Source organism: Ochotona curzoniae, unplaced genomic scaffold, assembly GCF_017591425.1.
Source record: "Ochotona curzoniae isolate NIBS_2020 unplaced genomic scaffold, NIBS_Ocur_1.0 contig_883, whole genome shotgun sequence".
NCBI classification, from domain to species: Eukaryota; Metazoa; Chordata; class Mammalia; order Lagomorpha; family Ochotonidae; genus Ochotona; species Ochotona curzoniae.
Window position 1 is genome coordinate 27980477 of NW_024466599.1, and position 131506 is coordinate 28111982.

At 42.6% G+C, this 131506-nt stretch overlaps 1 protein-coding gene across 1 annotated transcript; it reads left to right on the plus strand.

Moving 5' to 3' along the window:
* The first annotated feature begins 57476 nt into the window (after positions 1-57476).
* TMEM178A (transmembrane protein 178A) lies at positions 57477-115021 on the plus strand. The gene is made up of 4 exons (XM_040993988.1): positions 57477-57876; positions 99610-99723; positions 102758-102895; positions 114780-115021. The coding sequence occupies exons 1-4, from the start codon at positions 57477-57479 to the stop codon at positions 115019-115021; spliced, it is 894 nt and encodes a 297-aa protein (XP_040849922.1).
* The last annotated feature ends 16485 nt before the right edge of the window (positions 115022-131506 follow it).

Here is a 131506-nt window from a genome sequence, read left to right on the forward strand (position 1 = left end):
AATGCTACTAACATTAAAAAGTGAATAGCTTACTGCCTGCAAAGGGGTTAATCAATAATGAGTTTTAGCAGAAGGCTCCATTTGCAGAAGTGTTGGCTGTCCTTTGGAGGGCACAGCGGGCAAGGAGCCCTGCTACCCGCACCTCTCCTCTGGCCTTGGCATTCATAAGGTCTCAGCTGTGACAAACTTGCAGGAACCAGTGTCTACTTTTCACCCACTGATTTAAGCTTTCTGGGGGCATTTCTCATCTGAGCCTCTGCCTCTTGCCTTGGGGAAGAAATGTGCCAACAGTTTCACAATCTTAAATCAGAGACATAGTCTGGCTTTTGGGAACAATCTGATAATACTTTCTGGAAATCGTGGGTGGTAGGCATACCTTTGAGTGCCCTAAACACCATGCAGGCACAAGCTCTGACTTTAGCTTGATGTTTGATTCCGTCCTTGTGTTTCCTGTGCTTATCAGAGCACACAGATTCTTGCCTTGGTATTGACCAGATTGTATAGAACCAGGGTGCCTGGGATCTCTGTCTCTGGCCACATGCTTCCTGTTCACTGAGGAACCCATTTAATCACATCCTGGCTCTGAATGTTAGTGGCAGCTTGTGTAGCCTCATCCAGGTTCAAGAGGAAAGAGTGCTGTAATGGTTAGAGATTGACACCGTGAGCATGCATTAAATGTGTATCATATTTGCCATCCCTGTCCTAAGATTCAACTGCATATTCTAGTAGAAGATAAGTAAGAAGTTTTGCCTGAGGTACATAGTAATTATTTTCATGTCTTATTGGTTGTATTTAACATCTGTTATCCTTATTGATATATTAATGTTTTTGTACAGTGTGCTGCTTGAACTAGTGATAGAAAGGAAAGGGAGAAACATGAATGTTCATGGAGTATCATCTAATTGTCAGTTATTCTTCAGGGAATTAAAAAAAATCATCTCATCCAATATTCAAAATAAACCTATCAAATCAAAATATTATTTATTTTTTAAAAATAATGAAGAAACCAAGTCCAGAGTGATAAAATACTCAAGTCATATTAGAAAATATTATCCCCAATCAAGGATGACACTTATTTTGGTATTTTTGAGTAGTTGTTCCTGTTCTTGGGAAGACTAAAAAAAAGTAAATCTCACCACAGGCAATCACATCAGATTTTCAGGGAAGAAAATTTCAGGCATAAGAATGCTTTGCAAAATTCCCTAGATGATTCTAATCTGTAGTCAGGGGTGAGACCCGCTGCTCCAGGAAAAACTCACATTTCCAGAATGCCAGCCCTGAGCCTCACTTTTTCTTTTTCCTCTGTGTCTTACCTGATTTAATATCATGAACAGTGTTTAAAGGAAGAATGACATTTAGCTTACAAGAGAAAACCAAAGCCCAGAAAATATTAGTCCATTGTTGAAGATCCTACAGCAGCTCGGATTTGAAAGTGCGTGCTCCTTCTATGGTGTCCTCCTCCTTACATTTGATTTCTGAACCCAAGCCCTATTCTTAAACTTAGTGTTGAGCAAATCTAGTTTCCATTTGGTTTTCAAATCTGACCCCAATCAGTCTGTTTCTTGCTTGACCTGATTGTCTAGTGTGAGTTGGAAGCAACAATCATTTTCTCAGCATTTGCTTTAATAAGAGAGAAGCTTGAGAGGTGCTTCCTAAGGTCACTGTGTTTGACACCATGCCTTTCGGGAAGTTTCAGGTGTGTCAGTTTCTGGAGTGAGCTCCTAAACAGTGTCTTAAAGCATATCTGTTGTCTAGGTCAGGTAAGTTTGGATTCACCACTTCTTTGGCCCCCAGGCAGTTTGAAAAGGTACAGAGGAGCTGTGGTCTAGCTTCCTGATTCTGTGAGAACTGGGCATTGTCTTCCTGCTTTGGCCATTGTGATAACAAACTGACTTTTGTTCCTTTAACAGAATCAAGAGTGTTCATAAGATAATTGAGTAAAATACTAGAACTTTAGAATTAGAATGGCCCTTCACATTAATCTAGTTCCAATGCATGCCTAAGGCAAAAATGTCATCTCCAGCACCATGGTCAGAAATGAGTTAGACTGCTTAAGTGCTTCCCAGGGATGGCGATGCGTGATTGCCTGCATTCATTGACATGTTGCAGAGCAGCCCTTGCTGCTCAGAGGCCCTTTTAAAATCAACGTTATATATTGCTTCCTTTAATTTTTAAGTTCCTCAGCTGATTGATTTTCCTCCATCTTATCAAAGGCTGGTTTCTACAAAGCTGATCTATCAGCTAAGTACTTTATGCACATTAGAGTGGAATAAGCAAGGTTAATTCTAGGCAAAATTAATAAGGTCTCTGAGAGAGTTGATTTTCAGTGTACTTCACAATACTGCTTTCCTATAAAGAGAACTGCTTCTCTTCCCCTTCCTGCAACTGGTCTTCCTCTGCCAGAATTGCTGCTATCACAAGAAGTTTGGAGGTGGGCATCTAGTTCCATAGTCAATTCAACCTATTGAGTATCAGTTCCTCTGCTTGGGATCGAGCTTCTTGCTAATGTGCACCCGGAGGACAGCAGGTGATGACTCAAAGACTTGGGATCCTGCTCCTGGTTCCTGGCTTTTTTCTTTCCCCAGCCCTGTCTTCCACAGGCATTTAGGGAGTGAAATGGCAGGCATTTATGAAGATCTCTTTTTGTCTCACTGTTTCTCTGCCTTTCAGGTGAAAGGAAAATAAATAAGTAAAAGTTGGGAGACAATAAAAAAGTTTGGGAACTCAGCCACCATCAGGTATAGAAGCAATTGTTCCTTCCCAAGAGCTTTAACCATTTATTAGGACAATGCTCTTAAAGATTTGGCCTAAAGTAACATTTGATAATGACTGGTTGTCATCACATAGTTTGATAGAGGGTGGGATTAAGGTAACATCTTGCTGTGCTTCTGACATCATCTTAGGGAGGGACACACAATGTATGATTGAGAGCATGGTCCCAAGAGCCTACCTTGACCTGGTCAGAGCTGTTCCTGCTATAAGAGTATAGCAGTGGTTTCATGTGAAGGTGCTGGAGTATAGCATAAGTATGGTAGGGATTTGAGTTCTTTCAGGTCTAAATGCATTTAAGAGATTGATTATTTGCAGTTATTTCCAGCAAGATAAGCCATCATTTGCGATGCCACTGGCTTGAGCTTCCTGTTAGTGAACTTGGGAAGGCACTTGAGCACAGCCCTGTCACCCATGTGGGTGAACAACATGGACTTCCTTGCTTCTGGCTTTGGCCTGAAAATGAATATTTTTTAAGAGTTGCTTGTTATGGGCCCGGCGCGGTGGCGCAGTGGTTAAGGTCCTCGCCTTGCACTCCCGGGATCCCATATGGGCGCCGGTTCTATCCCGGCAGCCCCGCTTCCCTTCCAGCTCCCTGCCTGTCGCCCGGGAAAGCAGTCGAGGACGGCCCAAAGCTTTGGGACCCTGCACCCGCGTGGGAGACCCGGAAGAGGCTCCTGGCTTCGGACCGGCATAGCATCGGCTGTTGCGGCTCACTTGGGGAGTGAATCATCAGACGGAAGATCTTCCTCTCTGTCTCTCCTCTCTGTATATCCGCCTTTCCAATAAAAAAAATAATAAAAATAAATCTTTAAAAAAAAAAAAAAAGAGTTGCTTGTTATATCACATTCAACAAGATAAAGCAGGCCCAGAACAACAAAGACTGAATAGTCTCACTTGTAAGTGGAAGCTAAGAAAGTTGATTTCATGGAAGTAGAGAGTCCAGTTGTGGTCACTACTAAGAATGGTGCTAGAAGAGAGAGAGGTAGGGAAAGTGGATAACGTATATAAGAATTCACTGAGATGGCAGGAATGATTTCCAACACAGCAGGGAGACCATGTTTCATAGTAATTGATTAGCTGTTTTTATACAGATTTTGGTTTATTGAAAAGTGATATTTACAGATAGAAGGAAAGAGAAAAAAATCTTCTGTCTGATGGTTCACCCCCCAAGTGGCCACAATGCCCAGAGCTGAGCTAATTCAAGACAGGAGCCAGGAGTCTCTTCTGGATCTCCCAAATGGGTACAGGGTCCCAAGGCTTTGGGCCATCCTCCACTACTTTCCCAAGCCACAAGCAGGGAGTTGGATGAGAAGTGGAGCCATTGGGACTTCCACAGGTGCTCATATGGGATCCTGGCTCTTGCAAGATAAGGATTTAGCCATGAGGCTGTGATAGCTGGAATTTTAAGGAATTCTAAGCTTCTGAGCACAAAGAGATAATACATTTTAAGGAGAGGGAAATTCTGGTTACCATAATCTGATCATTACACATTATATACATATATTGAGTTATCACAGTGTACCCATAAACACAAGAATGTGTGATTATCATGCAATTAAAAGTAAGTAAAAGATTAAAAAAATAGCTTGGTAATAGAAGGAAGGAATGGAGGGAGGAAGGAAGAAAAAAGGAAAGAAGCAAAAAGCTTGTTTGGTATGATTAAGTCCCTCCAGCATTTGAAGGGCCTCCCTGAGTATAACTGAGGATCTGTTTCGATTCTCTTCTCAAAGATAGCACCTCCCACAGCACAGCTTTCTCTGGATCATGCCTGCTGCCCAAACAGGCAGGGAAGCTTTCTTCAGAACAGACAGCTATGTTTCTTGATGCCAGGCATAGACGTTCCTTGAAAGGCTTTCTGTTTAAAACAGACAAGGTCCCAACTCTCCTTCTTTCAAGAGAGATGAAAATATCAGAGCCTGTGGTGGTTGGGGCACCATGGAAACTTAATTCCTTAGCCCCGAGGTACAGGGATGAATGTGGGTGTTTTATTTTTTATTTACCTAGAAGCATATCTAAACACTACCTTTTAGGAATAGGTAAGAAACACTGATGAAAATATGAGCAGAGCAGGCATAAAAAAGCCTTTGAAACTAGGGCAGACTTTCATTAGCAAACTACCTGGGCTCTGGGGTCAGGCAGTTTGCTTATACCGCCCTTTCCTCATCAGAAATCAATTTTTTTCAACTTGATTTAGACTCCAGGAAGCAGTGAGATTGGGGATTTCAAATGAGCCTCTGAGTCCAGATGTGTCCATTATAGAAACCACTGGGCAGTGAGGCATAATTAAAAATCTCTCCTTCCCTGAGACAGCAGAATGGCATTAATTTTGCCAACTTGGCTTGACGAGAATTGGCTAGAATGTCTGAGTAGATTTCCAGCTGCTGCTCATGTAGCTCTGGCTTCCAGCAGGATTTGCATTCCAAATAAAAAGAGGCCTAAAATAGATGCGCAATACATGTTTGGAGCTATTTTTAATCAATAATCACTTGGTTAGCTGTGAAAGATTATCAGCAGGTAACAGTCCATTTCAGATTTTTGCTGCGTCCTGTAGAACCTCTCTAAACAGGTGACCTCTGCTTCCCCTGGGGTCCTTGTGCATTGTCAGCTCTTTGGATGAAGGATAGAAGGGTGGACAGTAGCCGCACAGGTGCACCATGGTTAGAAGCCCGAGAGCTGGAAGGTCACTTGTTTGGACAAAGACTGTATTTAAATTGGCTCTGTCCTGTACTTCCTTCCCTTCCCTGAGAAATTTTGTGAAGCAGTCACAAGCCAGAGGACTTTATTTTCTAAACATCCATTCCGAAACTCACCAGATTACTGTCCAGCCACCCAATTTCTTTCATTTCACAGAAGAGCTCAGAGAGAGAGAGAGAGAGAGAGAGAGAGAGAGAGAGAGAGAGAGAGAGATTAATTTCTCATCTGCTGAGCCCCATCTAGCTCTGGCCACCGTGCATTTCTTTGTAGATTAGTGTCTTCCTAGAAACTTGTGATTTCATTGGGGACTACGGCTAATAATATTCGCTAGGTTTTTTTTGTTGTTGTCGTCGTTGTTTGTTTTTTTAGTAGCAGTACATTACATTTGTTTATCATGGTCACTATTTGCCATGAAACCTATAATCTCATTGGCGAAACACATTTAAATCATGTGAATACCTGAATGATTACAGCTGCTTATTAATTTTGATACGTACAATATGAAAACATTATTTCTCTTCCCCTATTTCTCCATTTTCCTTTCCCAAGATGAGTTTTCCTTTTGATGCAGTTCATCTGACAGTTTTTTGCACATATCCTGACAATTGTGTTTCAATTGCAACACAGAGTCTTAATTTAAAGGACCATTAGTCTTACTGTTTTATTACTTTTCAACAACAATGACAAAACCCCCTTGTGTTGTACTCCTAGTATTCATTTTACCCTCACTTCCCAACCTTCCCATTCTTACACTTCCACCAAACTGGTTTTTTGGTTTTTTTTGTTTTTTGTTTTTTTTTGCCATGTCTATTTCAAGTTTGGCTGTAGTTTTGTGTCATCTGGAGAAAGTCTCACAAGGTACATTTCTTTGCTCTTCTTGAGGTTTTGAAGATTGATCTGCCCTCTATCAAGAGTATATGATTGTCATGGACCTGGAGGAGGGAGGGAGGGACTAGTTGCCCAGAACTGTCCTGGTTTTAGTACTGGAAATTCTGCAACCTAGGAAACTGCTCAGTCTGGACACACTGGGATGGTTGATCATGCTAGCTCCTGGCATGACCTCTGGAAGACAGGAAGAAAATTAAACTTATCAAGAAAGTGAGATTGGGTGTCTCCATTGTCTTGGTTATGTCCTCAAGGGATTAAAGAGGATATGCCTCTTCCCTTGTGGACGCAGGGACTGCTGCCATCAGCTCTTCCGTTCTTCCTAAGGTCGGTTTTCATAGTCTCCATTCCTTAACCCTAGAGTTTAGAAATTCTGTCCGTGAATTTTGATCATAGCAACAGGTGTAGACTCCAGGATGAATGCTCTTTTGCAGTATAGAGAGGATCCAATTTGGGAGTCACCTAAAGGCCTCTTGATATAGGTACCTATGGAGTTACCTTCACTGAGAAAACCTTAGTGCTGTCAGGGACACCTTTATTTCCCCAATTTCCTCATTGCCAGAGTTGTAGATCAATCAGCTACGTTCTACCCTCTTCCACCTCATTACAGTAGAAATATCCCCTTGCTTACTCCCTAGAAAAGCGAATCTTGCCTTTGGACTTAACATGCCAACTATTTCTCATATGTGTAATATGATGTTTTTGGAATATCTCATTGCTTACTTGGAATATGGGGCTATTTATATACAACAATTAACTGATTTCCTAGAATAAATGAGTACCACTACTATATGTACTTGAAAACTATCAAATTCCTATCTTTGGCTCTGTAGTTGTTATTGAGCACCATATTGTTGACCCAACTGTTTTCTTGGCATTTACACTTGGATGTCCAGTAGATAAAAATGAGCACAGATGAAACATGTTGATTTTTTTTTAATATCCTTACATGTCCTTTCCCATTTGTTATTTTTCCAGCCTTTTTTTCTCAGGCAATTCTCACCCAATCTGTCACCAATCCCCATCAATTCTTCCTGATTAAATACTAAGAATTTGCCCACCTCTTTCAAGCTGCCAACCTGGTTCAAGTTGTCATCATCTCTTTTCTAAGTAACTACAGTAATTTCTTAACTGGTCTTCCTGAGTCTCTCTCCCATCCCATTTTTAAGCTATTATCCATAGTTATCTTTTAAACACATGAATCTCATTATTTCATTTCCCTGCTTAATACTCTCCAGTTGTTTTCATTCCCTGGCTGTTGTCCATCTTTCCAGCTTAATTTCCTCACACGTTGCCTTGTACTTATGAGCCTGTAGCCACAGAGTCTGATTTTGGTGCCCTAGAGTACACCAGGCTGGCGTCAGAGCCTTTGTGGTCTGTTTTCCTAGTGCCCAGGGTAGCTCATTGTATGACTCGCGCTCTCTTTCCACATTAAGGTTTCAGCCTAAGTGTCATATCCTTAAAAAGATCCTTTTTTTTAACTATTATCATTTTATGATACAGTTCCATAGACCATGGGATTTCTCTAAACCCCTCCTAGGATTCTCTCCCCACATTGAGTTCTCCTATATTATTACAATAGTATAGTTCTTCATAATCAATCATAAGTCCATCATTGTGGGCATGGACAATGACAAAATCCAGTATCCTATTGTCAAGATGTATTTAATAGTTTAATTGGGAGTCACCTTTGATCTGGAAGTGGAGATACATACGGCATTATATCCTCACATCTGGATATGATAGTCTCCACTACAGTTACTATGCATCCCCTTAAATGAAAGCCACAATACAAAATCAACAACAGGAAGAAAAATAGAAATTTACAATGCCATGAAGTTGAACAATATGCTACTGGATATGATAGTTTCCATTACGCAGCTACTGTACATCCCCTTAAGTGAAAAGACACAAAATAAAGTCAACAACAGGAAGAAAAATAGAAATTTTGGATGACTAATGTGTTGCTGAAGAAAATCAAGAACCTTTTTGAAGAAAATGATGCTACTGTATGATCTATCACTCAGTGAAGAATTTAATGAGAAAAAAACTGTTGTGAAGAAATGAAACTAAAAACAAGAACATCAAAATCTATGAGATGGGCTTGGCATGATGGCCTAGCAGTTAAAATCCTTGCCTTGTATGTGCTGGAATCCCATATAGGCACCAATTCTAACTCCAGTGACTCTGCTTCCCATCCAGCTCCCTACTTGTGGCCTGGGAAAGCAGTCGAGGGTCTTGGGACCCTGCACCCGCAAGGGAGACACAGAAGAGGCTCAGGGCTCCTGGGTTTGGAATGGTACGGCTCCAGCATTGCAGTCATTTGGGGAATGAATCAGTGGATGGAAGATCTTCCTCTGTCTCTCTTTCTCTCTGTATATATCTGACTTTCCAGTTTAAAAAAATCCATGAGATACGGTTTCCTCTGGTCTATGTTGATGAGATGTGTCTCCTGTAGGCACAAATAGATGGGTTTTGTTTTTTAATCCAGTCTGCTGATCTATGATGTTTGATTGATGAGGTTAAACCATTTACATTCAGGGTTAGTATAAATAGGTGGTAATTTTGTCCCGTCATCTTAGCAATGGTTGTTCATTGAGTTAGTCTCCTGTTACTTTTTACTGAGATGTTCCTCACATTTGCCTTTGGTTTTGGTGGGTGCTATTCCTTTTCTCTGTCAAGAGAACATCTTTAAGTATCATGTAGGGTAGGTTTGGAAGAGGCAAATTCTTAGAGCTTTTCTTTACTGTGGAAGTATTTTTTTATCCTTTTCAAAGATAAAGGAAAGCTTTGCTGGGTACGTTATTCTGGGCTGACAAGTTGTTGCTTCTAGAATCTGCAATATGTTTCTCCATTCTCTTCTCATCTTTCAAATGTAGTACTCTCCTTCTGCTTAAACTGCTCACCGCCCGCATGCAAACTTGTCTTCCTAATTTGGGTTTGTTTTCTTTTATGCTTACTCATGCTGTTCTTGAAAAGTAACCACATTGGAAGGTAGTGTAGGAATCTACACTAGGAACCCAAACTTCACAGGTCTGAGACCAGCTCTTCATTTAATTCTCCAACCGTGTTCAAATTTCTGATCACTCTCTGTGCCTTAGCATTCTCATCTGTACTTGCTTCTTGTCTAGCAACACTGGGATGTTGCTGCACTCTGAATACTCCTTGCTGCTGGATTCGGGGCCTGTTAATGTAGTGTGAGACAGAAGGGTGAATTTGGAGTGTTTGTTCCTCTGGTTCTTTGGTTCTTCCCTTGTGGATCTAGGAGGAAGGCTGTGTTCCTGACTGGAAGTCTCAGGTTCTGTCTAATGGCCTTTTGAAAAGCTTCTCGAGCACCCACTAACCATTCTCCTCAAACCCAGTGGTGACCATGGTGTCCACTGTGGGCATCCCTGAGGTTCCTTTACACCCTGCATATATCTTCAGTTATCCTTCCTTAAGCTTTCCTCAAATGAATGTGCCATCTGTTTTCTACCAAGAGTTTAAGGATACAAGGATCTGGTCTGTCTCATTCCTCCATGATCTTCAAATCTTGGCATGAAATAGAATCACAGTAAAATTCTGTAGTGTGCATGGAATCAATGAATGTATAAATGAGTAAACTTAAGAATAAGCAGGTGTCACCCTGGGAAGTGAGATGGAGAAAGGTGTTTTAGGAAAGAAACAGGACAGAAAGACTTGAAAGAGAAGATGAGGTTGTAAGAGTATCTGGTAATGAAACCAGGCCATTTTGGTGATTGTGTCTTTGTCAGCTGTGCTGAGGAAACAGTATTCTCCAAAAGACGATGAGGAGATAATGTCTTGGTCTTTTCAGGCTGCTATAGCAAAAACGCCATATTCCGGGTACCTTATAAAAAACAGTATTTTTTTTCTTACAATTCTAGGGATTGGGAAATCAAAGATAAAGGTGCCAACAAATTCCATGAGCAGAGAGGGCCTCTTTCAATGGTTCATAGCTTGCACCTTCTCACCGTGTCCTCACAAGATATAAAAAGCAACCAAACAAGATCTCTGGGCCTCTGGAGAGAGACAGAAAGTGAGTGCTTGTGTCCACTGGTTCAATGCTTAAATGCCTACAGCAGATGGAGATGGAGCAAGAAGCCAGGAACACAGTCTAGACCTCCCAGAAATGGTGGCAAGAACTCAATTACCTGAGCTATCACTACTGCTTCCCAGGGTCTACATTGTCAGGAAACTGAGGTCAGGGGGTGAGAGCGGAGAATTGAACCCAGGAACTCCATTGTGGAGCTCCTTAATCCCTATGTCAAAAGCTCCCTCCCTAGATCCTGCTTTATAAGGGCACTAATCCCATGGATTGCAGTTCTACTCCATGGCCTAAAGATCCCTAAGGTCTTTGTCCTATAGTACTATCACACTGGAGATTAGGCTTCAACACATTAAAGCATTCTGGGTCTTCCAGGTGAGGGCAATGACCCAGTTTACTTGAGCCATCGCCTACTGCCTCCCAGGAGGTGCACTAGCAGGAGGCTGGAGTTTGGAATGGAGCCAGAACTTGAACCCAGGCAGTCTGATACGGAAAGAGGGCAACTCAAGTGATGTCTTAACTACTCCCTCCTAGATTTATGAATTGGAGGTATCCTGTAAGGAAGATTTGTCCCTTCACCCATATACTTAGTTATTCAAGCATTTATTTATTTATTTATTTAGGATGTATTTATTTTTATTGAAAAGGCAGATATACAGAGAGAAGGACAGACGGAGAAAGATCTTCCATCTGCTGGTTTACTCCCCAAGTGCTGCAACAATCCAAAGTCAATCCACAGCTAGAAGTCAGAGTTTATTCTAGGTCTCCCATACAGGTGCAGGGTCTCAAGGCTTTGGGCTGTCCTCCACTGCTTTCGCAGGCTATAAGCACAGAGCTGGATGGGAAGTAAAGCAGCTGGGACACAAGCTGGTGCCCATATAGGATCCCAACGCATGCAAGGCAAGGAGTTTAGCCACTAGGCTATTGTGCTGGGTCCTCAAGTATTTATTTATATCAGTTATGGAATCATGTGGATATTTATTATTTGGGTTATAATTCAACATTGTATTTAATTTTTCATAGAAACTGATCTGGTTTTGGCTACTAGAAGGCTCTTTTAGATTGGTATGTGTTTTCATTTGATAAATCTACATACTATTTTTGAGTTCTTCCTTATTTCTGGCATCAAAAGATGCTTCAGCCAACTATAAATTTTTTTAAATGATTAAACATTACTTTTTAGATCAGTTTAAAGTTTCTATAAAAAGTGAGCAAAATGTACAGATTGCCCATAAATACCCTCAATTTTCCCAATTATTAATATCTTGCATTGGAATGATACAGTTATTATAATGAATTAACAAAAAAATCTATGGTTTACTTTGGAGCTTGCTGTTTTGTCTGGTTCTGCTGGTTTTGACAAATGCCTAGTGTCATGTGTTCACTATTGTCATATAGCGTGGTTGCACTGCCCTAAAGATCCCCTGAGATCCACCTGCTCCTTACATCTTTTCTGACCCCAAATGTCTGGCAGCCAATGGTTCCTTTACTGCCTCAACAGAATCTTACATAGTTGCAATGATATATTACCTAGCTTTTAAGATTGGTTTCTTTCATTTAACAATATGCACTTAAGGACTTCCCATCTTTGTGTGGCTTATTAATTCGTTTCTTTTCATTGAAAACAATCTTCTATTGTATCAATGTATCACAGCTTGCTTACCAATTAACATTTTAAAGAACATCTTCATCGCTTCTGAGTCTTCACAATTATGAAAACTGCTATAGAGGTTTTTGTGTGAATATAAGATTTTAACTCATTTGAGTAAATACCTAGCGCTGGATGGTATGCTTTACTTGGCAAGAAACTACGAAACTGTCTCTCCAAGTGGCTGTACCATTTCATAGCCCCATAAACCACTAACAAATTGCTATAGCTTCACATTCCCACCAGCAGTTGAGGTTGTCAGTATTTTTAATGTTAGCCATCTGAGTGGCTGTAGACTAACTACGTGGTTTGGCTGGTCCAAACCAAGAAGTGTTATCTGACATGTGTTAGGAAGAATGTGACCTAAGTGTCAGATCTTGGAACTGGAAAGGGAGTAAAAGAAGAAGGCAAAGTCTATCTGAGAGCACAGATAAAACACCATTTCCAAATTCAGGATCAAACCCAAGGAAAGAAAGTAAAATATTATTTTCCAGCATCTAGAATACAGAATACCTTTTCATACTATCACAATTTTGGTATGTTTTTTATTTGCTGGGATTCTTCCTCCTTTTTTTAAAGACAAATGAATGGTGTATTTTCTGTTCCTATTAATATCTAGGGATGTCTAAGCACAGAAAACAAGGAAGCAGTGTAACAGAACATCTGCTTTACTTTTCTGCACATTTTTTGGTTGAGCGATTTTTCTCCCATCTCATGCCATTTGGGTACAATTATCAGATCAGGTAAATATCTGGGCGTATATCTAGACCAGGTTAATTGTAATGGTTCAGTCACAATGACTTATTCAAAGTGTAGACTTGGGTGTATGTTTTGGCCTAATGCTTAAGATGCCCAAGACCTATTTTGGAGTGTTTGGTCTGATACTAGCCTCTGGTTTCTGAGACCACTTTGCTACTTATGCGAAGCCTAGGAGGCAGAATTCATGACTTGAGTAGTTGGGTTCCTATCATTCATGTTGGAAAGCTGGGTAGAATTCCTAACCTCCTGACTTCAGCCTTGCCTAATTGGCTGCCGAGGGCATTTAGGAAGTTGACTAGCTGTTAGAACCTGTTTCTCTCTGTCTCTATCTCATTGTCTGCCTAAAAAAAAAAAAAAGAAAGAAAGAAAGAAAGAAAGAAAGATATGGGCATACAATCCAAATAGGGAACTGTAGTGGTCCCTGTAGGGAAGAAGAGTGTTAGAGGGCAAGGAGTTAGACAGCTGATTGGAACGCTCACATCCCATGTCAGAGTGCCCAATTCAAGACCTGCCTACTACATGATTCCAATCCAACTACCAGCTGATGTGCCTGGGAGGCAGCAGATGATGACCACAAAATTTGAATTCCTGATTTCCACATGGCAGACCTGAATGGTAAAGACTGACTCAGAATAGCCTGTACCATCTCTGGCTACTGTGGACCCTTGGGGAATCAACCAGGGCTGGAAAAATCTCTCTGTGTTTCTCTCCCTCCCTCTTGACCACTCTGCTTTTCAGATAAACAACTAAATATTTATAATGCACACAGATTCTAAGCCCAGTGGGCCAGTACTAGACCCATATTCTACTTGTTGAATATAATAAATGCAGCATGTGATGGTGAAGGCTCCCATACTAGGCGTGGGGAAGTTGGCAATCCTTGTCATGCTATTCTAAAATATATGGTTAAATAATCACTTGTCACTTCTTTGGACCACATGACTGACGAGACTAAAGCTTTAGAAGTATCATAAAAATTTTGGGTTGTCTGCTTCCTGCACATCATCCAAGAAAAGAAAGGCTTCAGTATAAATTGGTCCCTCTGAAAGCAGAAGGAAATAGATACATAACTTTATTAAGAGATACCTTTCCTTTGTTTGGAAAAGAGCAGTAATCTCAGACTGTTGTGAGTCAGATAATCATACCCCTCATGAAACTGCGAAGACCAAACTCCCTGCCCCAAGAGGAAGTCAGTGTCGGTGGGAGATGCAGTGGGGGGAGATGAGTGGAACTCAGGGGGAACTCAGGCATCAGGCCTGGTCTTTTAAATCTTTCCCAGACTCTCCGGCTGAGAACTTTCTGGTGGTGAAGGTGGGAGTTCATTCCTTAGTAAACAACCCAACAACAGGATTCAGCTTGTGCGTGGCTTGCATTAGTTTGACCTTACCACCTCAGCCAGCATCATTAAGAGTAATTCAGCTAAAGGCTAAGCCTTAGGACTAAGAGACAGATATGCAAAATATGACCCACAATCAAGCATATGAGAAGATTTCTGCTGTTGTTCATCCACAAAAGGGGCTCAGGCAGTGGCTGACTAATGGTATGAAGTGCCAGAGGATTATCAGTCCAAAGATGCTTGGGTTTGCTAAGTTTCTAAGGCAGGAAGACCAAAAGTAAGAGGGATAGTAAGGGATGGGATTTCCAGAAGGGACTCCCTTCTAGCATTTATGTGTTTCAGGCACAGCTTCCGAGCGTAATGAATTTGCACCATCTGTTCACGGGGCAAAGCCTGGGGCAGTCAGATTGGTGGCACTGTCAAGTTGCAAACCCTTGCTGTGCTGTTCTGCAGGGAATGGTACATGCTGTTTCACATTTCATGTCAGCTTTTCCAAATAGAGTTTTCAGTGAAGATGTCCTGTTCCTCTTCCCCTTCCTAATGAAAGTAAAGGAGATTATGACACTAATCATTTCAACTACAGGCTGTTGGATGAAGAAAAGCCGTGTCTGCATGTGAGCTGTTATCTGCCAGACATGCTGACTGCAGAGGCGGGCGGACATGATGCTGGGTTGTCTGTCTTTGGAGTGAGGGTGATGTGGGTTACAGATTATTTGGGACAAACACTAAATGGAGGTACTTAAAAATTATATGTGAAAATATATATATTAACTCATATGGCTGGAAGTATAGTTAACATGTGCTCTTATTATCTGTCTACTTTTTTGTGTGTGAAGGAAATGGCTTCCTCCCAACTCATTTTGTGGAGCTGATCATCATAGTGTATTTCCTGGTGGGAGCAATGGTGAATTATTCAAGCCTGATCAATAATGCTCTAGCCCCTGGCCCTCAGTGACCAGACATGACCAGTGTAGAGGCAGCCCATGAACTTCCTGAGATTTTTAAATCTTGTGTGTTCAGAGACTCCTTTCCAATGCAAGTGTGAGTGAAAACAATGTGAACTTTGAATGGACTGTGTGTTTCCTGAGATCTGGAAAAAATATGTTACATTGGGAACAAATGAAGCCACCCTGGAAAGAAAAGCAGAGAGAGGATGGAGTAGGGCACAGTAGGGTTGGTAGTGGGAAGAAAACAGGGGGACTGAAGTTATTTGAGCCTCTGTATCCAGCTGTAGCTAAACTTGCCTTAGAAATTGCATGGGTCAATATATTCGTTTATTTCCCCTTAAGTTAGCTTGAAATGGGTATCATCTCAAAGCTAACAGTTGTGAAAGCTGGGTATAAAATCTTGAACTCTAACCTTTGTTCTTTAAAATTCTATGTCATCTTGCCTGATTTCCTTCTAACATATACAAAATAATACAAAAGGAAAGTCTGGGGCAAGCCTGATTGACCAAACTTCATGTCTAACTATTATTCTTATCTCTATGTTTGGAGAGTTTTTTTCCTTTCAAGTAAAAATCTCATCCAAGAACCTATTTAGTTTTAATAATTTTTTTCATGTATGAAGACTCCTCAAAGAGTTCATGGAAATGTAAATTATGCAAAAATTATGCATGTATTTCAAAGATATTTTCTAGCAAAATAAACTTATTTCAGTCCTATTTTCTATGACTTTTTGAATTATTCTCATATGTATATACATAAGTATATATGTATATTCACATGTATGTAGTATGTATATATATAATCAGTGTGAGCTTAAATTTACATATTTGAGGCTTTTTCCAATTCATGATTTTTTTCTATCTTTATTAGACTTTCAATTCCATTTGCTTCAGTTTCTTTTTGAAAACTTTTTAAACGTTGATTTCTTCCTTTGGTATTTTTAACCTATGCATCATAAGTTTGATCTTCATAAATTGAGGGAGGTAAGTCACGACGATATTCTAAACAGCTTCAGGAAGTAATAGCAGTCCAATAAAGGCCAACTATCCAATGTCTAAATTGGAACGGAGCAGGCTTTAAAGTTTTGCTTTAATTTTATTTGAAGGGCAGAGTTACAGAAGGACAAGGAGAGACAGAGACAGATCTTCCATCCACCCATGAGGGTGGAGGGGGCCATCATTTGCTGCCTTCTGCAGAATTAACAGCTAGCATAAAATAATTCTTATTTTAGGGAGTCACAGTTTTAGAGAGAATAGTAATCTTTGTATTTTTTTTTTTTACAGATACGCTGGCAGAATAACTCTAAGATTTTTCAATAGCTCTCTTTAGATCTATCAGCGTGGTGGTTAATGAAAATATCTTACTCTTTAGAGTCGTGTTTACATTTTTTCCCCTTCTAAACTTACAGATATTTTAAGAAAAATGTAGAGACTATATCACACACCATTTAAAGCGGAAGCTCTTCTGTTAATTTAAGAGCTAGCCAGATAATGTATCATGTACTTTTTTATCAACAGTCTCTTAATTAGTTAATTCACAGACTAGCATTGTTGAGTGCCTTTTAAATGCCAGACACTGCGCTTACTAGGCTATAAAACTGAATACGAGCCTATTCCAAGTCTTAAGGATTTAACTGTCTAGATGGGTGGGTAGATGTGTGAAATAACCAATAATGAATGACATGTATGTGACATCTACAGTGCTCTGAGAACAATTTGGGGCAGGCTTCACTAGAGACCACAGATATTCGAATTGAGCTCAGTAGAATCAGCAGTAGGGGGCATTATGTTGCCATTGGCCTGCATTCTTCTTAATGTGGTGGGCAGAAGGCTAGGCTATATATTGTTGTTTCTTTTAGAAAATATAGTGCTTTCAATTTTTGTCCTGTTTTACATGGGCAGCTTTGCCTTGCACTTTTAAAACTTTCTCTTTATTTCTACTCATTGAGGATGAAAATGCTACGTTCTTACATACTTAATTGCTTACGAATTGGAACATGCCTGAACATAACTTTGAAGAGAAACTAGTGAATTACATTCGCAGAGAATGTAAAAGTTTCCAGGATAGCCTAGTCTGACCTCTCAGTCTCTACTGCGATTTTGTAGCTGCTGAGAGGCACAGCCAGCTAGGAGCTGAACAGAACAATGAAGACTCAAACTGAAGGGCACTGACAATTCCTAAGATGTTTTCACAAGCATCATATTTAATGTTCATAAAAATCCTCTAAACCTGATATTATTGTCGTATCTCATTTACAACTGAGGAAAGTAAATTTTAGCTTTGACATGGTATTTGTTTGTAAAATCTGTATTAAATCTCTGGACTTAAAGTTCAGTATTTTCCCAATCACTCAGTGCAATGCCACATTTTTGTTTGTTTGTTTGAATTCTAGTTCATAGAACTTTGCAAGCCTGGGATCTTTTGATTTATGAAAGATTGTATGAATAATATCTAACACCAATTTTTTATTTCTATTTCTTATACTCTGTATCACAAGTGTTGTTTCCAATAGCAGTATACTTTGTGTTATGTCATGTTTATGTGATTTGTGTTTTCTGATTGACACTTTTTCTTTGCTTAAAATCTAGTCAGTTTCCTTTGTACCCACTCTCTATGACTTCTCCTAAGTTTACATCCTATGAGCTCCTTCCTGACTTTCCGCGGAAGTCTGCCAGATTCCATTTGTCATGCCTTTGGCTGTTCTTGTCAACCATTGCAATAGAATTTTTACAAAAAGTCTGGTAAACGTGGGCCTGATGCTATGGCCTAGTGGCTAAAGCCCTTGCCTTGCATGTGCCAGGATCCCATGTGGGTGCTGGTTCATGTCCCAGCTGCTCTATTTCCCATCCTACTCCCTGCTTGTGGCCTAGGAAAGAAGTGGAGGACCATTCAAAGTCTTGGGACCCTGCACCCATGTGGGAGCTCTGAAAGAAGCTCCTGGCTCCTGACTTCAGATTGACTTCACTGTGGTCTTTGCAGCCACTGGGGAGTGAACCAGCGGGTGGAAGATCTTTCTGTCTCTCCTCTGTATATCTGCCTTTCCAATAAAAATAAGTACATCTTTAAAAAGTCCTATAAACAATGAGTTCTAATGTCAGTGGCCACTACTCCTAATGCCTTCTTTTTTCCCCTCTCATTTAAATTAACACTTCGAACTTGTCCTAGCGTATTTTCTGTTGCTCTAACAGCATACCTGAGACTGAGTAATTTATAAAGATGCTCAAGAGGCTAGAAGCTGGAAGCCCAAGGTGAGACAGCCACATCTGATGACAGTCCTGAGCTGCATCCACACGTGTCAGAGAAGCAGAAGGGCAGGTGGGCACGTGCAGAAGAGAGAAGACACAAGAGATGGCTCTACTTTGTAACCAGTGCTGTTGGGGTAACCAGTCTAGTCTTATGAGAGAAAGAGAAAAAACTTGTGAAAGCTGTTATTCCACTCGCGAGGACCCTGCCCCTGTGGCCTGCCTCCTGCCGGGACCCTGCTCTCAGCTCTGCCACAATGAGAAATCAAGCCTCAACGCGAGTTGTGATGGGGACAAGCCATAGCAGGTCCCAGTCTTAAAAGGCAGGCCATGCGACCTTTGTTCCACGTGTGACCAGGCTCTCTTCACGAAGACAGTGAAGGCGGGTCTTGACCGTTTCAGTCACGGACATTTCCTCCCGTCAGAAATTTCCCTCTGATATTCCCCAGATGGGTCTCTCGTGGGTGTGGTGTAGGGTTAACTCTGGTCATCGACTTCAGAGTCAGTCCTGTCTTCAGTTCCTGATCCCGCCACTCACTGATGGAATCGACTCCTGTGACTCACATGAGATACATTACACACAGCAACCTGGCCGCGCTGAGAAGGTAGAAATGGATGTGAAAGTATCATATCTACAATAGTGTTACCAACTGAATGGCTAACAGAAAAAATAGTAATTTACATGCTCAATATTTCTGTGAATAACTCTTTGGCTGATGGCCCTCTTCGTTGCTCTACTAGCAGTTCAGTCAGGAGTCACAAACTCAGCAATCTCTCGCTCGTTTGAAATAATGTTTTGTTTATTTTTGCCTAAACTAATTCTTCAGCATTTTTGATTCAACTAGCTGTTCTTATACATCTTTGCTTATCCTTTTCCATAAGGGTTTTTAGGGGCCATTGTTATCTGGCATTCTTATTTTAAAGTTTTGGATTAGCATTTAGTTCTGGTAGATCCCATGAGTATAGTGCAGTATTCAGCAATATGCATAATATGAATGAGCCATACTAAACAATGAACCTTTGATTTTCTTGTGTGTGTGTGTATGTGTGTGTTTGGGATCTACTGTATTCTCTGTTCATGTTCTTTAAAACAGAATATAATACATTATTTTAAAGTGTAACGCTTCCCCACCGCACACACACACAGTTTTGAAGAGAGTTCACTAACTGTTGGTTGTCATTACCTAACCTCCCTCCAGCCCCCTCCCATCAATCTTTTCAGCCTCTCGTAATCACTATTTCAAATTGTATGCATTACATGTAGGCGGAAGTTAAATATAGATATATATATGTGTATATATAATATACAAATATATAAATAAATATATATTCCTATATATGAGAGAATAATTTTCTTTTCACATTATGACTTCTGATTCTATCCTTTTTGCAGCAAATTCCAGATTTTAGTTATTCTCTGTGCCTGAATAATACTGAATAACACTCTACTCCATATACATACCACATTTTCTTAGTCCATGAACGTACTGAGGAACGCCTGAGTTGGTTCCATACCTTGGCAATTCAGTGCTAAGTGAACATGGGAGTCTAGGTTTCTCTGATATGCTGATTTCATTTCCTTCAGATACATACCTGGAAGTGGGATGGCTTGGTCATACGGGCTGATCTGTTTCTACGTTTCCAAGCAATGTCCATACTGTTCTCCATATAGCTGTGCTAATTTGCATCCCTCTTCCCAGTAGTATACTAAGGAATTTCTTTCTTCACATCCTTACCAGCATTTGTTGATATTTTGTCTTAACAATGGCCATTCTGAATGAAGTGAGATGGTTCCTTAGTGTGGCTTTGATGTTCATTTCTCTGATGCCTGGAGATTTTGAGCATTTTTTTTAAATGTACTTGTTGTCTGGAATCTTTGGTTGGAACAAATGGTTCCTCTGGGTCATCTCTGACATCTTTCACTTTCTATACTCTGTTAAATCCACATGCAATCTAAAAATCAGCTCCAGCTCCTAAAAAGTAATTTTTCATTAACATTGTAAAAAAAAAACAACCCTGCTATCTGTCATTTAACATTTCATGCATTCAGGTGAAAAAAAATCAGATGATTCCCCAAAGAAGTAATTTGTGTTTTGGGTATAATTTGCCAAATATTTACAAGTGACTATTTTGAAGATATGTTTTGTTGCAAGGTAAAACAGTATAATTGCCAGTGCGATTGGACTACATGCTGCCATTACTGTTATACGTTGCCTATTCCACAAACAATTAGCCAGGAATGAGTTGATATTTAAATTAAACAGAGATGGGGAAGGTAGGAGGAGGGAAAACCTTCCTAGGCAGTAATAGGTCCCATCTGGAATTTTCTTCTTGCAAGAGTTCTGCAGTTAATTAGAGAGCAGCAGAGCCAAAGGGAGCTTTGGTGTGTACCCTTCGAGTGCATAGTTACTCCAAGTTGGCGCCACATGTGGATTTTTCCCTCACTGACCTTTCAGTTTGGGACTAGAAAGGCTTCTGTGAAAACAGACGAGTTTAGTTACAGAATACTATTACTCCAGGAGATCTTACAGATCCTTAGCCCCCAGAGATTTTCAGTTTTTCAAATATAAGAATCCCTTTTCAACATTATGTTTTTTGGATTGTTATATAGAAGTACTAAAACTTACAGAATCCATGGATTGAAAAATTGTGTAATAACAATGTATGATTATGAATTCAATAATGTTTTCATGTGAATAAAGATTTCATTAATCGAAACAGTAAATACACTTGAGAGTACTTCAAAAACTTCTGGAAAATGTTTATTATGGCAAAATGAGGCATGATTTCAAAAATGCTTTTGCACCAAAACATTTATCTTTTAATTCTGTTTTTTATAAGCCTTTGGAATGCTTCATATATTTAAAAACAAACAGCTATGCTTACATGGGTGAGACCTATCAGTGATTTCATCTACTGCTTGCTAAGTATACATACAGATTTGCAAATCTTGTGGATTAGAAGGCCCCTAGAAACCTACACCTTGGTAATCACTGAGCCAAAATAATCTGACATTTTAGCAAAAGAATGAAGGATGGTCTTGCTAAGACCACAACTTGCTGGTGAACGAGTCTAAGTCATTAATATCTTTTCTGTCTTAAGCTTCTCTATGGAATTATTCAGATCTTCTATGAAGTTATTTATTCTTCTATGTTCTATATATTCTTCTATGTTCTAAGTTGTATGAGCTATTTATTCAGAAAAGAAAACATTTTATTAAGTAAAATAGCTCAAAGGAAACTTGAATGGGCATATTATATATGGAAGTACATACTCCTGTATTTAACAGAAAGACCTGTAAGTCAATTCGATTTTGAAAATAAATAACTTATCTAACTTTATAATGAAATATTTGTTGAAGTTCACAAGAAAGAGGAAACTTGTTTTGGGTACTTCAAAGTTTGACAATGCTGAATTTCTAGCTACAGGTTCTCCTAAAAGTAGAGAAAAATTTAAAAATCTTATTGGAAAGTCAGATCCCCTGAGAGAAGGAGAGAGAGATCCTCCATCTACTGTTTCATTCTCTAAGTGGCTGTAATGGTTGGAGCTGAGCCTATCTGAAACCAGGAGCCAGGAGCCTCTTCTGGGTCTCTCACACTGGTGCAGAGTCCCAAGGCCTCAGGTTGTCCTTTACTGCTTTTCCCAGGCCACAAGCAAGGAGCTGAAAGGAAAGTGGAGCAGCCGGGATATGAATTGGTGCCCGTGTGGGATTCTGGCGCATGCAAAATGAGTACTTTAGCCATCAGGCTATTGTGTTGGGCCCAAAATTTGAAAAAAATCTTAAAGATTATGGATTTTAGGCAATGAATGGGCACAAAATCCAGCAAAAATGGACATCCTCAAATTCTGCCAAGTTGGAAGAAGCAGTTCTGGCTGCTGAAATGAGAAAAGAAATGAGGAAAAATCACCAGCCAAATAATACATGATAATATTGGCAGACATGGGAGGAGGAGTGCGTCAAAGACATTAAAAAGCCATTCAGTGTTAGAGTGACTTGATGTAGCTGGGGGAAGAGGAAAAGAACAATTGCTATTTCTTAGATATTTTTCATGTTTAGATAGAAGTGGGTGTCTCCAGAGGAGTCGGGTCTTCAGCCAGGGTTTCTGTGAATGATTAATATGAGGTTGAAGAGGCAGAACTGAATGCTAATAAATTTATGCTCCCCTTGGAAGGCCTATTTCTGCCATTACTGCACTGGTTTAGAAAGCTTCAGGAGTTCAGTAGATTAACCTTAGACCTCTCAGGATCTGAATGATCCTGGAGAGTCTGGGTTGATTGTAATTCCTGTGAAAATGTGGGTCATTAGTGGGCAGATCTTGGGTACCAATCTTATCTTTATGTGGCTATAGTAATCACGAGGCTTCATCTTTTGGGTGGATATAGTAATCATAAATTTAGATTTTAAAATGGTCAATATTGGGTCTATGTTGTGGTGCAGCAGGTTAATCCCGTCACTGGAATCCCATACCAAAGCACTGATTCTGAGTCCTGACTTATGGCTTAAATTCTTACACCTGGGAAAATAAAGGGTGATGATCCGGGTACTGGGACCCTGTTACCTAGGTTGAGTTATCCTGGTGAAGTCTTGGCTCCTGGCTTTCCCTTGGCCTGGTCATGGTCCTACTATTTTGACCATTTGTGAAGGAAACCAGTAGATAGAAGATCTGTTCCTCTGTGTGTCTGTCTCACTGCGTTGGTCACTCTGCTTTTCAGACAAGTAAAATGATTTTTTAAGAAAGATCAATGCTGCTTATGTAGGCATTATTTTGCATGTGTCTGCCATAGATAAAGGATCCATCTTACAATCAAAGTTTGCAATCTTCATCCTAGCCAAATGACTTGAAACAATGAGATTCATGAGGAAGTTTGGTAAGATGTAACTGCACCTGCCTTGTCTTTGGCATCTTAACATCTAGATCTTCAAGAGCAAAGAATGGTGATAATTGGTGTGACCGCAAAAGTTGTGCAAACAGAACACAATTAATTATGTCTCCTCAACTGCTAAATATAATAAAACTGGGGACCAGACAGCACTGCGCTGTAGTGGGTTTTCCTACCCTCCCGTGTCTAAACAGTGTTTACCATGAAGTAGAAATCCCTTCTTTTCCTATTAACTCTCCCATTAATGCTGTAGTGCTGAGAGCTGTCCTGAGAAGGATTCTCAAAGTGGGCTGCTTATCAGAAACACTTGCACTGCAGGCAAAATCGGTTGCCTTGGTGAAGTCCCTGTGCATCTGAAGAGTGGCTCATCTGTTCCTAGCTGGAGATTGCTGGTGCTCACCCAGGCGTGGTCCCCACGAGAATCCTGGGAGACTCAAGCTGGTGCCAGATAAACAGTGAGCCTTTAGGGAGAATCAAATAAGACAATTTTATTCCCTGCAATTCCAGCAGGTCTAATTCTAGGAGGAAAAGCACTGGGAGAAGGGTTTAGGAAAAAAGGACCAGTGCAGGAATGGCAAATTGAGGAAGATGCAGGAAGGAAAATGGGAAAAATAAATTGAAGACACAAGGCAGCTAAGGTAAATAGGAGAGGTTCTGTGGTTAGCTTGTATGGGAAGACAGTTGGGTTTGAAAAGAGTAATCTAAAAAGGATCTTAAGGATGTGGCCTTTATGACATGCTGGGTTGAAGCTCCTTGTCAAGAAGATCACAGTGAAGTTCTGCATCCTGCTCCATCCAGCAGCGGGAGCTGGTGACTGTAACCAACGTGTCACCAGCTGGTGAGCTGGTAGTCACACGTGACTGTAACCAGCGTGTCACCAGCTGGTGAGCTGGTGAGCTGGTAACACGTGACTGTTAAACTCATACATTGTTTCTGATCCCAACTGAGATGTGCAGCCAGAGTAATGCACAAAAATATAAAAACAAGTGCAAAAAGATTATACATATGATCCATTGTCATGTACACAGGACACCCGTAAAAACTGAAAATGAACAATAAGTATACCATTTATAGTAGCTTTTTGTCCTGTGGCAATCTTGCTGAAATACTTGGATTTGAAAACTTGGGACTTAATGGGTTAAGTTGTCTTTCTCATTAGTAACATTTTTGCATTGATTATACATGGAAATGATAGTTTTAATATGCTTGTTCAAGTATATTTCACAAACTAATGTCATCATTTTTAAAATGTGAACATCAGAATTACAGAGAGAGGGAGAGAGATTTTTCATCCACTGTTTTACTCTCCAAATACCCACAAGGCCAGAGCTCAGTCAGTCAGAAGCCAGGAGCTGGGAGCTTCATCTGGGTCTCCCATGTGGGATGCCAGCCTCATAGGTGATGGCTTTATATGCTGTCCCTCAACGCTGACCCCAGTCTGCTGCTTTTTCGTTTTTCCAAAGAATAGCTGTTAGAAACTTTGAAGTCACATGTTGTTAAATCATTCCTCAAAGCCTCTGCAGTGTGAATTAGGGATTGGTGTGTGAATGACTTTAGGGTTCTGCAGGCAGTCATCCGTATCCTTGTGCATCCATGGCCAAGGCAGAAGGGGGTCAGGTCTACAGGTCCAGCCCGAGGAGGAGCCTCTGCAGCCTTTGGTAGATGTCGGGTGTGTGTGTGTGTGTGTGTGTGTGTGTGTGTGTGTGTGTGTGTGTGTGTGTGCGCATGTACAAGTACCTGCATAGATTCAGGAGGTTGCAGAACCTGGGAAAATTAGCACCTTCCCTCAAATAAATCAAATGGAACTAAATTCCCCTCAGAAGAATGGAACTTATATCAACAGAGAAACTTCAGGGGACAAGGATTGGAAACTAAGGGGATGCCCAAGTAAGGAAAGGAGTGGGGATGTGGTCTTTCCTTTGAGTGGCTTGCCAAGGCTTTCCTGAGAGACAGAGGGAAAGACAGAAAGAAAACATAGGAGAGGGGAATGGAGAGGAAGGAGGAACTAGAACTGAGAAGAAAAAAGTAGAACTGGGAAAGGCTAGACATAGTTTCTGTCGCTTTTAATAGGTCTTATGAGCTTAAACAGCTTGAGAGAGACCACTCTATAGAGCAGAAATCCTTTGTAAAACCATTTGCAAGCCAATGCAAAACTTGAATTTCCTAAATGCTCAGTGGTTGCCACCTTGAATCTCTTCACCTACAAAATGATTGTGAAGTAGCCCAAGTCTTCATCCAGATAGGACTGGGGAGAAAGGGGCACTTGCCTGAGTGATGAGACAAAATCATTCCAGGGGTCCTGTGGTCTGTCATGCTCCTAAAGATGTGTTCTCCAGAGCTTTCCACTAAAGGCCAGAGGGCATCCGTGGCTTCAGCCCTGCTATGATATGACTGGCTAACATTTTATATAACTCAACCACCAGAATACAACTGAGTCCTTTAATTAACCAGAAAAAAATGGTTTTTTTTCTTCTTCTTTTTAAATTTCATGTTAAGACAAGAAAAGACACTTACTCCAAAGAGTTACCAGAAACACATGGAAGCTTCCAACAGAGTTCAGCCTCTACTCTGGATCTGAACAAATTCAGTTCAATTTCTTATCCTATAACTCCTGTGTCTATGGGATAGAGCAGTGAAAATGAATGTTCTAAATAACGGCCCTAGGCACTGCAAGGGGCTGAAGTGCCTCACAAATCATCAGAGAAAGATTAAATTATGTCCCATACTTACCAAAGCCAAAAAAGTGAACTAATAATATATTTTACAAAACGCTGCTCCAGGAGGTGGAACTGAAAACACGGCAGGGCTTAACCCTAACATAACTAGAACATCTAAGGAATGGAAAAGGTCTGTTGCTAAAGCCTTCCAGTTAATGGCTGTACACTGTTGGGCGATATGAAAAGCTCCTGTGTGTTAGGCACTCTGAGAGAACTGCTACCACCAGCAGCCTGGGGGACCAGCTGCACTGGCATCCATCAGGACAAGTGAGAAAGGCAACTTGTCAACATCTCCACCCAGATCAAATGCTTGGACATGCATTCAGGCTATGTTGCCAGGGGATTCAGATACACACAAAAGGTTGAGAAATGGTGTAAGATTATAATCATCAGTTTCTTGGAAAGGAAGGGGCTCCTTTTCCTTAAACAGAGTTGTGGGGGTCGTGACTATTTCTTCAGTGCTTATTTTATATTCTTGGTTAAAGAAACTCCTGGCTTCGGATTGGCTTAGCACTGGCTATTGTAGCTACTTGGGAAGTGAACCAATGGACAAAAGATCTTTCTTTCTGTAAGTGTAATTTTCCAATTTAAAAAAAACTTTAAAAATTATTTCAAAAGCAGAGAGAGAGAGAGAGAGAAATCTGCTGGGTCACTCCTCCCTAGATACCCACAGTAGCCAGCACTGTACTAGGTTGAAGCCAAGAGGCCACAATTCAGTTGGTCTTCCACATGAATGGCAAGGATCCAAGCATTAGAGCCATTATGTGCTAGCTCTGAAGGTCTGCATGAACAGCCAGTTTTAAGAATTTTACAGGATTCATTTAACTCTTATTTCCATTAATTCCATTTTATGGGTAAGGAAATTGAGGTACAAGCCCACTAAAGCAATATGTGAAACAAAACCCCATACACTGAGTAGTAGAACCAGGTTTCACAGGTAGGTTGCTACCAGTTGGCAAGACATTATTTGGTCTTTTTTCCTCAGGTTTTGAGCTATCTCCAGGGTGTGAAGATATGGAGAACTGTGGGCCTGTCTCCAGGAGTTTTCTTTGACCTCTCAAGAAAGCCTAAAACTTTCTGCTTGAAATTTTTGGCTAATCATGGGAAGTCATGGTAGAGGGTGGGTTTCTGACATTGCACCACTGTGTTGTATTCAGAAATACCAAAGAGCAGAATGGAGACCACAAAATTTGTCTGAAATTTCATCTGTCATAAATAATGTCTTTTAAGCCTAGGTGTTTTCCTCCTTCGTGGACAAATAAAGATTCTGTAAGTTGAAGGTGCCTTGCATGTTTTTATATACTAATGTAAGTGTGAAATGAGGACAACCAGCAAGCTCATTAACACACCCATAACCTCACATAACTATCTTTTGTGTGTGTGTGTGGTGAGAATAATTTTGATCTATTCTTTCAAGAAACCCCAAGTATACAGTGTCATTAACCACACTTATGGTGCTGTACATTATATCTCTAGAACTTACTTGTTGATACTTGCTCTTGTATTACTCAAGATAGTGTAACAAGAAAGGGTTTACTTACAGGTGGGGAAAGAAGAGAGACAGAGACACCATTCCTAATGCCCATCACGGTCTTTGTTTCTTTGTTCTATCTGCAGACAAGGCTTCTTCTGCTTTACTCCACATGTAGGTTGCCATCCCGGCAGTAGTTCAACAACATCCTTCAGTTCACATTTAAATAACTGTGTCCACTGCAGTGTTTATCCCCTACTTAATAACCTGCCAGTGTTCATCCTTATCATTAAGCATTATTTATATATCTCTTCATATAAAAATGTTTATTTGATTTAAAAGACAGAAGAAGAGAGAGAGATCTCTTCCATCTGCTGATTCACTTCCCACATGTCTACAATGGCCAGGCCTCAGCCAGCCTAAAGCCAGAAAAATCTATTCTGGTCTCCCACATTTGACTCATCACTTGCTACCTCAGGATGCATTGGTAGAAAGCTGGGATGGAAATGGAGTCACTGGGATATGAACCAGGCACTCTGATACGATAGGCACCTCAAGCAGTGGCTGATCCCACTCTGCCATCATGTCCACTCCTGTACATCATTTTAAATAATAACATACCATCCATTAAATGCACCCACCTCAGTTTGCTAAACAAAGTGCTATTGCTGGATTTTTTCCTCCAGATATTTGAATATATTCAATGTTATTATAAACTTCATAAATTCTTATGCTCAGTTATTTTTAAGATAATTTCTTAAAAGTAAAATTGCGTAGTTAAAATGCCTGATAATTTTTAAGGCTTTAGAAATATAAACTCAAAATCCCTACTGGAATGTTTTCCCAGCTCCTATTTCTCCCAGCCAGGTAGTAAAGTGCCTGCTTCCCACACCCTCACCAAAACTGGAGATTCTTCTTCTTTTTTTTTTTTTTTAATCTCTGCTAATTCAGTAGACAAAGACTGAGTTTATTGTTCCTTTAATTTGTGTTCTTACTGAGGTGGAACAATTTTCTGTATGTTCATTGACCTCTTGTATTTCTTATTTGGCAATATACTTACTTTTAAAACTCAACTGTACACAAGGGAGAAAGATGATTTCTGTAGCTGCCATTATCTGTCAGCATAATCCTGCCTTAATTGCATCTTGTGGCTACCTAAAAATAAAACTGGCATCTTGTTGTCTTTGTTAAGGTAATTTTAGTTGAATCATAAAACATTAAAACTAAGCCTTCAGTTTCATTACACATCACTGTTTCATCAACCATTAATCAGGGGTGGGAGGTGCGTTCTAGGAGAGGTGACTTGATTGTATAAGCTGTGTGTTAAAATGTGAGGAACCAGAATATCCAGGAGGGTTCTAATGGTAGGATTGGGTGAAAAGAGAATGTGAGAGATACTCAGTTCATCTGCTCACAGGACAATTGGGACCCTTATGGGACTTTTATTACCATCCTGATCTCTAGGAAGAGGGAAATATTTGTATAGGAAGTTTTCTTTTTCAATCTAAGATTGAAAGTAGAGGACCTTGTCTCCCATTAAAATAGAAGCACAATTTTGAGTCTCCCTATGATTGCTTCCCAAGTTCTTGAAGTGATTTAGGACAGAAGACTTCTGGGGCTGAAGAGCAAAGTGGCTCCCTGGAGTCATATGCCACTAGGGTTTGATGCACAGAGATAGTCTGGTAGGCCTTGGCTACATTACTCAGGCAGGAGCACCTATGGTTTGATTAAACAGCATTCCTGCTGCCACCCTCCTAATAAACATCCCTTGGTGCTTTTACTAAAAGTAGACACTTTCCAGGCTCCATCCCAGAATCACCAAGGCAGATTCTTCAGACTCTGCTGAATCTATCCTCTAGAAATGTGAAGACATCCAAATTTAAAGAGTCTGAAGAAGGCTCCTTATTGGAAACAGCTTTGGGATCTCCACCCATTCTCCAAGATATCCACCAGCGGATCTTCCTACTTTATTCTGCCATGGATATGAAGAACCAGTTAAATGGCCTACAGGTACACAAAAAAATGAAGCACAGATTTGAAGTAGCTAGATTTGTTTTGGAAAACTCACATCCTGACAAAAATACTCTAATATTTTAAAAAGTCACCTATGCATTACTAAAATCTTTAAATTAAAGATCAATTGAAGTTCTTCTATTTTATTTGATTTTTAATTTATTTTCATTTATTATTGAAGTTCTTCTATTTAATTCTATTTTAAAGTGCTGCTTCTTCTGAAAAGATTAAGTCTACAAAACATTAATCATTTAGTATAAATTACTTTTACTGGATTACTGCAAACTAAGGAACAGAAAGGATGGGGAATGGACATTGAATACAGTATGAAAAGGAAAGATGAACTTGAGTCACAGGAGAGGTGTTATAGATTGAGTGGGCAGCATAGAAATTGAGTGTGGTCATTATGGCTTCTCATTGTGACAGTGTATGTGCAGGTATTTCTAATGTAGCTCGGTGTGTCCAGCATCTGTGACAGAGAGCGTGGGTTTCAGATGCCATGTGGGATATATTGGACTCAGGGTTTTGTTGGTTGGTTGGTTGGTTGGTTGGTTGGTGGCTATAAACAATACTTGGCTTAAAAATGTAATGGAGCACTTGAAGATAGCTCAGTGGGCTTAGTAGAGTTGAGCCCATGTTCCTCAATATTCAATTAATTGCATCACTAATTGTGCTTAGACCTGGCTCATTGCACAAGGGTGAGAAATATTCTCTCTCAACAGAATTTGGGAATGATTCCCCAACTCTTAGGGCCAAGTGCATGTCTATTGTGAGTATCTTGATTTATGGTTTCCTTTTGTTCATGTTTGAAGGGCTGGAGGAGGTCTCTAGAAGTTATCTCAGTGCTGCATTTAATTACATACCTTGGTGATACATTTAAAGTTATCTGAGGGAGAGTCCTGAAAGTCGGTTGAGGAGATGAAGTAGGAAGGTGAAGTTCACAAATTCCCATGCTCTTTGTCCTGACCCTCCTATCTGAGTGCTCCTGCATCTCTGTCTCTCTATGGTAACTGATGTCATGGTAACTGACAGGTTCACCTGCTTGGCTAGCTGCCCACAAATCTGTTGTGTAACAGTTTGGCTCTGGGTCACTTTTGTCTGAAAACCCAACTCAGGGGCCATGGCTTGGTGTGGCTGCTTGTGTATGGGTGTAGATATATGTATTGTCTATATGTGGATATGTAGCTGTGTGTGACTATGTGTGGATATATGTAGAAATCCGTATGTGTTTGTGTTTGACTGCTGCCATAGATACAAAAAGAGGCTCTCTCCTGTGGTGCCACTGTTCAGGGCAAGTGGCTGTTCCTTATGTAGTTCTTGTGCAGTTCTTACCGACACTGGGAGTAAAGGAGATAGAAACTCACAAAAGACTCCAAGCTGTTCTGTGATCTGTTGGAATCTGGATCTGCTTGTCTCAGGAATACAAAGTCCAGTCCTGGAATGTTGGCTGAATTCACAGGGGGAAAAATGTCTGATTTCCTGAGCCCAGTGTCACCTGGGGCTGATTTGAATGACTGGTGATGAAGTATGTTCCTTAGCCATGGGCTGGAAAGACATGTGAGAAGAAGGCTCAGGAAATCTTTGCTCTCCATAGGGGTATAATATAAGGTAGCAATTTACATAATATAATAAACTCCTTTTGTTATCCGGTGATTATATCTTTAGTAACTTTGAAAGGGTGAATTCCTGCCTCTTACGAGATCTGTGAATCACTCCCCTCATTTACATCTGGGCCAACAGAAGCATATAGAGATACAATGACTGATTTGAGGTCATGAGTAAGAAAAGAACAGTTGTCCTTTCCTACGCCCCTTGCTCTGCCAGCCTGTCTTCATACTGTCTTTTAAGATAGCTGCCATCTACAGCTTTTTGGTGGAAAGGAGGAAATTCAAGTTCAAATGAAGGAAAAGGACATTGTTTCAGTCCAGCATACTGTTAACATTTCATCCAAACATGTGCCGTTAGACTAGCAGCACCCACATGGCTTAATATAATTATGGTTAAAGTAAGGCTTAAAACATTGTATTACAGTATACTGACAATGTAAATTTGGGCTGAAAACTGTAGACTCAAGGGCAACCTACATTTATTGCAACCACATGAACCACAATGCCTGCCTTTTTTTTTTTTCTGTCTGCTCAGGGATTAAATTGAGTTCAGATAGCCGGGAGCAGCTACGGAAGATACCAGGTGTCCTGTGTCTAGCATCTGGCACTCTGTCACAAGGAAGAAAACAGTAAGAGGCTGGTATCCCTGCGAGAGTGATTGGTTCCTTTTTGTTCTCCTGCAGACTGATTTACATTCGAATTGATGATGATGTCACCAAGCAGGATGATATAGGTTTTTTTTTTTTCAGATTTCTTAAATTTATTTTTATTGGAAGGTCAGCTCTACAAAGAGGAGGAGAGACAGAGAGGAAGATCTTCCATCCACTGCTTCATTCCTGGATTGGCCACAATGGCCAGAACTGAGCTGATCTGAAGCCAGGACTCAGGAACCTTCCCCCGGTCTGCCACATGGATACAGGGTCCCAAAGCTTTGGGCTGTCCTCAACTGCTTTCCCAGGCCACAAGCAGGGAGCTGGATTGGAAGCGGGGCTGCCGGGATTAGAATTGGTACCCATATGGGATCCTGGCATGTGCAAGGCAAGGACTTCAGTCACTAGGCTACCACACCAGGCCCAGAGTGGTATACTTCTAAGAGTGCATACATTGTACACAAATGATCTTAGACCTAAATTGTGCCACATAGTAAAGAGTATTTGGACCCTCCTTGTGTATATTTCAGATGATGATTAAACAGGTTATGATAGATGAGTAATTCAAATGGTAGTATAGATTGGATTTCCGCTATCCAAAATGCTTAGAGCCTAAAGTTTTCAGAGTGCTTCAGATTTTGAAATACCTGCATGGATTTTACTAGTTGGTCATCCCTCAACTGAAAAACTCCAGAATCCAGATGTTGTTGCTCAGAGCTTCAGAGTTTGGAGTACTAGGGATACTCAACCTGTGGTAATAATGATAGTTATCAGAGCCCCTAATGTTAAATGATTTCTTACATTGCTAAATGATTTCATTTAATTTTTTTTTAAATCCTGGCGGATGGAACTGTTAATAAATGTTTACTCAGCACCAACTGTTTTGTTCCTCGGTGGAGCAAGTCCTTCCTGAGTGCCAGTTCCATATATTCAGTGTGCAACAGAGAGATCATGATTCCTTAAAGTGTTCTCATCAGAGAGAAAAATACAGCATAACAAGGAATGGCCAGGAAGCTGGGAGCTAATGGGGAGGGGAATGTGAAATACACGGGGAATTAGAAAAGGCTGGGTCCTCAAGGCTGTGTGGCCAGTTGTTGAGGAACACAGAGGTCACGGGCTCCTCTCCTTTCCCCCTCATTTTGCCTTTCCACCCTTTGTTGTAACAGGGGAGTGAGCTGTGGGTTTGTGTTCTAGCCTCTGCTAGAGAATCAGTGCCTTGTCAGCTAAAGAAAGCATCATTATTACTATAATCAGATACTTTCTGCATATATGAATTTGTTTAAAACATCAGAATGCTGGCTTGGTGAACAATGACTCATCATGTGGCTGGTGTATTGTGGGCATCTTTAACAGACTGCACACACAATGCAATCTTAAGCTGGACCTTGTCAGATAACCGTTGTCACCCACGTCTGTTACTTGGCAGTCATGAGAATTGCAGACCTGATTGTGAAAAGACATTTAAACTTTGTCTTCTCCTTTTTGTCCATCAGACATGGTCCTTGGAAAGATGTCTGTGCCAATTTCCAAGGCAGGGGAGGAAACAGAATGCTTAGACTACTAACCCATGGGGTTTACTTGTCCGTGCAATTTTAGAGGGATTACCAAAGAATTAATTGAGTTTACAAAAACAAGAGTCAAGTCGTTTCTGGAAGAGAAATCCTTTTTAACATTCAGTAAAGAGACTGAGCTTTACTGAAGTTAGAATGGTGCTGCTTTTGTTTAAAAAGAAGTGGCTAGGCACAGGAGACAGCACTCTGGCTTGTTTGACAAGAATGCTGTGTATCTCAGGCTCTGTGATTGTTGATCCAGGTGGCAGTTCAGACCTCTGAGCCCCAATTTCCTTACCTATAAAATATGAAGGACCATCTTAGTCTCTGCTGTTTGGGGCAGGGGTTAAAAGTAAGGACTTTTGGAATCAGAGAAAACCAGGTTCTTTCCCGGATCAGCTGTTCATTAGCTATGTGTTCTTTGAAAAAGTCACTCAACCTTCGTGCTTTCTTTTCATCATCTGCAAAACTAGCACAATAGTAAGAACTACAGCCCAGGCTTGCCATTCAGATGAAATGTGCTGTGCTTAGTATTGTGCCCAGCACATTTAAACTCTTAGTAACTGAAATCTATTTTTATCATGTTTCCCTGTGCCCTATGTTATACCCTTGTAATCAGTGATTCAAGAAGTGTAAAAAAAAATCCCCTAATAGAATTTTACAGAAAGCTTAAGCAAAATGGTAGTCTGTAGCTGGCAGTGTTTTCCCAAGGACCATGCACTGTTTGAATGAGTGCTAGCATCTAAAAAGAATGCATGGGCCAGAGTTGCAGGGCTGTGGGTTCAACCATCACCCGTGACCCTGGCATCCCATGTTGGAATGACGGTTTGAGTTCGAGCTACCACATTTCTGATTCAGCTCCCTGCTAGTGCTTTTGGAAAAGGAGCAGAAGATAGTCCAAGTACTCGGCCTCTGCCACCATATGGGAGACTGGGTTGGGGTTCTGGGCTCCTGATCTTTCCAGGCATTTGGGGGCATGGACCAGCAGATGGAAAATCTTTCTCTTTCCTTTCTCTCCCTTTTCTGTCCCCCTTCCTATGTAAGTCTTTGAAATAAATAAAAAATAAATCATTTTAAAGAGATTTACTGAAAAGGCATATTTACCGAGAGAAGGCGAAACAGAAAGAACTTTCATTTGCTGGTTAACTCCCCAAGTGACCACAACAACCAGAGTTGAACCGATCTGAAACCAGGAACCAGGAACCTTCCTCTGGGTCTTCCTCTGGACCTCCCGCACGGGCTCAGGGTCCCACGTCTTTGGGACATCCTTCACTGCTATTCTTATACCTGAAACAGGGAACTGAATGGGAAATGGAGCATCTGGGACATGAAATGCACCCATATGGGATCCTGGAGCCTACAAGGTAAGGATTTAGTCACTGAGCTATTGCACTGGGCCCAATAAATAAATCTTTTAAAAATAAAAAGAAAGGGTGGATTGTTAGTTGTATGCCAAGTCTGTGGATCATTTCCAATTTCATCCACTTCAACAACTTACCAACATCACTGAATGCCTTGAAGTTTCTGGAAATTGTGATAGTTTCTAAGGATAAAAAGGCAAATGTGCCATCTCTCTGGTTATTGTGAGTCTTACAGTAGAGAGGGCAGAAATGGACCTAGCCCTGTTGTGTAACATTGTTGACCAGTCCTTGTGCTTTGTGAAAGCCCTATCAGATTTGAAACTCAAGTTTTCCAAGTTTTATATTGTTTCCTAAATTCAGCTTTCTTTGTGATAATGTTGGGTTCAGACATGTTGCTTCTTGTATTCTAGTTCCACATGACCTCAGATTCCAGTTGTTGAAATGTGCACTTGGTGGAATTTTTTCTTCTTAAAACAAGTTTAGGGGCCACCATTGTGGCACAGTGGATGAAATAATAAGCATCCAGTGTCTGAGTACCAATTCTAATCCTGGTCACTCCACTTCTAATCCAGGCCCCCACTAATGTGCTTGGGAAAGCAGCAGAAGATGACCCACATGCTTGGACCCCTGTCATCCAGGTAGAAGCTCTGGATGGAGCTCCAGGCTCCTGGGTTCTGCAGCCTTTGGAGGAGTGAACCAGCAAATGAAAGATTTCTTTCTCTGTGTGTGTGTGTGTGTGTGTGTGTGTGTGTGTGTGTGTGTGTGTGTTTGTGTGTGTGACTTCGTCATTCAAATAAATAAGCAAATCTATTTTCAAAGTGTTAATTTGAGACAAATTAAGAAAGTGGAAAAAAATCTCCCAGGCCTTTGTACAGTTGAAATAAGCAAGCAAGCAAAATAATACAAGAGAGGGTAACCTATTCCTCTTCAAAAAGTAATAAATATAGATAAATTATGCTATAAATAGCTACTATGAGCCAGGCATTGGACTAAGCTCTTTGTGTACAGAAATTCATCAGTCCTGATAATCTATCCCTGATAGGTATGTTCTGTAATAATATTTGTTTAACTGATGAGAAAATGGAAAAACAAAGAGATTACCTTGTGAGATAGATGTAAATAGCTGGTTCAGGATTTAGTCTCTTGTGCCATGACACAAGACCCAGGCAGAGGACTCGTGTTCTGAGTGGCCTAACATATTGCAGTAGTTCTGCATTGTTTTAGTAAATACTGAACTCAGTGAAATTAAATCACAGTAGGCTGAAAATATATTTCACAGTTTTATTAAATGGATACATTTTACTTCTGGGCAATTATCCAGGTTTGAAGCATATATTTAGGTATTTGCAGCTGTGATTATTGAATTGATTTATAGTGGCAAATCAGATTACACAGTGAAGAGAATTAAATTACTGACACACTTTTGGGATACACCTTTTGATCTTGGTGTGTGAGTGCAAATGTTACCTCATACCCAGCAGGCCTTCCCCCCAGCTTGAGTGTTTCCTTTGAACTACCTGCTCTATTGAAACAGTTTTCATCTAACTTGGAACTTGTGAGTTCTAAGGGGAAATTTATTCTTCATTTTTCAGCAACATACAGGCCTGCAGTAAACAAATGCTCTTTGTGGGTAACTTTATAGCTTCTTTTATTTATTTGTTTGAAAGGCAGAGTGACAGAAGCAGAGGGAGGGAAAGATCTATTTCCTAGTTCACTCCCCTTTCTCTCCCAACTGGCAACACTAACTAAGGGTGGGCCAGGCCTGTGCTAAGAGCCAGGAAATCTGTCCAGTCCCCCATGTGCATGGCAGCAACCCAACTAATCGAATCATCATTGGCTGCCTTCCTATGTGCGTTAGCAGGAAGCTGGATCAGAAGCAAATTAACTGGGATTTGGTTTTAATCATATGGGACACAGTTGTCCCAAGCAGTAGTTTAACCTGTTGCCACACCGTGTCTGCCTCTATTATCACTTTCATAATCATTTTTCTATTTAGTTTGGAAAAGCTAAAATTACTAAGTGTTCTAACTTATTTTTCTTCCTAAAAATTTTCTCTCATAGGGTAAAAATAAAAGATATTTTTCCATCCTACTCTGATGGTCAGATGATAAATTTGTCTTTTCTCCAGGAAACACCCACATCTCTTACATCTTCTGAGATTTCTTTTTTTTATGTTTTCCAAATTCCTAAAGTTAGACAGTCCCAAACACATGCCCATCTTAGTTACAAAATTAATTGCAGCAGGAAGTATGTTAGACTCACCTTTAGAAGTAGGTCACACTATTGACAAGCCCACAAATGATGAGCTGTGATGTTGGATCTGAGTGCTTGCTTGTGGTCAGATGTTTACTGCCTAGAGCCAACCAGCCACCTCCTGCCCGACACTACAATATGACTCTCCATCTGTCCCTTTGTTTGCATAGAAGCTGCACATATTCACAAACCCTGAACTATGCCCGACTTCACTGTGCACATAGATGAAGTCTGAGTCTTAGCAAACTCTGAGTGAGTCAAGGGCAAATGCTAAACTAGGAATGTTGAGTTTTGAATGCCTAGCCTGCCTATAGAGGAAGTTACCAACGTGAGTCCCAAAAACGGGCTAGAGAGGTACAATAGTGTGAGTAGAATTTGGTCCCTCTGCTCCTGCAGATGGTTAAACCCTAAGGTTACCAGTTACTGGTACTAAGAGAGTGAGAACTTAAACCAATCACAGTGTTTCTGAAGTGGGATGAATGGGAGGCCCTTGGGTCACGGCGGGCAGCATGACCTTCGAAAATAATTGGTTACAAATCTTGATTCAGCCCTGCTGCTCTCTGTGCCTTCTGGCCTGCATTTGATTCTTCCTCCCGCTGCACTCCACACCACATTGCCAGTCTCACCAGAGGCCAAACCAATGCAGCTGCCAATCTTGGATCTGAACCTCTAAAACTGAGCTAAAGAAACCCGTTCTGTTTATAAAGGTTGCTTTTCTTGGGTATTTTATTGTAGTGATCAAAAGCAGACCAATACAAGAGGCCATGATGTTCACTGTTCTAGACGCAGCTTAAGCACTACTAGGAATAAGACATGCATGAAGAACAGGTGGATGGAGGTGCTCCATGGAACCTGGGCTGAAACGAGTTGCTGGTGAGTACAGAGTGCATGCAGGGATGGAGAAGGGAGATGGTGTGTGTGTGTGTGTGTGTGTGTGTGTGTGTAGGGAGGGGTAGATTTATAAGCTGCTGAGTGGCAGCTGTCAGACTGGATGCAGAATCTTAAAGTATGCAGCTTGCCAGACATGTTCTCTGGTTCAGTGCACCTGTTCCTTCCTGCCTGTCCTTTGCTGCCAGGGCCCCAGCAAGCCTCCTGCCTGCTGGAGTCTGTGCTCTGTTCCTTTTCCATTTTCAATTTAATAGAATTGATGTTACTCAGATCTCCCAGGACACATGGTATTGCTCTGTTTGGCTCTCTCTCTGCTTTCAACAGAAGAGAAAAACAAAAGAGGACTGCCAACAAGGCCATTTCCTTCTACCGTAGTCCCACCGTGCCTCCTGCTTCTTGTGAGTGACAAGACAAAGATTTTAAGCAGGATTTTAGATTAAATTATTTAATGTTTTCTATCATAGAATAGAAATCACAAGGAGGAGATAATCTCTAATTAGGGTCAGCAACTGTTTGTCAAATATCTTGCATTTATTTGTGTTACTTACTAACCTGGTTATAAAAGTCACAGAGGCAAGAATAATTTAGGTTCTAGATTTCAAAGTCATACCCAGAAGTCTTTATAACTTAGAATCATCTACTTCATTTAGACATATAACTAATACAGCGATAGGATTCCTGGGTTTGGATTACCATGACTGAAATCATCTCAATGAAAATAAACCACAGCAGGAACATTAGCCTCAGACTCCCACTGAGGAAAAACAAACAAATCAGAACTTTAAAGTATACAACTTCATGTTTTGATCTATTCATATGCATGCATTGGGAAATTAATACTACAATCAAAATATTATCATATCTTCACTTCACATGAAGATATTTTTCTCTTTTCTCCCTTCCTCCCTTCATTTAATCCCACTCTCTCCCTTTCCTTCCTTTTTTCCTTCCTTCAGTCTTTATTTCTTTCCTTCAATACTTTTCTTTCTCTCTGGTTCTATTTTTCTTTCTCCCTTTCTTTCTTTCTGGTGAAAATGTTTAAGATCTGAGTAGTTTTTAGCAAATTTCTTTTTTAAAAAATATTTTTTTTCTTGGAAAGACAAATTTACAGAGAGAAGGGAGATACAGAGAGAAAGATCTTCCATCCATCGGTTTACTCCCCAGATGGTCACAATGGTTGGAGCTGAGCTGATTTGAAGCTGGAAGCCAGGAGCCTCTTCTAGGACTCCCTCATAGGTGCAGGGGCCCAAGACTTTGAGTCATCCTCTACTGCTCCCATGCCTTAAGTGGAGAATCCGGTCAGGAAATTCAGTCATACAATGCAGTATTATTAACTGGTGTCACCATGCTGTACATTAAATCTCTGAACTTGCTCATCCTGCCTAAGTGAAACTTTGTACTGTAGACAAAATCTCTGAGTGTCCTCCTCCTGTTTCTTACCCCAGAACCTTTGGCAAGAACCATTCTGTTCTCTTTCTCTCTATGAGGTTTATTTTACTTTTAATTTCCACATACAATGAAAACATGTGGTAGTATTTGCTTTTCTGTATATGACTTATTTCATGAACATAATGTTGTTGCAAAGGACAAGAATGTTTTTTAGTGGTAAGTTATATTCTATTTTAAAAGCAATTTAACTTTCTGTGGATCCCTAGAGGTATAAGGAGTAAAAAAAAATCTTACACATAAACTTCTTTTTAAAATTTTATTTACTTATTGATTTGAAGGGCAGCAGCAACAGATAGAGGAGAGAGAGAGAATCTTTCATGTGCTCATGTACTGGTTCACTCCCCAAATGGCACAATAGCTGAGACTAAGGCTAGAGCCAGAAACCTGAAGCTCCACCCAGGTCTAGCACATGAGCAGGGCTCCAAGAATGCAGACCACCTTGGGCTGTGTTCCCAGGGGCATGATCAGGGAGCTGAACTGGAAGCAGAGTAGCTGGGGCTTGCAGCACTCTATATGGGATGTTGGCATGACAAGTGGCAATGTAACCACTGTACTACAATGCAAATTCTGCTTGTACCTCAGACCAGTCAGATTAGCCATAAAAGCAGCCAGTATATAGTTACTGACTAGGATGGGTGGTCAATCCACATATTGTTTGCAGATTGAATCAAACCACAGAAAAAGAGCCTGAGAGAAAGTGAACATTTAACATAATTCTCTTTCACATAGGGAGAATGTCTATTTCATTTTCACACTCCTGTGTCTGATGTCCTTTCATGAAATTCAGATAGTTTGCTTCTTAAAACTTCCCTGCTGGTGAAAGACATGCATTTATTTTTAATACATTCTTAATTACTGGTCTGTAAGAATAAACTATGCCTCTGGGACAGAAATGCATTGCATGGATACACTTTGTGAAGGTAAACACACAGAGGCATTCTGCTTTCTGTTAATTAATGATAGTGATGCCAAGTTTTTATAGGAAGCCAATTTTGCTTTCGAACACCAGGGAGATCTTCAGGCATAAGAAATGTTTCAATTTAGGAAAACTATAGCACAGCCAAAAACTCAAATGCAGTAGGTGAATTACAGTTGGTCTAGCAAATTGGCTGCATTAGGAATTGGGCCATGAATGTTCAGTAAATATAACCAGACCCCTGAAAATATTTTCTTGAAGCTAGACAATTCTGAAGTCTGGGGATTGTTCCAGCTTTTTCCCAGGAAGTGGAGTTCAGATGCATAGGCTGGGACTGTGAGAGAACTTGGGGAGGCTGGAGTTGTGAGCAATCTGTTGGGTAGAACCTTGCTTGGAGTATGTCAGGGCCTTACCTGACTGGTGAGGGATCCGTGTTCCCCAAAATCACATGGAGCCCAAATATGACCCTTTGGCAGAGCAGAGTTTGGGCTTCCTCTTGTTTCTAGTCATTAAGAAGTTATTAATGAATGCTCACTAGCTATGACATGGCCTCCTTTGTATATTTAAAGCAATCCCAAGCTGGTGTTGTCAAAAGTTTCATTGTACACACAGATGCTTCTTTTCAGCAGGAAAGTGGGGTTTGACAGGGTAAGAGAAGTAATGAGGGCTGAGTCATCCTATGGAATGGGCCAGATAAGCCCTCTGCAGCTTAGTCAACAGGTTCTACTCCAGGCCCCAGACTGAATCCATCTTGAGCTTGTGCATGGTTGTCTGTAAGGAGGCATGGTTAGTGAGGAAAGCTTGCTGAGAAGTCAGGGAAGTTACAGAAAGTGAGAATATTCAAGTCTAGGTTTTTGGAATCCTCCCTAAGGTGCCTACTCTTTGACTACTCTTCTCAGGATCAGTTCTGTAGAAATGCTCAACTATGTGTCCACTAATACGCACACAGTCAAGTTCGTTAAAGCACTGTCCCCAAGCACAATTGATTGGCAATGACCTCAGTGGGAGGGGCCATTATTTATGATAAAATTTGAGGAGAGTATTCTGTAGTTGGGAAAGAGCCAGGTGTTTTACAAGGATATATGGTTAAGGGAAAATATCAAGTAATCATACGTAATTTATAATTATGTAAATATGAATATGTAAATTGTAGAATTCTATTCCCATCTTCTAAAAAAATAAGTGTGTAGTCCAGGGCTGAGTCCAGGAGTGGATCTCGGGCAGGTAAGGTGGCCTTTCTCTACTTCCTTGCTGCTGGGACGTTTGCAATTAGCATGTATTACTTCTGTAACTAATTGTATATTTGAGAAAGGAAATTAAATCATTTAAGTGTTTCAGTTAAGATTTCCAAAGTAATGCTGGGATTATACTGTAGCCCAAAAGAACAAATCCATATGAGAGTCTGTGGTGGTCTAGGCCATCGGAGAATACATTTCATCAACGAGGATATGTTTAAGATTTGTATTCTAACTTCTGAGAGGGGTAGGATTGTACATTCAAACTGTTCTGTTCTGCCCCTTTTGTCAGTTTAACAATACCAGTGACAATAGGTTATTTATTTCCTATTTTATGGTTTACAAAGCTCTTTTACATCTTGCACAGTATTCCTCCCAAACTTGGAAAAGGCACTGTTACTCCCATTTCAGAACATGTAACTGAGGTTTGGACAGTCGGTTGCTGTGTTCTAAATGATACAAGCAGTTGGAGAAGAATTGCCAAAGTAGTCCAATACTGATTCTGTCCCCAGCTAGGCCATGAATTCCAAACAATCACCCGTTTTCTAAGTGTTAGACTTTTCTATTATGAAACAAGGTTCGGGAAGTTTTCTCTACACAAGTTTACAATAGTTTAAACAAAACCGATTAGCCCCACCCGCTACTACTTACCGAAGAACTCTCAACCAGTCCCTGGCTGTTACAGAGCAGCACATGTTGTACAGATGTTACATTCTGTCTCTCAGAGGGTTTAAGTGTCAGGTGGAAGGCTAAGCACTGTGATGCAACTGAGAGAACAAGCTCTGTTCTTGCAGACTGGGGAACAACAAGGTGACACGATTGATCATATCATCCGGGCACAGGTGAGATACCAGGAGGCTGCCAGTCCTTGTGCACCTGTGCTAACTCAGGAGGTCATGGACCATCAGAAGTCGGCTGTTCCTTCCCAGTGTTGGTGATTTCAGCTGCTGTGTTTGGATTCCACTTGAGTTGAGAGGAGACAGAGTTTTTTTCAGATCACATTAGCATGGGGTGACTCTAAGTAAATAGTTGGTAAAATAATTGAATTTGCTATGTGACTGTTAATGGCCAGAGTAAAATAAACTGACCTTTCTTATAACTGAATTATCAGCTTGGTCTTACTAACGCCTTCTCTTAAATAACTGAGTCTTGGTTAACAAAATTGTCATGAATATGCCCTCACAGGGTTGTGCCTAAAGGAAAGGTATAGGCTTTATTACTTAAATATGGCCAAAGCAACAAAGTGGGATATGACTGTCACTGAAAAGACATTTTATTACTCAACAGCTTCCAAGAGGAGGGGACACACCCCACAGGGCTCTATAGGACAGTTCCTGGGGTGTTCAGCAGGGGAAGGGAACCATGGGAAAGCCCTTATTGTAATTTTCAGGAGAAGGAACAAGTGAGACATGGGGAATAGGCTTAAGATTGGCTACTTTGAATACTTCTAACAGGCTCTGGGGTGTAGGCGCTTTCCCTGGTTGTTTTATTTGACTCAATTTGTGAGCACACAATACAGGTTATCAGGGGCCAAAGATTTGCATTAATTAAGTTCCATGTGAAAGGTAGACTACGAAATGAGTCCCTTATTGTCTTTACCAAAAAGCTGGAAGTATAATCTCTCCAGAATTCACAAAGCTCTAGCTGGTAAAGCATCAGAATAAAAAGACATACTCGCTGTAGGCTGGTATAAGCTAGGTTAGTCTTAACAAGAAGCAAAGAATTGGCAAGCAGGTGTGCTAATAAAAATGGGATATATATAACCGATCACTCTGTATAGCAGCCTGTGTGCCAACACACTCCCACTGCACCTCCCTTGGGGTTCAGCATTAGCAGGTGTGGGAAAGACTTATGTGCTTTTTTTCTTCCAAGATCACTAGGTCACTTTTTCATTTACAATAGTTGTGGTTCGGTTGTGCTATACGATTTTCAGGTAGCAGTGTGTTCATAATTGTAGGTTTTTGTAGCCTTTCTAATTCCTTCCACATACACAGACATTAAGTCATTTGTTAAGGGTCATCATATATTTACAAATGTGTGTGAGTATATGCAAGTTGATGGAGCTATATACTTATTAAGTTATGAAATTATGGGAAGATAAACATAAATCGTAATGTTGGTACCATGAAATTTCAAGAGGCATATATTGTAAAGTTGAAAACATCGTTTCACAGGATTCTTCCTCCACCTCCAACCCTAACACATCTCTTTCCTGTCTACTTAGAGAGAACGTGTTCTTGCAAATATAAGCACACATTTTTTTAAGAAATGATTTACACATCAATCTCATCAGAATCAATAGATGAGCTTACTGGATGGCACCTTAAGTGATTTTATTATGACTTGACATTGGCCTCGTTTGTATAATATGTAAGATGGACGCCATGAACTGTTCTCTGTGCACATTCATCTGAGCAGGCACAGCCCTCTAAGGACCCATGCGACGGGCAAGGGACAGGCTGGTCCATTGCTTTGTTTTCTGGCCAGCTTTGGGAGAGCTGAAGATTTCCTTCACATAGTACTGGCAAACTGATGCTTGTATACAAGGGTTTCTTAAAATGTGTTTTTAAGAAAATTTTACTTATTTACTTGAAAGACAGCATTCCAGAGTAAGAGGGAAGGAGTGACAGAAGGAGAAAAAGATCTACTCTCCAAAGTTCACCTCCCAAATGGCTGTAATGACAGGGGTTGGCAAACACATTTTTAATGCCTATACCCATTTGTTGGCTCAGCCAGGGTACTCACAGCTCTCAGAGCCAGTAGTTCTCTCTGTTCAAGGTCCATGTTTCTCCTTTTGATGTAACTAGTTCTTTCCCTGTATGACCTTGCCCATTTCTCCACACTGCTACTCAGGTATTCGTTCCAAATGATGCTAATTAATAATCTGTAGACCAACTTCCCAAAATGTACATTTTTCTTATCATGATATTAACAGGAGAAAGAGGCCTGAAGTTGCCAGAGCAACAAAGATGGGAGCAGGCATAATTCAACCTTCTTTGAACCCTTCTCTTGATATGTCTGAACTCTACTGCATTATTGACACCTGTATTTTTTTTTTTAAAAAAAAAAAGATTTATTTCTAGGCCCAGCACAATAGCCTAGCAGCTAAAATCCTTGCCTTGCCTTGCAAGCACCAGGGTCCCTTATGGCACTGGGTCTAATCCTGGCAGCCCTACTTTCCATCCAGCTCCCTGCTTGTGGCCTGGGAAAACAGTTGAAGACAGCCCAAGGTCTTGGGACCCTGCACTGTGTGGGAGACCTGGAGGAAGTTCCTGGCCCCTGGCTTTGGATCTGTACAGCACTGGCCATTGTGGTCATTTGGGGAGTGAATCATTGGATGAAAGATCTTCCTCTCTCTTCCTCTGCATATCTGCCTTTCCAATACAAAATAAATAAAATCTTTTTTAAAAATTATTTATTTTTATTGGAAAGGCAGATTTACAGAAAGAAGGAAATGCTGAAGGATTTCCATCCACTGGTTCACTCCCCAAGTGACTGTAATGGCTGGAGCTGAACTTATATGAAGCCAGGATCCAGGAGTTTTTTCTGGTGTCCACATGGGTTCAGGGTCCCAAGGCTTTTGGGCCATCCTCTACTGCCTGCCCAGGCCACAGGCATGGAGCAGGATGGAAAGCAGAGTAGCCTGGATGCAAACCAGTGCCAATATGGAATCCCAGCTAGGTGAGTATTTAGCCACTGAGCCATTGTGTCAGCCCCACATCTTTATTATTTACGGTGCTAAGAATACAAACATTTTAAAATTTCACCCTCCTTCCTTCCTCCACCCTTCCCACCTGGGCTGTTTTCCATAAAGTTCTTATGTGCAATGCACATTTTTCTATCCATTCATGAACTTGGCTCCTTACATTTCTACTTGTTAACCTTGATGTCTTCCTTCTTCCTGTACAATACAGTCCTCCTTTGGATCACCATTCTTCACTCAGTATACCCCTGCCTTGTGAGTTGCTCTTCTTTTTCACAGCCCTTATTTAGAGGCCAAAGGTAAACATTCAAATCTTGATAGATTGGTTTTAGATAATTAGATCAATAGCTATGTATGTGTTAAGTGCCCCGTGAGCATGCATTCTGATTGAATTCAAAGAGAAGTTGAAAGAAAAAAAAAATATTGGAATAGGAAGTACTCATGGTTCACATGAACCAGAAGAACTCACTGGATTTTATCTTTCCTGGGGCTGTAGCAGACATAATAATTTGCACTTGGGCTTCTCTGTTGCTCTCTGGAACATCTACAGTAATTCTCAAACATTTCCTGCTCCCAGATGGCAGCACCTTGAGTGAGGGGATTAATGTTCAGGGAAAGCAAATGCTTAAAGTGAAAGGATGCCTGGAGCTCAGGAGGATGAGCTCAGAGTCTCACTCTTCAGTGGTGGAGAATTTTAGTGTTCACATCTTCTCGAGTGTAGTAGCCCCCAAGAGCATAATCAAAGAGGCAAAAAGGAAAACACTGTGCATTTGGGGTTTGTGCCTAAAAAAGGGAAGCCGTTTAACTTGCATTAGTTTCCAGTTGTTTTAATGTCAACTTACTATCTCCTTAATAAATAAAACAAGATAACTTGTGATCTTACAGTTCTGTAGGTCTTCATTTCTCATTTGTGTTGAGACTACTGCTAGATTAATGCTTAATTTCTCTTCTTCCATCATGTCATTATTTTTCTTTCCATTAACTAAGATCTTGTGTTCATTAAATCATCCCCAGCCTGAATCTAGCTGATATTTCCAAGCTTATCCTGAACTCTTCATCAGAAGCCCTCCTCTGTGGCAGAACCAGGGACATCCCTTGTTCACTGCAATCTCTGAGTTTCCTTGTTTTTCTATTCCTGGAATGCTCTTCTTCCTCTCCACTTATTCTTTGAAAGTATAACACCCACATTAGCTTCTTTGATCATCTCTGTAAGATTTCTTCTTTTTCTGAAACATGCTAGCATTGACTAAAGATATTATGAATGAGGAGATAACTTCATTAGAGCCCAATCATTACACTCATCAGCCTTCCTGCAAATATTGCTATGTTCTCATGGATGACCTACACACATGCCTTCCATACCAACCTATCCACTTATCTACCAGCTCTTTTTTCCCTCTGTACAAAGTTCCCTTTCCTTCTCATACCTTGTACTCTTATCCTCCCATCTTCAATAAGACTAGAAAATCTTTTCCTAATCTCTAGTCTCACTTTTATACCTAGCTAGTATACCTTCTTTTTCCTCCTTCCCTTTATAGAAAATGTTTTGGAAGAGTTGTGGTCTAACTCCTCTCTTCCCACTTTATTTTAATTCTAATCAAGTTACTCTCCAGGCACTCTGCTGAAACTGCTCCAGTTAAGGTCATCAAAGAGTTCTGCATTGCTAAAGTCAATGCTCAATTCTCAGTACTCAGGCTGCCTAACCAATCAGCAACTTTGGTACATTGATGATTCTCTCCTGTTTGAAACACTTTCTTCATTCAGCTTCCGTGTACTCTCTTCTATCTGGAACTGAGTCCCTACCCCTAATGCCTTTGATGTAGACTTTATCAGGCCCTGACTTCTCCCCCTCACCTTGTAATTCCCTGTATGCACTTTAGTGCAAATCATCCCTGTTGAAGATTAACCCACTAAGTTAAAGGAATTGCACAAGGCTCAGGCTCTGCAAGATCCTGATGGCGAGTTCAGTGATCACCTGTGTAGTTAACATCTCAGTGCTAAGGTCTGTTCTGGAACTTTGCAGAATCTCTTGGCCTGGTCAAACATAATAACAAACAATTTACCAGTAGACTCTAGAAGTTAGAGACCACTTTTCCATCACAAAAGAGTGTGCTAGTATCTCATCAACTAATCAAGCACTGCTGACCAATAGAGGACCAGCACATAAACTAATCCAACATTGTTCAACCACAACTTTAATCCAGAAGTTTCACCACCTATTGTCCCTCACAGAATTTGAGAATTGAGCATTGACTCGTTACTGTATAAATTGCAAAATAAACTCCTTTGTCCCACCACCTGCATGACAGGTGCTGTGTGCCTGGTGAGAAGATCTTAGGCTCTTTGAGGTTTAACAACATCATTACTCCCTTTAACTCCCTTTCGCAGGCTCCTATTGATTTCCTAGATTCAGTGTATTGCAGTTTTCTGTGTCCTTCCGTTTTCTATCAATATCCCTTTAGTGGATTATATTAACCAGTCTAATGCTTTAAGTCCCATCTACATGTGAATCTTTTTGGCTTCCAAATATATCTTTAGTCTGAGCCGCTCCTATGAACCATAAACTTTCATATGCAGTTGCTCTCTCAGCATCTCCACTTGAAGTTAGTTATCCCAAAATGATCTGAGATTGTCTCTTTCCCAGCTCGTACGTTCCATGGTGTTTCCCTTGTCTGTTGACAACTCCACCCAGTTCTTTTCTTTCGCTCTTATCACACACTGTATACACCATCAAATCCTATTGATTCTGCTTTCAGTGTTTACCCACAAATCAACTACTTCTCAGCACTCTGCCCTGACCACCAAGTTTGAAACATTGCCATCTATGAAGTACAGGGAAGTTAAGAGTGCAGGCTCTGGAGTCACACACCATGTAGGGTTGATCCTGGTTCTGTCACTTAGCAAGAGTATGACCATATATACTCTTTACCTTGTCTGTGCTTCAGTTTGTGTAGAATGGGGACAATAATAAGAACAATATTACTATCCCTGTTACAAGGATTAAATGAGAAAGACATGTAAAGTACTTAGCAGTGCCTATTAAATCATATGGGATCAATACATGCTAACTATACACTATTCTGTAAATCTACAAAAGCTTCAAGAGCATAGGTGGGAAATGGTAGACAAGAAAATCACAGAATTTGGGCCTGATGTGATGGCCTACTGGCTAAAGTCCTCACCTTGTATACCTGGGATCCCATATAGGTGCCACTGCTCTGTATCCTGGTTGTTCTGCTTCCCTTCCAGCTCCATTCCAGCTCCCTGATTGTGGCCTCAGACAGAGGTCAATAACAACCCAAAGCCTTGGGACCCTGCACTCCTGTGGGAGACCTGAAAGAGACTCCTGGCTTCTGGCTTCTGATCAGCTCAGCTCCAGCCATTGTGGCCACTTGGGGAGTGAATCAGCAGATGGTAGATCTTTCTCTCTCTCTCCCCCTCTCTATATATCAGCCTTTCAAATAAAAAGAAATCTCTCTGTTTGTTTTTTTAAAAGAAAATCAGAGAATTTGTGGAAGCAGCCATTCTCATAAGCATAGGCCATTCAGATCTGTAAGCACCTACTTCCACACAAAACCAGGCTGGGGAATTGCATCAAACCAGTTGACCCTGCTTCCTGCTTGGGATATTGCTTTTTGTGCAGTGTTTACTTATAAATTTATAGAATCATAGTTTGTGGTTAACATTTCTTGATCATGTACTAGTTGATGTCACTTTCTTTTTATTTCTTGATGCTGAGAATATTTTTTTATAGCTCTTCTTGTAATCTCTTTTCTGATACTGGGAGCCTCAGGCACCTTTTGTCCTGATCCTTGCTGGGTTCCAGGTGGACCTCTCCATTTTCGGATTCTGTGTCTCATTTTCCATCACTATTACCAATTATAACATCCAAAAATAGGCCCTAGGGACCCAGTCTAAATTCTCATTTTCTTGATACAAAGAACCTGAGTTTCTTGGCAAAAATGATAGATATGAAAAAAAGCACATTGCCAAGTGAAAATGGAAAAAGCAAGTAATAAAACTGTACCCACAAAATTCAAAGCCAAGATAGTCATCCACCTTGCAGAAAAAGAAATTAAGAAATTACAGAATGAAGTGCTCAGAAAGTACACTTTTGTATTTGGGCTTAAACATCTGTATTTGAAACTTCAGGAATTTCCTTCTGGCTAAATATGAGATTTCTTAGAGACTCCTTTTCTGTTGTGCTTCCTTTTCAGTGGGGTTTGGAACAGCACATGGTGACTTGGCTAGAAAACATTAAGAGACATCTCCCCTGCTGCCTCCCACCTCCCTCACTTACCACTCACATAGTCACAGACTCCTGATTGCATGCAGATTTCAGACACCAAATAAATTACTCAGGTGGAAGTCATATATCAAAGCCACTCACTTGAAGTCCTACTTGGCCATTCATGCATTTTCTCTCTCCCTCTTTTAATCAGCCTCATAAATCTGACCCTGACAAGGTCCTGCCTCTTCATACCATGGTTAGAGGTGAGATGGTAATTTGTCCCCAAGCTTTTGTTTGCTTCTCCACTTGAGTGGGTATCAATGCCACGTGGCCCACATTCATTGCAGAGGCTCATCTGTGCCCCTGAGAGGGTGTGCCACACAGTCCTGCCAAGCTGGTTACTCTTTCCAAAAGAACAGGATGGTCTTTCAGGTACTGTGCACATCAGATGACCATGCCACACAGCACCTGATGAAATCCTGGCATGTCAACAGCTGCAAAGGACACAACACATTGTCTTCTCTGAGTCTGAGTCATAATGGCTCCACACAGACTTCTCAGTGATGACCTGGACTCAGATTTTTCAAGTGATTTATCCAAATTAAGAATTGAAGACAGAAACAGGGCTGTCCACAGTGGTAACCTTACCCTCTGAATTCACCATTTTCAGGGACATCTGCTCCTGTCTTTGTGTTCTGGTCTGGACAGTGAACATCTACAAAGTTGACCTAGGTCATGTGAGCCAAGTTGGAGTTTCACCGCTTGTGGAGATTTGCCTCTGACTTTAGGAGATGCATCTTTGCAGAGGCTTGAGTCCTTCCTGGATTCTTCTCCTTTTCTCTCCACCCTTCTCATGAGAAGGCTGTCTCTTCCTCTCCTCCAGATGCTGTTCACAGCTGGATTAATGGCCCCTTGTCCTCTCATGGTTTTCCTTGTCCGTTATTTGGGTAGGAGAAAGGTACGAATACTCTCTTCCCTTAACATGGTTTATACCCATAAAATGCAGTTGCTGTGGACAATCATTTTTCTATGGAGGCTTTTTGATGTAGACCATTTCAAAGACCCTGAGAAATGGAGATAACTTATCACGTATTGGGAGATTATTTCTACTATTCATAAACAGCATTAAAGTGCTTTTATGTGCCCATAACAAAATAGCCTATTGAAAGAACACAGTGGCTCCTTATACTTTGAAATACTCATTATTTCACCGACACCACAGGATGATGGATATTTTCAGGGCCTTATAATAGGCCTCCATGCTTTTTGTTAGAACACAATCCTTTGGAGAGCCATATTCCATGCCACATACAGTATTATGGTCTGCAGTTGTGAGCAATCTTCAAATATTATTGTTGGACAAATGAGAACAGTCATCAGATATTATTGGTGGAGGTAATAAATGACAACAATGATCATGACTGTTGTATGTGTATGTATTGAGCACTTATTATATGTCAGCCCTTGCATTCATTATGTTGATGAGCATGTTGTATCTGTCATGTTTTTGGATTCTCCCCAGTATCCGCTTTTGGGAACACACACATTTTCTTGATTTCTCTCCTTTTCTGTTCTTCCTGAAAAGTATCCCCTGTCTCTAATAGTGTTGGAAATATTCCAGAGTCTCTGAGGCTGCAACCAGACCTCTTAGTTTTTCTAGGAACACTCTCCCCTAAGCGCTCTCCAAGCCCCATGGTTTTAAATATCAGTGTGAAGCAATCACCAGCACCATGACACCTTCAAAACTCTAAATCTCTAGTCCAGTTTCTTTCCCTTTCTGTCAGGCTCACATCTCCAACTGAGATTTCTAAATGGTATCTGAAACTCAACCTGTGCAAAACAAATTCTTTTACTTCTTCCAAGTATGTTTCTTCCCTAGCTGTCCCTGCTCAGTATGTGGCACATTGTTCAAAGCAGAAGTGTTACACGGTTCTTGATTTCTCCTCTCTCTCCTCTGCACAAACAGGCATTTTGTGACTTCTGCCTCTGCCCACTTCTATTTCCACTCTTGGCTCCTTAGCCCAATTACTAACCCCTCCATCTGAGTGATTGAAATAGCTTTCCAACTATTTCCTGGTCTTCATTCTTGCCACCCTGAGTCCCTATCCATTTTTTTTTAAACACAGTTGTCAGAGTGATGCTTAAAAACATCCATCATTTCTCCATTTCTTGATACTCTAAAGATGTTTTTCAGATTAAAGTTCAAGCATAGTCTTTAAAAGCATTCATGATCTGGGATTGACTATATCTCCTGCCATTGCCTCTTATTTTGCTACTCTCTGCCACATCAGTCTCTTTTCATCTCCTCAGTGCTACACACCTCCTTTATTCAATGGAACCTTTGCATCTGGGACCATTCCCTCTACTAGTAGTGCTCTGCCTCTGTCCTGTGGGTACCCAGTGATGTTAACTGAATAAGTGAGACAAGTGCAGTGCTTCTCTTACTTCATTCATCTACTAATAAAGAAAAAACATATCATTAATAAATTCTTTAGCCATTTGTATATTTGTGTCATGAGATTTATGTTATACAGATTTTATGTAATAGATCTATGGATTTTCTGAAATGTTCTTGTATTTCCACATACAAAGTAGGAAGAAGAGGGTAATGTGGGCAGAATGTATTCATCATGATAGTTATGAATCGTTAACCTGAAGAGGTGGACGTTGATTTCCCTGCTTTTCAGTGTATTGGCATTTGGGAGGTTGGGGGCAAAGGTGCACACAAGCTGGTTAAGGATGCACAGTTAGAAAGCAGTGGGTCTGGGGTTTACAGGTGTTTTGATCCCAGTGCTCATGCGCATTTCCTAGATCCCATTGCCTTTGAGTTGACACATATGAGAGAAGTTATGAGAACAAGGGGGAAGAAGACACCTGGAAATGCTGGTTCTGTTGTACGTCTGGGCATCCTGACAGGTGTCTGTGAACTGGAGACACTGCACACCTTAGTCATACACAGTCTGCCTTGGTTACCATACAGAGCTTGAATGAGCTTACCTAGACTCTAACCTCGAAGTCTGGTATCCCTGACTAAGGTATGGCAATTAATGAGCTACCATCTGCTAAAACATCACTTTGAGTAGGACTTTAATGCTTATGGTTTTCTGTGATTTTCCCCCCACCATATGTGCTTAAAAAGCTCCGAAAAGGAAACAGCTTAATCCAGGAATGTGAAAAAGAATGGTGACATTCTGTATTGTGTCAGTGAAATGAGAAACTGATCAGGAACCATCTATTTTGGGAATGCTGTGGAATTTCGTAGTTCTAGTCAACCAGCCAGTGAGAAAATTGCACTGCTAGGGTGACTTACTACACGTGTGGGGTATAGAAGAGCACATGATGTAGGTGTTGCTTCTAAAATTTACTTTTGGCTTTGTCCTGGATTGAGCTGACATACATATACAAAATAGTCCTTCTCCTTCCACGGCCAGATGAAACAGCATCTCTTCCACTTGGCTTATTCATAATCTCCCCAATGGAAATTAATCTCCCTGTACTAGGCTTTTCCTTTTTGTGTGTGTCTGAAACAATACCCATCCAAGGCGACCCTCTCTACACTCAGCCTCTTTCCATTTCCATCTTCTTCCTCCATTCACCTAGAGTTCTGAGTGGGGAAAGGCCTTTGCATAAACCAGTGGGTCACAATATGATAAACACATGAGAGGTGCCATTAGATTTAATGAATTCAAATAGTGTTTTTAGGAGAATAATTTGGAGTGATGGCCTTAAGACACCTCAAATATTGCAAAGAGGACAGATGTAGATCGGCCGTTTAATTGACTATCTCTTTAAACATTGAACAAAATCTGATATTGGCAAGGAAAAAAACTTTTTGTGAAAGTGGTTCTGGCTAAACTGCATCGTTTTCATGGTAGAATCCAAGTGTTTTTAATGAGGAAGAGTTTGTTTTTAGTCCTGGCACTGGAAAAAGGATTAAAGATTTTTAGAATATTCATGGCTAGCTTAACATAGTTATGTCAATAAATCATCACCATAGCTCTGTGATCACTGGAGATCCCTGTGTGTGAGTGTATGGACCTTTTCATAAGGAGATATTTATTTAAAGAACTTCTTGATTATAAAGAGAAATCTAGTTAATGTCACAAAGCACCTAGACATTTTGATAAGCACCTAGACATTGTGTTTGTAGAAGGCAGAGTCATTTTGTTTTCTAAATATTTAAACATGCCCAAGACATCAGTTGTGATGTCTGAATGCTAGGGAAATAATGACAGCAACAAAGAAGGGCTGCGGGGGGTGGAGGGTAATGTGCTGGAAAATTCCTTGTAGCTAGAAAGGAGAATTGGAAACTGAAGGATGACTCAATCAAAGAAACTTTTGAGGAAGATGAATTTGGTAACAGTATCCAGGATAACTACAGGAAGGGTTGATCCTGGAATCAAGCTGTAAAAATATATGAAGCGACAGAAGCACAGCATTAGCAAGTGATAGAAATGTGGAGGAAGAGGGGATATAAAAGACATTTCAAGGGAAAAAAAATCTCTACAACTTTGTGCAGTAGATAACTCAAAAAAACCAAAACTGAGTCTTAAATGACTTGTCAGCAAGAGAAAGAGAAGCTGGAATGGCAACTGTATTGTAACCAGGACAAGTTGAGTCCTCTGAAACAGTGAGCTAGTCCAAGAGGACAGTCTCTGGCCCTTATCCCTGTCATTTCAGGACACTGCTGTTCTCTGTGGGAAGCAGTGGGGGTTGTCGACAGGAAGAGGACAAATGTTGAAGGGGAGAAGAGCAAATTCTGAAAATGTGGAGGTCATAGTATAGTCTAAGTTGAGTTTGTCCCGGTGTTCTGGCTGGTGCTTGGGTTGCCCCTCATCTTCACCATATGCCAGGCCGGGTGCCCTTTTATACTGTGTTCTGGCTTAGGTTTTATGTCTAGTCATCTGCAGGTATCTAGCTTGTTAGAAGATGTCAACATTATGATTTTAAAATGTAGGAAAAATCTTATTTTGTAGTGGTCCCAATAGTGAGTCTCCAAATGTACAAGGTAGATATATAAGTAAAAATTAAGGAGGTATAATCTGATTACAGTGCCATTACCTCTATATTATTCCCTTGGCAAAGTTTAACTCATCCTTTGAGTACTGACTTAAAAGTGACTGTCTTGGTGTGGCCAGCCTGGCTTCCTCAGACAGTTAGGCTTTCCACTGTGGAGATTCCCTTGGCACATTGTTCTCATTTCTGCTTTAGTACTTCCCTCTTGTGCTATGGATCTGTTTCTTGTTACATGGTTGGGAGCCACCTGAAGGTGGGAATCATTTGTTAATCTTTATATGCCTCACTGATAGAGCAGGGAGACTGTGATGCTGCAGTGCTGGAGCTAGCAAAAAAGATAAAATTTTCAAACATGGTTAGAGGGCTGGCATTCTGTTGCAGCAGGTAAAGCAACATGTTTCCATGACACCAGCATCCAGCAAGGGCTCTAGTTCATGGTCCAGCTTCCTATTGATGAGTCTAGGAGAAGCAGCAGCAGGTGGCCTAAAAGCTGCTGCCCCTGCCACTCCCATGGGAGACCACATGAAGTCCTTGGCTCCTGGCTTCCACCTGACCCATTCCTCATCATTGCAGCCATATTGTAGGTGGAGGTAAACCAATGGGTAGAAAACCTCTACCTCTCTTTTGCACTCCCTTTGTCTCTCTCTCTCCCTGTCTCTACCTCTCTTTCTATAACTCATTCAAATAAATGAATATTTCAAATCACATGGACAGTGGCTGCAGCAAAGCCTGTGTGTACATCATATGTCATATCCTTGCCAGCACACTGAATGCTGCACCAGCAGAGGCAATGCTCTCATTACACACTGCTGGCCCATATTTGTAATGTGTGGCGTTTTTTTTATGAAATACTGTCAAAGGCAATCCATCATGTAGGTAGCCTTTGGATTATACACTGAGAATGGTCTTAAACAGAGATGGTACAGGAATTTCGGGGATAATACTGTTTTCTAAGAAGGGCATGATCAAGGAGTTCTGGCCAGGAAAATGAGGCAGAACCATATGGTTTTTTTTCAAACTAAACAGCAGTGCCTGACAAGTGTTTATCCAGCCCCAGCTGAGGACAGAGCTTTGTGTGACATTGATTGATGATGAGGTGACTCTGAAATGTGATTGAACACATTTCTTGGGGTACACTATGTGAAAAGAGGGGGATACAGCCTTTGTAGGTTTCTGATAATTTTTTTCTCTTAAGAGTTATTTCTTATAAAAGGACACATGACAACTGGATGAATTTCAGATGTCAACTGTGGACTCGCAGTTAAAGATATTCTGAACATAAGATCTAGGATTTTACACATATTATGGTGTCCAAATACAGGAAGGCTTTGAAGTCTCATCATTTGTGTGCAAATCCAGATAAGACTTCTTTGATGAGCTTCATGTTTCTTGTTAAGGAAATGCTTATAGGTGAGAAGAACACTGGCATTATAATTCTTTGTCTTCCTTAATTAGACTAGAGCTCACCATAGATCTTGCTGAAGCTGTGAGAAAATCCAAGCAATAATTCACATTGTCAGGTCAGCAGAAATGGTCACAGGGGGTCTGCTATGATGGAAAGATTTGCTTAAGTGATCTATCTGTGAATGGAACAGCTCGGAGGAAACACACCATCTTCAGCCGAAAAACAGCCTCTGAAGATGCTGAGAGTACAAACAGCAGCAAAAATAAATCCCAGCAAGAGTCTTATAGCAGCTTTACAGATGTCATTCCAGAGGAAACTATATAAATCACATTAATGCCAATTGATGTGGGGCACTAATTAATAAGTCCCATTAAATCATGGGGTAATGACATTTAGCATCTAATGAATAACTCCTAATCTCTTGATCATTAATATTTCATAGCGTAAGAGCCCAGGAGCTGGCTTCCCTGGGCTCCCCGCAGTAACGTCTCTGCCTCTGACATGGCCCCATGGCATGAGGTGGCACAAGGGTATTAGCCCTGGTAGAGACTAAAACAGCATATGCAATTAACTCTTGAGTACTCTGGGTCCCAATATTTTCTGATCTCCTGTAGTTTTTGGAATTAGCATCCGCAAACACCACAGACACACTGCACTGAGCTTAGTCCTTGGCTTGGGTGTGCAGCCTGCTTTGACCCTCCCAGCCCAGAGAGAAACTTGCCCAGGAGGAAAATAATTGCTCTGATTTATTACTGGCGCTTGCTTTAGTCAAAGGCAATGGCCAGCTCACAGAGCAGGTGCTATTGCAAGGGCTTATTGATCCGACATGCTTACAGAAATTCCAGGAGGCTGATTCTCCATCAGGAGATGGAGGTGGTCAACAGAAAAGAAGTCCGGCTCAGAGCAGACTGGAATGAAGCCCGAGAAACATCTGCAACCAGTGCTCTTTAGCTCCAGTAGCACTAGGAGTCTTCTTTGAGAAAAAGGGGTTTGGGGAGAAGAGAATGCCAGGAGGTTCTCTGGGCGAGGGAGAGAGGCGAGAGCCAGCGGTGCAGGGGTCCTAGCAGCTTTTCTGGCGAGATTTCCCAGCGGTTCTTATCACCTCGCAGTCCAACCTGGATGGATTTGCTACTGCGGGCTGCATGGGACGCTGATGGAAACCATCGTGGGCAATGAGAAACCCAGTGTGAGCCAGTGGATGTTTTTTAAGGTCGTCGGCGTGGGAGAGGACGCGTGCGGTGCTGTGCTCAGGGGTGGGAGGAGAGATACCTGGAGTCCATGGCGGGGGTATAAAGGCACCTGGAGCCGGGAAGCGCGGCCCAGAGCGAGAGGGGGAAAGACCAAGAGGAAGAGTTGAGAAAAGTAAGGGGAAAGTAGGGACCGGGACGAAGGGAGAGAGCGCTGAGTGAGGCTGCGAGGAGGGGATTGTCAAGGGAAGGGGGCTCCGTGCAGAGAAGGACGGACCTCTAGAGCCCGAGGTGGGCAGAGCCTCGAGGGGAGCCACGCGACTTGGGGGAGCCGAGAGGGAGGAGGGGGCTGGCGAGGAGCAGACGGAGGAGGAGGAAAGCGAGAAAGTGAGAGTGGTGCGGGGCCTGGGGAGCAGGGAGAAGGCTGGGAGTGGAGTCAAGCCGGGGGCGAGGCATTGAGCCAGTCCCGCGCCGGGGGCGTGGAGGCCGCGCGAGGGAGCGGGGGGCAGGTGCGGGAGGCAGAGAGGGAGGGAGCGCGGCGGAGCGCCGCGGCTAAGAGCATTGTGTCTGGCGGCGGCGCGCGAGCCCACCGCGGCCGCGGCGGGGCGGGAAGCCATGGAGCCACGGGCGCTCGTCACGGCGCTCAGCCTCGGCCTCAGCCTCTGCTCCCTGGGGTTGCTCGTCACGGCCATCTTCACCGATCACTGGTACGAGACCGACCCTCGGCGCCACAAGGAGAGCTGCGAGCGCAGCCGCGCGGGCGCCGACCCTCCTGACCAGAAGAACCGCCTGATGCCGCTATCTCACCTACCGCTGCGGGACTCGCCGCCCCTGGGGCGCCGGCTGCTCCCGGGCGGACCAGGGCGCAACGACCCCGAGTCCTGGCGCTCGCTGCTGGGACTCGGCGGTCTGGACGCTGAGTGCGGCCGGCCACTCTTTGCCACCTACTCGGGCCTCTGGAGGAAGTGTTACTTCCTGGGCATCGACCGGGACATCGACACCCTCATCCTGAAAGGTGAGCGACCGGTGCGCCCTTGCGCGCTGCGCCTTGGCGCCCACCCTGCGAGCGCAGCTTGCGGTTCCCCAGGGGTGCGCCGGTGCCAGTGGCCACCTCCCCTCCGCGGCCCCGCGCTCTGCTGCCCACCGCATCCTTCTCACCCTTCTTCAGCTCTCTCCCTGTCCCCTTTCCCATCCCTTAATTCTCTCTCCCCTGCTTTCTTGCCAAGACCGTGCCCTTTTTTTGCTTCTGCCTGCTCTTTGCTGCCGTTGCTTCCCTCTGCTGCTCTTCTCTCCTTCTAGGCTTTTTGCACCTGCCCACCTCGGAAGGTACCCGCCAAACAGGCTCAACCTTTCCAGTCGGGCGCCTTCTCTCAAGTTGTGCTTTCCTTTTAGAAAGGAGCACCCCTCGGAAGTAAAGAAAATCTTAGAAGGGGAGACCAGGGCTTTCGCTTGCACTGTGCTAACATCCTAGGTACCAGGTGGAGCCAATGTGGTCATCTCAGCTCAATTGATTAAGGAGCTAAGGAGGCCCAGAGTTGGTGTGGGTTAGACTTCAGACGCCAAGAATCCTTTCCTTGGTGGAGGCAGCTGCAGGCAGACAGGACATGTACTTTTCCTAATCTTCTTGATGACTGGGAACCCTGTCCCACTCCTCCTTGCCTGGGCACCCCAGTGGGGAGACTCACCAGGGAAAAATGCCCCCAGCCTGTTACAGTAGAAACCTACACATCTGTGACTCTGTAGTTTTATTTTTCTTTAGTTATTTGGCACTGAGTTTTAGAGCGTCAGTCTGCTTGTCTGAAATCTGTGTGATACCTGGCGTTTCTACTTGTCATTAGAGAGTTTGGCTTTTTGTGTAACCCAATGCATGTAATGGTATTCAGTGTGACAATCCTGTTATGTCAGTGTGGCTTTCTTGAACTTTCAGAACTAGACCCTTAATAGAATTTTCTCCTCCCTGAAATGAGAAAACACACACACACACACACACACACACACACACACACACACACACAACAGCAACAACAACAACAACCAACGACCTTTATTTTTCCCTTTTACCCAAAAAAGGTAAAGTCCAAAATTAGTGTGTTTTCATACTTACTAATCCTTTAGGAAAGCAAATGAACAGATTTGTGTTGAATTACAGCTTGGAATGGAGTTATGTAGAAAGAAAGGGGTTAATAATTTGTTGGCCTTCAGAATCTTGTTAGTTGGCATCTTCTTCATTTCTCAAACATGTCAGCTTCCTCCCTGTGGCTAGCTCAGCTGGAGGTTGCCATCTGAAATCTGTTGGTGCAGGAAGCACTCCAGCACTTTTTGGGAATTGGTACACTCCACTTCCTTTGGGAAGTACACCTTCTCTCCTGCCCTAACTTGCATCCAAAAATCTGATTCTGCTTCCTGAAGATGTTGCATAATTAATTCTGATAGTAGCATTGCATATGAACAAAATGTAAAAATGGGATCTGGGTGCTTGTTACAGAATGTCACTTAGGCAAGGCAATTCTGAAAGCCAAATGGTGTGGTCCATCTCAGGACATGACAAAACTGTGTTTTTTTTTGTGCCTTTTCTACCCTCAGAGTAGTTGCATTTGAATTGGGTGTAGAGTGATGTCTGGGGTAGCAGGGCAGAGTACATCCTGCTGCAGGGGAAGGTACCCCACAGGGTGCTGTGGACGTGTCCTGGCTAGCATAGTCCTGCTCCTGGGTAGTCCAGGAATCAAATAATTTTGGAGGTGGCAGAAGTCAAGAAGTTGTTGAATCCAGCATTTCACCCAATACCCAAACTCCCTTGTGCAGTCTTTCTATAGAGCACAAAATTCACATATCAGTCAAAAGAGCTAGCTTGCTCTGGTGATATGTGCATCTTTTAGATGAAAATGACATCGGATTTATACAGTTGCTGATGCTCAGCTGATCTTTTGTGTAGAGTTCTGTTGTAATCAGAAGGTATGGGCCCCTTTGCTGGCTCTGTGCTTGGATAGCATAGGGATTCTGCAACAGGTGTCGTGACTTCCTTGGTCCTACTTTTTTCCCCTGTAGTATTAGGAAGGCTGAGGTTATTCAGAAGATTTTCTAGTTCTAAAATTGACAAGTGTAGCTTCCTGGAAAGTTCACAAACAGACACTATTAAAAATGAGTTTGGGGAAGGATGATACTGGTGCCACAGCAAGCTCATGGTTTGTTGTTTGGGAAGTGGTCAAAAGTGACCTTCAATACATTCAACACTACTTCTAACCTTCCCTGCACTGGTTACATAATTCTTTTGGCTCTCAGTTTCAACATCTATGAAATGAACAGATGACATGAACAATTTTAAAATTCTGATTCTACACATAATTTGAGAAAGGAAAATGTCACCAACATTTTTTTTTAAATCTCTAACAGTTGATTTTGGCACTGTGTTAGGTAAACATTATCACCTCTCTTTTGGCACCTGAATTTATTGGCTGTAGTATGAATTTCTGAAATGAGCTGTGTGAAACTAAAAGTTGACATTACAACTGATTTAAAACTTTGAGTTACTTGTATCCCAAGTTCTGTTCTTTCTCCTTTGATGTGTTAGCATCATTTAGAAAATTTAATTATAGGAAGCCAAAAAGCTTGAGTCAAATGGGAATGAAAAGTTGTGGAAGAATAGGGTGTAGGGACTGCCTTGTATGCTTAGCAAGCTTTTGGAAGGAAAAAAGAAGTAGGTTGTTTTCCATGTAGTCCTAGAAGATAAAGCAAGGAGGTGAGTGAATATTGCAGAGAGGAAATTGTAGAGTTGAGAATATATATAGCATTTTCACAGGTGAAATGGTTTGGATTTCCTATTAGTGGGCAAGTATTTCTGAGATGTGTAGAGGACATGAGAACACACAGTGTGGGCAGTGAGAACACACAGTGTAGTTTTTATATTGCGAACTTTAAAATATGAATCTGCTTAAAATAAATCATACGAGCCAACGTAGCATTGATCTCGCTTAGTAGTTTGGAGATGTCATTCTCCTTTTCTTCTTCAGATAGTGATTTTTGCTCACTTGTCTCCAGCACCAGCTTTGGAAGGGCTTAGGTTAGATCTCCAGCCAGGATCTTCCAGAAGAATGAGGCAAAGTTATTGATAAAACTAGGAAGAAATGAGAAGCCTATATTGCTTTACCAGACTAATTTACCAGTGCAACTTGAAAACAGTTCTTTTTCCAGCAAGGTCTCCTAGTAGCTTTCTATTAACCAATCCACATTTTCATGTTTTGTGTGGGGGATAGACAGCATGAGAACCAAATGTTTGAAAGATGTTGGGTTCACACTGTCTAAGTAATTTAATATCAAATTCAGTAAATATCCATTGAAAGCCCATTGTGTGCAAGGTACCAGTAGGAAGATTTGGAAGTTATATGTGGTTTTTGTGTGTGTGTGTACATTTTAGTAGGCTAGTTCAATCTGAATTATTCTTCCATATATATCTTTCCTGTGACAGTGGCCACTTTTTGATGCTATAGGAGCTTTTCTGGTCAAAATAAGGGCTGGTTCTGAGACATATGCAAATACAGCCAACCCCAATTCTACAGAAAGGCTGGAGAAGTCCAAGGAGCCTTGTAATAGCTTTGGCATTTTTTTGTGCCATTAGGGTGGAGGTTGGGTGTTGGAGGAAGTCTTTCTATTTAAAAATCACAGGAACCTTTTAAGGTGAGGGAGTGAAGCATAGTTTATATATAAAGACCCCAGGAAATGACAGGAAGTGATTTAAAGATAAACTGATTCCTACATTCATCCCTTTATTCACTGTGAATAGATACTGGAGTGGAAGGTGTCTGGGTGTAGAAGACAGTGCATATAATCCCTGTCTTCACAGTTATTTCAAGTGCTGGAGTTTGTTTTTCCTGGTGGATTATACAGTAACTACCCTTCATAGGCCACTGGAAGATTAGCTCACTAGGGCAGTAGAATACTTCAGGAAGGCTAATAGCAGTGGTGAGGAAATGACAAAAATCACAGTGTGAAGTCATGGTGTGCTGTACCCTTTGGGGGCTCCAGACCGTGTTGTTCCCAGTGCATGTTTCAGAGGCCATAAGGAAGCAGGACACATGGAAAGAAGCTCAGATGAACATGTAGTGCTTCTCCCAGTGATTGAGGACTCTTTCATCAATGACCTTTGATTAGACCGTGAAGAGCTGATAGAGAATTCCAGAAACACCAAAGGGAATCTGATTCATTGACACTATATAGGAAATTCCGGCTCTTGTATTAGCCTCCATTCTAATTAAACATCTTCATGAAAATAATTATTATTATTTTTGAGATACATGTACTTTGTGCTCATGCATTGAATTCTGATATTATGTATGAAATGCAGTAAACAAAAAGGAAATTATTGTAGTGCCTTGTTTTTGTGAAGTTAAAAATGAAAGGACTTTAGAAACATCAAGACTGTAATTCTATATGCAGAATGTTAACTCGTATAAATCATTAGGGATTGGATCTTTGAATCTTGAAATGAAACAGGTCCTTGCGGTTTCAGAAGCCCTTTCCCTCTAATGAGATAAACAGAGATGTCAAAGACAGGGGGGCATAAACACTTTGTCATTTTGCTCTCTGGAAGAAAAGGCAAATACAAGACATGGTGGAAATTCATCGGATCGGCTCTTCACTCTGCTAATGATTTATCTGCTTCCCCTGTTGCTTATCCTCCATTAAATTAACAGTCTGTACAGGACCCATCAAGTTTTACCTGACACCAAAATAGATTAATGTTTTTCTTCAGTTCATTTGTAGACCAAAATATCATTTGTGTTTGGGATAATCATCTCCCCAGGGCAGATAGACCTAGGGGAGCGTGCAGGCCAGCACGTCTTTGCTCAGGGCTCTCAGGCCTTCTCGTGGGCCCGAAGAGGCTGTTGGCCAGGGGATTAGTTGGTCTTGGGGGTGCTGCCAGTGCATGTGAGACTTCCTTTGTCTCCTTACTTCTTGAGGCTAATGGGTGACCCACATTTTTTGGAGTATCTACACATTTGACACTCATATATCATTCATTTTAAAATTATGTGTATGAAACATACATACATACATTTATATTGTAAGTCATAGGCACAAGCAAATTTGGAAAGGATGTAGTAATAGATGTGAACCATTCAATGACTTTCATCCCACTTTCCAAAAGATGTGTACTCACTAGCACATATGTGCCTCACTTAAGAATGGCTTTTCTCCTAGCAGAGCCCAGCCTCTCATCTGGGCAGCAGAGGGAGTGATTTTTTCCATCATGACTGAAATTTATGGTGGGTCTCCCAGTGTGCTGTTTTAGCACATGTATTTCTTTTCTACAAGGGAGAGAATCTGTTGTGTTTCTGTACCAATCCTAACGTTGAGTTCACTACTAAATGAGCCCTTTTTGATTAAACATTTGCTACTTCATACTACATAGCTTTAAAAAAAATTTTTATTCATTTCTACTTGAAAAGCATCCTTTTCATTTCCCAAATGGCTGCAGCAGCCAAAGCTGAGCTAATCCAACGCCAGGAGCTTCTTATTGGCCTCCCAAATCAATGCAGGGGTCCAAGGCTTTTGGCTGTCCTCTGCTGCTTTCCCAAGCCATCAACAGGGAACTGGATTAGAAATAGAGTAGCTGGGACACAAAGCAGCACCTGCATAGGATCCTGGAGCTTGCAAGCAAAGAATCAGTGTACTATGCCACCATGCTGGTCCCAAACAACTCTTGATGACTAAGTTGTAGTTTTGTCATTCCCCACAAAGTGTTAAGGCTACCCGTATCCAAATGTCATGTTCTCTGTTTCAACACACTCTTGCAGTTTATCCTGAGCAGAAATTAAATTCTCGCCACTATGTCATCAAAATAAAATTCTTGTTTCCATTCGTACCATCTGCACACAGGAAATGCCGTTTAACAGTAATTTATAGACACAAAAGTGGATGGTACTTTAAATGGTTTGTGATCAAGATTTCCAGACTCAATGACATTTTCATTCACCATGACTTGTAGATAACATTTAGCAATGGCCTTGAGGTGTGGGGGATGGAGAGAGAAGACTTTTTGCTATGTCATAGAAAGTTCAAATCCAATTATATCTGAGTGGCTGTGATATTTTTTCCCCCTCAGATGCTGATTTTTCTTCTTCAAGACTTAAAAAAGGGCCCTCCAAGCACATCAGGCAGGCTGCTCATAATTGCAAGTGTTGTTGATTGCTCTAAAAGAGAAGCTTTTGTTGGTGGGAACATCTGGAGTCCTTAAGACTCCCAATGTCAGAGCTAAGTGTGGGGTCCTTAGGAGTGGGAACGTTGAAGGAAATTAGATAGATCAGAGGGCTTCCCAACAGTCACCATGAAGAGTGTTTCGTCTTTGTGTACACCTGCATTACTGTGCACTCCAGATGCTGAGAGTCTGATCACAAATGATATAATCACAGGTTGGCCAATTATAACCACAGAATATTAATCTGTGGCCTCTTGACAAGCAAACCATGAACTCAGATTGCCTTCCTTCTCACACTGTGAGCTCCACTTTTCTTGAATCCATCTTTCAGGGAGATTCTGATGTTCTTTGATTTTTCAATTACGTGAACATTTGGGGTCCATTCTCTCATATTATTTGCTGCTTAAAAGAATGAGGATTATCATATTTGGTCTGTTCCTTCTTATTTCTCACGCTATCCAAACAGCAACTGGTAAGGTAGGGAGAAAAAGTTGGAACGTTGGAATTCGCAAAAAATACATATAGTAAATGTGTCTCCTATTTAGCATTTTTGGGGGAAATAAAACAGTAACTCAAGTTTTTTTTGGAATAATTTATATAGGATTATTATTTTTAACTGTGTAGATTTATTTTCAGTTTCAAGACATCTTTCTTTCCGATAATCACCATCTTTTAAAAAATGCACCATCACTGATGTTGTGAAGCTTTGTTAGCTTGTTGAAAGATTTTTATCAGGCATTTGTGAATAGAAACTGGACTTTATCTTCTGGTAAAATTTATGAGGGTTTATTTTCTCTTACTGTTTCTCTGTTGTTAAGTGATTGTGGTGATTAATCTGTTTTATTGCAAGTTTTAACTAAAAGGATGTCATAACTTCTTAGAGACAGAGAGAGTCACCGTGGCCATTGTGGAGCTGGCAGCCTTTGTTTGCTGCAGAGTAAGTGGGAAACTACATGCTGCCCTCCATCTTTCTTGTAACTCAGCCAGATAAGCTGATTGCAGACCAAACAATAATGTCTTGGGGATGCCCACCAGGGAATGCATTAGTGAGCCACCAAAGGGGAAAAATACATACCATATTTTAGTTTCTGTTATGTTGAATTACTAAGGACATCCTGAATTATTTTCCATAACTTGCTAGATATCTCCTAGTGTTCAGACTTTGTAATATTTTGTTCATAGGGAAAAATCAATCAACTCATTTCATCCCCAAGTACCTAAAGGCTATAATATGTTTCCTTTTGATTTCTCTAAGTAATTCAAGACTACATAGGTAGACTGGGAAGAGACTCCAGAAACATAAATGGGGAATTCTGGATAGATAGATAATTCTAGGAAGCTTAACTTGTCTCTTCGCAAGTCATTCAACTGCAACTCAGCACTGAGTCCTCTCTCTGCCTTGCAGATAAGCAGACTTTCCGCTCAGGGTAGTATCAGAAGAGGCAGGGTGTGCAGAGTCAAGGAAGGAGGCTACATTTGGCTTGAATCTCTTGCCTACATTTCAAGGAATTTTTACTTGGTGTGGAGGATGTGAGCATTTGCTTCACTCAACCATTAGTCAACAAATGTCACTGTGTGTTAGAAAAGAAATTGCTTTTTCAAGTAGGAGGCTGCATTGTGAACAACACCTTGTACAGTCCTGCAACTCCCTTAGGATTGAGCTTTGTCTTTTTAACACTCAGAGCAGTGAGGTAGGGGGTCTGACTGGCAGCCAGCTGTTGGCTGATGTGAGTCGGAGTGACTTTTTGTAAGCTCTCATGATTGTGAACGCTGCTTCCAGTAACGTTTATTATCACCATGGAATTTTAAGTGTGTGCATCCTGTTAAACATTACTCCAATAAGTTATCCTAGAAAAATAACAGCATTGATCACTTGCCACGTATTTGAAAAATTCTGAATCAGTTCACCAGAACAACAATTTGACCTGAGAGAAGATAAACTGCTGGGCAGAAAAACAACAAAATCATAATGGCCAGTTGGAATAACAGATGGAACTTAGTTTTTGTTTATGCCACTTAATCAAGAAAAAGATTATTTCTAACATACCATAGGAAAGTTTTGCTTGGTGTTCTGGCAATGAAAGTTCTGGTTGAAGGATGCTGCAACTTGTAAGTATTGGAAAAATTTAAGAGGGCAAAATAAAGAATGGCATAGAAAGTTATAGTAACTGCTAAAATGGATGGTTTTCCTTCAGGTGCTGGAAACAAACAAAAGTTGCAAGGAGCCTGTTTACTATTCAGCAATAAAAGGTAAAATCCAGCCTGTGCTGAAGAAGCTGCGTTGCATTGCCTTTATTCCTTTTTTTATTTTTCCCTCTCAGGAATTAGCTGCCTTTTCTGTCTGAAAGAAACTCAAATTGGTGGGAGGAAAGTGAGTGAATGCTTGTAAAATCAAAGATTCTTGGAGCAGGAAGAACTCCAAGCAGCGATCCTTGCCTAATTTATATCCTGGGATGCCCATGAGAGGTGATTTGTACTTGGGCCACCAACTTGGGTCGCTCACATACAATTCTTAGGGTACCAAGTTTTCCCTCCTTCTGTAGAACGCCAGTGAGCAATGGTGGTGCTGCTTGAATCAGTGTTAACTTCTGATTTCAGTTTCCAAAACGTAAAACACTGTTTGGAAGGGAAAGGCTGTTTGATTTTGCATAAAAGAGGTGAGGGAAGGAGAAGGAGAGGATTAACTCAGATTATAACTCATGGGGTGCTGATGGATATTGTGGCAGGGGGGTGTGTTCTCCCCTGGTCATCCCTGGAGACAGCCACCAATTTTGAAAATTGGAAACTGTATGAATAACTCATCGGTTATTTTTCTGCACAGGTCCCTACACACCTGATCTGATAGCTTAAAAAAAATGAGAGGAAAAATCCTAAAGGGACCCAATTTTGTATGCCGTCCAATTGTGACAGCATTGGTGAAATAAATGTTTCTGAGATCCGCTGAAAGGCATTACGCAACACAGTTCCCTTTTCTTTTAGCCATGCATACAGATGATTTTGCAGTAATATTTGATTATGCCATGGGGAGAACTGAGTGCTTCTTACTAATAGACCCCAGATTTTTGTTTAGGAAATTTGTGGCATGGGTGTTTTTTAATGCATGTTTTTATTTCTGAATTAACACACAGTTCTTGTTTTCCCATGCTTCTAGTTCTATCTGCAAGTTAAAGTGGCAGGCGTAATTGTTTTTCATTTATTCCTCACATATAGGTAGTGTGTTCTGGAGTTGTTTTTATTTTTAAAATGGTCAGTGTTATAATGAGGAATAAAATGTTATATTTTGACTGTGAGTATAATTTTTCAAAAGTAATTACCAAAGTGTCTAAAAGATATTTATTAATTCAATGAGTTTACAAGTTAAAAAATTTTCAGGGTCAGAAAATGCAATACCAAAGCATTAACCTTCAAGGGAAGCATATGTCTTATGTAACAGAAGCCTAGAGGACTAGTTAAATGAAGAGGTTTGATGCCGCTGGACTCTAGCAATCCCAACAGACAATTTTGCTTTGAACCTTTTATCTTTCTTGTCATACGAATTCTGTTAATCACACTCTTACATGGCAACAGTTCAAAGGTTTGGAAATAGAAGAGACCATGTCCCTTTTTGGTCTCTTTCTTACAATTAATATAACTTCTCAGAAGTCTTCAGCACATGTACCACAGGGGACATCAACCAGAATTGTGTCACATGACCACTTCTAAGCTAATGCCTGACAAGTGGAATAGAGTTGCCTTGTTATTTCACAGGCCAATCAAATTTCAGCTTCCGGGGCTAGGGAAGGACCAATGTTCCCACTGCTTGACATCTGAACTAAATCTGGCTTCTGTTATCCAGAGATGGTGGCTGTAGTGTACACACTGCGATGCAGAAGTTTTCAGCATAGCTGTGTCTACCCCACAGCAGGACAAGGTTGAGAAGAGAACCTAGATGCCTTGCTAGTGCTACCAGATTTGCCACTTACTCTTTCTGCATTCTACTTGATGGGCCTGAAACTCTTTTTATTTTTGAAGAGCTGTTTGTATCTCTTTAATCTGTAGGAACCCAGAGGCCACATAGTTATTTCCAAAGAGATTTATTTATAAGTAATGACACTTTTTAAGTAGAATATGAAAAGTTCAACATTGTGCATTTTAGGGAATATCAATGTACTCTGAGACCAGATGGTGCACTTTAGCACACATTGTATTGGGGAGACCTTGTTAGTGCATGGCCCTTTGCCTGCCCTGCTGGATGGAGGTCCAGTGTACTCCAGAGGAGGAGCTTCCTGCACAGCATCTTTCTGAACATGTTTCCCCACTGCCTAACTCTTAAGCCTGATCCATTGATAAAATCTGTGCAAGTCACAACAGGACTTGTTTTCATTTCTTGATTCTTTAGGAGGAAAACAGCAGCAGCAGCAGCAAACAGTAACAGTATATTTCATCCTCATCCCTTCAGTGCTGTCTGAGTGACCATGAGCACAGCTTCCAAGTGCACTGTGATAACTTTGAGGAAGAAAATTAGCCAGTCGCTCTTTGCTATGGCTTGTGTCCTGGTGTGTTGATAAGAGGCACATGTTCAAGATGTGAGAAGCTAACCAATTCTAATTTGAAGAAAAACCACTTTGCTCCCATCTGTGTTGGGCTTGCACAGCCCTTGACATTTCTGTAAAGAATCATTTGCTTTAGAAATTACAGACTTGCAAGACCAGCTGAAGAGGCAGTTGTTTAAGAGGGTATGCTTCTTTTTGGAGGAGTGGGTTGGAGTGGGGTGGACTGCAGCTTGGCAGCAGGGCTGTTCGTCAGACCACTCCAGTGAGCCTCGCATTTCTTGACGGAAATGCTAAGCTCCTCTGGGAGCTCTCCTTTGATACTGAGAGGTCTGTTGATTAAAGTTTGATACCTCCTCCAAGCAGGAATTACAAAGCAAGAAAATCTGAGCTGTTGCACACAGGCTGAGCTCACAGGATTTCAGCACAGCAGCCTTGGGAGATGGTGTAAAGCCACAAGGTGTGTGGGTGGGCATATATTTGGACCACCAGATTGCATGCCAACTTGTAGGTTCAAAAAGATGAAAAAGCAAGGGAACAGGCAGGAAAGAAAGGAAAGGAGACAGGAAAGCCAGGAAGGAAACCAGGAAGGAGCAGATGTGCAAGTCTTTCATGCATCTTTGGGAAATCATCTCTATAGGATTTTGTTTCCTTAAATATCTACTAGGTACATTTAGCTTTCTAAAGTACAATTTTATCATGCCTTTCCTTTGACTAAAATTTTCTCATGGATTCCCTCCTCACCCCCCCCCCGCAAAGAATTAAACATAGAATTACCAAATAATTCCACAATTTCACTTGTAGGTATATACCTGAAAGAACTGAAAACAGATGTTCAAACCAAAACTCTTATGTCAGTGTTCACAGCAGCACTATCCACAATGGCTAAGAGGCAGAAATAACCCTGTGCCTATTGGCTGATGAGTGGATAAAATGGGATCCAGCCATACAGTGAAGCGTTGTTCAGCCACAGCAAGGAATGAAGTACTGGCACACACTACAACACGGATGAGCCTCGAAAACACTGTACTCAGTGGAAGAAGGCAGACAAAAATATGGTTGAATTATTCCACTGATGTGAAGTATCCAGAATAGTCTGGGTCATGGAAACAGAGCACAGTGAGGGGGGAAGCAGGGAGTAGTGGCTTAATGGGGTGGGGTTTTGTTTGGGGTTAATGAAAATGTTCTGTAAGTAGACAGTGGGAGGTATTATGAAGTGCATTCATGATCACTGCTTAAAATGGTACACAGCAGCAACAAAACTTCCCCCAAAATCTCTCCTCTCCCTCTCCAGCCACAACTGTAAGTCTGAATTTCAAGCTATAAAAGCACCAGCTACTCTTTTGGCTACATATTCGGCCATTTCTCCATGAAATCTAGGATCAGGCTAAGCTAGATCTTTTGCTGTTTTGTGATTATACATGTCCTTTCATTGCATATCCTGTGTCCTTGGTTGTCTTCCTTCGACCATATGTGCAGTGTCTACTTTTCCCTGAAAGTTTCGTGCCAGTGTTATTTCTTGTCTTTCTTTGACTCTTTGTACTTGTTTCTTCTCCCATTTCCTGAAGAACGAATTGTTTCGTAGTAACTCTCCTCTTTCCTTGTTGTCTTCTTTCCCATAGCCAACTGTGGTCCAAAAATTCTATATAGAAAATTCCAGAAATATTGAATGTTTAGTTTGAACTGCACACCATTCTGAATACCATGACAAAATTTCATGCCATGTGAGTCGTGATTCCTTTGTCCAGTGTGTCGGTGCTGTATGTGCTACTTCCTGGATAGCACTTAGTAGCTATCGTGCATATCAGATCTATTGTCCCAGGACTGCTGTAGTTACATTCAAGTGATCCTTTTTCTACTTGACAGTAACCCCAAAATACAAGAGTGGTGATACTGGCAATTCTACCATAATCTTCACATATGGTTATAATTGCTCTGATCTCCTACTGTATCCTGTTTATAAATGAAACCTTGACATAAGTATGCAGATAGGTATGTATAAGAAAAAGCAGTGTAGATGGAACTTGGGGATAGCCACAGTTTCAAGTATCATCTCTATAGGAAGGCCACCATCTTAAGTGCAATTCTCTGTGCTGCATATATACCTGCCTCTTACAATACATTGTACATTGCAGTGTAATATGTCTCCTTGTCCATTTTTCTTCCTTCCTTAGAGCTAAGGACAGCTGCCACCCAGCTCAGTATTTGGTGTAAGGCAGTCTTTCCATAGAAAGGCTGTTGAAAAAATTGCATTGGATTGATTCAAATCACAGAAACATCCTGTCCATTTTCTTCTCACTCATTGTGGTGTTTTTTGTCCCTTTCAAGGACAAGGAGAAATAAGAATAATCCCCGGTTTTCAAAAACTAAGACACAACTAATTAATTCAAAGCAGACAAAGTTCTTGGCATTAAGAAAAAGTAGTGATAGTAGATGTTTTTAAAAAGTCAAAATTTATGGTAAACTTTTATTTTTACAGTATTCAAGAATTCATTTTAAAATGAAGAGTGCTCTTTATAGGGATTTTCATCAACAAAGGTTCTTAATCCTTAATTGAAGGATAATACTGTCATTATCTTTCTGCTTGTCTCCGCAGGCTACCCTACCTGCAGAGAACTGCTCCTGCGTTTCTGTTCTTTCACAGCACCTAGCCAAGGGGTTTTTGAGTGATGGGAACTCAGTATTACATAGGTAGTGTCTTGCCAAGTGTATTCTATACATGTCTTTGAACAGTTGTGGTTTATTGAATAGTCTTTCATCTGTAGAGTTATTACCAGTCAGCTTGCATGCTTCCCTTGACCAGAGAGCAAAGTAACTGGAATGAATCTGGGAATACTCTTGGTTGCTGCTTCTACCTGTTCTGCGATGTCAGGTTTATTTCCAGGGAGATCCCTTTATGCTGGAAAAAAGCTGGGACGTTGCGGTGTTCTTGGGGTTTTTCAGCAAAAGTGACCTTTCAAGCAATCCAGGGTTTTACTGGTGTTTGGAAGTGATCTACCTCTCATAAAATTCATTCTGCTGCTTGTTGAGATGACAGGAGTCAGGAGACTTGGGGCAGCTTCTTCATTCTGCTCTTAATCACGTATGATCTTGGGCACGTCATCTCCTCTCCCCAGATCTCAATGTCCCCATGTGTAAATAGGCAGGAAGGGTTAGTGCGGGGGGCTCCTGCCGCCTAGCCAGCAGTAACTGCAGAATACCTAGAAGACAGCGATGTGATGGACTCAGCCAAGTGTCAGGATGGGAAAAGGATGGGATAACCCAAGTGTGAGAGCTCATGCCATTTTTCAAGTTGCTCACTCACATAACTTCCTTTTGCCACTTTGGATGTGATGTGCCTTCTTCGTGTTAATTTTCTTTTTCATTCCCCCAGGAGTTTAAAAGAGAAATCAGGACTTTTAATATTGTTCCAGGAATTCTCTTCTGTGGGAACAATGATTATCATTTGGCTGGAAGGACTCAACTGGATGGTTTTTTTCCTTCTTAGATGATTCCACAGGGAATTGGTAATAATAAGTTATATCTAGTTTTAGGAACTTGAATTAGAGGTTATAATGGAGAGCAGAAGAGGCGTATACCCTTTAGAAAATTGGACAGAATGTACAATTTAAATTTTGCCTTACTCATTTTATATTTCTTTGAAGAAGTTTTGCAAGGATTTTGATGACGGAAAGAAATCATATGCAGGCTTACTGATTTGCTTCACAAGGGTACTCACTACTCCTGATGTATGTGAAGTCAAAGCAACAGCTTCAGTTATGCTTAGTTTTGTTCCAAAGTCTTAGGGATGTAGTTTCTGAATTTAATAATCTACTGTGTTAGATACTTGGAAGCTATATTTGAGTCTCTTTAATTTAATCCCTATTATGTGTCTTCATTTCCATTTTTAAAATGATGTTTTGAGGTAGCTTACTGCATATTATAATTGGCATAATAGTTAATTTCACCAAAAAGCTCTATTCAAAAGATTGAGCATGCTATGACTTTCCCTAGCCCCACATTTGCTCTTTTGTGTAGATAAAAAGACATATCTAGGAGACCCTTTTTAGCCATTGCGTGGCAAGGATTGTAATGGCAGATCTGATGCTAGATAGGGGTTGTTTGTACTCAGATCCTTCTGCACAGAGCAGACCAATCATCTGTGACACTGGTGTCTGGTCAGACTGGTTCTTACTGAGAGAGCCAGAGTGTGACAAGTGTGGTTTAAGGGACTGAACAAGTACCACCTGAGCTGTGCCCTGCCATGACTATTGCTCATTTGGAAGACTTACCTACAGACGATCTAAGATGAGGAAAACAGACCTATTGAAAGTAGGTTAATAAAGCTGGACTGACGTGTGAGAGGCAGGTAGAAGAGTGTCACCCGTGGCACTGGGGGATGAGAAAAGCCCTCTCATGCTAGGCTTCACTTTGGTCTCTTAATCTGGGAATATGTTCCTTTGGACTTTACTCACTCTGTTGTGATTTTCAATTGTTTAGTTTTCTTATCCAAACAGTAATACTGGGGAACAGTCTGATGAAATCCGTGGGAGATTATGAACTAGGAAAGTAAAATTCTTCTGTATTAGCCACTTGATGAAGAGTTACTACCTCATGGAATACAGGAAAGGGTGCCTTAAATTTATACAGCAACTTCATCAACATAAATTAAAAAAAGAAATTTAACAGAGAAATAGGTGACAGGTTCCCTGACTAAGTACATATATAATTAAGGGAGATTAGTCAGAATATTGGAACTACTGATAACTACCATTTGTGTGCAGTGGGAGATGTTCAACTGGGTGCAGGGTAGTTAGATTAGGAATCTTGGTGAACAGGAACTGCAGGTCTGGTTCTGGCTTGTCTCACTTTCCGTGGGGTGTTGGCAAATCACTGTCATCTCCTTAGAGGTCAACGTGTCTGAAAGTGGAGACTCAGACTCATACTTTCTAAGAGTTTTTCAAATTGTTATATTGTGTGACTTACTTAGGCCACCAGGAAGTAAAGGGTTGGTTTTCCAAAAAGCTAAAATCTACCTTTATACAGTTCAAAGCTTATTTTTATCTAGCTGAATGGATGTATTTATTCAGTGCATTGTGAACCTGTCTGCCTTTTGAAACAGCAGTAAATGTAACTTTTGCTTACTGACTCAGGGTTATCATTATGAGCTATTATGTAATACCTGGGTACCCTTAGGGACTACAGAGGTGTGGAGAACTATGTGCCTTGAAATTAAATAGCATAGGTTGTTCTCCTTTATAAGGTGATTGTACTTGTTCCGATTTTTTGGTGCTTTTTGCTTTGCTTAATCTAATTCCTTACCTTCTGTTTTCTAGCTCTCAGTGTTCTGTTTGTGTCATGTTTCCTTTTGCTTCTTCTAATAGGCCACAGATGAAGCAACTTGATATTGGGTTTGAAGTCAGGGCAGATAGTCCTAAACGATGTTTCAGGAGGAGCTGCTGCCAAGGAAGACTCAGAGGGCTCCACTGTCACTGCTTAAGGCCTTTAGGATGTTGCAGTCCATGACCCCAGTAAATCCAGCATCAAAATATATAAGACTTTATATGTTAAGAGTGACATCAGCTTTGTGAATATCCATTCTAGAAAAGAAAATGAAGATGAGAGTAGGATGAGAATGACACAGTAGTTGTCAGAGATCTCAGAAATATGAAGAGGTCGTGGAGTGGGCAGATCTGCAGGATCTGTGAGAGTGTCCGGGTGTTTGATAGGCATAACCGGATCTCATTTGCAGGCTTCCACATGATCATCGTGTTCACCGTGTGGGCTGCCTCCTCCTCCTCTCGATGGGCAGATGCACAGGGATTGGCTTGTGGCAAAAGCTGAAGTAGACCCTCAGAGGCATAATTTCAATTATTACTCTATGGCTCCCTAAGACTACTTCCATTAGATTGAAGAAAAAATAAGTTGGTTATTCATTTTCAATTTATATTGATTTATATTATTTATATTTATATTCATTTATATTTAGATATAAATGCTCCTTGATTGTCTGGCAAGCCGCAGTACCATCCACTTCAGCATCAACTTGACACTGACTAATTTGCACTGATTTGTTTAATTAATCTCCAGACCTGGGCATTTTGCAAAACTTGCTACCTCCCCTATCTTCCCTCCCCGTATTCTCACCTCATTCATTCAATAAAGCGAAAAATGTTATTTTTAGGCTATAGAAGCCATGTTAAAAATACCACTGGGCTTCTTGAAGCTTTTCTCAAGTTTTAGAAGAAATAAACTCAAATACACGCCATCTCATGCATTTTCTGGGGACCCAAGAAAAAGAAGCTGGTGTTGTCCTTGGATCAGGGTTTGCTCTTCCTGACAGTGGATGGATGTTCATCCCGGTTGTCTGAGGCTGGGAGAGGCTGGGATCTGTAGCTAGAGCTTCATCCAGGATTGTGTTTCCGTAGCTTGGGAGGGCAATGGGGAAGTGTGGAGAAAAACCTGTGAGCTGATCAGGACTGAGAGAAGAAGGATTGTATGGTCCCTGTTTTAGCATGAATGTCAAGCGTGGTCACAATTGAGTACCACTGGCCTTAGCTTTTTCCTTTTACTGAACACCAGTATCAATGGTGAGGCAACGTGTAGAAGCAACTTCTGCTTTCTTCCCTTTTAAAACTGGTCTCCTTCCCCTTCCAGGGAAACAATTTCAGTCGCCATTGAGCTCAGGAGTCTGGAATTTCTGTTACTGCTGCAGCATAGTCTGCCTTTTTTTTTTTTTTTCTTTTTTTATCCTTGGCTTTGGATTCACTTCTTTATTGATTTGGGCTGATAATCATGTAGGCTACTGGGATTTTCTAATTATTTTGGCTGTCTTCATTCTTGGATTGTGCCTGATTTATTCGGTTCAAATAATTTCTCAGCAAAATGAATTGAGCCAGTTGAAGTGCGTATGCATCTACCCAGCCCTGATCTGCTCCTGTCTCCACTCCTTTGTGTCATGTTAAATGAATCAGTTCACTTCCCTGTTTTTCATTTCTCACCTTGTGAATACAAAGGAAAAACCTTTATCTTGTGACCCAAGAGTTAGGGTCACTAAAATCAGATGCTATCCAAATGTAAATTGTTGCCATCGGTTTGAAAGTGTCAGTAGTTTAAGGTTTTATTTATATATATATATTTTAATACGGACTTTCATATACATACTGGTTGGAGAAAAGGTAGAAAACTGTCGAGAAGGAAACAAAAATCATCTGTCACCATGCTACAGTCAGATAAATCTGTTCAAATATTTTTCAGTCAACTTTTCCACAAACATAGACGTACTTATTTAAGATAAGATCTGCTTCATGTCCAGCATGAACCCATGAGAATTTCCCAGTTTTAATCAGTTTAAATATCTACATAATGTTATATTGGGTGGATGGTTAATCGTCTAGTGGACTCATTTTTACTTTTTTCTAAGATTTATTTGTTTGGAAGGCAAAGGGCTGGGCCAGGCCAAAGTCAGGAGCCTGGAACTCCATTTAGGTCTCTTACATGGAAGGCAGGGGCCCAAGCACTTGGACCATCTTCTACTGCTTTCCTAGGCATATTAACAGAGAGCTGGATTAGAAGTGGACCGACTGGGATTTGAACCAGTGCTAAAGTGTGATACTGGCATTGTAGGAAGCTTCATAACCCAGTGTGCCAAAACTCCGGTCTCAAACTCCTCTTTCTGACTCCCATGTCCCTTCCTGCCCCCTTTTCACCCAACTGACAGAATCATCTAAAATAAACCAATCATATCACTTTCCTGTCTAGCTTCCCTGTGGCTTCTGATCAGTCTCCAGATGAGGTCTTGTTGAGGGGGAGCCCCTCCTGTCTGCTCTCCGCCTACCCTTCTCCTCAGCACTGGATTTCTCATCTCTTGTCGTGTCTCACTTTCTGCTCCAGCAAAACTAGACACAGGGTCCTCCAGACACACTTTTGCTGTTGCTATTCCTGGATCTTCAATCCCCACTCCTTCACCAAGCACCACCATCACGCTGCCCCTGGATGTGTAGGCTGACTGGTCCACTCCCTCACTGGGATCCTTTTTCTCCTGCAGTTCTTTTGTGGCTGTCTGTACCTCCATCACTTCTATAACTGCAGGCTCCCTCCAATCCATCCTCCATGCCGGTGCTTGTTTGGTTTTTAAATATCAATTCTGACCATGTGTCTTCCCTATTCAGAATCTGTGGCTAGCTCCACTGAATCTCCTGATAGACACCTAGCCTTGACCTGGCCTTCAGGCTCTCTGTGCACAGCACCTGCTTTCTTTCTTAGCAGCATCTTTCACGAAACTCCCTTGCACTCTGCAGCCCTTTCCTGTACACTCTCTTATTGTAGGAATGAGATGCCCAGCCATTACAGCGCCTTTGTGCATACTCTTCCCTCTGTCCCAAGGGAATCATTCTGCTTGTCTTTGGGATCTCAGCCTTTCCCCTCTGCCTTCTCTTTTTCTCCCATAGCTCACTGCATCCTTTTCTAGGCTGTCAGTGTTCTGGGCATTTCTCCTTTATATCAGAGTTATAATTTTAGACTCTAATCTCTGTGAACGAGATGTGATGTGATGTGATGTGATGTGTGTGTGTGTGTTCACTCAGTTTATAGGGAAGATAGGAAGGGCAGGGGAGGGAAATTCACAGATCCAACATATGAGAATACAGTCACCCTTCAACAAATTTGGCTGGATAATACTAATTAAGTTAAATGTAACCTAGGCAGGAAGCATGAATTTGTGATTCTCGGCATGGAATGCCTGCTCCTCCTACAGTCCTTGGAATACCCTGTGAGATTAACGTTGCTAGCTTCATTTTAGAGCCAGGGAATATTTTGTTGAAGGTCATAAAGCTAGCAGGTGGAATGGTCATAATTCAATGTTAAGTCAAGCTGCAGGGTAGGGAGGCGAGACAGAATGAAGAGCATGCTAGTGCAGGCTGTGTCCTAGGAGGGTTACTGAGTCCTGGAGTGCAGCAGTTGGTGAGTTTGTCTCAGGAAGTGTTGGGCAGCTACCCAGCTCATCATAGGTCCAGCCAGAAGCTGGCAGCACAGCAGAAACTGATTTTGTCTCTGCTCTCCTGTGCTCCTGGTGGTGAGCTGTGTTGGCCGGGACCTGTATTGCCCTCCACAGGCAGGGTTGCTGCTGGCCAGGGTGCTGGTGTCTTTGGAGACCACTCAGCTGAGTCCCCAGTAGGAAGCAAGTGCTCAGCCTTGGGAAAAGACAGGCACTTGTGAACCCCGCAGGGAAACAGAGGTGGGCTCTCAAGTGACCCCCAAGGCTGGTGGAGCTGGTGAACCTTGCAACACTATAGCTGTAGCCCCAGGCTTTAACAGCCACACAGAAACAGAACAGAAACCTACTGGTAAAAGGGACTAAGCCATAAAGGATGTTGCCAGAGAGCTTTAAAAAAAAAAAATAGCTTCAGAATTTTCTTAAATTAGGTCTTTCGTTTAATTACCTACTTATCCTTCAGGAAGTTGGAGCGGTCCCATTCTGTATCAACATATTCCTTGTCAATTCTGCACAGGCTCAGGCTTATGGTGCCGAGGGTGAGGCTTAAGTACAAGGCAGCTGGAATGCTTTCCCCTTGGGTTGAGGGGAGTGATCGGAATGCTGATGGGCTGTAACTCTGGATGGATGCTAATGCTGGCTGAGGGGAGTCTAACCATACATGGACGGGTGAGGAGTGAGGGGCTGGGACTGACACAGAGAGAGCTGTCGTATTGGGCACTGCAGGTGGGGGCAGGTTGACCTGCCAGTTGTGGGAGAGTGGGCTTTGGGTGCAAACCTTTGATTTTTGTGATCCTGGTAAACTGCCTACTCACAGGTTCTTAACACTGAATCAAAATAGCTGATTTAAAGGGATGCTTTGTAAAACTGCCTATTGGCACTTTTTACCCTTGCTTGGTTGGCTGTGTCATCTATGCTGCTTGACAGAAAATTGCGGCTGGAAACTTTTTGTGGGCATGTTCTGATGAGATGTGGGGTGAAATGCGGCTGTGTGTGTGTATGTGTGCGTGCGCACACGTGTGTGTGTTTTGAGTTGCAACAAGAAAGGAAGATGAGGTTTGACTACTTGTGAGCTCTCTCACCCTCTTCTTGTCCTCCTGCCTCTGGGCTGTCTCCAAGGAGTAGGTGGGAAAAGGATAGTGGTAAGGAGAGAATTGTAGCTCCTTTCATGCTGCCATTGGAACAAGACCAGAAGTTCATTTGTATTTCCAAGCACCTGGTACGTTATTTGGACTGAATATTGTGGAGAAACAGGTGAATTCTAGAGGAAGGAAGCCCAGGGAACAGCTTAGAATGTGCAGCTGTAGCCCCCTTCCCCAGGCCCAAAGAATCCCTCCCTGATGTCAGTTGTAGTCTGTAACGTGAGTTTTCCCTTCCCATCCTCACCTGAGGCGTCGAACCCCGACTTCCACTCTCATCTCTGCCTTTGGGCTCAAGTGAGTCAACCAGACAGAATTCTTTTCCTTGTTCTTCTTCCCTTCCCTCTTTCCTCACTTTCTTATTACTTTCTAGCCATTGCTCTGCCCCCTATATCTCTCTCATCTTTAGTTGAGTGTCTAGACACCTGAAAATCTGCTTGGCAAGCAGGAAAGAACTTCCAGCAGTGCTTTCGTTGAGTCTATCTGATCAAGGAGGGTGGAGGGCAGCTCCGACATGCATCAGTGCTAAAGCAAGAGGAATGGGAAGATATAGATTAGGATAATGATAAAAGCAGTGCCACATATCAGCACCCGCCCGCCTGCCTGCTCTGCTCTTGTCCTTTTAAAAAGAGTAAATCTTAACTGACAAAGTCTGTTTAGACAACTAAGGACTATTTTTTGAGGCAGATGCAAATTTAATCCAAGCTCTGTGGATAGGATGGGAGTGGGGGCTGGGTTTTGTTTTGTTTTGTTTTCCACCTCTCTGAGCCTCAATTTCTTCTTCTGTCATCAGACAGAATCTATCACATGATAGGAATGAGAATGAAGTTGCCAGCCCAGAGCCCCGCCTACAGTCAGCTGGTGGTGGATCATTATCTAGTTGTGTGTCCTTGTATAGGACACCCGAGTGTTCTCTGTGTCTTGTTTCCTATATCCATGTGAGGTGAAAAATGTCTGCCTTATGACACCAACAAGAATGTGAGAAGGCACTTGGAACAAAGCACAGCATACCATATAATAACAGTGTGAAGTTCATTTCCCATAATTATCTTACAGCATGGTCTCAGAAGTGTGCCCGTTGGGCGGCAAGTTTGTGGAGTGACTTGGAGATGTCTCTGGAGCTGTTGTGCCAAGTGGAACACATGGGAAACAGTGATCAAGGCTGCTGAGTTCAGAAGACCATGCCCTGCCACTTCCCGCCCTGCCATCATGACTTTGGGATTTGACTTTTTTTTCCTAGCATAAGGCTCTTGTTCAGATTTGCCAGTTTTGCTTGATCATGACATGAAAAGTTGAAAATACTTAAAATCAGTTCAAATTGGTGTTTTTTGCCAATGAAGTGTAGCTCTATCGATCATAAGGCCAGCCAAAGAATGTGCTCTCTAATCTTGAAGACCAGCTTTAAAGGGGTTCCTGGTTTCCATTTATCTTGATGTATGTCTTGACACATCCTGTCATAATTCCAGCAGCCCATCTGGTGAAGGGGATGCAAGAACACTGTTCACGGTAACAAATACATTTACATTTTTTTCACAGTCTGAGCAAGCTATTGCCCGTGTCTACATTTCCATAAATTAGCTGTGCTGAATGTCACTTTTCTAATCTCCATATACAGTAGTAATTAGTCAGTTCAGCTTCATCCAGAGTTCATTTTCATAAAGGAAACAAACTTCTGAAATTGGAACTCAATTAGGATTTCATCAAGACACCTGGAAGGGACCAACAGTGAATTGTTTTTAAGGACAATTTGCCCTGGAACACTGCCAGCCAATTCTAAAATGTGTAGCCTTTCTGCAGTAAGTTGCTCTTTTCTGAGTTATTTGGGAAATTGCTAAAGCCATCCGTGTTCATAGGTCACCACGTGGCAAATGGGAAATCTCTTCTTGCTATCCTTTGTTTAGTTTCAATTTGCCAGTTTTTTTGTTTTTGCAATACAAGTACTAAACTCTAGATCCACAGAGCAGGAAATGGCACTTGTTAAATCAATGTTTGTTGGATGAATGAATAAATAAATGAGTGACAGAAGGTATAAGTGATAAGATGACTGTGTTTTAACATGAAGACAGAAAGTAGGATGTTGTTTGCCAGAGGGTAGGGTACAAGGTTAATAGGATTTTTTTTGGCTTGTAGAGCTTCAGTTTTGCAAGATAAAAAAGCTCTGGATGTGGATGGTGGTGATTCACAATGATAGGAGGTAAACCTAGTGCCACTAAACCGTATACTTAAAAGTGATTAAGAAATGGTAATGTTAGCAAGATGGCAGAAAAGGAGATTCCAACTCCTGTTACTCTCCCATTCAATAAATACACACACACAAAAAATGAGTTTTTAACTGCCACCCATGGACAGGAACACTTCTGTGAGGACCCAGAAATCCAGTAAAATTATGGTTCATTGGGCTCAGCATGGAGGCATAGTGGTTCAATTCCTTGCCTTTGGGATCCCATATGGGTGCTGATTCTAATTCCGGCAACCCCGTTTCCCATCCAGCTCCCTGCTTGTGGCCTGGGAAGGCAGTTGAGGATGGCCCAGGGCCTTGGAATCCTGCACCTATGTTGGAGACCCAGAATAGGCTCTGGATTCCTGGCTTTGGATAGGCGCAGTTCCAGCTCTGGCCAATGCAACTATTTAGGGAGAGAACCAGCAGACAGAAGATCATTCTGTCTGTCTTTCCTTGTCTGTGTATATCTGACTTTACCAACCAAAAAATATAGTTCTGCCCAGCACAATAGCCTAAAGACTGAAGTCCTTGCTTTGCACATGCTGGGATCCCATATAGGTACCGGTTCTAATCCCAGCAGCCCCACTTTCCATTCAGCTCCCTGGCTGTGGCCTGGGAAAGAAATTGAAGATGGCCCAAAGCTTTGGGACCCTGCACCCACATGGAAGACCCGGAAGAAGCTCCTAGCTCCTGGCTTCAGATCAGCTCAGCTCTAGCTGTTGCGGCCACTTAGAGAGTGAATCATTGATGGAAGATTATCCTATCTCTCCTTCTCTCTGTATATCTGACTTTCCAATAAAAAAATGTATGTATGGTTCATTGAAGAAGTAGTAAAAACAGCTTTACTTTACTCATATTACATGTTTCTCAAGGTGGTTAAGTTCATTTTCTGTTAACTTTTTGAGAACTCTTTGTATATATTATAATTCCACTTCCCATGGACTTTGAGAAGTACCTTCATATTTATAGAAGCATAAATTGTGACATCATTAGTATAAAACATGCACAGGAGGTACAAGTCAGTTTTTTTATCTAATCAAAATTATTGTCACTTATTATTGTCTGATACAACAAAAATGTGTTGTGTGTAAGCTTCCTGGTAATCACAAAGAAAAAGTATGTAATAGATTTAAAAAAAGGTAGATAACAGAAACATGAATAAAATACATCAAATATAACACCGGAAAAAATCATAAAGTTATAAAGGGTTATAGGAAGAGAGAAGGAAAAAACTACAAAACAGAAGACGCAGCTACATGATGTCTTTAAGAGGCTCATTTTAGCTTTAAGAACTCATGTTGAATGAAAGCCAAGGGAGGACAAAAGGTATTTCATGCAAATAGGAACCACAAAGAGAATGTAAGGGTGGCTATACTTGTATCAGACAAAATAGACTTTAAGTTAAAAACTATTACAAGGACAAAAGGTCACTCTACATAATAAAGAGGTCAATTCATCAAGAGGATATAGCAATTGTAAATATATATGTGCCCCTTATTGGAGCATCTAAATATATAAAACAGATACAAACAGAACTGGAAGAAGAAATAGACAGCAATACAATAATAATAGAATACTTCATTATCCCACTTTTGACATGGACTAGATATTCCAAACAGAAAATCAATAGGGAAATAGCTGACTTGAACAACACTACAGACCAAACGGACCCAACAGACATACAAAACATGTCGTCTAACAATAGTACAATACAAAGTCTTCCCCAGCGTATGTGGAACACTTTACAGGATACATCATTTGTGAGGCCATAAAAACACCCTAACAAATTTTGAAAGATTGAAATAATATTCAGTGTCTTTTCTGATCATAATGCTACAAAAGTAGAAATTACTAACAGGAGAGAAAAGTTGAAAAAACCATCAACCAAATTTCAGTGCAAAATATCAACGTATTCTATATACTTATAAGAGCAGTCTGAAACAAATTAACAAAGTAATTTCATTTATAGTGTGCCAAAATAATGAAGTACTTCGAAATACATTTTACCAAGGAGATGAAAGATCTGCATAGAGAAAAGTTAATATTTGATGAAAAAAACACAAATAAGTGGAAATATATACCATATTCTTGGTTTAGGAATATTGTTAAAATGTCCATACTGCCTAAAGTGGACTGCAAATTCAGTGAAATCCCTGTTAAAAATCAAATGACATTTTTACAAAAGTAGAATAAGCCATACTGTAATCCATAGGAAACCACAGAGGACCCTGGGTAACCAAGGAAATCTTGAGAGAACAAATATGAAGGCATCATATTTTTGTATTTAAAATCACATTATAAATCTATAGTGAGCAGTGCAGTATAGTACTTATGTAAAACAGATGCAAGGATCAGTGGAACAAAATAGTACAGAAATGAATTTGCACATATATGTGCAATGGATTTTCCTAATTATTTGTTGTTATCGTTGTTTTAGAGATGTATTTTACTTATCTGAAAGGCAAAATAATAGAGAAAGAGAGACAGAGAAGGAATTAGAGCTTCCAGCGGGAGGGAAGTGGACCAGGCTGAAGCGGGAGCATAGAGCTCCATCCGGGTCTTCCATGTGTGTGACAGAAGCCCAAGTACTTGGAGTATTAGCAAGTATTAGCAAGGATTAGTAAGGACTTGAACTAGTGCTCTGCTTTGAGACTTGAGCTTTGCAGGTGGTGGCTAAATTGGCTGTAATACCACTATGATGGTCCCTGTTCAATGAATTGTTGACAAGGGTGTTAATAATACAACGGGGGAAAGATTAGTTTGTTCAATAAATAGTGTTGGGAAAACTAGAGATCCACATGCTAAAGACTGAAATCTAACCCTTAATATCACACAGAAAAATTAGCTCATAATGGATTAAAATTAAATGTAAGACACAAAACAATAAAACTTCAGAAGAAAATGTAGAGTAAGCTTTCCTGATACAATTTTGACACTGTTTTTTTTTTTTTTTACTGGAAGCCAGGAGCCCTGAGCCTCTTCTGGGTCTCCCACATGGGTGCAGGGTCCCAAGGCTTTGGGTTATCCTCCACTGCCTTCCCAGGCCTCAAATAGGGAGCTGGATGGGAAGTAGAGCAACTGGGATTCAAACTGGTGCCCATATGCAATCCTGGTGCTTGCAGGGGAGGACAAGCCAATTGAGCCTTTGTGCCAGCTCCCTCCCTCCACTAAGTGTTCTTACAACACACACACACACACACACACACACACACACACACACACACACACACACAGGTAGCTGTGAAGTGGTGGACATGTTAATTAACTTGGCAGGGGTTATGATTTCATAATATATACCTCTATCAAATCATGAAGTTGTACACTGTCAGAATGAGAGATCTTTAGAGTTCAGGGAAAATATGTATCATGAAAAACTTGCATACATTTCAAAAATTTTTTTGCACGAAACTCATCTTTGAATTCCATTTTTCCATAACATTTTGAAATAGCTTTGTATATACAATAAAAATGATGAAGATAGTAGGTTTTATGATCTATATATTTTACTACAATAGGACAAACTGGGGGGGGGGGCGATGAGGGGGGAGAAGGTAGCATGTGAACTTGGCCACTTCCTTCCTGCTCAGTACTGGAGGTGAGAATGCAGGACATGAAGTACTCAGTCCCTAGGTCAATGTTACTGTCCTGCTTACGGCGAGGGAAGGAGGAAGGAAGCCGGCCCAGATCTTTGTTAAGCATCAGCTACTGACCAGGCTCATGTTAGGACACAGGTGTATGTTATCGCCTTTAATCTTCATGGGAAGTGTGTGGATTTGCGTGGCCATTGATTTTATAAGTGAAGAAATGAAGGCTCTGAAGGGTTAAATCTGTTAGTCTGAGTCCCACAGCTAGTTTTTCTTCCTGTTTCCACGTGCTGCCTTTTAGATACACGTATTAAATGCAGTGGGAGGGGGGGAGGAAATAGCCCCAAGTTCCTGCCAGTATTAGGTTTAATCTTATCCCTTAAAAACCTCCTGCATTGCTATTCACTCTAATTTTAAGAGATATCCTGGAGAGGGAGGAGCGCTTAGGTCTTCCAGGCTGACCGTGTACCTGAACCCTGGAGGATTTAAGCTCAGCTGTGTGTAAACAACCCATGTACTGTGAGACAGCCTTTGTTTAGACTGTATTGATCTCTCTGAGGTGAGTGTGCTGAGACCAGAGCAAGAGTGACCAGCAGTGATGACCCCTGGCCTGTCCCTGGAACACGGTGTCCCTGTGGAAAGGAGAATGTCACCCTGAGTCAGTGACCAGCAGTGACCCTGGCCTGTCTGTAACACGGTATCCCCCCGTGGAAAGGAGACATCGCCTTTGTGTCAGCTGAGCATCCAGTGAGTGGATGGCGGTATTCGATTTCCCATGAGGATGTGCTCACAGAAACCATACCCTGTCTTTAGCCTCAAGTCATAAACACCATCCATTCCAGTGAAGTCATCGGCTGTGTGCCGAGTTGGTTCTGAGGATCTCTGGGTTTAAATTTTTAAGTATTTTATTACCTGTTATGATAGCTATAATGAGCTTACCATATTAAATGTGATTTAAAATGGAATTTAGCAAGTGAGTGAACATCTCTCCCTTACCTAATGGCAACTGCTATTTTTGCATGGGCTCTTGCCTCGTGGAACACACTTATTTCTGAGTTTCTCCATTGCTACTTTCCTGTTTTGATGTGCTGTGATAAATGCTAATCAGTTAATTCAGAGGGTTGAATTTATCTGATTATTTACTGTGCTCTCTGTCTTTCGTCCCTACAAACCATGTGTTAGCAATTTAAGGAATTTAGGTAAACCTTGACTTTTGAAAAAAAAAACTAGTTGCTTGGGTTTTTTCTTTTTGGAAAATAAAAAAGTAGCGGTAATAATAATAATAATAATAATAGAAGCTGAAACTAATAGTATCAAAGAATTGTTTCACATATTCCTCCCATGAGAGGATTCCCATCAGTTCCTATCATTATCTACAAATCATAGCCATGTGGAAAGCAGTTATTCAGTAACTTGCCATTGGCAGACAACCGGTGATTTTTTGTTTGTTCGTTTGTTTTTGTTTTTTATTCTTCTTCTTTTTTTTATTATTTTTTTTCTAACCGGTGATTTTTGAAACCAGGATGTAAATTCAGATTTTAATGCTCCGAAGTGAACATAGGATGAACAAAATATAATTCCCTAACTACCAAGAGGTTGATTCTTCAGCAATGATAAGAAGCATTTGTGGCAGAAAAGATCCTTTTGTGGAAAAAGGATCTAAAAAAAGATAACCTTCAAGCACGCTTACATCCAACACAGTCATGCGCCACATAATGACATTTTGGTTAATGACCGACTGCTTGTCCCATGGTAGTCTCGTAAAATTATAGCGGACCTGCAATGGGAATGCATAGGCAAAGAGAGAAGGAAAATGCCACAGAAAAAGAACCTGAAGCCATTCAGTAAAGGATCGAAAGGAAGTATTTGCAGGTCTTAGTAAGTTCTTTAGAAAGTCAGGAAACCCAGCACAAAATGGTTTTCATCATAGAGAGGAATGTTCATGGTATGTTATCTTGCTTCCAGGCAAATCTATGAGGAACGGAGACCAGGCGAACCTCCAAGGCGGTGTTTCTGACTAGACTGGCCTCTCCTGCAGAACAGCCTCAGGCAGGCAGCTCTTTCAGGGGGCAATGTCCTCTGAGGTGCTCAGAGCAGCTCCGGGCGGGAATGCCTGGAGGACCATCCCGAGGGACCATCCCGAGGGACCATGAGTACAAGTGGAAGACAGGACTTTCCTGATTCTGACTTTCTGCAGGCCTCAGCAAATGTGTGTGCCTTTGTTTTTTTGTTTTGTTAACAAAAACTGTAATGTGTAAAAAAAAAAAAAATTAGGAAAAACCTAAATAGAATAAGCATATAAAGAAAACATTTTTTGTGCTGCTGCCCAATATGTATTTTTTAAGAATTATCACAAGTCCAAAGTTTAAAAAAAGTCACACGCATTCAATGTTAAAATGCTACAGTAAGCTAAAGTTAATTTACTACTGAAGAAAGAAAACTCTTTTTAAGTAGCCGAGTATAGAGTAATAGCATTGATAGTCTTCAGCAGTGGACAATAGCCTAGGCCTTCACATTCACTTACAACTCATGGGCTCACCCAGGACAAGATAACATCCAGACCTTACGTCTCCATTCCTAGCAAGGCCCCTAGACAGGTATAATATCTTTAAATCTATATATTCTATATTTACATACATGGAGTTATACTACAGTTGCTCACACTATTCTGTAGAGTGTATACTTTTTTACCCTGCAAGCAACGCACCAATATACTGCACAGCCTGTGTGTATTGCAGACACTGTGTGTGTGATCTTAGCACTTCTCAGAAAGGTATCCCCACTGGTAAGTGATCCATGATTGTGTTGCTGCTCTCGGCTGCTTTCGCTGTAATTGGAGTCTTACTGACTTTCATCTAGACAGCTCCCCCTCTAGTGTGGCAGCCGCCAACCTCCCAAAGATCACAGGGCACTTGAAATGGACCTTTTCCCAAAGGAGATGTGATGTGAGTGGAAGACACACCAGACTTTGCAGATTAACAGGATAAAAAGTCTGTGAAATAACTCAATTTTCAAAATACTGACTGTCTGTTCAGAATCAAAGATACTAAATTCAACTCACCTATTCACATTTAAAATTGTTTATACCTTGCCTTATCTTATGTTTCCCCTGGAGAGTTCTGTCTAGATTGACTTGTTCTGTGTGTCTTTCCATTCAATTCTGAAGATCTAATGAGGGGTTTGCCTTCAAAGATTTCACTCTAGTCTGGCTTTGGTCATTGGAAGGTCTAAAAGTCAGTGGAAAGCCACCAAACTAATTGTATTTGATTTATTTATCTAAATGAAGGCCAATCACACTCAACAATGGGGTGATGAGGAGAAGACTTTTCTGCTTAGCACCCGATTGACTCTGGAATGAAACCTTTGACAAGAGCACCCCTACTGCCTTGTCCCATGACCCAATGATGGATCTTTCCTTTCAAACTAGATGCATATAGACAGAGCTGGTGGAAAAAGGAGTTATTTGTCTGACCAAGGACTGCCTATGGAATTCCAAGTTGCCTTTCAAGTATTTTTGGAATCGGTGCAAACTGCCACAGACCCCTCTCTGCTGTAGAATCTATGCATTAAGTATATGGGCACTGCTGCTGTCTTCAGTAGCTATTTCTGACATATCTCTTACATGTCAGGTGTCCAGGAAGAAGCGAGAGCCTCTGCCCATGAGCAATTCTGGCCATTAAGAGAAGGGCAGACTTTCATTAGGAATAACAGGGACATTGTGACGGTGACCCAGATCATGAGGTCTCTGCAAGGCCAAACCAAAGAAGAGCTCACTGCTCTGGCTGCGGTGTTTGGGGAAAGCTCTAAAAGGCAATGAACCTGGAGGGTTTCATGGGTTTTAAATGGATTTAAGGCAGTGGCTTAGGCATAGGAAAGTCGCAGAAATGAGCGTGACACTGCCTGGGGACACATATACAAGGGATGGGGTGACTGGGCACCTGACACAGCTAATTAAATGTAAGTGAGTTGGGAGGCAGGAGAGATGTGGTGCCTGGGTCTGATTCAGATGGGGCCAGTTGCATGTTCTTGGACATGACAGGCCAGTTTCTGCTCTGCAGGAATGTAAGAGACTTTTCTCATTTTCTGCCTGTCAAAGCATGTGAGTTGGCATATTGATGAAACAAAACCAGTTACTAAGCAATTATGTTGTACTTACATGTTTTGATTACTTGGTCTTATACCTGTAAAACCCTTTCATGGAGAATGATAATAACAACAAATACAAAAAATACATAGCAGAAACAAATTTATAATTATATCATGGCAAGTTGAGCTGTCTCAATAAATTTAAAGCAACATTAAGGTTTTTTAATGCTAATTCTTTTTCCATATTTACTTAACTATTTGAGAGATAAAGAGACAAAACTCCCATTTGCTGGTTCATTCCTCATATGCCCACAAGAGGTGTGTGTGGTGGACTGGGTCATAGTGGGGACTGGGAAGCCAGTCCTGTTCTCATGTGGGTGGCAGGGACCCAGCTGCTTTCGCCGTTACCCCTGCCTTTCAGGGCCTTCATTTGCAGAAACAAGAGGTGCACGGCAAACCCAGGCCTTCCAATATGGAATGTGGGCATCTTAATTGGCATTTTAATCCTACTAATCTGTAAAAGGTGGGTAAATAGACGTAGCAGACTTCCAGATCTTATATTCCAGCTCACTGCCAAGTAACCGAAGCTCCAGAAGGCTTAGGTCTTCGCACAGTAGAATAATCCGGCAGTCGGACATTGGGTGGGGTGAAGGTTGCGAGAATTGCGGCAAGGAGATCAGCTAGCACATTCTTTGGAGGTGAAGAGATGGAGTACCGCGTCCTCCAAAGAGGCGAAACAGAGGGTAAGGGAGAGCTGCTCGTCTCTAAACTACCTGAGCAGAGCTGCTTGGCCTGGTCAAGGTTTAGTTCAGCTTTCAGGTTGCACGTGGAAGTTCAGAATCAGGTGGCCTCATTTCTAGTGTCTGGAGGAACATCGTAACAGCTGGGATGGGAGGGAAGCCAGGAAGCAGACAGGGAGGCTAGGCCAAATTTGAACTCCTGCAATAAACCCTCTAGCCAGAATCACTCTCCAAGGACACATCTCCAATGCCCAAACACCTCCCACCAGACATACCGCTCAGCTGCCATAATTAGATAACTCTCTACTCTAATCCATCAATTATTAAGACACTAAAATTTAAACATCAGCCTGAGCTTGAGGGAGACAAGTCTTTTTTAACTCCTAACAAAGTGTCTTTAATCTTGTACACTTGGATTAACCTGTGATGCTGTTTAGGTGCAGACTCCGGGAGGGTGGGAGTGGTTTCCTATGGTGAATGTGGACAAGTACCAAGTCCTGGGCTGGGCATTGTGGCACACCTTGCAACTTCCGTTTCCCTTATCTGAGTATCTAGTTTGTCTCTGCTACTTCACACTTCCAATCCTGCTTCCTGCTAATGTGCCTGGGAGGCAGCAGATGACGGCTCCATCCCTGGGGCTTCCTGTCACTTCCGTAGGACACCTGGCTTGAGTTCCCTGGCTCTTAGCTTTGCCCTGGCACAGCCTAACGATTGTGGACATTTGGAGAGTGAACCAGCAGATAGAAGCCTGCTCTGTCTCTCCATCTCTCTTCCTCCCCCATTTCTGTTACTCTTTCAAATAAACAAATAGATTATTTTTAAAAGGTTTATTTATTCTTATTGGAAGGTCAGATATACAGAGAGGAGGAGAGACAGAGAAGAAGATCTTCCATTTGATGATTCACTCTCCGAGTGACTGTTACAGCCAGAACTGAGACATTCCGAAGCCAGGAGCCCGGAGCTTCTTCTGGTTCTCCCACACAGGTGCAGGGTCCTAAGCCTTTTGGTCTGTCCTTGACTGCTTTCCTAGGCCACAAGCAGGGAGCTGGATGGGAAGCAGTGCCACCAGGATTAGAACTTGGTGCTGCATGCAAGGAGAGGACTCCAGCCACTAGGCTACCACACTGGGCCCAGTAGATTATTTTTTTAAAGAAAAGAAAGATCACTCACTATCTAACACCGACATTTATGCATTGTTTAAAAATAGATGACATCCTATACAAGTCTTGAATCATCTCGTTTTTCCCAATAAGCTCATGAGGTATCTGCCATTATTTTCCCTCTTTAACAGACTGAGGGAACTCAGACTGAGAGAGGTTAAGTAATTTGCCAAAAGTCATGCACCTGGGATGCACATCCGAGTCTGTCTGACCGCAAGACCTTTAGCCGACATCTGTGCAGCCTCTTCGCTCTTGGCAGTACTGACTTTTGTAGCATCTTTTGCTGCTTCTCATGTTCCTCCCTCATTTAACCTTGAGTGTGGATTTCTGTGAATTATCTTGGGACCAGCTCATCTCTCCTCACCAGACCACAGCTCCATTCCTGCCCACTGTGCACTGGCTCATGCATCATCTGGTTCTCCGGCTCATGCCATCATCAAAGAGGTTCTACTTGGCCCTTTAAGAAGCTAATCAATCACTAAATATAGACCACAACTTGTTCTTTTCTATCCTCTGCATGTTTCGTTCCCCCATTGTGTGATGCCATCTGGTGCTATGAGCTCATGCTTTTTGTGTTTCTTTTCACAGAGCCAGACTCGCTCTCTAAACCCGGAATGCCAGTTAATTTCAGTTTCCAAGTATGGCTTTGAAAAACACTGGAAGGTGATGCCTCCTTGTGGATTCTCACAGTATCGCTCCTTAGCGTTACCGTGGGAGAGGTTGGCTCTGCCATCATCGGTGTGTACCTGGAGACCTGTCTTGTTCTCAGGGCTGAGTTTGTCTTTGGCAAACCATCACATGTGATTTTTGTCAGATTTCGTTTTGTCACTTTAATGTGGGTGCAGGAGGAAATAGACCCTTCAGAATAAGCTTTCTTTGAATCTATTTGATTTTTTGCTGTGCCAGTGGACCAAGTGTTTTAACCACAAGGACCTGAAACGGCTAATGGTAGTCTCCAACACGGCTGCTCATCCTTCTTCACTTGCCCTTTCTCTCCTCATCCTGCCCGACGTCTCTAATCGTCATTCAAAGAAGAGGCGCGCCAGCACCAGGGGGTGTTTTTTGCAGATTGAGCTGGGGCGCCTGGGCCTCACCATCACATCCTCAGTGTTTGGGATCTTTGAGTGCTGTTGGTTACTCTCCTCCCGTCTAGAGTGCATCAAGCTCCCTGTCTCCTTTCTCATTTCATCTCACAGTTTAGTATTTGAAATTTAGTACGAGAGCCCCACAGGGGAAAGAAGGCACTTTGGTGATGTGTGCACTACTTACCTCGTTCCTGGCGCGTGGGGTTCCCCTGGGCAGCAGCTGAGCCCCAGGCCAGCCGTCAGCTTCCTTCTGGCTGCACTGTCTGCCCACTGGGATCCTGCATGTTGCCAGCATGGATCGAGGTGGAGCTGAGCCTAGGGAAAATTGCAACGATTTTAAAGGCTCCACCTATTTCCTTAGCATGGAAGTTGTTGTAAGGCTATCTCCTATGAGTCTGAAAAAGCAGTTTCTCCTTGATCCTTAAGCAGCTTAAGACAGCCACACAGCCAACTCTGTCTCCAGTGAAACACTTTTAGAAGCATATGGACAATGTACAGGCAGAACCCTTGATCAGCAATCAACTTTGTTTCCAAAAGAGCATATGTTGGTACTGGATTGGCACGTTATTTTTTGCTTCACAGAGACAATATTTACAGTTCTAACTGCCCACAAAATTACGTTTCTGAGAGAAGAAAAATTTCTGCCTTTTCTGAGTAAGGAGTCACTAATTTTAGGCGGCATTACGTACATTAAAGCTTGATTACTTCCTTATATTGAGGTCTCAGGGAGTTAGCTAACCTGTCTGAACTTCAGAATTTTTCTGCATAGTGGTTTTGTGGTTTTGTCAAATGGTTTTTGTGTGTGACAGAATCAAGCGAAATCTTATCTTTTTGATATAGCCCATTGCATTGATTTTCATTTATTGAACCAACCTTGTATTGTAGGGATACGTGCCACTTTGTCATGATTTACAACTCTTTTTACATGTTAATGAATGCAACTTGGTAGCATTTTGTTGAAGATTTTGCATATATGTAAAGAATATCACATAACTTTACTGTTGTGTGATAACTGTTTTTTATATTGATGTCTTACTGGTCTCATAGAATGAGTTAGAAACTGTTCCTTCTTCCATTTTGTTTGAAGATCTATGAAGGATTGCTTTAAATATTTGGAAAAGCCCGCTAATGAAAACTCACCAGTGAAACCCAAATTTCTGGCTAAATTACTCAATTTGTTTTCTTGCTATGATGTGTTTTGATTTTCCTTTGCTTATTTAGTCAGTGTTGAAGTTTGTATCAAAAATTCCTGTTATATCTGTACTGTCGAATATGTATCCTGGCATGTAATTTTTCATAATTCTTATACTTTTTCTTTTTGTAAGATCATGAGAAAACGCCTCAGTTTTATTCCTGCTTTTAGCAACTTGAATCATCACCCTTCTTATCTTGGAAGATATAAAGATTTTTCAGCTTTGTTAATCACTTAAAGTACTCATGCCACTTTATTTTCTCTAGTTGTATATTCTCTTCTTCTTTATGCCTTGGGTTTAGTTTGCTCTTGTTTTTCTAGTTTCTTTAAGTAGAAAGTATGGCTACAGATTGGCATCCTTTTTTACTATGTTTGCAGCAATAAATCTCCCACTAAGCATTGCTTTAAATGCAGCTCATGAATTTTGATGCATTGTGGCTTTGTTTTCATTCATCTTAATGTTTTAACATTTTCCACTCTGTTTTTGAGACTTCTTTTTGATCTATTTATTTGTTTAGAAGTGTATTATTTTATTTCCACAAATTGGTTAATTTCACAAACTTCTTTTGTGATTCATTGATTTCTGATTTCATTGCATTGTAGTAGAAGAACATGATTTGCTTAATTTTAATACTTTTACTTTTAATGGGGTTTGTTTTATTGCCTAGCATATTGTTCATCCTGGAGAACACTCTGTGCACTTAAAAAATATACGTATTCTGCTGATACTGGGCAGAGTGTAGTAAAGATGTCGGTTGTGTCTTCTTGGTTTGTAACATTGTTCAGGCTTTCATTCTCTTTGTTGATCTTCTGTCTACTTGTTTTACCACCATTGGAAGTTGATTATCAAAGTCTGTAACTATTAGAATTGGATTGTGTGTTTCTGTCTTCAGTCTTGTTAGTTTTTGCTTAGTGCATGTTGAGCCTTTGTTGGTAGGCACATAACATGTTTGCAACATAACATGTTTGCAATTCATTCTTTTTTTTTAAGATTTATTTTTATTATTTTTTTATTGGAAAGTTCAAGGCGAGGACCTTAAGCACTGCGCCACCGCGCCGGGCCCACAATTCATTCTGAATCACAAATGTCTTTGTCTGTACTGGGTTTTTTTTTTTTTTTTTTGCTTAAAGTTTATTTTGTCTGACATTAGTATAGCCATTTCATCTCTTTTAGTTACTACTTTTGAAAAGTATCTTTTCTCATCATTTTACTTTCATGTATCTTTGAATCTAAAATGTATTTCTCATGTGGACATACATAGCTGGATCATGTCATTTTATTTATAGTGCCAAATCTCAATTCTTAGCAAAAACTTCTTTATTTGAAAAGCAGAGAGAGAGAGAGAAAGAGAGAGCTTTTCCATCCACTGGTTCCCTTCCCCAAAAGGCTGCAATGGCCAGTGGTGGGCCAGGCCTGAACCAGAAGCCTGGAAGTCCATCCAGTTCTCCCACTTGGGTAGCAGGGACCCGAGAAATTAGCCCATCTCCTCTACATTTCCAGGCACACTAGTTGGAAGATGGAATAGACAAAACTTGAACCATTGATCCATTTGGGATCTCAATGTCATAAGTGGCAGGACCATAAGTGGTTCTCCAATCTTCATATTTCGAGTGAAGTATTTAATCTATTTACATTTAATGCAATTTTTAAAAATGTAGGATTTACTTTTGACAGGTTGCTATGGTTTTCTATGTACTTTATATCATTTTTTATAAGATTTATTTTATTTTTATTGGAAAGTAAGATATACAAAGAGGAGGAAAGACACAGAGGAAGATCTGTTCTTTTTTGATTCACTCCTTAAGTGGCCACAACAGCTGGAGCTGAATTGATCCAAAGCCAGGAGCCACGATCCTCTTCCAGGTCTTGCATGCGGGTGCAGGGTCCCAAGGCTTTGGGCTGTCCTCAACTGCTTTCCCAGGTCACAGGCAGGGATCTGGATGGGAAGTGGGACCGCCAGGATTAGAACCAGTGCCCATATGGGATCCCGGGGCGTGCAAGGTGAGGACTTTAGCTTCTAAGCTACTGCTCCAGGCCCTACTTTATATCTTTTTTTCTGTTTTTCCATTACTGTCTTTTTCCTGTGTTAAACAGATGTTTTTGCTTTACATTTTAAAAATCCTCCATTACATGTCGTTTTCCAAGTGGTTGTCCTATGGATTAAAAGTGACATCTTAATTTACAAAAATCTAGTTTGAATTAATACAGATTAATTTCAGTTGTATATAAAAACTGCCCCTGTATGGCTTTGTGCTCTGTCCCCTTCCCTGTACTGCTATTGTCATATAAATTATATTTTTATATGTTATATGTACATCAGCACAGGCTTATGAAATTATTGCTTTATATTTTGTGTCTTTTACATCAGAGAGAGGAGATGGGGGAGTCATTAGCAATAAATGTATGCTCTTTATTTCTTCATATGGAAGCAGTCTTGATTTAAACTTGAAGAGCTCCTTTTAGTTGTAAACAAGAAGGTCTGCTAGGTCTGCTAGTGACACATTCTTTCAGTTTTTATTTATCTGGGATTGCCTTAGTGTTTCTTCATTTCTGAAGGGTCCCTTCCCTGCCTGTAGGATTCTGGATTGTCAGTGTTTTTTCTTTCAGTACATTGTACACCCTGTTCCTGGACTTACACTGGGGCTACATCTGATTAGCCCATCATAAGTTGAAAATATTAAGTCCAAACTGCATCACTCACACTTTCCTGTTCATTTCCTCAGGTTTCATAAACGTAATTTCTGTCTTCAAGTTTACTGATTCTTTTTCTGCCGATTCAGAACTGCTGTTGAGCCCATTTAGTGTCTTTCGCTTCTGTTGCTGTGCTCCTTCAGCCTCAGAATTTCCATTCAGTTTGTTTTCTTCTCTCTCACGGTTTCTGATGCTTTACTGATGCTCTGTTGAGTGAGGCAGCATTGACATACTTTGCTTTCATTCTCATGACATAATTGGCCTGACTTCACTGACCAGTTGAAACAGCTGCTTTGGAGTGTGCATCAGGAAGTTCAGTAACTGGGTTTCACAGTGAGTCTGTGTTGCTCGCTTTTCTTTCCACTTATGGGCCATACTGTTTTGTTGTATGACTTGTATTTGTATGGTAAAAACTGAGTACTTTATTTAGTATGATGCCGCAATTCTAGAAATTAGGTCCTTTTCCATCCCAAGGGTTTGTCATAAAATAGCCCCTGTAGTCTCTGCTAGGTTACCTTAGAGCAAGTGCTATTACCTGCCTGGAACCAGTAAGTTCCCCTGTCTTTGTCGTTGGACTCTGCATGCCTGTAGGGCCATGCCTTCAGCTGTCCCTCAGCTTTCCATTATTGCTGACATCAGATGATTTCAAATGCAATGATACTTTTGAAAAACGTAAGCCTACATTTGCCATCCTTTATCATTCACTGTTTTGATAAAATTGTTTGCTTGTTTGCAAGCACAGGCCTGTCCTGACTTACATCTAACTTACATGTGAACACTGAACTTGTCTGGGGATCTCCCAACCACCGCCATGGAGCCCATGTTAAAAAAAGTAGTTTTCCTTTTTAGAAAATTTGTAGTTTCACAAGAAAAACAAAGTTTTTTTTTTAATTAATCAGAAATAGTCTTGAATGATGAAATCCAAGCACACTTGCTTCAGAATTAGTTGGATTGTTAAAATTCAGGTTTCCGCTCCCAGCCTGAGTCTTTTGAGTAAGAATATCTGGAGTATGTCCCAGTGGATGTCCATTGTGAACACACCTCTCACCTTCCAGCTGAGTCTTCTTTGAACTGGTGTTGAGAATCTCCTTAGGGGAGATGATGCGACCGATGTGTTCACACGGAGGAATGACTGGCCCCTGACACTACTTGTCCTCAATTATTGGTCTCTTCCTTTCACAGTCTTCGCAAAGTTCACTTAGCTTTTGTGTTCCCTCAAAGTCCACCAATTATGCATTTGTGTACATCTACAAGGGTCTATATTTTAAGTCTCCAGAGTCAAGGAACTAACATCACCTCACATTTTTAATTAGTTAAATCATATTACATTTATCCAAACAGCTATATAAGATGATTTGACAAAGACAGAAGGGGAATTTTGTTGATTTGAGAGGATAGTTTTTGTGGAATCCACGAGTGTATAAAAGAACAGGCCCATGTTAATTTATGCACTAGAAGCACACGTTGAGGGAGAGTGATAAGCAGGAGGAAGGCATATGAGACAAACCAGGGTTCACTTGTCTACTTCAGGATAATGTGCCGAGAGCTGCCATGCAACAGAGTTCGCTTTCGGGCATCTCATTATGAAGTCTGGGGGTATAACTCCCTTTGGCTTTATATTTAACTAAGCAGAATGTGTAGATTTTCTGTGCATTTTGTTCTTTTGTTCTTTTTCTCTATTTTATTCTTTGAGCTTTTTTTTTTTAATGTATTTCAAAAGGCAGAGATAAGGAGAGACAGAGATCTTTCTTCTGCTGGAACACTCCCTAAATGGCAGCAGTGGTCAGAGCTAGGCCAATGCATAGCAAGGAGATTCTTCTAGGTTTCCCACATGGGTGCAGTGTCTCAAGGAGTTGAATAATCCTCTGCTACTTCCCCAAGCACATTGGCAGAGAGCTGGATAGGAAGTGGAGCAGCCAGGATGCAACTGCTACCCATATGGGAAGTTTGCACAACAGGCCCAGGATCAGCCTGCTCTGCCGCAGTGCTGGTCCCATGTTTTTCTCTCCTTTGAATATTGCCTTTTCACTCAAGATCCAGATCTGATCAGTAACATTCCCAGTAAGAGATGACATCTATCACTCTAGAGTCAGACATGCTTTTTGTGTGTTGTCTGGAACTACCACCTAACTACCCTTTAGAAGTTATCTCCTGATTTCCTTATAAACAGTACACTTCAGGGCTGACATTATTATTAGTGTCAACCTTTTCAGCTGTTCAGCTGTTAAGCTGCCAGTGGCATCCCACACTGTAGCACCTGTTCAGGTCCCAACTGCTCAACTTTTCATTCGGCCCCATGCTAATGCCTCTAGGAAAACAATAGATACTGGCCTGAACCCTTCGAACTTCACCACCCATGTGGGAGACCTAGAGAAAGTCCTTGGCTCCTGCTCTCAGCCTAGTCCAATCCCATCTATTGCAACCATTTGGGGGAGTGAACCAGTGGAAGAAAGATCTCTCTCTACTCTCTCTCAGTTTCTATCTCTCGCTCCATTTCTCTTACTCTGCTTTTCAAATAAGGAAATAAATAAATCTCAATAAAGAAATAACACTTCCTAATGAGCTTTTTGATGCAACTCATTTGAGAGTTCAGGTATATAATATACATATTATTTTAAAATTCTAAGCTGATTTCTCCCAACCACCCTGTGCCCTGAGGATTTTTCCTTGAGATTTTATTTTTTTAAAGAGTTATTTGTTTATTTTTAAAGATTTATTTTTACTATTTTTTCATTGGAAAGGCAGATATACAGAGAGGAGAGACAGAGAGGAAGATCTTCCGTCTGATGATTCACTCCCCAAGTGAGCGCGACGGGCCGATACTATGCCGAGCCCAAGCCAGGAGCCTCTTCCGGGTCTCCCACGCGGGTGCAGGGTCCCAAAGCTTTGGGCCGTCCTCAACTGCTTTCCTGGGCCACAGGCAGGGAGCTGGAAGGGAAGCAGGGCTGCAGGGATTAGAACCGGCGCCCATATGGGATCCCGGGCGTGCAAGGCGAGGACCTTTAACCACTTGCGCCACCGCGCCGGGCCCTATTTATTTATTTTTATTAGAAAGGCAGATATACAGAGAGAAGGTAATACAAAGAGAAAGATATTTCATCCACTGGTTCACCCCCTAAAAGGCCAAATGGCTGGAGCTAAGCCAATCTGAAGCTAGGAGCTTCTTCTGGGTCATCCACATAGGTGCAGGGACCCAAGACTTTTGGCTATCATCAACTGCTTTCCCAGGCTACAAGCAAGGAGTTGGGAGGAAGTGGAGCAGCCAGGAATAGAACCTGTGCCTATATGAGTTCCTGGTGCATGCAAGGCAAGGACTTCAGCCACCAGACTATGGTGCAGGACCCTCCTTGAGGAGTTTTGCATTTAGCCAATACATATCCTCTTTAGGGAAGGGTACAGATCCTTATGAAATACAATATGTGAGTCAGCGTGGACTCACACATACCTTACTAGGTAGGACACAAAGAGTAAGTACTCCTCACTAAGGTATTGAAGATTTCTCTGCACACCCCTCCTATAACTGTTTTGTACCTCAATTGTTGAAATGTCAATGCAGTAGTCACAGGATGTGGTTAAGAACTTGCATTATTTTTAACATATTGTTTACTCAATACTATGTCAATTAATTTCATAACGTTAAAAATTGTTGCTGACGTTATGTTGGGGCTTTTAATTGATCGGGATTTTACTCTGTTGGCTCTACCTTCAGACCAGAGAAGGTCTCCCCAAGAAGCCGTTGAACTTACCCGGACAATAAGATGATGGACTGTATGCTTGGTATATGCTTGCAATGAAGGAATCTCAACTGAACTTGAACTGTGGTTACGCAACAAGGTGGAGGAATCCACCATAGGGGGAGGGTTGTGGGAGGGGTGGGGGGAATCCCAGTACCTATAAAATTGTGTCACATAATACAATGTTATTAATTTTTTAAAATGGCTAAAAATATAATATAATAAAAAAAGAAACATGGTTTTGAAAATTATTTCATGTTTTAGATTTTTTTTTTTAACTGACCTTATCTCTGCTAATGAAAGTAATTGAGAGATTTTCTTTCTTTCTGAAATTCGGCTCAGTGTAGAATCCATTATTCTGCCTTAGGTCTCCAGAATTCTATTGCAAATGAATAGTAAATTGCATTTCTTATTTCCCTGCAGGTATTGCCCAGCGATGCACAGCTATCAAGTACCACTTTTCACAGCCCATCCGCTTACGAAACATTCCTTTCAATTTAACCAAGACAATACAGCAAGATGAATGGCACCTGCTTCGTAAGTATTTCTGGGAAATGGCCCAAGAGGAAATGGTGGCTCTCTGGACAGAAAGTGCTCCAAGGCCCCTAGACTGAGATGTGATGTACTCCTCTGTGTACTCCTCTGGGCCCAGCCAGCCCTCACCAGAGACTCCAAGGATCATTTCACTGCACTGTGGACACACCCTGCTTACCAGTGCAGGGGTGGGACTCTGTGAAACAGTGTGCCTGTCTGCCCTGGTGCTTTCTCACACAGCAGCCAACAAGAGTCCCGAGCTATGAGGATTTGCTTATACACCCATCCTAGGGATCCAAGAAAATTATACCTTACATGCTCTCGTTTTCTGTTTTGTTTATACAATATTTACTTTCGCTACTGTGTGTATCTCAGATGTCGGCATTTCTGCTAGAACATCTTCATGAGTGTTAGTTACGTTGTAATTTTCTCAGAGGGTGTCAGTTAACCTTTACCTTTCAGTGGAAGGAACTGCTCTTTTTCACTGTCAGGGAAACCTGAAACTCTAGGGAGCGACATGCAGTGTGAAACTAAAGAAGGCTGATAGCTACCCAAAAACGGTTGATTCAAGTAGCCTGCTGATGGATAGTTCCATCAGCAAAAAAAAAAAAAAAAAAAAACAGAAAAAGAATAAAAAAATACCAAGCTGTCTTAGTCACCCCAAGCAGTAGATAGTAGATATGTCATCATTTTCCAATAAGATAAGTAGCAACAGCCCAAGTGACCTTGTTTGATGACCAAAGCCACAGAAGAAATGCAAGCTGAGTCTCATTCCATACGCAGACCCCGGTGCAAACCAAAAGGCTCCACTAGAAATCCCAAACACTTGCACGCAAGCTCTCCTGGGGTTGCTCCAGTGACGGTCTCATTGTGAGCAGCAGCTTTGCGACTTGGAAAGTCATTGGTCTATTTTTGAACAGTGTGGGTTCCTGAAAGTTCTTTCTCACTGGTAGATGTTAATCACAATTTCTCAGCAGGACAGAGTGTCTTGTTTAGGCTGTCTGACATCTTCATTCTTTTGAGTGTGTTTGGAGTTGTTGGTCATAATCATCTATCCAAAGAGCCACATAGTTAATGGTCTTAATCAAGTGAGAAAAAGAGCGTCACAGAATCCTGAGCAAAGATCTCATCCCTTAAAAAAAAAGATTTATTTTATTTGAAAAATAGATTTTAAAGAGAGAGTAAGAGACAGATTTTTTTTTCATCTGCTGTTTCACTCCCCAAATGGCCACAATAGCTGGAGCTTCTTTCTGGGTCTCCAATGTGGGTAGAGGGGCCCAGGTACTTGAGTCATACTTTGCTGCCTTCTCAGGTCATAAGCAGGAAGCTGGATCAGCAGTGCAGCAGCCAGGACTTGAACCAGCACTCCTGAGATTCCTGCACTGCAGGCAGAGAATTAGCCTGTTACACCACCATGCCAGCCCCAGAATCTCATCTCTTTATTCTGAGAGTTTGAGTACCATCAGTATCCAATAAGGTAGTATTTGAGCATTCTTTTCATAATTCTTCTCAGGGTTCTGAGGAAGTGATGCTCTTAACAGGAATCTTTCCAATCAAGTCACACTTAGTGATCTGTGCCACATTTCCTGGAGAAGCTTAGCATGTCTGGTACCAATGCTAATCCCATGTGACAGGGATCCCATCTCTACCTTGTGTTTTGTAACAGTCCTGCAAAATAGAAACATCACTCAAACCACAGGGAATTTGAAAGTTGGTGAGATAATGCTGGCTATACCTGCTCAGCTGTGGGTGTCTCCAGACCACGTACAGCCTTACCATGGAACTCAGCGGCTTGCAATTATTGCTCATCCTGGCCCTCTGCTCTGCGTGTTTCTGTTTCCTCCTCTAGGCAGAGAGGCACTAATTGAATTTGAGTTCTCTGAGCTGGAGATGAAAACTCTCCTTTGAGAAACAGAATGATCAGTGTGTAGCTGGGATGTTAAGAGACAGACCGGTTGCTGCTGTCATCCATTCTATAGGCCACACCCCTAAGATGCCCAGGAATTGCACCAACCTGTGAGGAGACAGCTGCCCAGCCTCTTCCACACTTCAAAGAGTGCAGCGTGCGCTTTGTTGAGGCTCCGAATGGGCATTTGCCCAGACCTGTTGCCTGTCCTCAGGGACAACAGCGCTGCGCTGTTGTCTGAATGATGGGATCTGCTGCTTCAAAGAGACTCATAGACATTGAGCTAATGATGTTTCAAATCAGTTTTGTTCTTAAAGTGAAAAGAGGAGGAAAGAAATTGAAGGGTGAAAGAATAACCAGCAGATGGACCATGGGAATGTTATTTCTGCAATGGGAAGACAAGTATCCAGATACATGTGGCCAGTTTTTGCAACAGACGGGCTCCTGTGGGTGGCTTGTCCCATGAGGACAGTCGCTTCCTCAACCTGAGTTATGGATGTTTGGGTTTTAGGGGAAGGTGTACTTACAAGCTCATGTCTCACTTGTGTGCTTTGGGCCACTGTCTCAATCATCTCAATTGCCTTTGCCTGTCTCAAATAATTTTTGGCCATAGGTAAGAGTAGTTGTAAATGAAAACAAATGACTGGAATCCATGGTCTGCGGATAAAATTCTGTTTCACTACGGCTCCATTTTGAGAATCCTCCCCCAAAGCCAGATACATTCTTAGTCATTACAGTGGTATCAATCTACATTTCTATTGCTGCTATTTACAGCTAATGAAGATATTTCTCAGTCTTCCTCCCTCCCAGTTTACTGAGATATACTGGCTAGCTGAGTTTCCCTAGGGCTGTCTCCTCCTCCACTCTCTACTTGCCATGACTTTCTCCACAGACTTACAGAGGCTGGACTGTGACCCCTCCTCTGGTTACACCCCATCTGTGCTTTCGCAAAATGCCAGGGAAGAGCATTCCTTGGCTATCGTCACCTGTCACCTGTGAGCCCTAACCCTGTCTGTGTTACTTACCAGTTGTCATCACACATACAATGTACACAGAGCTCTTGGTTCTTTCATTTTCAGTCGCTTTCCTGTCTCTTCTGATTGTGAATGTGTCTTTCTGTTTCAAAACTAGATTTGAGAAGAATCACAGCTGGCTTCCTGGGCATGGCTGTCGCTGTCCTCCTGTGTGGCTGCATTGTGGCCACAGTCAGTTTCTTCTGGGAAGAAAGCCTAACCCAGCATGTGGCAGGACTGCTGTTCCTCATGACAGGTATGTTGCACACCTTGTGCCACCTCTCCCTGCCAAGGTGAAGGCTGCTCTGTTAGTGTTGCTTCCAGCTGTGAAAAAAGCCACCCGAAGGTCATTTGACGTAGCTGGGTAATTCAGAATTCCAAGAAAACAACAAAATGCAGCACCAATTGCTCCATCATGGTTTGCTAGTAGCTTTAATCTCTGCATGAGCCAGGTTTGTATTTTTCCATTTTATTCTTTCATGCTGCACCAAAACCTCAGTCCAGTCTCTGGGTGAACATGAGCCATTAATTATAAGGAGCCGTCCAGGAGAGACAAGCTTATAGACCATCCTAACTCATTCCTGGCCGAGAGTTCAGTAGATGGCTTAGTGGTGATGACATGGGCACCATTTCTGTCTATAGGATGCTTCCAAAAGCTCACAGAAAATGGTGTTGAAAGATATGTTGACTTTGATGTACAAGGATGAAGGTTACTGATTTGATGGGATAAATGGCATGTGCTACCATGAGAATCACTTATTGCTCAAGGTGCATTTTCTGTGAACTTCTTGAAGTGCCCTCACCTAAAACCATTATCTGCTTCCCTCCATAGATATTCCCTTGAGGGCTTGCTATGCATCAAGCATACAAAAAGCGAAGCAGACAAGATTCTTGGCCATTTTTCCTGTGAGGAGACAAACACAATGATTGGTGATCACAAGCAAAGCTGTGATCAAGTAGGGGGTTGGGCAAGGCTTCACTGAGGTGTGATTTCTAAGCTAGATCCTGAGAAGCAGCCATCCGTTGGGAGTGTGCTGCTGGCTGTGGAAGCCACTAGTCCTCAGCTGAAGGCCAGGAGGGTCAATTTGAACTATGGAAAGAAGAGCAATGTGGTTGGAAAGAGTGAAGGGAGGGACCCATCGCAGTGGAAGACGCAGGCGGTGGCTGAATCTTCATTCCTTTTATTTATTTCAATAAAGAGTTATGGAGAGAGGGGATGTAAGTAAGAAAAAGAGTAAGAGAGAGAGAGAGAAATCTTCCATCCATTGGTTCACCACACAAACGGCCACAATGATTGGGTCACTGTGCCGGTGTGGGAGACCTGGGTTGAGTTCTGAGCTCCTGGCTTTGTTTTGGCCCAGCCATGGTTATTGTGGCCATTTGGAGGATGAACCAGCAGAGAGATCTTTGTCTCTCTGCCTTTCAAATACATTTTTAAAATAAATAAAAAAATTTAAAGGCAAAATTTGAGTAAGCCACGAAAGCAGCATACAAAGAGACTGTGCTAGCCAGAGGATTTCTTGAAACCTGTGTTGGTGCTTAATACTCATTAGTATTCCCTGCCCCTTTATTAGCTGTACCCCAGTTTTCCAGATTCTTGTCTCTATATACATCCAAAAAGAAGAAAAACTACAGATTTGCTTCTGTCATCCCTGGCAAGAGACATCACAACCCATTGTCAGGAACAATGAGAGAGGCTCTGGGTTCTAGAAACTACTCCTGTGGAGTAAAACACTTTATTGAAAGAACACGTTTATTACAAGAATACTTTTAATACAGGTAGTACTTGGGATAGTGTAAGATGTTCTTAGCGTGTAAAATAGTTGTTAGCATTAAAACAAGTCACAAGTCATGAAAGCTCAGTGAATGAATGGTCCTTGGGAAGCTGAGGGGCCAGCCTAGAAGGAAGGTGAATGTTCACCCCTGGGTTCACCCTGACAGCCAGGTGACATACAGAGGTACTTCCAAACATCTGAAACTCATGCAGAATTTTTTTTTTTCACAATATATATTTTCAGTGAACTCTTTGAGAACTCCTATTTATAAATGTAATTCAAGAAAATGATTGCCCTCAAATAAGCTTATTTGAATTCTGTTTTTCATGAACTTTTTGGGGTAACCTTGTATTTATTCATGTAGTGCCTTGCTATGGAATTTAGAGATGGTCATTTTGTTTTTGCTACTGCAAATCTCACCTTTGGAATTTCCTTTGGAGTCGCTGAGATAGCAGCATTAATCTGGTGTGTGAGATAAATTAGCTGTAGGACCTTCACATGCAGTAGCAGACAGAACAGAGAGGAGTGAAAAGAATTGATTTTAATTAAGCAGAATGTCTTCAGCAGTTCCAGTCAGCTCCCGCCCACAGATTTTTGATGCTAAACATAGCCCCATCTAAAGTGCTGGCATCTTCATTCTGTGCCTGAACTTCAGTGAAGAACGGCAGTGATGTGACAGTATGCACTGGTGAAACACAAACTTTGGAACCTTTCTCCTTCAGCCTCTTTGTCTGCAGTAGCGCTTTAGTACCTATATGTGGAACAGTGACTATCAGTTCACATCAGGGAGTCGGATCCTGTTCCCTTTTCTCCCCCCTGGACTCTCATACAGGGTCCTCCAGCAGGACCAGAGGCAGGCCTCACACCCTTAAGGCTTCATCTTTAGGATTTTGATATCATGTCTTTTGGGGTTGTACGCACACAGAGGTTGAGAGAAGTTTGGAATTTCTGCCCCTTAGTAGGCCATGCTGCCTATGGGGTACCCATGAAAGCCTGTACAGTCATGATGCGTTTTATTAAATCGCTATAGCCAGACAATGACAATTATTATACTTTAAGTTACAAATACTTGAAAGGAATAAATTTAATTAATACATACTTTTTTTGTTGTTATTTGAGAGGCAGAGAAACAAAGGTCTCCCATTCACTGATTCACTCCCACATTACCTGGGAACCAGGCTCCCAATCGTGGCATCTCACACCAGTGACAGGGACCCAACTACTTGTGCTGTCACCACTGCCTCGCAGGGTCTGCGTGTGCAAAAAATCTAGAACAGGAAGTGAAGCTGGAACTCAGACCCAGGCACTCTGATAAAAGACGTGGGTGTCCTAACTGTTGTCTTAACCTCTGTGCGGGGCAGCCATACCCAAATATTTTTAAAGTATGGATTTTGTGTTTCTGCTCTATGACTTTTGCTATCTTTAATACACTAAGATTACATCTGATAGAAGTTGGACCTCTGTTGGTGGGGGCCTCACGGCCAGTACCATTCTGGAAGAGTTCCATAGCACATATCACTGCTGGCCTGACAAGGTTCTCACCTTGTGTGATCCGTTCTTTTGCTTCGATGCATCCAAATTTTTTTTTTTAATGCATTCATTGGAGGTATATTGAATCACTGATATCTTAAAAACTACAGATCCATGCCTTATCTGAAACTGCAGTGGTGTTTGTTTTGGAATTCAAGATTTTAACAAAGCTATTGTAGAAAGGTAATATGATGCATCCACCGTAAATAATCTAACAGCCTCAGCAAGGTTTTGCGTGGCATCTGAAATCAACAGCATGAGTATTTCTGCAGCGAATCATATGAATATTCACAGGAGGCAGGACCAGTGGGCACTGGAATAACCCCTGTCCGTAGACCAAGTGTTACCACTGAAAGAGATGGCTGCAATCGCCTAGTAAAAGCTTGCCTGGGCTTTGGATTTAGGACTTACAGATGTGGATCTGGATTTAGAATTTGGCCTCATTAATTCTGCCAATTTAGTTAAAACAATGTTGGCACGGATGTTTTGAGTAATCGGTCTGAAAAGTAACAGGAGATGTTTTTGCTAGAAGGACAAAGGGACCAGAACGATAGGCAGGCTGCCGTCTTATGAAGGAGTGAGGGCGGGGGAATCAATGCCCATTCCTTTGGGTTTTGCAGTTACGTCATTTATCACATAGGCTAACCAGAACAAAGAGGGTTTTTCTGCTTTCAGCCTTTTAAGTGCATCAAAGACAGGTGGCCAGAAGACTGGGCCTTGTTACCCTAATTACATCTTAGCCACAGGGGCCTGGAGGATTTTAGGACAAGAAATGAGGTTGATTTTCTGGGATGATAAACTTACTGTTGTCCTGGTCAGAAAATTTCCCTTCCAGCCCCACACTTCTATGATATCATGCTATCTTCTAATTAAGTATATGGGCAGAAAGCATTTTAATATTTTATGAGCGAAGTAGCTGCATACAGGGCCTGACAGGGAGCCAGTAATTATTCACTCTTTTGAAGATGTTCGCAGCACTAGCCAGCAGCCACTCACAACTCAGGATCTCTTTCCCGCTCCCCCCCACCCCCCGGGTCACCTCCGGAGCTGAAGTTTTCAGCTAAGTCAGGGAAAGGTAAGTCCCGGGAGGCGGGAGAGCTGGCATCTCTTCTTTTGGGCCTGAGGGATGGCCCCTCGCATCTGGAGCTTTTTGAGTATGAGGGGCTTTCTGTTTATCTACTCATATCCCATCACATGACCCGCATGATGAGGTTGCTACCATCAAGAGTTCGCTATCATCAAGAGTAATAACTGCAGGGGGGTAAGTTGGAACAAAGTGGCACTGAAGTTAATAGAATGTCAAGGTATTGCAGAAGTCAATTTTGGTTAGAAGATTTTCTTAGATCTATATGTGCTTGGCTTTGTTAGACAACAGACAGAATTTACAGGAAGTTGGAATCTATAACTTTAGTGAGAGACGCATGCAGGAAAGCAGAGTAGAAGGAATACGTTAGATTCCTGACCACATCAGTGTTGAACCATTTATGGCTGCCCCCAACCAGAACTTTCCTAAGCAATTAGAACTTTATCTTAGACATCATAGCTACTCGATAAATGTGAATATCTGATCAAGTAAGAACATAGTCCTATGATGATCTATAAGAGGTGTAGAAATGTAGTTCATTTGCTGACTACACACACACACACACACACACACACACACACACACACACACACACACAGTATTATGGGCTGAGCCGTGTTTCTTCCAAACTCTAATGTTGAAGTCCCATCCCCTAGAGAGTGCCTCAGAATGTGAGCTTATTTGGAAATAATGTCTTTGCAGGGAAAGCTAATGTAAATTAGGTTATGAGGGCAGGCCCTAACTCGGCATGCTGGGGCTCTTAAACAAGAGGAAATCCATATACTTGCAGAGGGAAGATCGTGTGAAGACATAGGGAAAAGAGGCCTTCTACAAACCTGGATGGGAATTTCAGAAGAAAGCAATGTGGTTCACACCTGGGTCTCAGATTCCTCGCCTCTAGTCATGTGACAAAGTACATTTCTGTGGTTTAACCACCTGACCTGTAGTACTTCGTCATGGTGGCTCTAGCAGAGTCCTACACTGAAGTCTGTGAGGTGTGGATGTGGAACCTATGGGAGAATTCCCAATATAGATTCCAATCTGTGAATCCAGCTACACTAGGCATCTTTCATTTCAGACAATGCTTCTCCTTGATGTCTTCCAATTTGAAAGATTGCTTTTTTCCCCACTTTTTAAAACATCTTGAATGTGTTCAGCTTCACTTAAAAAGCTTGCTGAATGAGTTGGATACAATGCTTTGTCCACGAGTGAACACTTCCTTCAAGTTATCACAGGTGGTCCTGCGCTCCCACAAATAGTGGCAGGAATAATGTGGCAGGAGCTCTTAAATAGTGCTCTTCCTGTTCATGTCTCCTTCTTTGCTTTCCTTCCACTCAGAACAAGTTCAAGAGCACCTTGGCAGGAGAAAAGAGGTCACTGGGGCCAGCACGTGGGATTTGTGGGCAGAGGGAAGGGCAGCAAGGAGGCATGCCTGTGAGCGCATAGACCTGCCCTCTGCCCCTTCAAGTGAGTGAATAAAGGGACCAAGACACAGACAAGCTCTCATCCTTGGATGAGTACCTTATCCTGAAAAGAATTTACCTGATAACAGAGACATACATACTATTTCACTGTAAAATGGATACAATTGAGTAAATAAGGCATAGGCTGTGGTATTGCTGGCATGAACTTGACTGTATCACTGGGGCATGCATAAGCCAGGGTAAGTGTAGGCTACAGCATCAGCTGGCAAGTGCTGGGACTGGGGGAAAATCCTGTCAAGCTAAAATGGAGAACCACCTGGAGAGTGCAAGATCCAGGCCTGGGACTGGGCCCAGTAGGGAAACTGTGTGCTCTGATGGGTTGCAACTCCCACTGTGAGCAAAACAACCAGGGCTGGCAGCAGACCTGGCTTGATAAGCAGTGGGACTCACTGGCACGAGTGTGGGTTGGATAGTGGGGTCAGTTGGGTTGAGCTAGGCTTCAATGCCCATTGACATGTAGGAGAGCTGATTGGGTTGTGGGACAGAGTGGACCAGTCTGCTACACAAACAGGCAAGCACAGGAACCAAGGCTGGGGAAGGCCTAGTGGGAGTTATTAGGGGTTATTTCAGTTCCTGCTGGTATACAAGAGGGCCGAGTGTGGTGGGTAAGGTTGGGCTGGGCTGCAGCACCCATTTGTTTACGTAAGAGATGTGACCGGAAACAGAACTGACCCCAAAAGACCAGTGTGTGCATAGGTCGATGTGGGTGACTGACAGAGCTGGACCTCGTGCTGACAAAGCACCTATAAGAGTCAGGTCTGGAATCACTTCAGACAAGGTTTCTTTCAGGATCCACCCCCCCCTCCACCAACTGAATCACTCAAATTAGAACTCCAACCATGGGAAGAATTGTAGGATCTGTGGTCTGACTGTACAGTGCATATATCAGAACTGGGCTACCTCAATGGCTAAGATGGAATAGTGGATAGCATATACAGATGCACATGGAGGATATGGCATTACATTGGGGGCCTGCAGAGGACATTTGGTACCATAGCAGAAGAAAGAGGGCAGAACAAATTGGACAATTACCCCCAGCCAAGTGTTGACAGCAAATATCTGGGCAAATAGAGACTCTAAGGTGGACTGTGTCAGCCAATGGATCTTGGTAGGATTTCCTCACCCTTGGATTGGGAGATTGACAGCATCTCAGAACTATTGAAAGAACTTGATCGGTACCCTTGGAGCATGCTCTACACTGAGGACCCTGGGATGACATTGGGTGGCCTTTGCCTACCCTTGTGTAATAAGATGGTTGGAAGGCTGGGTGTGGCTTCTCTCCTTATCTCCCACCTCCCGCAGGTACAGGAAGGAGAAAAAGAAAATTTGGAAACAATGCTCTCACCCACCTTTCCCTAGTCCTTGGCCCTTCTCACCCTAATTAATTATGTAAACATCATCGAAAATAAAATTTTGAAAAGATAAATACACAAAAGACCAAGGGAAGCTCGTAGCTGTAAGGCAAGAGGGACCTAAGCCTGAGAGTAAAGCAGTAAGCATGCCTTGAAATCCCGTGGCTCACTAGCAGAGATGGAGCTTGGGGGAGGAGCTTCAGCCCTCTGGCAGCTTGGACAAAGATAAATTCTATTAGTGCCACAGTTCCCAGTGTCTGTGAGGTAGGAACCGACCGAATGCCTGGGGCAGGCACAACTGTTCGTGACACTGAAGGCAGAGAGAAATCCTCATCTTGGTGGCGTTCTCAGATTAGATTGTTTCTCACATTCCTTTTCTGTTCAGTATGAACCAGTGGCGTAATGCTAAGATTCATTTTGCCAAAAGCAGATTCATGGAGTTGGCAGGGGGAGAAGCGCTAATGTAATCAGCGTTTAGTGCAAGATCAAAGGGAGTATGTACAGAAAGGAAAACCACTTTGTAGTTGCATAATACTATTAAATTTATCAGGCAGTTTTAGGAAGTGGTCATATTCCACGTTTTATTTTGGATTGACGGGATCACAGAGATTTAACACTGCCAGGGACTTCGGTAGCCAAGCCCCTTGTTTTTATCCAGATGGCAAAACTCAGACTCAGAGAATGAAGGCTCCATGGCGATCAGGAGTGGAGCAGGAGCTGGGGTATATGTAGTGTTTGCCTCTCAATGTAATGTACTTAGACATCAAAGGATGCTTAAAAGCCCAAGCTTGAACTCCCGCTTTCAGAGGTCATTAAAATGTTGTTTGTAAAAATGCTTGCTTTGGGGGGCACTGAGCCGTGTACAGAGAGGTATCTGTGTAAGGCAGTGGCTTTTATCTGTGTCTGTCTTCTGTTATGTTTTACCTGTTGACACACGAGAGGTCTGTTTTTCCTAATGGCTTTTACTCGGTTACCAGGGTTCATTATTCTGTTACCAGTGTTATTTGCAAACACTGTCTCTGGTTGCCAGTGAATGCATTTGTGTAGATGTAAGAGCATTTATTCATTTGTTATTTACAAGGTTGGAGAACAGTGGAGGTTTTTTCTTTTTTTTTTATGAAAGAATGCTTTTCAGTTTAATCTTTCTTTTGGAGAACCCAAAGTTACGGTATCTTTGCTGTATCTTTGTGATATCTTTGTGAAGCGAGAATTCAGAAGATTTGATCCTTGTTAAAAAAAATCCAATACACTTTACATCTTAAAAACAGAATTAGACAAGGTGTAGGAAATACCTTGTATTATCTCAAATCAAACATCCCTTTAATTGGTGACAATTATTTTGTAACTGCACGTTTGGAGAAGGATTCAGGCAATATGCCCTTACAGTATTTGAGTGGAGTAGGATTCTAGCACTTAAAAAAAATGGCAATAAGGTGATCTCTTTTTCCTCCTGAATTTTGCTGCTGGTGTTTTTGATCTCCAAAGCTGCAGGTTAACAAAAGGGAAAGGGCCTACTACTTCTAGCTGTCACCTTGCAGTTCCAAAATCTGGACCTCTCTCTTCACTGGATGTATGGCCTATGTCCTTAAGGATGCCAAAGGAATCTCCTAGCAGATGGGTGCTCCCTCCATTGCCCACAGAAAATGAAGAAGAGTTGCATAGGACACGTAACAACAGATCTGAAGGTTCTGATATTTGACTGAGTGCTAGTGTCTGTTTTTACTACCCAGCTCCAGTTCAGCAACTGTCTCATTCTGATCCCATGCTATCCAAAAAGGAATATACAATATGGTAGAAAAGAAACATGTACACCTTTAGAACATCACTTGAAGTGATTGCTGTGTTTGAGGCTTAGGGAGGGTTTTTGTCAAGGTTCTGATTTTAATATTTTAGAATAAATAAATGTAGACAGAAAAGTGAAATTTGGTTCTTGCTGCTTTTTCTTATGTCACTCAAATTGCCAGCACTTTGAACTGTTGATATGATCTCCTTCTTGGCAATTTTACATCAGTCCCAAATTCTTTCCAGACTCAAGTTATATTGCTTAATTCTTCATCTCCTATTCAAAAAAAAAAAAGGCTGTGGTACCCAGTGAGAGCTGGAATGAGTGTGGGTCATTCAGGCTAGGCATCACTACCTGCCAGCAAGTGCCAAGATTAGGGGATGGTCAGTATGGGTAGCGGCACCCACCTGCACACACAAGATCTGTTGCTGGGGGTGGGTCTGGTAGGAGAAATAGGGGAACTGCCCAACTAGGCATAACTTCCATTGGTGAACATGAGAGCTGGGGCTGAGAGCAGGCTAGACTAGACTAGGCTATAACACTGTTGGCATATGTATGAGTTGCGTCTGGGGTGGGCTGGGCAGGGCCAGTCCACAGCACACACTAGCATGAGTGAGAGCCAGGACAGGGTAGAGGCCAGAGAAAGTTGGACTGAAATGCCCGTCAGTGCGGACTGAGGGTGGGCCTGGCTGGGCTAGGCTGCTGCACCTGCCAGCGAGAGCTGGGATTGGAAACAGACTAGGCTAAGCCAGGCTGTAGCACCTGCTGGTGAATGCCAACACTGGAGGCAGGCCTTCTCAGACTAAATGGCAACACCTGCTGGCACACAAGACCCAAGGCTGGGAGTTAACCTGTTAGGGAAACTTTGGGAACTGCCTTGTTGGACTGCTGTTTGCACTGGTGAGTGTGAGAGCTGGGTCTGGAGGCATTCAGGCTAGGCTAGGATGCTGCACCTGCTAACTTTTATGAGAGACAGAATGGGTGTTGGCTAGCCAAGCTAGGCCACAACACCAACTTGCAAATGTCAGGACTGGATGTGAGTCATGTCAGGCTTGCCTACAGTACCCTTTGACAAACATAAGATACGAGGCTGGGGACAGGGTTGGCAGAACTGTGGGTACTCCCCTGCTAGTCTGTGCTTATTGCTGGTGAGCACAAGAACCAGGGCTGGGTGCAGGCCAGACTGGATAGGTGGAGGCACCTATTGGTATACATGAGGACTGGGTCTGGGGGCAGATTGGGCTGAGCTAAGATTGGGGTGTGCATGAGAGCTGGATAGGCTGTGGGCTGGGCCAGGCTAGGCCATAGAGGCATGTACAAAGACTAGGACTGGGGTGGGTCTGATAGGGGTTAGGACGGGTTGTCATGCTAGGCTGCAACACCCACTGGTGTGTGTGAGGACTGGGTCTGTGGTGGGCGGCTGGGCTGGGCTGCAGCACTTGTTGGTTCATTGACCAGACAGCTATAGCCACCAGTACGTGCGTTGGCTGGTGCAGGTGACAGACTGAATCTGACCCTGCATTGGCTGATGCACACGACAGTCGAGTGTGAGGTCACCCCAGGTGAGGTTTCTTGAGGGATTCCCCAACTAGACACTGGACTCAGACCGTGGCTACAGGGAAATATCACAGGATGTGTGATCTGACCCTTAGAGTGCATTTATCTGGACTGGGCCTCCTCAGTTGCTAGTACCTGTGCAGTGGACTGCTAGCATGTCCAGGTGCACATGGGGGATATGACAGCGAGTGTATCTAGGCCTGCAGGGGACATCAACTGCCTCATCAGAGGCTGGAAAGCGGAACAGGTTGGACAATTCTCCTGGCCAAGCTTTGCAGCATGCTCTCGGGTCTGTGAATGCACTAAGGTGGACGCTGTCAACCAACAGACCCTGGAAAGATTTTCTCAACCCTGGGACGATGAAACCAACAGCTTCTCAGAACTATCGGGAAACAAACAGACAAACAAAAAATGAAGTAATACTCTCATAACATTATTCCCCACGTTGGGGTCACTAAGACATTGTTAGAAATCACCCCCATCCCTGGGTGCTGATGTAGTTTAACAGCAAAGAGCAGCTCTATCCACTGACTCCCCTGTGGGCTCAGGAGGAATAAAACCCTGAAACATTTGTCCCACCCACCTTCCTCCAAAGCTGACCCTTACCACCTTAATCAGAGGCCCACATGGAGGTGTATCCCTTGTAAGCAATATTAAAGAGAAAATAAAAAATTTTTTAAAATATATTTGTTGAGACTTGAATATCTGTCAGATGCTGTATCTTTTTTTTTTTTTTAATGTAGCAGCTTGGTTCTGGTGTGGTAGCCTAGCAGCTAAAAGTCCTCACCCTGTTCTAATTCTGGCAGCCCCACTTCCCATCCAGCTCCCTGCCTGTGGCCTGGGAAAGCAGTCAAGGATGGCCCAAAAGCCTTGGAACCTTGCACCCGTGTGGGAGACCTGGAAGAGGCTCCTAGCTCCTGGCTTCAGATTGGCTCAGCTCTGGCCATTGTGGCCACTTTGGGAGTGAATCATCAATGGAAGATCTTCCTCTCTGTCTCCCCTCCTCTCTGTATATCTGAATTTCAAAAAAAAATAATAATAATAAAAAAGAGTAAAAATTTGTAACAAGAGTTCATTTAAAAGATTATTTATAAGCAAAGTGATAAATTTATGAGAATACTAAAAAAGAAATCAGTTTTTGTAATAATTGTAACTACATGAAATGTGCCAAATCAGGCATAGAGCAAAAAGAAATAGAAACTATTAGGTTTGAATAATTACAGAATATTATTTCTTGAAATAGTTAGAATCCTTATTAAATTGCTTTTAGTTTAAAAAAAATGTACTCAAACATCCCTGAGAGTTCAAGGCAGATAATTCAGAATAATTCGAGATATCAAAAACCTCATCTTTTTCATTTCTGTTTCTCTGGTCCTTCGCCTAGGGTCTAGCACATAGAAATGTTGCCGATGTTTAATGCATTCGTTCAGCTGAAAGGATTCTGGATCCTTTATGAATTGGGAATGCTTGCCTTGCTCGCTGCTCCAGTGTTCACAAAGGCCTGTCTGGCATTTATTTGCCTTGTAGGAGGGAAAAACTGTAAGTGATCATTCTGTTCTCTTTGTATTCTTCCAGGGATATTTTGCACCATTTCCCTCTGCACGTACGCTGCCAGTATCTCGTACGATTTGAACCGGCTCCCCAAGCTGATTTATAGCCTGCCTGATGACGTAGAACATGGCTACAGCTGGTCTATCTTCTGCGCCTGGTGCAGTTTGGGCTTCATCGTGGCAGCAGGAGGTCTCTGCATCGCTTATCCGTTTCTCAGCCGGACCAAGATCGCACATCTAAAGTCTGGCAGGGACTCCACGGTATGACTGAGTCTGCACACAAGGCCCCACCAGCGTGCGGGCAGCTCCTGCAGGGAGCAGCGAGGAGTTCCTGTGGGATTCCAAGCACAAAGCTGTCTTCCCCATCCTCAAGGGCCGCCTGCCAGGCCTTTCTGGATGACTGCTATAAAAATCTTGCAAAACCTCCCAACTTTGCTAAGGACAAGACTACTGTGGATTCAAGTGCTTTAATGACTATTTATGTTTTGACGGTGAGAAATCAAGAGCAGTGCCATGGAATATTCCTGAGCAGAGGGGGGCAAAAAAAAAAAAAAAAGGAAACCGCACCGGAAAGATTTGTATGACTTCCACTTGTTTCAGAAAGTTTGTACATAACAGTTACCTGAGAATCATTTCTATTTGCAAAAGGATTCAGAACAAAGCAAAGTATAATTTTCTTGTCGTTGTACCATGCTTGTTGAATTTTAACGCAGCATCTTTGGAACTTGTCCTAACGGGGTCTTGTGTCAGCATCCAGTGTCTGTGCGTTTGTGGATGGTCCTTGTCACAGGAAGATTTCTTCTGTTGCCTTCTTATTTTTTTAATTGAAACTTCTCCTCTGTCTTTGTACTGGAATCAAAATAATAAGAAAAACAGATCAACCGTGCAAGAGTTAATCCGTGACGCTATGCAGTATGGTTTGAAGTCCTGTCGTTCGAATTCTGTCTCTTTATGTTAACTGGATTTCTGCATTAAAATGACTGCCCCCTTGGTAATGTGGGTGTGTTCTCCTGCGTCTCTGAGCTGTGTTGACAAGTCTCCCTAGCCACAGGGGACAGCTGAGAACTCTGTTGTTTGAATGACGTTCTTCTTAAGGCAGTTTACTTCATTTCAGTTAAATTGTTCTTAATTTTCTGTAGCAACGACACACTCGCGATGGACAAAAGGTGTCATTGTCAGACTCCTTTTAAGTTGTACTTTAGTTTCTATCTTTGTCTCTCTCTCTTCCCTTTTCACCGTGTGTCTGGTATTACAGCACTTTCATAAGTTCATGATAAGTGGAATTAGAAGGGACGTTTATGTTGGTGCAAAAACTTTGAAAATTTTGGAGGATACGTGGCTTCTGCCCTTGTACTCGGACGTCTTGGGCCTAGTGATTTTTCGGTGCTGGGTGCAGATTAAAATCACCTGATGAATCCTCCCACTGCCCCGAGACCCCCCGGCCGTGTCACTCAGAATGTCTACAGCTGAGCTGTTATTTTCTTTTTCTTGTGGTTAACAAGAACCCAATCACTTGAGCCATCAGCACTGCCCCCAGGGTCTGTATCAGCAGGAATCATGAGCTGGAGCTGAGGATTAAACCCAGCTGTCTTAATTGCTGTGCTAAATACCCTCTCCCCACTCCTCTCCTGCTCTTCCATTTTCTTTCTGAAAACTGATTTAGTACTCTTCCAAGGAAAGTGGTCATTTATTCCCTCTCCCAGTCTCCCCCAAGAACAGCCTGCCTTCGCAGTGGCAGCACCTGCATATTGTCAGATGAGCTGTTGGGCAGAGGCTTGCTGGAGCTGGTGGTTACCCAAGCCCTTTCCCGTGCTTCCGGGTGGAGCTGAGGCTTGTGGGTATGTTCACTGTCAGTCTCACAGGCCTGCTTGATAGGCTGCTCTCCTTGGATGCGATCAGAGAGGTAGGGAAAGGGGCTATTATTTCTTTTTATGACTTATGCGGGAAATTCTCCAAGCCACAGAGCTCTTTCTTTGAAGTCTTTTAAAGATCCCCGTTGAAGATGTCCAGACTCTTGAACATTTCTATTCCAGCCACCAAAGCAGTGTCTGAGTGAGTAACTTTTGAAGTTTCTGAGATGTTTCCTGGGGGTTTCAGGTGAAAAAGGAAAAAAGCCTGCCGGTGGCGGAGGTTGAAGGGTTCACACACCAGAAAGATTTGCTCTGAAGCCGGGCGAGTTCACTCCGGGTTCGTGCGTGAGCTGGCCACAACGGAGCCTGCTCCCCTCCCTTCCCAGCCTGGGTGAGCTTGGAGCGGGGAGTGCTTTGTCTGGCCAGGTTTCCTAGCCCTGTGTTCACTGTCACCGAAGTATAAGACTTGTTGCCAGCGTTGTGGTTGTCATGGGGCGTTTGGCCGCCCTTCCTTGTCCTTTTCCTAGGGATATTTTCTTAATTGACTTGTGAATGATGAGTAATTGACATGGCTGCACACTCCTGTGCAGGGCAGAATAATTTGCTGAGATTCTTTGTTCTCTGCAGGTTCTTTCTGCCTCAGTCTGTTTCTGTATGTCTTTGCCTTGGGAGATTTTTGCTGGGCAGGCAGCAGAGGCGGCTGTTGTGGGGATATGGGATGCGAACCAGTGGATGAGAACTTTGTCAGTATCTGTTCGTGTCTCAAACTAAGAACCACCACCAGCACTACAGGGCATTAAAGAAAATGCATTTTCTTGAACTATAGTCCCATTAGTTGCACAATTCACTTGATAGCATTCTTTCTCTTTATTTGAGGTTATCCTCAGCAAAATAAAAAGCACATCGTTACCTTTTGGGGGGTAAGGCGTTGCCACTTGAGCATTTACCCTTTTGCAATTTAAGTCTGAAAACATCCTAAGTGCACTGCATAGGTGAGCTGCAGGGCGTGAAGAGGAGGCTGGCAGAATGGGCACTTGGGCAAAGGGAGGCCCATGAGCCTGCTTCAACCATGCAACCATCCGATGGAGAGTGGTGTGTCTGGGATACTCCTCAAGGACACTGCCCTCCATGCCAGTCCTGCTCAGGCTCTCAGTTCAGGACACCTGCTTGCTCTGACTTTTCCCGGGTCTCGGCTTCAAGGCATCCCTGCTGGAGGTCCTCCGTGGACATGAACGTGTTACATTGCTTTGACTCCTGTCCCGATCAGTCCTACTGCTATACTGCACGTGTTAACTTAACAAGGAAGCACATCATTGACTGTTCCGAGGACTCCGGCCTGTTGATGCTTTCTCTCCATACTGCCTGGAGCACAGTAGGCACTCTTAAATCTGTGAAATCAGTGAAATCAGTGAAAGTGTCAGAGTAGTGCTTGAATTCCCCTCCTCCCTAGCTAAAACTAACTCCCATGGCAGCATTTTTTAGGCTATTAAAAACAGCCAGTAGGATGAGACTAAATGGAAAAAGGAGATAGCTTGGCCAGCAAGTGAGCCTCATTAGAATAATTAAAGACACTATTAACCCAAACTAACCTGGATATAGCTTGAAATGTGTTATGAACGAAATACTATGGAACATTTATTTGATGGCTCAGACATGATTAAGTTAGCAACCTCAATATGGTTCAGCACCTACACTTGCAGCTTTCTCATTTTTGTGTGGTTATATTTTATAGCTCTAGTTGAAATTCTGAAAGGAATGCGTAGGAATGACTTCCTTGGAATGCAAATCGCTATACTGACCAAGAACTCTTAAAAATCGCATTTAGACCTCTCAGGAGCCTTGTCCTTTGACCAGAAGGAGATGAAATTCTACGTGCCACATGGCAGTCATAAATGCTGGCAGATGCTCAGGGCATCCATTGCATACTGGGGAAATGGCCATCCAATATATTCTTTTCAATATGCAACTTGTGTTTCGTCAGCCTTTAAAGTAAGAATTTTAATTGTTTGAAACCCTTTCAGAGTATGTCTGCCTGAAGCCTCTACAAGAAGAAAATGAATTGATTTGCCATAAAATATTTGTTCTGTCTTTGTCTCCTATTTTCCTCCGCTTTGCCACTCTTGGTAAAATATTGCCTGCTATGGATACGGCACCATGTGGTCTCAGGTCTGTAAGTGAATCGCTTTGCAGGCAGAAATGAGAGAGGTTCCTGGATACAGGGTTCAGGAGAGAAGGGAAAGTGGTGCAGGTGAGTGGTAACAAAGGCTGTTCACTAGAAGGAGAATGAATTTTAATCTAGGAATAAAAAGCCACAAAGGGTTTAAAGCATAATAATGTGTTCTGGTTTTTTACTTTGAGACTAGCAGCTGACTGGAGGTGGAGAAGCCAGTGGGGGCAGAAAGGATGTTGCTGGAATCCAGGACACAAGAGATGTCTTGGACTGAGTGGATGGTGATTGTAGCAGTCAGCTTTTCATAACTAAAGAAAAGGGGGAGGGTCTGGTGTGATAGCCTAGCGGCTAAATCCTCACCTTGCGTTCTCTGGGATCCTGTATGGACCGGTGTCCTGGCTGTTCTACTTCTCATCCAGCTCCCTGTTTGTGGCCTGGGCAGTTGAGGATGGCTCAAAGCTTTGGGACCCTGTATTCACATAGGAGACCCGGAAGAAGCTCCTGACTTTGGATGGTTCAGGTCCACCATTGCGGCCACTTGCGGAGTGAACCAGCAGGTTTAAGATCTTTCTCTCTGTCTCTCCTTCTCTGTAAATCTGACTTTCCGATAAAAATTTAAGAAAAAAAAAATTTTTTTAAAAAGGAGGGGCAGTGAGTATGGCACAAGTAAGGTTTTTTGGCTCATGGTTTGAAGGTTCACAATGTAAGAGGAAGCCCCCATAACCCAAGTGTTGGTTTGACACCCAGTAGGGCTGGAGGTGGCAAGCACAGAGCCCACACGGCGAGGGGAGCCCGCGAGGAGTCAGAAAGCAGAATAGGTGGGATTCGCTCCAGCTAGTGGGCTCAACTCTCTCCCCAGACTGTGAGCAGTAGCTCAGCCCCAGTAGCCAAAGGACCTCCCACTAGTGCCCGGGGCAGATGGCGTTTCTGGCCTGGTACCATCAGCTGACAATGCTGAGGTTCCACTGTCTGCGTCCATGCAGGAGCCACACAGCAGCAGTGACGAAGATGGGGGAAGTAGGCGGATACAGCTTAGAGATGGCATTGACAAGACTGCAAGCTGGCTAGAAGAGGAGGGGATGATACCTAAGGAAATTTGCGGATTAGTCCACTGACTAAGGCACCATGTGGTTCTTATGCAAAAAGAGGATGGAATAATTTGAAATAAGAGGAAAATGTGAACTTGGTAAATTCAGTGTCACAGAACAGCATTGACTGAGTGGTGACCGGAATTGGAACCTGAGGATCGGAGCTTGGTCCAATGGCCTCAAGGCTCTTTTTCTCTGATTGATCCAGCTTCCAGCCAATTCCTCTTTGATTTCTTGTTTACCAGAAGCTGCCCGTGCTTGGGCTGCAAGTAAAATTCAGAGTGAACAGAAACTCGAAACGTGCCCGTTGAAGTGCAGGGGGAAGGAGCGTAGTGCCAGTGCGTGGATGACGGGGAGTGAGTGGGGACGGCAGGTGCCGCACAGTGGCCAGCCCCTGATAGAACTGCTCTTCCCTCTCAGAGCTCTCCGAGAGACTCTCCGACTCCAGCTGCAACCCAGGGCTGGCAGCTCTGTGACGCACGCAAGGTGCACACGCAGGCCGCGTTGTGTGCTGATCTGCCTCACCGGTGCTGACTGCTCACCCCGCGGACTTCAGGGTAGGTCGTGTGCGTGGGTGCACCCTACCCTCACCCTCCTTGGAAGGCCTGTGGAGGCACATTCCCTCAACTGCTGCCATCAAGAACCACCCCCCCGCCCCCCTACCCCGGGAATTCTGCGCACGGCGTGCACTGGTAGAAACCTCTCAAGGACAGTTTCATGGGGTCTGCGCTCGGTCTTCACAGGAAGGGCACGGGCTCCATTAGCTATGCTCCAGGAACACAATGGGCTCCTCGCCATCTCAGCCAGAGGTCAAGCTCAGGGTGTGTTGTGTTGTCCTTGAATCATAAATCGCTTGTTAGTTCCACCCTCCCGGCTTTGCTTGTCACTTGGACTGTGATGAACATAGCAAATACTTGCTCTAGAAACTTGGCCTTGCTTGGACTGAACTTCTCTCACCCATGCTCTCAAGCACCGTTGATAAAATACTCTACAGCTCATCACACTGGTTGAGCCAGTTAATCCTAGGAGTATAAAAAGGCCTGAATCTATTCATGAGTTTTTGTTATTTCTTTCCTCAGCCCTGTTTTCCTGCTTGTTGGATTATACTGGGTTGGATGCTGTAGACAACAATAACAAAAATGAAGCCCCATTCTTTTTTAAAAAAAAGTCTGATTCCAAGGTGGTGACAGCAGAGTTGCAGTGACTCCTAGGTCTCCTTCACTCTTGCCGATAGAAGTGAGAAATGGAAAGTGAAGTTCAGCTTCTCCAAGCTCTCTCCCGTTCTGTCTTTTGGCTGTGGAGACTGAGTCCCTCGGCTGACTGCCGCCCCATCTTTTCTGGGGATGTTCCAGGTCTTGCCTTTTACATACATGTCTTGTTATTACTGCTCCTATTTTGTGAATGGAAAAGCTAAATTTCCTAGAAGTTGAGTCACCTTCTCCAAGTGGCAGAACCTGTTGGTTTCTAGCTTGCTCCCTTCCCATATTCCAGCCCAGCACCCGAGTGAGCTACCCAACACCCAGAGGCTACGTCAGTGATGTGTCTCTAACCGTATCTGAGCCTCATTGTAAAGATTTTATACAGAAACGTTTGCATCTCTACCCCACCCCCTACATCTTTCATGATCTCCCTTAGAAGTTACAGCTCTGTCGATTTCAATCAAGCTGCTATATTTTTGAAACCAGAAAGAATGCCAGGCCTGTTTTCATAAGCACAGAATCTTTCCTTACATGACTGACCTTCAGGAGACCCTGGAGTCTGCAGTAGCCTAAAGCTATGACAGCACTTTTTAATTACCTTCTTGGCACTGCCCCCAAAGAACATGAGGAGAAAATCTCCTGTCACCAGGGCTGCTCAACGATTAATATTTAAGTGGGTAGGTCCTCTTTGTCCTGTAAACGCATCCCTGATGGCTTTTTTTTTTAAGTTGTTAAATGAAAGCAATTATTCAAAAAGTGAGTTTGTACAGCCTTGTGGTTAGAAAGAGAATAGCAACTCAGAGATGTGCGATTATTCGTGTTCGCTTTGTGACCGTCTGGAGGTGTGGGCTTGAAGGTCAGTCATCTCGCCGGCTCCTCTCTGGAGACATCTGGGCGCTGACAGGCTTTCCAAGGATGCTGACAATAGCCTGCCATTTCTAAAGCCTGAAAAACATTTTGTACACCCCTAAACACTTCCTTCTGCAAGTTATGTACAAGCTAATCTAAAAATCATAGCTTATTTAATGCATCTGATGTTGAGTTCATACAAGGATGCCGTTCAAGCTTCTTATTACACGTCACTGAGAGCAGCACTTCATCTTCTGCTTTTTCTTTTAAAGATTGGTTATTGTGCAGTGAACTAGAAAAATCAGAAATCCCCAACAATACAGGCCTTAACTATGGAACTACATGCATGGAGCTATGGAGGTAGATGCAGGCTGTGGTTTTCATACCCATTGAAAACAGGGAATTAAAAATGGTAGAATTACGGAGAGGAGAGACAAAGAAAAAGATCTTCTATCTGCTGGTTCACTCCCCAAATGGCTGCAATGGTCAGAGCTGAGCTGATCTGAAGCCAGGAGCTGGGAGCTTCTTCCAGGTCTGCCATGCACATACAGGATCCCAAGGCTTTGGGCCATCCTTTGTTGCCTTCTCAGGCCAGAATCAGGGATGGGAGGTGGAGCAGCTCATATATGAACTGGAACCCATATGGGATGCTGGCACTTGGAGGTGGAGGATTAGCCAGTAGAGCCATCAAGCAGGACCTGACAATAGGGGATTAACCCAAGCTCTCTTAGCCAGCCCCTGGCAGGTGGTCTCACTGAGCAAACTAGCCAGCCTGATTTTGAGGCTACTCCAAGTGTCTGGAATCCTGCAAATGTGTCAATGAAACACTGGCCTCTGCTCTGTATGCCTTGGCTGCGTCTCCAGTAAATTACTATTGTGCCCACATGTTTCACACATGAAAGGGACTTGGGAATTGAAACTAAATCAGCTACGAAACATCATCTGAGGAGATAACACGTGTGTGATTAATGCAGTACTGACTCAAAGGATAAGCCAGTTTCTAAACAAAGAATGCTCCACTTAAAGCGACACTTGGAAGCATGTTCACAAGAGTGGGGAGCTGCTTACAGGAGGGATGGAGTGAAAGTGAAGGAGGAAGGATGGTGAAGGGAAGGGAAGGGCACGTGGAGCTCCATCGAGACACGCGGAGCCGTGCCGCATGAACAGTGCCCTGACAGCCCCTCCAAGGACGCAGCAGTGTGGGAGCCAGAGGAGTAAGAATGAAGAGGGTCGAGAAGAAATTTGGGGCAATTTCAATATTTTTTAAAGTGACCAGCCTGCAGGTCTGTGATACGCCTACCCGATCAGGAAGGTGGCACAGCAAATGTCAAGCTTTTACCTGGTAACGATTGAGTGGCTGGCTCTGTGCTGCATGATTCCATACATTCCAATGGCACTGAGGCAAAAAAAAAAAAAAAAAAAAAAAAAGAAATCTTGCCTCAGGGAAAGAAAAGCTTTTGCTTTTTTGACTGTGACATTGGCATGCATGCATTTGGTCCGAGTGATAGGGAACTTGGTTTTGCATTCTAGCCGTTTTTGGCTGTGCACACTTGATGGGCAGATGGAAAGTAGCTTGTTTGGGCTCCGAGGGGTGTGGACTACATGGTAAGCTAACTGTGTGCTCAAGCAATGAGGGAATAAATGAATGCAGTCAACGCCACGGAGATGGCGGCCCCCGGGCGGTGTGACTGCCCCATGGCCTCTATTTCTCAGTGTTCTTTTGCTGCTGCCACTCAGAAGTTCCACTGATGACTTCAAACTTCAGCTCCTTGTGGTTTCCTTGGGAGCAGGTGCACAGTGGCAACAGGGTTATCACACGGATATACATGGACACAGATTGAATGATGCAGTCTGTCCCCTGGACCATCCAATTTGTCAGGTCTGTATTCAGTGACTAGCATGTGCTGGAAACTGATTTCAGTGCAGGTTATAAAAGCGAGCACATCAAATAAAGCCATTACCCTCAGGGTGCTGCTATTGCAATGGCAGAGAGAGAGAGGCAATGGAGACACACATCTTCTTTCGTTCTGGTGCTGAGCGGTTCTGTGAAAGAAAAAGAAGCTGGGAAGAATAGAGTGAGAAGGAGGGTGATAGGTTCATTTATTGAAGATTTATTTTATTGATCTGAAAGGAAGATTTACATACACATCCACAAAGAGAGAAAGAGAGAGAGGGAAGGGGGAGGGAGAGAAGGGGAGAAGGCGGGGAGAAAGGGGGATGGAGGGAGGGAGGAAAGGAGAGAGGGAGGGAGAGAGAGAGAGAGAGAGAAAGAGAGAGAGAGATTCTTCCATTTGCTGGCTCATTCCACAAACAACTGCAATGATGCAATGACTGAGGCTATGCAGGCTGAAACCTCCCAGAGCTGAAAATTTCTTCCTGGTTTCCCATATGGATGCTGGGTTTCAAGGACTTGGGCCATCTGCTGCTTTCCCAGGCACATTAGCAGGAAGCCGGATCAGGAGTGGAGCAGCTGGGATTTGAACTTGTGACCATATGGGATGGAGGCATCTCAGGCAGCAGCTTAATGTACTATGCCGCAGCACCAGTCCCAGTGTGATAGTTCTGACAGGGAAGTTAGAGTGGTCTCTCTGTAAGGGACATTTGAGCAGACATTCCAAACAAGGCAAGTCCTTGAGGGAAACGTACAGAGTAAAGGAACGAATACAAAGGCCTGACATGAAAATGAACTTGACATGCTTTGAGTCAGCTGAAAATGGAAGAAAGGGGAGAAGCTAAAGGATGGGGTGTTGTGGGAGCTAGATCAAGTGCTGTTTGAACAAAAAAGAGAGCCATTGGAGGACTTTAAGCCAAAGAGTGGTATACTCTGCTTTACATAAACAAAAACACGAAGGGTGGGCATTTGGCACTGTGGTCAAAATCCCGCCTGGGAGGCTCATCAAACTGGAGGGCCTGGGTTCTAATCCCTGCTGTACTCTGGGTTCTCATTTCCTGCTAATGGGCACCCTGGGAGGCAGCAGATGGTACTGAGTGCCTGCCACCCTCGTGGGAGTCGTGGATAGGATTTCTGGCTCCTGGTTTTGGCATGATCTAGGCATGAGGGGGGTGAATCAGTGAGTGGGAGTTCTCTGTCTGCTTTTCAAATAAGTGAAATAAATAAACATTAAAAAAAGACAAAGGAAAAAGAAAAGCCTGCTGCTATTCCAGTAAACTCATCTTTCTTGTTTTCTGAATTAACATTCAGAGGCTGGCAGTGAGAACTGGGGGCTCCCTGGCCAAAATACATGGTTCTTATTTCCACTCTGCCAAGGTGAATGCAATCTCAGACAGTCCAGAGCTACCAAGGGCAGCCGTCAGAGAGGGCCGGCAAGAGAGAGCATCAAAGAATTGGCCAAATAAAGGTCGTGTGCCTTGTGGCGGGAGGGGCCCGGAGCACTCACTTCTTCGTCTCAGGCTTGCGAAGGCAGGTCCTTGCAAAGGCGCTTCATGAAAACTGACAGTACGGAATGATCGTGGTGTTCAGAGAACACGGTTACACTGCAGATCTCCAGGATCTTTCCAACATGATAAATCCATGGACACTAACAAAATAAAACAAAAAAAGGTCAAGCTCTTGACATCCCAAGGTGTGATTTTAGCTGTTTTCCTTAAATTCCCAACAACCCATCACTTTTCCCTCAAATATGTTTCTGGACTCCATTTGTTTTTATCAGTATTTTCTGAGAGTGGCATCATTTCTTTCTACTGCAAAAGGTCAGGGTTATTCTTATCTTTCATATACCCAGATGACTGGCCGGTGCCTTCCCACCCCCTGTCCAGCTTGCTTTCACAGAACTGGCAGCTGATGTTTGGGCACGGCAAGGTGACCCAGGACCATTCTCAGTGGGCACTCACAACACAGCCTCTCTCCTTGCTGTAGGGTCCTAAATGCTGCCCTCTGCCCCTGCCAGCTCCCTCCCAGGAGTTGGGCTCCCCAGTGCCCATTTCCGCCCACCTGCGCTTCGTATCAGACTCAGTCACTTGTCAGTGTCTGGCCTACATTCCACTATGATAGAGATTGGGAAAGCTGCTCTTCCGGTTTCTGTCTTGGAGAGGTGAGACTCAAAAGGAGGAAAACTTCCCAAACCTTAGAAACATGTCCATAAGTCACCAGGTGATAATGCAGTGATTTACCACCATGGTGTCCCCTTTGAATGTCCAACAGCATCGGTCATTCTCGCTCTATACTGAAACCTTCTCTAAGCAACCAAGCCTCCCCGTAGGAAATAATGCAGTTGATGCTTCAACAGACAAAAACCTGCTCTTCTGCCCGCCTTTGACAAGGGTGGTATGTCTGTTTTGAAACATGACTTCTGGGTAGTTCCCATTCTTCCTCTAGGTCTATCTGACCTGTACCTTGTGTGTTAAGCTGATAGTGTGAAATTGTTAAAGTCAGCGGGACTCGGAGGTCATCTTCTTCTTGGCCAGTGGGGGACAGGAGTTGGTGGGGTCTCTCTTCTTTTACTCTATGACCGGCTGCTTGTGGATGTCTTCCGCACAGCTCAGGGAGGGAGGCCTTGCAGGGCGAGATCCCAGCTTCTCGCCCTGCTCATCCACCTACACGCTTGGGTTTCCACCAATCCATAGAGTTAACTCCCCCGTGCTCTAAGAATCCAAAATACTCAGGCAGGAGTCTGGCCATCTATTCCAATGTGTTTGCTGTTGTTTGCGCTGATAGAAGGAATTCTTCCTCGGAAACTATTTTAAGGAGTTGTGAGTGTGTGTGTGTGTGTTGTGGGGGTTGTACCATGTAAGACTGGATTTTCACAGTGGAGTAGATGAACCAGGAAGTGTTTAGGGAGTAGAGGCTTCTGTTTTCAGAAGGAGGGCTGTGATCAAGGCCAGATGACAGCAGGATCTGCAGGTTTCTTCTATTGTATCCCAGTATTTGGCAGGTACCGATGTCCCCTAATTTCCCTGGGTACAGCACACATTGCTTTCCAAAAAATTCCTTCAAAGAGTCGATACACCACACTCAGCCTGCCTGGCACCCAGAAGTGTACTTCCCCACGGAAGAGGTGCCCTCCCACGAGTGCTCGTTGGCTAGGGGTGACAGTGCTGCTGGGGCTGGTGGCACTGGTAGTTATTTGCTGTAATTTACCCAATCTTTCCATGAGGTGATAGTTCTTCATGCAATAGATAACAGCACCGAGGGCTCACCTGTAGCAGGAGGCACTGAGATCTCTCAACGAAGGAGTCCAGGCACTCCAGGGATACGCTGCAAGCACTGCAGTAGAGCACTGGGGTGTGGCAGTTGGATGTGCAACTGGCCCTGTCTGGCTTCTCGTGGTCTGTGTCCTGACTATACGAGAAACAGCACCATCTGTTGGTCACTGGCTGAAAACACACACAGCAGCGCCGCCTCCTGTCAGGAGTCACTTCTCTGCAGGTGTTTGGCTTGCTGTAAACTTTCTCTTGCATGTGATGGAATATGGGTCATACACGAAAGGCTGTGAGCATAGGGTCTGCTTTTGCACTCAGATGGCTGTCAAACGAGCTCCTTTGGTGAGCACGGAAATAAAAAATAGTGAGTGAGGTCACTTGGTTAGGGCATGGAAGACATTATTGGCATGGAAAATCCAAATGTAAAATAAATGGTTATTCCAGTGAGGATAAATTACCACTGTGACTACAAGAGCAAGGAGCATGGTGGCTGGGTAGCAGACTGGCCTCCCCCGGGGTCAGGGCAAGCAAACATCCGCCCGCATACAGAGAGCCTCTTCTGAATCGGGGTCTCTAGGGAACATCCATCCCCTCTCTCCTACACCTGCTTTCCTGTCTGATCATTCAGTCCTGTTAGACCCCAACTGGGGCTTGCTGAGATGGACCTGCCTCCTCACAAAGTGCATGGTGTCGTTTACTCCAAGTTCTGCCCCTTGGAAGGCATTGCTTTCTTCATTGTCCCTTGCCCTGGGTGTGGCTGCAAAGCTGCAGGAGTTAAAATTTCAGCAGGGGCCAGCAAAACCTACAGAGTCATTCATCAGCCAGACTTGACGTTTTTCTTCCTTAAAATACGCTGGGAGATCCTGGGGGTGAGGGGTTGGAGGGGAGTGCCCTGCAAGGCTCGGGCACTGATGCCACTTCGGCTTCTGAGTGGGCAGCTCAAGACTGATATACACAAGTCCATCCTGAAGAGGGCGCTGCTGGCTCGATGTATCAGCATCCTCCCGGTTCAAGATGGGCAGGGGAGAGCACGTAACCACCCAGCGGCCTGTCCTCAGGGCCTCCGCAGCAACGTGGGATTTCCCAAAGGAGAATGATAACTTGCTAAGAGAGCTTGGCTTATTCTCCAGGAGTCAACAGGCTACAGCTCTGCTTCCCCAGTTGGGCCTGACTGTTTGCGTCACACAGCATCCAGGTCAATCACACACCCTGAGCGCCTTTAGCTCTCCTGGGTCATCAGGACCAGGCTGCAGAGCCGCTGATGGAGGGGCCTCAACTGACTGGGGAGCCCTTCTTGGCTCAGTCCTCCGTGAACAAAATTGACCCCACTGGTGGCATTGGCTGCTGCTCCAGCTGTCAGAGCTCTCTCAGCACCTGCGCTGTTTTGATTGGTGTAGGTCTCCCATCTGTAGCTCCTGCCAAGACAGGTATCTGAAGAGGAGGGCAGAGCCTAGGGCATCTGACCATGTACCTGCGAATAACCAATATCCTTCTTTTGTGGGGCAGAAAGCCATCTGGGGACCCTGTCACTGCTGGAGAGAGCTGCTCTAACTAGAGACTCAAGAACTGGGTGGGTCGCAGTGTAATTGGTGACAGAGAAAACTGGAGCAGTAAGAAGAGAACCTCCACGCTCTACCAGCACCATACCACCCACCCGCCAGCATCTGCTCCTGCCGCAGCCTGTTCTACAAGGCAGCTTTCCGTCATGGACAATAACTCAAGTAGGAAGATGATGCCTCTGTAATGTGAAACTGGGTTGGTTCCTACGAGACTTCCTACTCCCCCTCCAGCACATTAATATGTTGTGTCACAGATAAGAGCAACTGAATGCAAAGGGCATCAGTGGAACGAGCCAAACGAGCGAGCCTCAGCAGAAAGGAGACCCTTGGCACCCTTGGCACTCATGGGTGCGCTCTGCTCGCTTCTGCCTGCCAACGGCTCCTGCCTTGGAAGTGCTTGCTGCGTAGCTCGGTCTCTTCCAACCCTCCTGTGCCCAGTTCTCGAAGAACAAAGTCTTTTATCTATTCTTGTAAATCACAGTTACTTGGAATAGAACCTACCCTTAGTAACTGTGATTTTTTTTTTTTTTAGTTGATGTTTTTCTTTGTGCTTAGGTTTGACATGGTCTGCCCCAAGCCCACTTTTTCATAATTTTTTTTTTTTACTTTGAGTAGATAAAATGAAAAATATTTGGGGACACATTTGTCATCTTACTGCAGAGATGTCTGGCCAGCAATCGTGGATAAATTCTTCATTCTCTGATCTGCAGCCAATACCCCCTCCCCTCTGCAGACTGCCCCACGCGCTCATCTCAGGACATCGCCCCCACATTGGTCTTCTTTCTCCTGCTTTTTCAAGTTTTTACCTCCTTCTGGAGGATTCTCTTCAACATGAAAATACAGGCTTGCTAAGAAAAACAAAACAGAAGCGTTCTCTCGATTCCTCCTCACTGCTCTCATTTCTCCGGGCCCCTGTCGCACAGAATGGCCCCGAGCTGCCTGGGTTCACTGTGTCCGGCTCTTTGTCCGGTTTCTTTTATAAGCCCACGTCAGCCTGGTTTTGCTCCCTCTGGACTTCCACTACAAGTCCCAGTGTCAAGGCTTCCATAGTCTGTCTCATTACTAATCGCTCCATTTCCAGTCCCTGTCATGGTTGGCTGCTTAGCTGCAGTTACAGGGGGTGACCACTGGCCCCTGCATACCCTCCCAGGCAGTCACACCCTTGGTTTTCTTCCTACCTTGCTGGTTATTCTTTCTCCTTTGCAACGTCTGTCAGTGTTGCAGCAGAGTGGGAATCCAGGCCTCTACGCCGTCCTTTTCTTTATGACACTCAGTCCTTTGGAGGGCTCATCCTGCATAAACGCATGCCAATGCTGACAATTCCCCAAGAAGAGCTGAGCGCACCTTTGGCTTCAGCTGTAGCCTCATGCTTTCAATTGAGTACTTGACATCGCCTCTTTATGTTTAATGCACATTTCAAAATTAGCAAGTCTAAAACTGTCTAGCAAGTGACTCTCAACTAGACTTGCTATTTTAGTCTGTCTCAATTAGGCAGGTCTCTATTGGACTGTCTAGACGAGCAAGTCCAAATGTCAACTTCTGATATCTCCCCCAAAACTTCCCCCCACCACCACCCCACGCAGCTGATGGCAACCCCTCGGACTAGGTGCATGGTTAAAAACCCAACCCATTGCCATCTCTTCTTCCATCATAAGCAGATCCTGAGGGAGCTACGTAGAAAATACAACTGGAACATCCACTTGCCTCCTACCACCTGTACTGGAACCCCACCCAGCTGCTCAATTCTAGCAACTCCAGAACCTCTGCTGAAGGTACCCACATCAACAGATTCCCTCCGATGTAGCAGCACAGCTCTTTTCTCCTAGTATGATGTAATCCATCCTCTTAGATGTGCTGCGTGGATCAGTTGGCTGTGTTTGGAATTCTTCCTCCCAGGGCCTTAAGCCTTGCCAAGCACCGCCCTTAGCTGCAATGCTAGAAGCAATATAGAAAGGAACTGTGTCTGGCAGCATAGGAGGGTGAGTGGGGCTTGCAGCATGCGTCACCCAATCCCTTTCTGCTTCTGTTTCAGTGTTCCGGGTCCCCATTTCCTAATGAAACCCCAACATATCACAGGTACGCTGTGAGGTCTGGTGGTACACACACTCCACCACTCAGGCAGGCTCTACCTCTGAGGTTGCTTTTCAGCCATCCCAGTCTTCTGTCTACCAGAAGCTCCCCTGCTGTGGTCCTATCATCCCCGCTGGACCTTGACCCATCAGTAGCCCGGGTGCTGCTGGCATCCTGGACCCCGGTGATTCTTTGCTGCAGGGGCTGCCCCACAAGGCCTTGCAGGACACTGGAGCAGTAACTGTGACCTTCACCCACTTGAAGTCAGTCACCTCACTCTTCTCCCCACAAGTTGCTGTAAACCAAACTGCCTGCAGGCATTGTCGGGCATTCCCTGGAGGACAGAAGAGCCCATGGCTGCAACCACTGCTTGAGCTCAAGGAGTGAGGACCGGGGAAACCGTGTTTTGTTCCAAGTTCTCGGAAGAGCACAGCCTGCCCCATAGTGCTCGTGTTCCAGGTTCTTGATGTATTTAGCATGACATAAATGCAGGAATAACCCATTGTTTCACTGTCATGTGCCATAGACTTTGTAAAATACAAGCTATACCCTTGCTGTCTTTAACCCAACTGAACAAAGCAGGCAATAAACAGATTCACATTTCTGGGGTGGCGGGAGGTTGCTTGAAACCTCTCTAAGTATCAATCAGACACAAGAGTTTCGGCTGCTGCTTAGCAGCCTCAATAGCAGAAATGGACCGTATTCAGAAATGACTTAAGCAGCTCTCTTGGCTGACAGGAAGGCCAGAGAGCAGGGCCTAGCTCCCCGGCCAGGGGCGCTGCTGCTCAGGCCAGCTGCTTTCTCGCT

Excerpts from the sequence above, each read along its gene's own strand:
- TMEM178A (XM_040993988.1), top strand. The coding sequence starts at position 57,477 with ATGGAGCCACGGGCGCTCGTCACGGCGCTCAGCCTCGGCCTCAGCCTC. Across the intron at positions 99,724-102,757 it reads AGATGAATGGCACCTGCTTC|ATTTGAGAAGAATCACAGCT; the intron begins GTAAGTATTTCT and ends TTTCAAAACTAG. Across the intron at positions 102,896-114,779 it reads ACTGCTGTTCCTCATGACAG|GGATATTTTGCACCATTTCC; the intron begins GTATGTTGCACA and ends GTATTCTTCCAG.